This window comes from Haliotis cracherodii, unplaced genomic scaffold, assembly GCF_022045235.1.
Source record: "Haliotis cracherodii isolate W230 unplaced genomic scaffold, xgHalCrac1.p SCAF_3, whole genome shotgun sequence".
NCBI lineage: Eukaryota > Metazoa > Mollusca > Gastropoda > Lepetellida > Haliotidae > Haliotis > Haliotis cracherodii.
This window is the reverse complement of record NW_027266286.1, coordinates 39387310-39520491: the sequence shown is the minus strand read 5'-3', so window position 1 is coordinate 39520491 and position 133182 is coordinate 39387310. Positions and strand designations below refer to the sequence as shown.

Sequence of the window (133182 nt, the reverse complement as noted above, 5' to 3'; positions counted from 1 at the left end):
TATATGGATGCCGCTTTCTAAACAAATCCCACAAAGCTTTAATTCTTTTTGTTTGTATATTCCAAGGTTATCTAAAAATGGTACTGTTTTCCACTCTCAAAATACCGTTCTGCGAACCCGTACAAGCTGGGCTGAGTTCATGAATCCTGCGTCCAGGTACAGGAATATAGAAAAAACCCTGGGATTTGCGTATGTTTCCTGATATGCACTAGCTTTGGTGGTTTATTTCACATGAAGCTGCATCATCGAATCAATATCATCGTATATTGCCGTATGCACACGCATCATTGTCATGAATGCTATGACTGGATTTGCAGACATATCCAAGCATGAATACAAAACATGATACTCCAGTAAATACTTGATCAAAGAGTATTTCTAATGTATTTTTAAAAATTGTAATATGTGCTAAAATTTCCGACTTCTTTCTAAGTTATAGACTTTTCTTAAGGTGAGGAAAAATTTGTAAGTTTGTAATTTTTCAAATGTTTTTATGCCGTGGAAAGTAATTTTTCATTCCGGATATCAAGTGTATCTATTTAGATAGTTTCTATATGTTATAAAAACAAGATGATCATAGATGTTTCAACGATGTGAAATATTGGGTTCACGTTACTTATGAGCCGCCATGTAGCTGGAATATTGCTGTGGCGGCGTTGAACAACAAACAAACAAACAAACAAACACGTCCAAGGGCCCAACTGTGAAAAGCGAATTTGGCTCGTACAAGGAACAAGGCGCATCTTCCTTTTAAGACTTATTTCTGCGACATGCTATTTCAAATCCCCAAACTAATCCCTAGCCATAATAGTATTCGTATTTATTAAAAGAATAAACATGGAATAGAGAATTTTAAAAAAAAGCTCCTACCAGGTGAAATCTATCATACGTGGGAAGCTTTTATCAAATAAAATATATATTATCACTAACTGCTCAGTTTCATTCCTGTAATATTGTTAACGTTCAAGTAAGTGTACATGTTCTTAGTGTGTGTGTGACATGGATATATATATAGACGAATCAAATGTACTATGATGAAGGTCCAGTTTTACCACATCAGCAAGTGTGAATCAGATCCGAACACAAATGTTCAGTCATGTATCATGCGTTATACATCTGGTTTGACGAAACTCATTATTACAAATGCATGAAGATGAGACAGCATATATATACTCACACGCAAAAGAAACGCAAGTGGTTTTAAGCAAATAGGTAACAAACACGGAACCATAAATTGATACGAGTTTTAGCATGTAGTGAAGCCTGATGGTGTTATCAATATTTTTGGTTGCATTTTGGAAGCCCCGAGTAAAAACGCAACATAAAAAACGAATCGCCAAAAACGCACCATTTCAATGAATATGTTGGTATCATGCACCCTTTTCTTGCGAAATCGAAAATGCACGATCTGTCACGAACTGTAGTGGGTATAAAACTGTGGCCGATTCTTGGACCTACCACTCCTTGGTCAACAATGCCACGCCTAACTCAAATTCAGAGAAACCAGGCTATCGGACGTTTAGAAGCTGGAGAGTCTGTCCAAGATGTTGCCCGTCATTTCAACGTTAACATAACCACAATTTACCGTCTCCTGCATCGATACAATGCTACACAGACCACAGATGACCTTCGTCGGAGCGGTCGTACTAGGGTCACCACATCTCGACAAGATCGGCAGATTACCCGTGAACACCAGCGACATCCGCTCCTAACTGCAAGTGAAAGTGCTCGACAGACCATAGGAACACATAATCGACACATTAGCCGGGACACTGTGATCCGACGTCTCCGTTCCAACAACCTCAGATGTCGCCGACCAGCACGTCGTCCTGTTCTCAAACCACGGCATCGACAAGCACAACTTCAGTGGGCACAGGGTCATCGCATTTGGCGTCATCGTGAGTGGAGGCGTGTCATCTTCTCTGATAAAAGTCGCTTTTGTGTCTCCAATGCAGATGGAAGAGTCTGAATTTGGCGGCGTCGAGGTGATCGTTTCGCTTTCAGAAACGTTGTGGAAAGGGATCCAGGGGGTGGACCTTGCGTCATGAAATGGGCAGGGATTGGACTTAATGCGAGACTTGGACCCATGTGCTTTGTGAATGTTGGTCAAGGTCGGGGACACAGCGTCACTGCTCAGCGGTATATCGACCAAGTGATCAGACCCCACGTTGTTCCATTTTTTTAACAACATCAACAACACATTTCCAGCAGGACAACGCTCGTCCCCGTGTTGCCAGAGCTACCATGGCCTTTCTGCAACAACACAACATCCGTGTTCTACCGTGGTACAGCCCTCAGCCCTGAGCTGAACCCGATCGAACACTTGTGGGATGAGGTTCAAAGGCATCTGCACAATGTGCGCCCAGTCCCTACAACTGCTGATGAACTACGCACAGCTGCTCTGGATGTGTGCAGGAGGATCCCTACGGCCTTCACAAATCGTCTGATCCACTCTATGTACAGGAGATGTGTGGCAGTGATCAATGCTAATGGTGGTATTGACTGACATTTTGGGTATTGACCCGAAACTGTGTAAGCCCTTAACATTTGAAAAAACCCAATTATGTCATCTGCCTTTTAATCCATTAAACTGTCTTCAGTCAATTTTTTGTCAATCTTGCCCTATTAGTATTTCTTGTCTTTTCTGTTGAAAATAAATAACATGTATACTGCATACTCGACTTGCGTTTCTTTTGCGTGTGAGTATATATCATAAATAGTTGTGGAGCACAAAACAATGAAGAATAACCTCAATTTTCTCAGAGCCATGGGCAGCAATGTGGCTTCAATAAGGATAAGTTAATATACTTCCAGTTATAGGAGTCAGTCTACATGAAAACAACATACTTACGCTCAAGTTCTATTGCACCCATTCACGAATTAACTAGTACACACGCTACATATATAACCTCATAAAAAGAGTGTGTGTTTTTTCAATATAAAAACAAGCATGATAAAACATATGTTGGTTCAGTTCGAAGAAAATTGTGGAATGTACTACAGAGACGGGATGTCTCTTCCAAAATGACCAAAGTATCCAGACTATTTATTCTAATGTCCGCTCATGTGTAAAATACAATAATCTTTATTCCGATTTGTTTGAATGTAGCATCGGTGTTCACCAAGGTTGTGTACTCATCCCCTACTTATTTTCGATGTTTATTAATGAGTTGGCACAGGAAATGGAAGCATCCTGTGGTTACGGTATCTAGTTGCATCCAGACATAATACATTTGTTCCTTTTCACTGATGATGTTATTTTTTTTCTGACACGGTTGCTGGATTACAGGGACAAATTGGGTCCCTAGAACAATATCGCTACAACTATCAACTACCTATTAACTTGAATAACACAACAGTTGTAGCTTTTAAAAAGGGGATATCCTGGCAAGAAGTGGAAAATGGAATTATCAAGGGAAGCTATTGGAATTAGTTGCATGTTGCAAATGCTTGGGAGTTACTCTTAGTAAAATTTTGTCTTGGGTTTCAGATGTAGAAAATGCTGGTACTTGAGGTCACCATATAAATTAAGCTCATCCCATATGACCTTTCTTTAAGATATACCTACTCCAAATTATGCTGTCCAAGGCTAATGTTGTCGCTCGCCCCTTTACATATTAGCAGCTACACGTGTAATTATATACTGGGTTAAGGTATTAGCAATGCCAGACACCAGATACCTTAGAAAATGATACTATATGACGGGAACCTCAAAATATTACACTAAAAGAATCGCAAAGAAGACTGGCATTCCTCATTGTCAAACAATTCTAAAACACAAATATGTTACCCCTTTTAAACCTTTTCTCAACGTTCAATTATGTTTGAAAGAAATTACCACTGCAAAATTTAGACTAGCTTCCTCCCAGTTGTGTGTGTGTGTGTGTGTGTGTGTGTGTGTGTGTGTGTTTGTGTGTGTGTGTGTGTGTGTGTGTGTGTGTGTGTGTGTGTGTGTGTGTGTGTGTGTGTGTGTGTGTGTGTGTGTGTGTGTGTGTGTGTGTGTGTGTGTGTGTGTGTGTGTGTGTGTGTGTGGAGTGTGCTATTGTATCTGACTCTCGGTCAGTGTGTCTGTATGGAGTGTGCTACTGTATCTGACTCTCCGTCAGTGTGTCTGTGCTGTGTGCTACTGTATCTGACCCTCCGTCAGTGTGTCTGTATGGAGTGTGCTACTGTATCTGACTCTCCGTCAGCGTGTCTGTGATGTGTGCTACTGTATCTGACTCTCCGTCAGTGTGTCTGTGATGTGTGCTACTGTATCTGACTCTCCGTCAGTGTGTCTGTATGGAGTGTGCTACTGTATCTGACTCTCCGTCAGTGTGTCTGTATGGAGTGTGCTACTGTATCTGACTCTCCGTCAGCGTGTCTGTGATGTGTGCTACTGTATCTGACTCTCCGTCAGTGTGTCTGTATGGAGTGTGCTACTGTATCTGACTCTCCGTCAGTGTGTCTGTATGGAGTGTGCTACTGTATCTGACTCTCTGTCAGTGTGTCTGTATGGAGTGTGCTACTGTATCTGACTCTCCGTCAGTGTGTCTGTGATGTGTGCTACTGTATCTGACTCTCCGTCAGTGTGTCTGTGATGTGTGCTACTGTATCTGACTCTCTGTCAGTGTGTCTGTATGGAGTGTGCTACTGTATCTGACTCTCCGTCAGTGTGTCTGTATGGAGTGTGCTATTGTATCTGCCTCTCCGTCAGTGTGTCTGTATGGAGTGTGCTACTGTATCTGACTCTCCGTCAGTGTGTCTGTATGGAGTGTGCTACTGTATCTGACTCTCTGTCAGTGTGTCTGTATGGAGTGTGCCACTGTATCTGACTCTCCGTCAGTGTGTCTGTATGGAGTGTGCTACTGTATCTGACTCTCCGTCAGTGTGTCTGTATGGAGTGTGCTACTGTGTGTGTGTGTGTGTGTGTGTGTGTGTGTGTGTGTGTGTGTGTGTGTGTGTGTGTGTGTGTGTGTGTGGAGTGTGCTATTGTATCTGCCTCTCCGTCAGTGTGTCTGTATGGAGTGTGCCACTGTATCTGACTCTCCGTCAGTGTGTCTGTATGGAGTGTGCTACTCTGTGTGTGTGTGCTACTCTGTGTGTGTGTGTGTGTGTGTGTGTGTGTGTGTGTGTGTGTGTGTGTGTGTGTGTGTGGAGTGTGCTATTGTATCTGACTCTCCGTCAGTGTGTCTGTATGGAGTGTGCTATTGTATCTGCCTCTCCGTCAGTGTGTCTGTATGGAGTGTGCTACTGTATCTGACTCTCCGTCAGTGTGTCTGTATGGAGTGTGCTACTGTATCTGACTCTCCGTCAGTGTGTCTGTGCTGTGTGCTACTGTATCTGACTCTCCGTCAGTGTGTCTGTATGGAGTGTGCTACTGTATCTGACTCTCCGTCAGTGTGTGTGTGTGTGTGTGTGTGTGTGTGTGTTGTGTGTGTGTGTGTGTGACTGTATCTGACTCTCCGTCAGTGTGTCTGTATGGAGTGTGCTACTGTATCTGACTCTCCGTCAGTGTGTGTGTGTGTGTGTGTGTGTGTGTGTGTGTGTGGAGTGTGCTATTGTATCTGACTCTCCGTCAGTGTGTGTATGGAGTGTGCTACTGTATCTGACTCTCCGTCAGCGTGTCTGTGATGTGTGCTACTGTATCTGACTCTCCGTCAGTGTGTGTGTGGAGTTTGCTACTGTATCTGACACTCCGTCAGTGTGTGTGTGTGTGTGTGTGTGTGTGTGTGTGTGTGTGTGTGTGTGTGTGTGTGTGTGTGTGTGTGTGTGTGTGTGTGTGTGTGTGGAGTGTGCTAATGTATCTGACTCTCCGTCAGTGTGTTTATGGAGTGTGCTACTGTATCTGACTCTCCGTCAGTGTGTTTATGGAGTGTGCTACTGTATCTGACTCTCCGTCAGTGTGTCTGTGATGTGTGCTACTGTATCTGACTCTCCGTCAGTGTGTCTGTATGGAGTGTGCCACTGTATCTGACTCTCCGTCAGTGTGTCTGTATGGAGTGTGCTACTGTATCTGACTCTCTGTCAGTGTGTCTGTATGGAGTGTGCTACTGTATCTGACTCTCCGTCAGTGTGTGTGTGTGTGTGTGGAGTGTGCTGCTGTATCTAACTCTCCGTCAGTGTGTGTGTGTGTGTGTGTGTGTGTGTGGAGTGTGCTACTGTATCTGACTCTCCGTCAGTGTGTCTGTATCGAGTGTGCTACTGTATCTGACTCTCCGTCAGTGTGTCTGTATGGAGTGTGCCACTGTATCTGACTCTCCGTCAGTGTGTCTGTATGGAGTGTGCTACTGTATCTGACTCTCCGTCAGTGTGTCTGTATCTGACTCTGTACCTGGACCTTTGAATTAACCACTACCACTACCACTACCACTACCACTACCACTACTAGTAACTGTTGTTACGCACGGAGATTGAGGGATAGAATTTGCTCCAAGAGGCCAGAAAATTAAGGTTAGAGAATATCTATTATTAAGGGTTGATTGATCAGTTCTGAGTTATGTGCAGAATGTTCTTCAGAGCTGCTACGACGTCATCGTTCGAGTCAAAACGGGGTCCAGCTAAAGATTTCTTAATGTTTGGGAACAGATGGAAGTCTGGCGGAGTCAGATCTGAAGGATGAGGTGGTGATGAAGGAGTTCAAAGCGACACTCGTCAATGACTGATTTGCACACTGGCGGCGTATCGTCTTAATGGAAGAGCACAGTGTTTCCTATGTCTCTTAGTCTTAATTTCATACCATTATTGCCTCAAAAGTGCATCATAATATGTTGCGTGTGTTATCTGCCTCGGCATCCCTAAACCGGAGGCTATAACCTTTCCAGATGATAATGCTTTCACTGTTTTGATTGTTGCTTGGACTCTGTCTGGAAGTGTCGAACCCGGGTTTCATCCATAGTCACATCGTCTCCGGGTCATGTCTGGTGTTGCTGACGTCATATTCCTTCCAGGACAGGTTCGTCTTCAAGACTCCCCCTGACACACTTAAATCTTGCCGCCCACCTCATTACATTTATACTCGTGAAGATCCGGGTTAGAATAGATCGCAGAACCCATGTTTGCAGTAAAAACAAATTTTCCAAAGGTCACAGACCCAGCATATTTTACTGACTTGTCGAAGGTGAACAATTTGTTCAGTTGACTCAAGTATTTGTGGATAAACCTCTATGTCCACAACAAACTTCACTACGCATTACGCAATATGAGGCTCAGACCTTATCAATCCACCCTCGTAGGTTATCTGCGTAGTCAATTCATCACAAGTACAAAGAAACTTAATTTATGACCAGCATTAGACACGTATTGAATTTGAAAATATGAATAAAAGCAGTTTGTTCAAATCCAGTGTACTCTTATGTAGATGAAACGTTATTAAAATCTGTTACAAATGTACTTGCTGAACAGGCTGAATCTGACATGAAAATCATACTCAACTCAAAAATCTTTAGTATGTAGATACACTCAGGGACAGATGGTTTTTCTTTGCAGTAATTTTGTTCCGCAATCGGAAGATTTTGCCGAAGTTTTGCATGCGGTGTGCGGTGAATCAAATATCGTCGATATTCTGCTTTCCGGTCACGACTGGAAGTTCTGCGTGCGATGAATCAACTATTGTAGATATTCTCCTTCCCGACCCCGACTTAAATCAAATTAAACTAGAGACGTCCTTGAGTATGCATAACATAACATAACATAATATAACATAACATAAACACCATTTCAGTGAGTCGTTTACATTTCGATTGCAACGATCCGATTAAACCTTTGGGTAGAAGAAATAGATCGTCTGCTTGTTTATAGTGCATATGTGTGGCATCAGAGTCTCGTGATTAGCAACTAAATACTGTACAACCGACATCGTGTTACAACGAGAGTATGGTCACTGATATTGATGACCGAATCGAAACAAGCCACATGAAGAAAATAAAATCTACAATTCGACAATTTCGGTGGCGGAAGTGTCATGGTGTGGGGGGCCATATCCTACACCACTAGATCTGACTTGGCTGTGGTTGGGGGACATTTGACAGCAAATCCCTACATGAATCAGATCATTGACCGCCAGAGGGAGCTGTTTCAACAGGACAAAGCTCCACCGCATACAGCTCGTGTCAGGGTAGACTACCCTCATAATGCCAACATCAGCGTTTTGCCCTGACCGTCGATATCTCCAGATCTGAACCCAATCAAACACCTCGGGGATGAACTCGATCGACGTGTACGTCAACGTCAGAAAACGCCGCAGACAACCCCACAACTGCGTTACAAGCAGAATGGCACAGGACAGAATTTGTACACTTATCCAGTCAGTGCCGAGGAGATGCAAAGCCGTGATTGCTGCCCGGGGCGGTCACACGAGATACAGAGATACCTTGTGGCCTTAAGTGACATGCAATGAACAGTTTTCAATGCCTTTGTACAACGACGACATGTGACTATCGAGCTCCAACATTTCATATTTGTATCTATGATATTAAAATAGATATATCGACCTTATTAGGTACACATTTTTTTACGAAAAATCTACCTGTGCGTTTCTTTTTTCAAGAGTGTATACTGATGTATGAGAACCCAGTACCTCATACATGTTATGGTGGACAATTAAAACATTTGCAGAAAATGGTTGAGCTATGATACATTGAATATTGAGACGTTGTCTTATGGAAATGGGGATGGTGTCCTCTAATTCTTGAGTGGTTATTCTGTTTTCTCTTTGAAACATTGACCAATCAATGAATAATTTAGGTGCACTACTATTCGATGGTCCTTTGATAAGCCAGTAGGATGGACATAGAGATAATGAGATGATGGGGACCAGCTGGCACAGGAGCATGTAGATAGTTCCAGCACTACGTAGGTATGACAGGACGTCCTTTTGTATCATTTGTACAACATGACGAGGAACAATATTAAGCAAACAAATATTATCATGGGTATATTTTCAAAAAAAACGTTGTGGCAATGGTTAAAAGTGGGGACTAGGATACTGATTCTGAAACGATAGGATGTCTGATTGGACGGGTGCTGCTTGAGTTACTAAGTACAAGGCAGCAGTTGGAGTACGCACTTTACAAAACATGTATAGCATAGCAGTTACTGAAAGGCAGACAAGGTTAATGATACAAAAGCAATAAAGAAAACACTGTCAAATTTGGAGGAATTGACCATCCATTCCGTAAGGGTTTAAAGCACAGTTGTTGCCATTTCTTACACTATTAGCAATACATAATATTATGTTATATTATTTAGTGTTGCATCTAAGTGTGCTGACAGTTTGAGTACTCAATGGGGAGAGGCATGGTATGTGTATTATGCAAAAAGGACAGACTTTTATGATTCTTTGACCCGTAGGACATGTTAAGGATAGAAGTTGTAAGTGATAAACGATAGCCACAGGAATTATCTCTGTCAAGTTTTGGTGTTAGAACTTTGGGAATAACACGAACGTTACAGGCTTACTTAATTTTGTCGATTTGATTATTGAAAAAAGCTGCTTTACATGAGTGTGAAGCGTGGGTGTGAAGGAGCAGTGACACACATGAGAACCATACCATGTAGTGTTGTTCAACTGTTTGCTGAGCGTAACACAATAGTGTTTGTCTACGGATATAGCAACGTAAGATGTTGCACATATAAGGAGTGACAAGAAGAGGTGAAAGTTTGCCTTTCACTAAATCCTGTACACCTAGCTTTAACTGCCCAAGCTTATGTTCATGTGAAGCTAGTTCTATTTGGTGAGTTGAGACGTAGGATGGTGATATAGCAGTTTCTTGAAACTTGATGTAGCCAGTCGAGGAGACTTCATGATTCATTTGTATACCCTGAAGGGCATTGTGAAACAATGATCCTCTGTACATATATATATTTCAGGAGCACTGTATAAAAGTCTTGGCTATCCTTGCACTGGTTTTGAACAGTCGAGTATTTGAACGTCATCATATGTAGTTGTACCAAACAGTCAAACTGTTTACCAATGGTAGGATGGGCCCGTGAGCTTCGTTGGTCACTTGGCAGTTAAGATATAGGAAGCATGATGTTCACCTGAGTTGCGATGAACAAAGATGCACTTCAGGTCTTGATTGCGTTGACGTTGACTAGATTGGAAGTTGTATTATTTCTGTGACAGCCTTTGATATTTGGAATATTGACTGGAAATGGAATATCGACTTCATATATGTGAAGCTACTATTCATGACCAAATTGTACTTGACCAGCTGGCACTATTATTAATGCGCTGGATGATTCCATTAGCACCAGTTGATAAGCCAAGGAAGACATGTCCAAATAGATGCTACCAAGTAGAGATGACAATCCTGGAGACAGATAAATGTGGATTAGATGGTAATAAGTGTAGGTTGTGAAGATGTGACGTCTCATACAACCATCCAGCACCAGTACATTGTTACAATGTTGCTTGAGGCTTACTCGCATCATGTTCCATGGAAACGATAAAGAAGAGAAACCCAAGAAATATGTGCAAAGAATAAAATAGATGTAAAGGATACGAGCATTAGAATTTGAAAGACTTTATTTGGCAATTTGGCTTGATCTCGTTTGGGCTAGTTGAATATTTCCGATTTCTTCTGGCACCAGTGGAAGTTAAGTTTATGTGGACCTCTTTGAGGTACTCATCGGGGATGTTTTCCCCTGGTTCCCAGGATGCAGGGTAACCTATCCACTTCACAAGGTATACCTTTTTTGCTCTGTAGAATTTCATCTTCAGGATTTTTTCTACATGATACAGAATATCTGGTTGTGCTGTCAAGTAGATCAGTTTGATCTTGAGGATCAATTGGTTGCCGAGTATCCTGGTGATCACTGGATGATGGGACTGATCTGTTTAGACTTGAACATCCGTTTTGTTGGTGAGACATGGTGAGAGGTCTTTGGGTGAATGGCTTCAGGCGGTTGGCGTGGACATGGGATTTGTACTTTGGGCAATCATATCAGACTCCTTAGGGCTCCATATCGTGTGAAGACTTCATTGAAGAGAAGATGGGCAACTTTAGTGGCTTCTTGACTCTTCATGTCCACCTAGAGAATGAGTCGATTGTTAACAATATCTGCTTGTTTCCTTTTGCAGACTTTGGGAGGGGCCCAAGAATGTCTACATGAAGCCTGGCGAATGTGTCTTCCATAGGCATGGGAGCCATTGGTGCTCGAGATGGATGAGTTGGTCGCTTAGTCTTCATATGTCTGGATGTATTTGTCGATATCTTGATGCATACCTGGCCAGGAGAACTTTTGAAGTAGCCCATTACTGAGAGCATCCATCTTTCCGAGGCAAGCGTGTCTAATAGCCTATATTAAAGCCTAGTGTCTACCCTTGCCACATTTCTTGGCTCCAGACACGGGCGCCACTTAGCGCAGATCACGAGTTGCGCCCCTTGTAGTGAAAATGTAATATCCAATCAGATCACTGTTCTTACATCGCTTCACAAAGATGGCGACTACCATAGGCGACGACCTAGCTAATCAGGAAACAAAAACATTCGCGATTTCATCCCTGACACAAAAACATAGGCAATCATTGGGGTGATTAAAAGATTAAAAAAAAAGAAATATTCGTGTCAACAAAGACAGGCAGCGGTAAATCCCTTTCATGCGAAGGTGTACCAGTTGTGGATGTTGATTTTGTGAAGCGTTCTTTGATTGGACTATCAATATGTGCAATAGACCAATCATATTTAGCAGAGGAAAATGGGCTTGGTGTGGCAAGGGTGGAAACAAGACTTTGATAAAACACTCTTGCCTCGGGAAGATGGATAGCATCGAGTCCCAGATGGCATCCACCTACTGTGGAGTAATGGTAGGAAATGGAGAGGTTTTGCTTATCAGCCTTTTGATCAGCGATCTGTGGTTAGGTGTGGATCCCATATGTGTCATTTGGAAGAAATGATAAAGAGTACCATCAAGAATAACATACTACTACAAAAGTAAATATAGCTTGAATGTCTGGACACTGCCTTTGTTTGTCTTTCACTTGTATGTCATCCTCAGTTTCTGAAATTGCAACAACTGGCTTTTTCTGTACCTAGGTGAAGGTGACAGAGAGGTGTTCAGGGGTGTGCTGTGGCTGAAGGAAGCAGTGTGCTGATTCAGGACTAACTGTTGTAGCAACTGTAGAGTTATCAGCAGGCATCTCCACAAAATCTATGACTTGCTGGGTCTGGCAATAATGTCTCCGAGAGAGAGCATCTGCATTTTCATTTTTCTTACCAGCTTGATGTCCAATGATGAAATCATATTCTTTGAGTTGGAGAGTCCATCTGGAGACTCTACAAAATCTGCATTTGCTGGGCTTCAACGTAAAACCTGCTTCTCACAATTAACTGAAGACGCAAATCAGGTGAACTAAATGTTTTGCTGTGCACTACCATCCACATACACATATTTCCAGTTCATTTCACGTAGTGATTTAGAAATAGTGGCTGGAAATGCCATTGGGGTGTTTTTGAAAACCAAAGGGTTGGTGATTCCACTCAAAACACGCCCTCCTGACAGATGAAGGCAGATTTATGTTTGATTTTAGCACTTAATTGATTTTGCTAAATGCCACTAGCGCAATCAAGAACTGAAAAGAACTATGCATCAACTTCCTGCAGTCTATGGCGAAGTGGTAACTTCCATTTTTCTTGCGGAGCATGACAATGGGAGATCTCCATTCAGATTCACGCCGAGACCCGGGTTCGATTCCCGACATGGGTACAATGTGTGAAGCCCATTTCTGGTGTCCCCGGCCGTGATATTGCTGGAATATTGCTCACTCATTTCCCCATGATACTGCACTGTAGTGCATACAATGTATTTAACATACAACATACAAACAGTTACCAGGATTAAGACTTTATTGACAGATCTTAATATTTGCATCTTGAATAACAAAATAGCTTATGAGAAAACTCCAAAACAATCATTTAAAAAATACCACTAATGTGTATCAATAATAACAGTGTATATATATAAGGCACAGATTGTCAGGTAATTGATTGAACTTAAGATTTTCAGTATTTAGTCCCTCAATCACACAAGTTTGGAGGCACTTGAAAGAAACATGGCTTCACTTGTTAACACCATGACATGGGACCCTTTGAGTGGAAGCACTTAAGAGACATGGCACTATATTCTTACAAAGCAATGTGGAGTGACATCTGGTAAGTATGATGAGACTAAAGTACTGAATATGATTGCACGATCACTTAATGCTGAGATTAACATCTATCAAATAGAGTATTATAATATCACATTATTGCTTTGTGCACCACAACAACTGCATTTGTCTGGCACTAAAACCATGCTCTCACTATCAGGCCTGCCCCATAGCTTTTTTGCTCATCTGTAATGAAAACAGAAATGGGTCGGGCCTTAATAGCAAGTAAGACAGGATAACACCATGGCAACACATTTGTCCCCTTCACTACACAGTGCCATGTCATACTGGATTAATGGATTACTGGATCAAATAGGAACTGTCAGTTCACAAGGGCACCTCAAGTGAACATGAACATAGCTGGGAAGCATGTTCACTATCTAATGGAGGGAAGCATGTCCATCTGATGTGTAGCTTCACCTACAGATGGAAGCATGTCCACAATCTGATGTGTAGCTCCACCTACAGATGGAAGCATGTCCACAATCTGATGTGTAGCTCCACCTACAGAGAGTAGCATTTCCACCATCTGATGGAGGAAAGCATGTCCACCACCTGGTGGAGAGAAGCATGTCCACCATCTGATGGAGGAAAGCATGTCCACCACCTGGTGGAGAGAAGCATGTCCACCATCTGATGGAGGGAAGCATGTCCACCACCTGGTGGAGAGAAGCATGTCCACCATCTGATGGAGGGAAGCATGTCCACCATCTGATTGAGAGAAGCATGTCCACCATCTGATGGAGAGAAGCATGTCCACAATCTGATGTGTAGCTCCACCTACAGAGAGTAGCATTTCCACCATCTGATGGAGGAAAGCATGTCCACCATCTGATTGAGAGAAGCATGTCCACCATCTGATGGAGAGAAGCATTTCCACCATCTGATGGAGGAAAGCATGTCCACCACCTGGTGGAGAGAAGCATGTCCACCATTTGATGGAGGGAAGCATGTCCACCATCTGATGGAGAGAAGCATGTGCACCATCTGATGGAGACAAGCATGTCCACCATCTGATGGAGAGAAGCATGTCCACAATCTGATGTGTAGCTCCACCTACAGAGAGTAGCATTTCCACCATCTGATGGAGGAAAGCATGTCCACCATCTGATGGAGGGAAGCATGTCCACCATCTGATTGAGAGAAGCATGTCCACCATCTGATTGAGAGAAGCATGTCCACTATCTGATTGAGAGAAGCATGTCCACCATCTGATGGAGGGAAGCATGTCCACCATCTGATTGAGAGAAGCATGTCCACCATCTGATGGAGGGAAGCATGTCCACCACCTGGTGGAGAGAAGCATGTCCACCATCTGATGGAGGGAAGCATTTCCACCATCTGATGGGGGAAGCATGTCCACCATCTGATGGAGGGGAGCATGTCCACCACCTGGTGGAGAGAAGCATGTCCACCACCTGGTGGAGAGAAGCATGTCCACCATCTGATGGGGGGAAGCATGTCCACCATCTGATGGGGGGAAGCATGTCCACCATCTGATGGAGGGGAGCATGTCCACCACCTGGTGGAGAGAAGCATGTCCACCACCTGGCGGAGAGAAGCATGTCCACCATCTGATGTGTAGCTCCACCTACAGAGAGAAGCATGTCCACCATCTGATGGAGGGGAGCTATCCACCATCTGATGATGAGAAGCATGTCCATCATCTGATGGAGAGAAGCATGTCCACCATCTGATGGAGGGGAGCATGTCCACCATCTGATTGAGAAGCATGTCCACAATCTGATGTGTAGCTCCACCTACAGAGAGTAGCATTTCCACCATATGATGGAGAGAAGCATGTCCACAATCTGATGGAGAGAAGCATGTCCACCATCTGATGGAGAGAAGCATTTCCACCATCTGATGGAGGGGAGCATGTCCACCATCTGATTGAGAGAAGCATGTCCACAATCTGATGTGTAGCTCCACCTACAGAGAGTAGCATTTCCACCATCTGATGGAGGAAAGCATGTCCACCACCTGGTGGAGAGAAGCATGTCCACCATCTGATGGAGGGAAGCATGTCCACCATCTGATGGAGGGAAGCATGTCCACAATCTGATGGAGGGAAGCATGTCCACCATCTGATGGAGAGAAGCATGTCCACCATCTGATGGAGGGAAGCATGTCCACCATCTGATGGAGGGAAGCATGTCCACCATCTGATGGAGGGAAGCATGTCCACCATCTGATGGAGAGAAGCATGTCCACCATCTGATGGAGGGAAGCATGTCCACCATCTGATTGAGAGAAGCATGTCCACCATCTGACGTGTAGCTTCATGTAAAGAGGAAGTATGTCCTGCATCAAAATGTACTGTTTCATTAAAAAAATGGTTTACTGATGTTTTTTAGCCTTCTGTTGAATCTGCATGAACATCAGCTAGTATGCAGAATATTTGACAAGTGACAAGTCAGGGAGTTGTCATAACTTGCAGGTCACAAGGTCACTACTTTTTCACTTCATTTCAAGAGGTATTGTTTCCTGCACTATACTTTCTGTCTATATTAGAGATATGTAGAGGCCCTTAGTGTCCATCTTCTAAACATTGTGTTTGTACAACTATCAGCAATATATCATTTCTTAGTTAATCCAGATGTAAGAGATCTGAATAATAGCTGTAATACATCCTTTTGATACAATATATCAATTTGCATGCATAGCAAACACATATTTGGGTATCATAAGGAGCCTCCATTCCAAGCATTGTACACATCATCAACAAACCTACATGTGACAATTAGCATTATATTGGACTGCGTAACTCCAAAACCACATTGGAGTGTTGTTATATCTTGAAAACATATAACTTGTATGTATTACTGGAAACATTAGGGACATCCACGTAAGATACAGACCCTGTAACACACTACTGCTGATCATCTGTGCATTGTGAATGTCAACATGTCAACCAGATCCTGCTACAGGAGCCAGATGTAAGTGAGAAGATGTAACTTTCTTTGTGAGTTAAATATTCACATATCTTGTTGACCTGGTATATGGTTTCCCAGTTTGCCAAGTCTCTGATCCAACCTCAATCTCATTAAAATCAGATCTAAGTTCTCGTTGCCGCTAAATAAAGATCTGAGGCCATCCCATTACAGGTCACGTCAGAACAACCTTTCGCGAACTTTGACTAACCACTGAAATGACTAACAAGAAGACGACATCAGCCAGTTAGAAAGCAGCTTTCTCGAGCTTTACGGCACTCATTTCAACCTGGTGACTTCCATTTAAGCTACTTCCCACGTACTATACCATGCCTCTTCTGTTCAAAGTTTTATCCCATTGAAGCGAGAGATAGACGATTAATTTGACAGAATCAGTTGTACAGACCGTAACTGTCATTTCGGAATATCCTGTGTTAACGTTTTAGAGGTTGCATGATTAGAAAACGTATTCCGACTGTCATTTTCATGATCAGGTTAGGGACGCTTTGGTTGGTCAGATAAAAGGTTGTTCTGACGTGACCCGTAATGGGTTGTCCTCAGATTTTTGTTTAGCGATAGCGAGAACTAAAATCTGATTTTAATGAGATTGATCCAACCTTTTCTGACACCTTATAAACAACAAAACCTACAGCTGTAGATGTTTCCTGTGTTTCATTAATAAAATCATTGAAACAGAAATTTCATATCAATTACTTCTGTTACACCCAAGCAAAATCAAACATGAGCAAACACCATCCCCAACAAAGTTCACACTGTACGTGTAAATGGTAAGCAATATATGAAGTTGTAAGATTCCAACACTACACCCCCAAACATGCATGAGCGATCACAGCAGTGACAGTAGCTGCACCCAAGTAACCCTGTCCCAACACCCGCCTCCAGCACAGCACAACATAGCAGCATCACATCTACACTAGATAAATACTAGTATCTGTTTCACCACGCAAACACTGAACCCATTTTCCCCAGTCAGTCCAAGTATCCAGTTGTCCATATTGTGACATGGCTCTATGTAAACACAGTCCTGTCAAGTGTCAGTTTCAGGTTTCACATCATCAATGCAAGTTGTTGCATGGCACTGTCAGATAGCTGACTATCAACACATTCATCCCATTATATTACATCAGCAGCATAATGTTACAATTATTCTTGTGCACCTGTGTTTGAGGGGGCATCTTTAAAACTGACAAATACATACAGCACTTGTAAAAATATCCACAAACATTTGAAAGTGTAGATAAATATTTCTTTATCAAAACATGCCAATTCAAATAGGTCATACAAAAAATACTACTGGAACTCTGACCTGGCAAATTTATGGCAGCAGTGTTAGGTATGCACTAGTTAGCACATACCTAACACATCTCTTAATGTTCTACAGGCAACCTCCACTGTAATGCCAGTACTGCTGGTCAGATATAGCCACTTGGAGAATCTTCTCTCCATGGTACAAGCCCTTCAGAAGTTAGAACAAAATGGATGTTGTAGCAAAGCTCCACTGGGATGCCATCACCTGTGCAACACATATCCTAAACCCAGGACTTACACTCATCAGGAACACAGAGTCACACAGATCTGACTTGAATAAGCACACACACGTCTACAAAGTCAGATTAAACTGACTTCATCAAGAACACACATCTACAGTCCGACTGATCTGACTTCAGCCATAACACACATGTCTACAGAGTCAGATTGATCCAATCTCATTTCAATCAGGAATTGGTCAGATGACAGGTCCTACTGACGTGACCTGTAATGGGAAGTCTTCAGATCTTTATTTAGCAGTAGCAAGAACTAAGATCTGATTTTAAAGAGAGTGGGATTGATCTGACTTTATCAAGAACACACTTGCCTACAGGGTCAGACTGATCTGACTTTATCAAGAACACACTTGTCTACAGGGTCAGACTGATCTGACTTTATCAGGAACGTACATATGATGATTGAGTCAGATTGATCTGACATGCAATACTCGGAGGTTGGCCCTCTCTTAGCTGCCGGAAGAACTTGGGGCTCCACTGTGTCTAGAGTTTGTCTAGAAAGTGAAAGTCTTCTGCTGTTTCCCATCACCTGCATAGAAGTGTTGTTTCAGGTTAATATGTCATCATTCCATGTGAATGTGTTCGTTGAGAGCAGTGTTTGGTGGACATATCATTCCATGTGAATGTGTTCGTTGAGAGCAGTGTTTGGTGGACATATCATTCCATGTGAATGTGTTCGTTGAGAGCAGTGTTTGGTGGACACATCTTATGTGAATGTGAATGTGAATTTGTTCGTTGAGAGCAGTGTTTGGTGGACATATCATTCCATGTGAATGTGTTCGTTGAGTGCTGTGTTTAGTTGACACATCCTATATGAATGTGAATGTGAATCTGTTTGTTGAGTGCTGTGTTTGGTGGACATATCATTCCATGTGAATGTGTTTGTTGAGTGCTGTGTTTAGTGGACAAATCATCCCATGTGAATGTGTTCGTTGAGTGCTGTGTTTAGTGGACATATCATCCCATATGAATGTGAATGTGTTCGGTGAGTGCTGTGTTTAGTGGACACATCATTCCATGTGAATGTGAATGTGTTTGTTCAGTGCTGTGTTTAGTGGACACATCATTCCATATGAATGTGAATGTGTTCGGTGAGTGCTGTGATTAGTGGACATATCATTCCATATGAATGTGAATGTGTTTGTTCAGTGCTGTGTTTAGTGGACACATCATTCCATGTGAATGTGTTGTTGAGTGCTGTGCATAGAGGACACATCATTCCATGTGAATGTGTTTGTTCAGTGCTGTGTTTAGTGGACATATCATTCCATATGAATGTGAATGTGTTCGGTGAGTGCTGTGTTTAGTGGACATATAATCCCATGTGAATGTGTTGTTGAGTGCTGTGCATAGTGGACACATCATTCCATGTGAATGTGAATGTGAATGTGTTTGTTCAGTGCTGTGTTTAGTGGACATATCATCCCATATGAATGTGAATGTGTTTGGTGAGTGCTGTGTTTAGTGGACATATAATCACATGTGAATGTGTTGTTGAGTGCTGTGCATAGTGGACACATCATTCCATGTGAATATGAATGTGTTTGGTGAGTGCTGTGTTTAGTGGACATATCATTCCATGTGAATGTGTTCGGTGAGTGCTGTGCATAGTGGACACATCATTCCATGTGAATATGAATGTGTTTGGTGAGTGCTGTGTTTAGTGGACATATCATTCCATGTGAATGTGTTGTTGAGTGCTGTGCATAGTGGACACATCATTCCATGTGAATATGAATGTGTTTGGTGAGTGCTGTGTTTAGTGAACATATCATCCCATATGAATGTGAATGTGTTTGTTCAGTGCTGTGTTTAGTGGACACATCATTCCATGTGAATGTGTTTGTTCAGTGCTGTGTTTAGTGGACATATCATTCCATATGAATGTGAATGTGTTTGGTGAGTGCTGTGTTTAGTGGACACATCATTCCATGTGAATGTGAATTTGTTGTTGAGTGCTGTGCATAGTTGACACATCATTCCATGTGAATGTGAATGTGTTTGTTCAGTGCTGTGTTTAGTGGACATATCATTCCATGTGAATGTGAATGTGTTTGTTCAGTGCTGTGTTTAGTGGACATATCATCCCATGTGAATGTGTTGTTGAGTGCTGTGTTTAGTGGACACATCATTCCATGTGAATGTGAATGTGCACAATTCCTGCTCTATTCAAAACTGGCTGTGCAATGGTTACAAAAAGACATTTTCAATGGTGGCATATTTAACTTTTGAAAAGTTTTCAATAGATTGACAATGTGCCACTACATAAGCTCACTTTAAGCTGAAACTAGTCACAATTATACAGTAAACCACTTAGCATGGCAAGACTTACCATCAGGTTTCCAGTTTGAATTGAAGTGTTTCTGCAGAGTCTGCCAACACTGATAATACTTCGGGTCCACTTTGTTCTTGTTTCCCCATTCTGTCACAGCCATACTGTATGATGACTCAAACATGAACGCCTGCAATATTACACAGAATGGAAATCATTACAACTAGACCAACTTAGTTCCTGAATCTATCCAAACAAAATATTGAAAAACAAACAAAACGTCTCAGAAGTAATTTTCAACTTTATATAAAGATTTCCCCTAAACCACTTAGGGTTATCATATTTGGTTGAAATTTTACACGTGTAATGATACATGTATCTATGGGTTATGTCTGAATTTGCAGCACCGAACTATTAATCTTACCACTTTTACAGGTGTTATGATCGAGTAGGGCGTGACAATGGAGCCAGTAGAATACTGAGCAGTGATTAGGTTTTTATATTTGAAAGGTCGCACACCAAAAGAAACTTTCGATGAAATGAAAGCAACTTATGGGGAAGATGCCCCATCATATGACGTTGTTAAACACTAGCATCACCAGTTCAAGTGTGGTCGGACATCTGTGGAAACAGCTGCCATTCCTGTCAACCCCATTCAGCCATTGATGAGGACACTATCCATCAAGTGGAGACCGCCATTTTGGCAGACCGACGCATAACTGTTCGCCAGTTAGCACAAGATGTCAAGATCAGTGTAGGGTCTGTGGAAAAAATCATCCATGACAATTTGAACATGCATAAGGTGTCTGCACGATGGATTCCCAGGTTGCTCACACCTTTCCAAATGCAGGAATGAGGCAATTGCTCAAAGGATCTTTTGGACATGTGCCCAAAAAAACAGGTAAACTTTTTTGACAGACTTATCACACAGGATGAAACATGGGTCCATCACTATGATCCTGAGACTAAAGTTCAGTCGATGCAATGGAAGCATGTGGAGTCACCACCCCCAAAGAAGGCACGTGTCCAACTCTCTGCAGGCAAGGTCATGCTCACTGTGTTTTCGGACCAGCACGGAGTAGTGATGATGGATTTCTTGGCAAAGGGTACCACAATTACAGGAGCTTATTATGCTTCACTGCTGCGGAAATTGCGGGATGCTATCAAGCTTAAGAGGCGTGGCATGCTGACCAAGGGTGTCCGTCTCCTGCAAGACAATGCTCCAGTACACAACTCTCATCAAGTGCGCTCATGTGGCTATGAAATCCTTCTACATCCTCCTTACTGTCCTGACCTTGCACCATCCGACTTCCACCTCTTTCCAACCATGAAGTCATTTTTGAAAGGAAAACGTTTCACAGATGATGAAACACTGATTTCTCAAGTCAAGTCCTGGTTTGAGATGCAAAATGAGGGCTTTTACAAGCGAGGTCTCCATAGTTGCATAAAACGATGGGAGAAGTGTTAAACTCTTGGTGGTTCCTAAGTGGAGAAAGACTAATACCTATACCAAGTTTCATTCCACTAGGTCCATCAGAAGTGGGTCAGGGGAAATCTTTAATGAACACCCCTCGTACTTGCAGAAAAAAGTAACTGTGCTTCATTTATAGTTCAATAATAAAAAAATTATTCTGAAATCAAATAATGCATCTTTCAATACATATTCATGAAAATGTCTCCTTGACATGCATGTTCATGAACAAATTTTATGTCTGCGTATTTGTCATTCCTAACAACGGGCTGCCGACACTCGTGATGTTGCTAATGAATAATTTGCATACTCGTATATGCAAGGGGTCGGCGTATGGTTCTCAGCAGGAAGTGACAACTTGGAGACGATGGCTTGCGGTATATACAAATTTACTTTATACAGGTAGATATATACATAGAAAAGACTATATATATATATATATCTGTCTCTGTTTCTCTGTTTCTCTCTCTCTCTCTCTCTCTCTCTCTCTCTCTCTCTGTGTTCATTCAAACAATGGTTGTTGTAAATCAGTTGCTATGACATCCATATGCAGACGTTATCTACAGCAGGACAACACTCATACCTTGCAAAGGGCCAGTCATCCACACATGATGTCACGTCAACAAAAAAACATATTCAGTTGATGCTTCCACGGTATTGATACCAAACTGCCACATTAACAACTGATGATTTCTGGGTTGAAGCCAGACTGGTAGAATGACACAACAACTACACCCTCCATACACAACCACAACCTCCATACAGGAAGCAACTGGGAGAATGACACAACCACAATATCCATACAGGAAGCTACTGGGAGAATGACACAACCACAATATCCATACAGGAAGCTACTGGGAGAATGACACAACCACAATATCCATACAGGAAGCTACTGGGAGAATGACACAACCACAATATCCATACAGGAAGCTACTGGGAGAATGACACAACCACAATATCCATACAGGAAGCTACTGGGAGAATGACACAACCACAATATCCATACAGGAAGCAACTGGGAGAATGACATAACCACAATATCCATACAGGAAGCTACTGGGAGAATGACACAACCACAATATCCATACAGGAAGCTACTGGGAGAATGACACAACCACAACCTACATACAGGAAGCTACTGGGAGAATGACACAACCACAATATCCATACAGGAAGCTACTGGGAGAATGACACAACCACAATATCCATACAGGAAGCTACTGGGAGAATGACACAACCACAACCTCCATACAGGAAGCTACTGGGAGAATGACACAACCACAATATCCATACAGGAAGTTACTGGTAGGACGACACAAAAGCCATAACCTCAGGACAAGTGGTTCATTCTAGAAATAGAGCCTGATCTAAGGTGTTCACTTCCTACTGATCACAGACAAATTGTCACACTTTCTCCTTTCTTCACACTCTCCTTAATAAGTTTGCACACATGTTGCAGAGTTACCATTGTCCCAGTGGCTATTTTCTCAGGTTTGAGTTCAGCATTGGAGGCCTTTTCAAAGCACTCAGCATCAGGTCCGTGTGGCGTCATCAGGCTGTGCAGACTGGCTCCCCCGGGGCGGAACCCCTCCTCCTGAAACAATGACAAGAGTCATCAGCAGATGACAGATCCCCCAGCCCCTACAAATTAGAAAGAACAAATCATCTGACTGTCCAACTTAATGAGATAATTCCTATCTAATAAAACAATACCATGGAATTGGGATTCAGAACTTTGTATTTCTATGACAGGTACACACCACTATGAACAGTGTCAAAATCAAACTTGTTGCCATGGCACCAGTTCACCAGCACTCATTCCTATATCCCCTTTCCACTTCGTTGAGGGGATAAAAATCGCCAAATAGCAATAGGCACCAGTTGACAACCTGGTCTTTGTATGTGCACAGCTTCAAGAAAGACTACCAATCAGTTTAAGAGATATGGTCCGATCAAACACAAGTGAGTGAGTGAGTTCCAGCAATATCATGGTGGGGGATATCAGAAATGGGCTTCACACATTGTACCCATATCGGGAATCGAAACCGGGTCTTCGGTGTGACAAGCGAACGCTTTAACCACTAGGCTACCTGACCGCCCCCGATCAAACACAACTATGAAACTATGAACAGAGTCAAAGTAAAACTTGTTGCCATGGAAATAGAAAATATATAAACTAAAAACACCCCTAAGTGTCAAATGGCACCATTTGACAACCTTGACTTTGCATGTGCAAAGTGTTATGAAAGAATATTTATTAGTCTTAGAAATATGGTCCGGACAAACACACCACTATGAACATAGTCAAAAGTCAAACTTGTCGCCATGGAAACAGGAAACACTGTTAAAATTCCTAAATAGTAAAAGGCACGACTTCAGCCCTTGTACAAAGTTTGGATGAAAAAGGTTGAATAGTTTTTTAGTTCTGCTCCGGAAACAACACCTACCTCTGTTTCAGCTGAGTCCAACTTGTTTCCAGGGAAACATCAAATTTTGAAAAATACCTAAATAGCACTAGGCACCACTTCAGCCCTTGTTTAATACATGTACCCGGTTTGGCTGAATTTTTTTTCACAGTTTTCAAGTTGTGCCTACCCCCCACTACCCCTACTGTCATTTTGTTTCCATGGAAATTGAGAAAAATGAAAATGCCAAAAATCTGTAAATAGCAAAAGGCACCACTTCAGGACCTGTTTGACGGTTTTCAAGATACGCTATGGAAATGAAATGATTACGGATGGACAGACAGACAGATTAGAAAAGTATATTTATATCATGATCTTAGAATCTAATTTCAATTGAAATATGTAAACTGAATATTCAAATCCAATGATAACATACCTTAGCTTCATATGCACCATATATAAGACCCATGAACTCACTCATACAGTTTCCTGCAACAAACAACAGAACTTCAGAATTAGGATTGCAGACATCAAATCAATAAAATCCACAGGGAAACCAGTTCTGAAGGTGTAGTAGTAGGACTGTCTGATGGTGTGCTGTAGTAGTAGGACTGTCTGATGGTGTGCTGTAGCAGTAGGACTGTCTGAAGGTGTGCTGTAGTAGTAGGACTGTCTGAAGGTGTACTGCAGTAGTAGGACTGTCTGAAGGTGTGCTGTAGCAGTAGGACTGTCGGAAGGTGTACTGTAGTAGTAGGACTGTCTGAAGGTGTGCTGTAGCAGTAGGACTGCCTGATGGTGTGCTGTAGTAGTAGGACTGTCTGAAGGTGTGCTGTAGTAGTAGGACTGTCGGAAGGTGTACTGTAGTAGTAGGACTGTCTGACAGTGTGCTGTAGTAGTAGGACTGTCTGAAGGTGTGCTGTAGCAGTAGGACTGTCTGAAGGTGTACTGTAGCAGTAGGACTGTCTGATGGTCTTCTGTAGCAGTAGGACTGTCTGATGGTGTACTGTAGCAGTAGGACTGTCTGAAGGTGTGCTGTAGCAGTAGGACTGTCTGAAGGTGTGCTGTAGCAGTAGGACTGTCTGAAGGTGTGCTGTAGCAGTAGGACTGTCTGATGGTGTACTGTAGTAGTAGGACTGTCTGAAGGTGTGCTGTAGTAGTAGGACTGTCTGAAGGTGTGCTGTAGCAGTAGGACTGTCTGAAGGTGTGCTGTAGCAGTAGGACTGTCTGAAGGTGTGCTGTAGCAGTAGGACTGTCTGAAGGTGTGCTGTAGCAGTAGGACTGTCTGAAGGTGTGCTGTAGTAGTAGGACTGTCTGATGGTGTGCTGTAGCAGTAGGACTGTCTGAAGGTGTGCTGTAGTAGCAGGACTGTCTGAAGGTGTGCTGTAGCAGTAGGACTGTCTGATGGTGTACTGTAGTAGTAGGACTGTCTGATGGTGTGCTGTAGTAGTAGGACTGTCTGAAGGTGTGCTGTAGTAGTAGGACTGTCTGAAGGTGTGCTGTAGCAGTAGGACTGTCGGAAGGTGTACTGTAGTAGTAGGACTGTCGGAAGGTGTACTGTAGTAGTAGGACTGTCTGAAGGTGTGCTGTAGTAGTAAGACTGTCTGATGGTGTGCTGTAGTAGTAGGACTGTCTGAAGGTGTGCTGTAGTAGTAGGACTGCCTGACAGTGTGATGTAGTAGTAGGGAGGTCTGAAGGTGTATCAATGTGATAGTAGGGAGGTCTGAAGGTGTACTCACTGTGGTAGTAGGGAGGTCTGAAGGTGTACTCACTGTGGTAGTAGGGAGGTCTGAAGGTGTATCACTGGGGTTGTAGGGAAGTCTGAAGGTTTACTCACTGTGATAGTAGGGAGGTCTGAAGGTGTACTCACTGTGATAGTAGGAATGTCTGAAGGTTTACTCATTGTGATAGTAGGGAGGTCTGAAGGTGTACTCACTGTGATAGTAGGAAGGTCTGAAGGTTTACTCATTGTGATAGTAGGGAGGTCTGAAGGTGTACTCACTGTGATAGTAGGAATGTCTGAAGGTTTACTCATTGTGATAGTAGGGAGGTCTGAAGGTTTACTCACTGTGATAGTAGGGAGGTCTGAAGGTTTACTCACTGTGGTAGTAGGGAGGTCTGAAGGTGTATCACTGTGATAGTAGGAATGTCTGAAGGTTTACTCATTGTGATAGTAGGGAGGTCTGAAGGTTTACTCATTGTGATAGTAGGGAGGTCTGAAGGTGTATCACTGTGATAGTAGGGAGGTATGAAGGTGTACTCACTGTGATAGTAGGGAGGTCTGAAGGTTTACTCACTGTGATAGTAGGAATGTCTGAAGGTTTACTCATTGTGATAGTAGGGAGGTCTGAAGGTGTACTCACTGTGATAGTAGGAATGTCTGAAGGTTTACTCATTGTGATAGTAGGGAGGTCTGAAGGTGAACTCACTGTGATAGTAGGGAGGTCTGAAGGTGTATCACTGTGATAGTAGGGAGATCTGAAGGTGTATCACTGTGATAGTAGGGAGGTCTGAAGGTTTACTCACTGTAGTAGTAGGGAGGTCTGAAGGTGTACTCACTGTGATGGTAGGGAGGTCTGAAGGTGTATCACTGTGGTAGTAGGGAGGTCTGAAGGTGTATCACTGTGATAGTAGGGAGGTCTGAAGGTGAACTCACTGTGATAGTAGGAAGGTCTGAAGGTTTACTCACTGTGATAGAAGAGAGGTCTGAAGGTGTACTCGCTGTGATAGTAGGAAAGTCTGAAGGTTTACTCACTGTGATAGTAGGGAGATCTGAAGGTGTACTCACTGTGATAGTAGGGAGGTCTGAAGGTTTACTCATTGTGATAGTAGGGAGGTCTGAAGGTGTACTTGCTGTGATAGTAGGAAAGTCTGAAGGTTTACTCACTGTGATAGTAGGGAGGTCTGAAGGTGTACTCACTGTGATAGTAGGGAGATCTGAAGGTGTACTCACTGTGATAGTAGGGAGGTCTGAAGGTTTACTCATTGTGATAGTAGGGAGGTCTGAAGGTTTACTCACTGTGATAGTAGGGAGGTCTGAAGGTTTACTCATTGTGATAGTAGGGAGGTCTGAAGGTTTACTCATTGTGATAGTAGGGAGGTCTGAAGGTGTATCACTGTGATAGTAGGGAGGTCTGAAGGTTTACTCACTGTGATAGTAGGGAGGTCTGAAGGTTTACTCATTGTGATAGTAGGGAGATCTGAAGGTGTACTCACTGTGATAGTAGGGAGGTCTGAAGGTTTACTCATTGTGATAGTAGGGAGGTCTGAAGGTTTACTCATTGTGATAGTAGGGAGGTCTGAAGGTGTATCACTGTGATAGTAGGGAGGTCTGAAGGTTTACTCACTGTGATAGTAGGGAGGTCTGAAGGTGTATCACTGTGATAGTAGGGAGGTCCGAAGGTGTACTCACTGTGATAGTAGGAATGTCTGAAGGTTTACTCATTGTGATAGTAGGGAGGTCTGAAGGTGTATCACTGTGATAGTAGGGAGGTCTGAAGGTTTACTCACTGTGATAGTAGGGAGGTCTGAAGGTGTACTCACTGTGATAGTAGGGAGGTCTGAAGGTGTACTCACTGTGATAGTAGGGAGATCTGAAGTTGTACTCACTGTGATAGTAGGGAGGTCTGAAGGTGTGCTCCTGTACTGACCAGCGTGGAGGGAAGATGACAAAGTCGGCTACGGCAGTACCAGGTTTCAGGGAGGGGCACGTCAGCACCGTGAAGATGGAGGGATCCTACAGTCAGATACACAAGGAACACTCACTGTCGTACATTGTCAGCAGTGATTGTTATCCATAACAGACTTGTCTGGTGTCAGAATAGAATGCACACAGGGTAATAGGACAATTCATGAAGGACGCAATTTCAGTAATGAGTTCCCAACAGGAATACTTACAGCATGATCATAAGCAACCGCATTGATGACCATAAACTTTGACAGGTCGTATTTGTAGGGAGCATAGTTTCCATGCCATGCTACAACATCAAACGGTGAATGTTTCTGGAAAATAGACAGACAATTTATCAAAACCAATAATACCAGAAATACTTTAGGATTTGTATTAAACTGAAACTATGTGTTTAACAATTATCAATTCAATTTCTTTATTCAACGTACTGAGGAGGCCACAGGCTTATAGTACAATCATGATTACAGGAGCAATTGGTACAATCATATAATTTCCAAACTTGATTTTCTTTGTATAAAAGCATGATATATTTACATAGAAAGATTTCTTATGGTTTCAATGTTGCTCGTGGTCAGTAATAGTTTAAACTTAAATGTACAATGGTTTATATGAAAATATTTTGGTAAATATACTTCTCTTAGTTCATCATAATGCGGACATACTAGTAAAAAGTGATCTTGCAAGTGCTACCCTAAATTTTCTAAGACTAACACTGAAAAGGTATTGCTCTGCAATGATATATGACTTGAAACTGCTATATAACAGGGACTTTGGTGAACGCGTTAGAGTTGCATTCCATGACTGAAAATATAAATCTTTTAATCTTTGTGTTATAGCATTTATGAACAACTTCGGATAAGCAATATGTTCTAATTTAAAAATGTAACCAAAACCACAATTATTCAGCAGGTTCCTTAAGTCGGTTAACCAATTTGTTTTGCCATTGCTATCATACAAACACATCATATTGTAACATTTCTTAGAGAATCTTGATGAGGGCATATTAAGTAGTCTTATCCAATATTTTATTATTTTCAGACGTGCTTCTATACACAAAGGGACTTGTCCACATTCACCTAAAACCATCACGTTTGGGGTATTCATTTTAACTCCTAAATATTTCTTACAAGCATATAAATGAACTTTTTCCAGAGCATCTATTTGTGTAAATCCCCAAATTTCATGCCTTGTTTACAGCCCCAACATTTTTTAAACTACTGAACATGCCCAACAATATTTTCCTTCCCTGTACAGCAGCATTATTTCCATGTGTATTCCATGCCAACGTATTGGAAAAATACACACCTAAATATTTATAACCCTTAACTACTTCTAAACACTAACCTTTAAATAACCACTTTCAAACCTTGATAATTTGCCACCTTTTTTGAAAACAACGATTTTTGTCTTATTTGTATTAATTTTCAAATTAAACTTATCACAATTAACTTCTAATTCTGCTATTTGTTTCTGCAATCCTTTCACCATACTAGAAAACATGATAATGTCATCAGCAAATAACAGAAGGAAAAGCTTGACAATGTCTGGATGAAGTTGTATACCATCTGTACAGTTCTGATGAACAGCTGTAGCTAGTTCATTAATAAAGATGACAAACAAAAAAGGGCTAAGTATACATCCCTGGCGTACACCAATGCTGCAGTCAAAAGCGGTGGACATTACACCGTTATTTCTTACACATGCTTTTACATTTTTATATATGCTACATAATAGTTTTACCATTTTACTGCTAAGGCCAGGCTTGGAAAATAACATCCATAATTTACTTCTATCCACAGAATCAAAAGCTTAAGAGAAATCAACAAATAAAACGTAAAATTTACCACCTTTGCTTGATATATAGCGCTGAATGAGACTATACAAAATAAAAATATTGTCCGTGGTTGAGTATCCTTCCCTAAATCCTGCTTTTATCTGTAGTGTTGGACCAAAAAACAAGTCTTTTATTGATGATATACAAGAAAACTTTACTAAATATACTAAGAAGTGTAATACCTCGATAATTGTCAGTCATATTTGGGTCATCATTCTTGAATAGGGGTATGATAATACCAACATCCCAACATTTAGGAAAGTAAGATTTTTCAAGCATTAAATTAAACATTACCAGTAGGTATGGCATAAAAAAATCTTCAGCGTGTTTGAAAAACTCCGTGATAAGGTTATCTATTCCTGCAGATTTATTATTTTTAAGATGCCGAATGCTTTCTCTTATCTCAACTTCTGAAATTGGTGAATCTAAGATATCCCTTGTAATATCATTCTCAACCGTATTTTCCAAAACTGACTCGAAATAATTATGAATTATAATTACAATTATAAACTAAGGCTGATCTCTATATAAAATGAATACACAACTGCTGAGACTGATCTAAATTGATAATGATTACACGACAACTAAGACTGATCTAAATTGATAATGATTACACGACTGCCAAGACTGATCTAAATTGATAATGATTACACGACTACTAAGACTGATCTAAATTGATAATGATTACACAACTACTAAGACTGATCTAAATTGATCATGATTACACGACTGCCAAGACTGATCTAAATTAATAATGATTACACGACTACTAAGACTGATCTAAATGGATAATGATTACACGACTACTAAGACTGATCTAAATTGATAATGATTACACGACTACTAAGACTGATCTAAATTGGTAATGATTACACGACAACTAAGACTGATCTAAATTGATAAAGATTACACGACTACTAAGACTGATCTAAATTGATAATGATTACACAACTACTAAGACTGATCTAAATGGATAATGATTACACGACTGCCAAGACTGATCTAAATTGATAATGATTACACGACTACTAAGACTGATCTAAATTGATAATGACTACACGACTACTAAAACTGATCTAAATTGATAATGATTACACGACTACTAAGACTGATCTAAATTGATAATGATTACATGACTACTAAGACTGATCTAAATTGATAATGACTACACGACTACTAAAACTGATCTAAATTGATAATGATTACACGACTACTAAGACTGATCTAAATTGATAATGATTACACGACTACTTAAACTGATCTAAATTGATAATGATTACATGACTACAAAGACTGATCTAAATTGATCATGATTACACGACTACTTAAACTGATCTAAATTGATAATGATTACACGACTACTAAGACTGATCTAAATTGATAATGATTACACGAATACTAAGACTGATCTAAATTGATAATGACTACATGACTACTAAAACTGATCTAAATTGATAATGATTACACGACTACAAAGACTGATCTAAATTGCTTATGACTACACGACAACTTAAACTGATCTAAATTGATAATGATTACAAGACTACTAAGACTGATCTAAATTGATAATGATTACACGACTACTAAGACTGATCTAAATTGATAATGACTACATGACTACTAAAACTGATCTAAATTGATAATGATTACACGACTACAAAGACTGATCTAAATTGCTTATGACTACACGACTACTAAGACTGATCTAAATTGATAATGATTACACAACTACTAAGACTGATCAAAATTGATAATGATTACACAACTGCCAAGACTGATCTAAATTGATAATGATTACACGACTACTAAGACTGATCTGAATTCATATTATATACACGACTACTAAGACTGATCTGAATTCATATTATATACACGACTACTAAGACTGATCTGAATTCATATTATATACACGACTACTAAGACTGATCTGAATTCATATTATATACACGACTACTATGTCAGACTGATGATGAAAACACATATAACCACTACGTCATATTTACAACAAATATCTGTCAATCTCACATAAAAACCTATAATTTATGAAAATTTCAATCTCATTAAAATCAGATCTTAGTCCTCTCTACTACCAAATAAAGATCTGAGGACATCCCATTACGGGTCACGTCAGATGGACCTTTCATCTAATCAATCAGACTTACCAGACTAGGAAAGTGAGTTGGAATGTGTTTTGTAATCATGCCACCTGGTAAAGGTTCACACAAGGTAATTCAAACGCCAGTTTACAGGTTGTACAACTGATTCTGTCAATTTCATTCCAGAATGCTCTTTTGTTCAGTTTTCAAATTTGGAAATTGGTTATTCCAAGCATAGTCAGGAATGGAAGTCGCCAGTATAGCTTAAAGAAGCTGCTTTCTGATCGTCTAATTTCAACTTCTTGTTGGGAAGTTCATTGGTCAGTCGAAGTTCCCTAAAGGTTGTGAGTGGTCTTCCCAAATCAGCCTTGCTGCCTGGTATAGGCACCCGATCCTCCTTGACAACTGAACAATTTAATCATATTCTCCACAAAATCGAGTCGACTCCTTGTCACATTGTTGTCAACCCTCAGGTCTTCAAAACATTTGACTATAGTATTCTGCTTTTCAAGGAATACACCATCACTGAACTTAGCTTTTTCTGCTGCGTGGAAGCACCAAAGAAAGATAAACTTGAGCAGTGAAGAAATGCTCATGTAGTTAAACTCTAAACACAATTAACTCACCTCACTACTGATAACCTGACTTCACATACTGCAATTCTCATACTGAAGTCTCTAGGAACAGTTGTATGTGTGGCCCTCACCTGCTTAGCAGAGAAGATGTGTCCATGGTACTTGCTGACCACTGTGAACCCCTCCACGTCCCGGTCCTCGTACCAGGCCACAGGGGTCAGGAAGTCACGGGGGTTGGCCAGTCCATTAGCTCCTACACAAAGTAAGTATGGTAGTTGGTCAGCCCACAGAGGTGGACAGAGGGGATTCATCACCTAGGTTGGTCAGCCCGCAGTGGTGGACAGAGGGGATTCATCACCTGGGTTGGTCAGCCCACAGTGGTCGACACAGGGGATTCATCACCTGGGTTGGTCAGCCCACAGAGGTGGACAGAGGGGATTCATCACCTGGGTTGGTCAGCCCACAGTTGTGGACAGAGGGGATTCATCACCTGGGTTGGTCAGCCCACAGAGGTCGACACAGGGGATTCATCACCTGGGTTGGTCAGCCCACAGAGGTGGACAGAGGGGATTCATCACCTGGGTTGGTCAGCCCACAGAGGTGGACAGAGGGGATTCATCACCTGGGTTGGTCAGCCCACAGTTGTGGACAGAGGGGATTCATCACCTGGGTTGGTCAGCCCACAGAGGTCGACACAGGGGATTCATCACCTGGGTTGGTCAGCCCACAGAGGTGGACAGAGGGGATTCATCACCTGGGTTGGTCAGCCCACGGTGGTGACACAGGGGATTCATCATCTCGGTTGGTCAGCCCACGGTGGTGACACAGGGGATTCATCACCTGGGATGGTCAGCCCACAGAGGTGGACAGAGGGGATTCATCACCTGGGATGGTCAGCCCACAGAGGTGGACAGAGGGGATTCATCACCTTACTATTTTGACAATCTAGGCAGGGCCAAATGTTGAGCAAAATCAGTTCTATCATATTCACATATACAAATATAGGTATGGTTTTGAAGTTGCTAGAACTCAATGTCCATCAGAAGACAGCTATGTCCTGTTCATTTCATCACCACCCCTGTCAATGAAAATACTCTTATAACAACCTTTAGTATGTTCAGTACCCAGAAATTGGGCTATCAACTCACCAATCGGTCCTAAGTTTGGCAGCACAAAGTGGTCATCGAACACCTCCAACATGTAGCCTCGTGTGTCTCCTGTCACGGCCACGTTGAATCGAATACCTCGCTGTGGGCAAGAGAAAGAGGAAAGGACAGTAAGTAAGTTCAATAAGAAGAAAGTGCCATAAAGTACTCATGTGCAAACACTAATCATGCCAACTTGCTCTTCCATGCATTGCACAAAACATGTCAAGTAGAGGTCCAAAACAGAAGTTTCAAAACAGCTATTTCCAGTCAACATTACTAGTCAATACAAGGCCAGGCCATTGGGTGGATCATCATATCACATATGCAGCTTCATAGGCCTTGCAGATATTCAGATAAGATCTCACTAGAGTTAAGGGATAATGCATCTTCAAAGATCATTTATTTAACTCAAATAACAAATAGTTCAAACAGGATAGATACATACATATATTTTGTTTGTTTGTTTTTTGTTTAATGTCGCATTCAGTAATATTCCAGCTATATGACGGTGGTCTGTAAATAATCGAGTCTGGATGAGACAATCCAGTGACTGACATCATGAGCATCGATTCATGCAATTGGGATTCGATGACATGCATCAACCAAGTCAGCGAGCCTGACCATCCATCTCCCGTTAGTAACCTCTTACGATAAGCATGGGTTGCTGCAGAGCTATTCCAACCTGAATCTTCACAGGTAGCATACATATATACATATATATATATATATATATACCTGTGTTGGCCACACTACATACAACATTTCACACAGATACTTTCACAAACCACAATGAAATGGCCCAATAGGATTTACAATAAATGTGTCTGACCTGAATCACACAGATTTCATTGGGATCGACCTTCATACGTCCAAACTCTGTTGTTATGAACAAACCACCCTGTTGAGGAACTGAAAAATAGGAGTCACTAAATTTGTCAGTGGAACTGCATTCTTTAAATTATAACATATGAAGAAATATATAATCATGTCTTCATTGTTCAAATGAGTGTTTTACGACGCTTTTAGCAATATTCAAGCAATATCACGGCGGGGGACACCAGAAATGGGCTTCACACATTGTACCCATGTCAGGAATGGAACCCCGGTCTTCGGCATAACTAGCGAACGCTATAACCACTTGGCTACCCGACCGCCCCCTTCATATTTCGATTACAGTGTAGATACATACACTGGAATCCAGACTTGGGCTAATCTGTATACCTGTCACAACAGATCAAATTTACCGTACATAATTTACCATATTCAAGTCTCAGACAGGTCATTTAACCGTGTTAAAGTCTTGCATACAGGTCACAGACAGTCCACACACAGTTCACACAGGCGTCACACACAGGTCACTTACGGTTCACACACTGATCACACAGGGTTCACACAGATCACACATGGTTCACAAAGACATCACACACTGTTTACACAGATCACACACAGGTCACACATGGTTCACACAGGTCACACGGTTCACGCAGGTCACACATGGTTTACACAGATGTCACACACAGGTCACACAGTTCCCACAGGTCACACGCAGTTTACACAGACATCACACACTGGTCACACACTTTACACAGATGTCACACACAGGTCACACGGTTCCCACAGGTCACACACAGATTACACAGACATCACACACAGTTAACACAGATGTCAAACACAGGTCACACGGTTCCCACAGGTCACACACGGTTTACACAGACATCATACAGGTCACTCACGGTTTACACAGACATCACACACAGGTCACACGGTTCCCACAGGTCACACAGTTCCCACAGGTCACACACGGTTTACACAGACATCACAAACAGGTCACAGTTTACACAGATGTCACACACAGGTCACACGGTTCACACAGGCCACACACAGTTTACACAGACAACACACACAGGTCACACAGTTTCCACAGACATCACACATATGTCACACAGTTCCCACACTGTTTACACAGACATCACACACAGGTCACACAGTTTACACAGATGTCACATATAGGTCACACGGTTCCCACAGGTCACACATGGTTTACACAGACATCACACACAGGTCACACAGTTTACACAGATGTCACACACGGGTGAAACGGTTCCCACAGGTCACACACGGTTTACACAGACATCACACACAGGTCACTCACGGTTTACACAGACATCACACACAGGTCACACACGGTTTACACAGACATCACACACAGGTCACACAAGGTTTACACAGACATCACACATAGGTCACACACGGTTTACACAGACATCACACACAGGTCACACACAGTTTATACGGACATCACACACAGGTCACATGGTTCCTACAGGTCACACACGGTTTACACAGACATCACACACAGGTCACACACAGTTTACACAGACATCACATACAGGTCACACACAGTTTACACAGACATCACATACAGGTCACAGACAGTTTATACGGACATCACACACAGGTCACATGGTTCCTACTGGTCACACACAGTTTACACAGACATCACACACAGGTCACACACAGTTTACACAGACATCACATACAGGTCACACAGTTAACACAGATGTCACACACAGGTCACACAGTTCCCACATGGTTTACATAGACATCACACACAGGTCACACAATTTACACAGATGTCACACACAGGTCACAAGGTTCCCACACGTCACACATGGTTTACACAGACATCACACACAGGTCACAGTTTACACAGATGTCACACATGGTTCATAGATGCCACACATGGTTCACAGACATTACACACAGGTCACACAACATTCACACCTTTCACACACAGGTCACAGGGTCACAAACACTTTACAAACAGGCCTCACAAAACATGTTTAAACATGGGTCATACACTTTACCAAAAACTTACTGACAGATGCAATTTCATTACAATCAGATATTTTACTCTGATACACAGGTCTCACACAGTTAACACAGACATCACACATAGGCCACACATGGCTCACACAGATGTCACTCACAGGTCAGACGCGGTTTCACACACAGGTCTCACATGGTAAACACAGACATCACACATGGTTCAAACAGACACCACACACAGGTCACACACGGTTCACACAGATGTCACAGGTCAGACGCGGTTTCACACACAGGTCTCACATGGTAAACACAGACATCACACATGGTTCAAACAGACACCACACACAGGTCACACACGGTTCACACAGATGTCACAGGTCAGACGCGGTTTCACACACAGGTCTCACCTGGTAAACACAGACATCACACATGGTTCAAACAGACACCACACACAGGTCACACACGGTTCACACAGATGTCACAGGTCAGACGCGGTTTCACACACAGGTCTCACATGGTAAACACAGACATCACACATGGTTCAAACAGACACCACACACAGGTCACACACGGTTCACACAGATGTCACTCACAGGTCAGACGCGGTTTCACACACAGGTCTCACATGGTAAACACAGACATCACACATGGTTCAAACAGACACCACACACAGGTCACACACGGTTCACACAGATGTCACAGGTCAGACGCGGTTTCACACACAGGTCTCACCTGGTAAACACAGACATCACACATGGTTCAAACAGACACCACACACAGGTCACACACTGCTCACACAGATGTCACAGGTCAGACGCGGTTTCACACACAGGTCTCACCTGGTAAACACAGACATCACACTTGGTTCAAACAGACACCACACACAGGTCACACATGGTTCACACAGATGTCACAGGTCAGACGTGGTTTCACACACAGGTCTCACATGGTAAACACAGACATCACACATGGTTCAAACAGACACCACACACAGGTCACACACGGTTCACACAGATGTCACAGGTCAGACGCGGTTTCACACACAGGTCTCACATGGTAAACACAGACACCACACACAGGTCACACATGGTTCAAACAGACACCACACACAGGTCACACATGGTTCACACAGATGTCACTCACAGGTCAGACGCGGTTTCACACACAGGTCTCACATGGTAAACACAGACATCACACTTGGTTCAAACAGACACCACACACAGGTCACACATGGTTCACACAGATGTCACAGGTCAGACGTGGTTTCACACACAGGTCTCACATGGTAAACACAGACACCACACACAGGTCACGCAAGGTTCACACAGATGTCACGGGTCAGACGCGGTTTCACACACAGATGTCACATGGTTCATACAGACGTCACACACAGGTCACACAGACACCACATACAGGTCAGGGTGAACACAGATGTCACACAGACGTCATACAAAGGCCACACAGACATCACACACAGGTCACAGTTCACACACAGGTCACACAGATGTCACATACAGGTCACAGATGGTTCACTAAGAGGTAACACGTGTCACAGATGGTTCACAAAGCAGTCACACAGCTCACACAGACATCCCACACAGGTCACACGACTCACACACGGTTCACAAAGAGGTCACACAGGTCACAGATGGTTCATAAAGGGGTCACACAGCTCACACAGACATCCCACACAGGTCACAAGATTCACACATAGATCACACATGGTTCACAAACAGGCCTCACACAGTTCAAACATGGGTTATGCACTTTACCCAAAAATTACTGACAGATGCAATCAGATATTTTACTCTGATACACTACGTCTGTGTGAAGTTCTGAGGACACCACAAAAGATCAAATTTAACAAGAGATAATAGAATTGTTATTCCTACCTATGAGAAAATCTCCGTCTGAAGAGTAGAAACACCTGGAAAAAATAATATTAACTAAGTATGCCAGCCATGAAGACAGATGCAGCCTTGAAAGATGTGGGGGTGAAACAATTACCTAGAGAGAGAGAATATGTAATGGTTTGACCTTCTGTACAACAGCGTCAAGTACAGAGTAAAACAAAGGCATACCAGAGTGATCACAGGATGACAAATACCCTCTGCACCAAAATTCGAAAGAGCAAACTATCTGGTTGTTACATGAGAGTATTCCTAGCTATTCTATCTGTCCGTATCCAACAGTAGTTACAGAGCTGTCAAAACAATACCATGTAATTGGGTTCCGGAATATCGGTTATTTATATATCCGGTCCTTTTTAGCAAAGGTATGAGTAAGTGGATATCACACAAGTGGTACATGGCTTATGCTGCAATCTGTTGCATTACAAACCGTAGTTATTAATAGTAACTGAAGCTTAATTTCCACATTAAACTTATGAAGTCTTATATATTGCAGCTTAATAGACATATAGATGGGTATGTTTAAGATAAACAAGTAGCTTGTGTTACTTTGGTTACCGTCACTGGTGAATAGCTATCCAGGCAACCTTGTGTTTTGACCAGAGTCAAAGACAAACATGATGCCATGGAAATAAAAAAAATAAGATCTAAAATCCCTTAATAGCAAAAGGCACCATTTGACAATCTGATCTTTGTGAGACAGACAGATTGACGGAAAGACGTCCCGCACTGGTCCCTAACAGCATTGCACTGTTTTGATGATGGGTGATGATCATAATGAAAATATAGGCAGTCAGAGTATGTACTTATCCTGACACAACAGTATGCAATATTACTTCTTTCTTCGATTATATAACAGTGTTGTAAAAGCAATCATCACCGGATCCCCCCCCACTGACCCCCTCGCTCCCAGCATGCTCCTGTACTAATCATCACTTTTCCCACGATCGCCCGTAAACAGGTTACAAGTGGGTCCAAGTTGAGGGCATGAACAGGCAGGCAGTCATGACCTGTTGTGTCAGAATAAGTATATAGATAAGGGGAATACTCTGAAAATTTAGTTCTTTATTCGTAATATTTGACCTTTATTGCATACTTCTGTACTTTTTTTCAACTTTGTATTTTTTTACCAAATGGCCGCCAATACCCTTGTCCAAAAGGATCTGAATGATGTCCTGTAATGGCTCCAAGTGTGTTCCAAGAACCCGAGGACGAGGGCTGATTATGACCCCTTGTTGACCTGGCCTCAGATGACAAAGAAAATGCGGCGTGTGACACAAGTTTAGGGTAAGGTTGAGCATGACGGAGGTGTTTAGCCTCAGGTTGATATGGCGTCCACCTGATGTACTGGATACCCGGGCGGGGAATACTCATCTGTAGTGCCTGAACAGTGGCTTCGTCCTGAGCAGTGGAGAGATTTCCTCCTGAAACCTCCTGAACCCTGTTATTGAAGAGCTTCTCTGATGACCAGGGTTGACGTTATAAGAGACAGCACCAACCAACCTCCTCAATAGGCCAGGCAATACATAAGAAGTCTCTAAGAGATGAATGATTTCATCCAGAGATGAGAGCAATTCTGGACAAGGATAGTAATAAGCGACAGTGGTAGGAGGGACAAACGAATGTCAGAAGCAACAATTATATAAGGGATCAATCATCTACCATGAGACGCGAGGATGTGGAATGACTCAAAGTTTTAGCAACGTCAGCATCAAGCGGAGATGCCAAAGTTGGAAATGAAATCCCATGCAATTTTAAGCAGGACAATGTAATGGCAGGTTTGGGAAGCAAACCCTTGAGGGCTACCTTATCCAAAGCCTGCGTCAACAGCGCATGAATACCGTCGACTAAATGATGAACAGGGACCGTGTAAGATGGTGTAGTATTCATGGGATCAAAGGAGCATTTTGCAGAAGGCAGTGGGATGGGTTTCTCTAGTTTAAGGACATCCATGATCCACAGGTTCTGATCCTTTGAGGTGTAGATTGGCTGCTCTTCAGCCTTAGAGGTAGCAACACAAGGCACCGAAAAACAAGAGGAGGCCCCTGGTGAAGAACGCACACGCTTGGAAGCCCTGTCCAGAGACGACGAACAGGATCTGGAACGCCAAGGAGGGGGCCCAAAGCACAAGCAACCCGAGACGCCTGATCAGGAGTGACAGGTGACGACTGAAGTGGGAGGGTACCCTGTGGAGATGAGAATGGTAGTACCGAACTGCCGTCCATGTCAATATAAGCATCCCGAGGGGTGATCTGCAATGGCTGCACCTGAGAGGATATGGGAATAGGCCGCGCCTGATGAAGCAAGGACGGCACCTCAGGAGGCAATGGTGGCGTAGGAGCTTGTGCTTGCTGTGGGTAAAACGGGGTAGGCCAGGTGGAGGGCATCTGGAAATGGCTGTGAATAAGCAGGGTGTCAACGCACTTTAGAAAATGTCCAAGGTCGTCGTCAACCCCGACATCATCTCCAAAATAATAATATTATCAATAAAATCTCAGAATCTACAAAAGAAAAAGAGAATATAATATGGACAAGATCATGAACATTAAACATAATGCAGCAGTGCGCGTTAAAACTAGGGAGGTAGCAAAAAAAAAACATGATAATGGAAACCAACAGGAGCTTTCATGTGCCGAGACTTATGATAACAATGGCGGGGAAAGAAACGTGTGAGTAAGGTAAGAAGCCGTTATTTGATATATTTATTGATAAGGAATGGCTAGGGACCTGTAGATAAATGTACATAGGGAGATATTCAATTCAAACTGAAATGACAAACAAATCCAATCATAAATGTATAGTGGGGAGCAAAACACGTCCATTCACTACGGGCGATGAAGGAAGAAGTGATGAGGAGTACAGGAGGATGCTGGGAGCGAGGTGGTCTGAGGGTGTGTTCTGGTGAGGATTGTTTTTACAATGTTTTACACAGTTACGATAGAAGCAAGAAGGAATATTGCATACTGTTGTGGAGGGATAAGTTAAAAAATATGCAAAATATTGCCTTTCAGATTATTTTAAGTTTTTGTCAGTTTATATAACAATGATAGTGTACAAACCTTACTGCATACAAAACAAGGTAAAGTAATGCAAGAAAAAGGTACATCTTAACAGTACAATAGTTTTCTACTCACATAAGTTTATGTCATTCGCAGTGATTCTTCGAGTGACATCAGTCAGTGAAACAAGGCTACTGTTGAGAGGTGGGGGCCTGATGCTCCATACAAGTACATGCTTATTTATCATGGGAAGATTACACAGCAATTAGCCAGCAACAGTAATGCTATAGGTAGGATGTATATACAGCGATGCACAGGATCTCGTCTACTCTTTAAGAACTGGTGGCACGTAATGAGAGTCAGCCCTTACTTGTCTCCCATGGACGTGTTGCAGACGTAGATGTAGATGGCCACTCCACTGCGGCACTTGGGATCCCCGGCACCACACACTGTGGACAACCCCTACACCAACAGCAAACAACAGCATCACTAAATACAGCATCACCAACAACCAAATCACTAAATACAGCATCACCAACAACAGCATCACTAAATACAGCATCACCAACAACAGCATCACCAACAACAGCATCACTAAATACAGCATCACCAACAACAGCATCACTAAATACAGCATCACCAACAACAGCATCACCAACAACAGCATCACTAAATACAGCATCACCAACAACAGCATCACTAAATACAGCATCACCAACAACAGCATCACTAAATACAGCATCACCAACAACAACATCACTAAATACAGCATCACCAACAACAGCATCACTAAATACAGCATCACCAACAACAGCATCACTAAATACAGCATCACCAACAACAGCATCACTAAATACAGCATCACCAACAACAGCATCACTAAATACAGCATCACCAACAACAGCATCACTAAATACAGCATCACCAACAACAGCATCACTAAATACAGCATCACCAACAACAGCATCACTAAATACAGCATTACCAACAACAGCATCACCAACAACAGCATCACTAAATACAGCATTACCAACAACAGCATCACTAAATATTTGTTATTTGTTTTGCTTTATATGGACACGGAATAATGTATCTCTACATATAATGAACCATAATATTTCAGCAATCTTGGTATATTTGTTTCTAACTGAAGAAAACTTTAAGGTTCATGTTTCTTACTTTGGGAAATAAAAAACAAGTCTTAGCCGAGAAATGCCTTTGGCAAGACAAATACTGATCAAGTAAGACTGGGTAGATATTTTTTACATTAACAGACACTTGTGATGAATCCTCCATGAATCCAATGATAACATGGAAATAAACATGATTCTTTTACATTTCAACTTCATTCAGCAACTAACTGTAGTCTCAAGATGTCTTGTCATGCTCAAACAGTTCAAACAGTGAAAATCCTTCACACAAAATGTCAGCTTTTTAGGCCCTGACTTTCAGTAGAAAGTTTGATGCAAACTGAAATCTTCTTTTTGTGTCAAAATATTTTTTAAAAAGTTCAATATACTGGGTCCAGGGGTTCTCCACTTTGTAAGTATTGTGCATCATCATCATCCTCTTACCATGGTCTTCAAGAAAACCAATTCTAATTTTCAATCTCCCAAAATAGGAATGGACAAGACATTTTCTGACATGCAACTAAACAAGCAGACACTTTATGTCCCATGGTTTTGCAGGAGAAAAGGTTAGAGTAAAGACTGTACTTTCTTGAATTTTTTAACACTAACTTTGTTGAAGCTGGAGACACAGAGCATGATATGGGAACATGATCTTGATACATGTACTTACAAAATTTGGAAGTCAGAGCTAAAGCACAGCTGGACAGAAGCCGACAAATAACAGAAGAATATGAATGCCATAAGCTTGCTTTGATGATGAAGCTGAAAAACATCAATTACAATAATTGTGAAAATTACCTGCACAAAGTCCATTTTTTCTTGGGGGATGTCAAAAGGATGCCATCGTAACTGAAATATAATGTTGTCAATCAATGATCTGCTTTATCTCAGGCAGAGACAAACAGACAGACAGACAGACAGACAGACAGACACACTGCTGTTGCTCACTAAGACTGAGATGTGTTTATGACCTACAATATATCACAGTAAGTGTCCCACTGACCTGGTTTGGGTTTGGTTCAACATTGTCCCAGTCGTGTGTCAAATTGCCTCGTTCTGTTTTCGAAAAGGGTTCATGCAACGCTGATGGTCGAATGCGATACAGCCAACTGGAACAAAATCCTGCATTCATTTAGGATACATGCTGGTATGATTTGTATTGTACTGCACACCTGTTAGTGGGGTAATTCTGATGGAGTTGATGACATCATATTGACCAACTAAGTGTCACAGTTCACTTGAAAGTTGTTTGTCAGGCATATTCTACTGTCAGAAATCTCCATTTCAGCAGGATCTTCAAAAGTACATACCGTAACTTATACTACGAGTGAGTGAGTGAGTGAGTGAGTGAGTGAGGTTTAATGCTGCTTATAGCAATATTACAGCGGGGGACACCAGAAATGGGCTTCACACAATGTACCCATGTCTAGAATCGAACCCGGGTCTTGGGCATGATGAGTGAACGCTTTAACCACTAGGCTACCTGACCGCCCCTAATGTTCCAATGGCCATGATGGCTTCACAAACTTTGTAATCAAGGGAGTGGACAGTCTGGTGGACAGCATTACCTGCGTTGGTTTCCCTCCCTGGGTGCAGTGAAGGCTGTTCCAGACAACTGCTCAGCATACAGGCCGTAGGCGCATTTCTGAGGGTTATTCTGTGACACAAGAGTTGTTTACTTTGTACAGAGTATTACATGTATCAAAGGAGAGGTGATTCAACTTCAGTAAATGATTCAGTACATTTAGTAGAAATGTTTGGCCATCTTCAATACTTGAATCCTGTTTGATATGACATTCATGTTTTTCATGAAACCATTGCTGAGAGTATCCATGCAAAGTTATGCTTCCATTAGCCTAGTGCTTTCAGAGGAGATTTAGAAAATGTCATGCAACTATTATTTGATAACAGTAGGGCTGGGATGGGTTACTTGCAATTGGGTACTCGGGTTGGGTGGGTATTGAGTAGGACCTGGGTACCCACAGGACTACCCAGACCCGTGGTTAGACACATGATATATTGTTTCATGACAAAAATTCACTGTAACTACATGGGTATACAACAACTTTAAGTCTCTAATGTTCGCTTTTCTTCATGACTATGAACACATTCCTTCTGACCTACATATGTTTGAACAAAGATAAAACTTCAGTCAACTTCAGTGTATGCATGATCACATCGTTTTATACGTGTATCTGAATACAATTTGGCAGGGCTACTGTCAAACTATTCCCAATCGGACATTTTGTACCTATCTCTTTACATCAACATCGGGTACACGGGTAGGGTCGTGTAACAGGGGTGTGGGTACCCGGGTAGAAAATTTGGACTCGTCCCAGCTCTAGACAACAGACAACAAAAACGACAATCAAATAACCAAATATTTCAGAACTGTTATAATTTTGAAAAGTTCATGATATTATTTGGTTTTAGATGAGTAACATGTAGCTTGGACGTGTACACTGTATTTTAAACAGCAGCTTTGATCGTTCATCTACAGTTGTAAGATAATGCAGTATCATTACTGAGTTCATTAATTCATTAATTATCTATGTCATCTTGTTGTTCCATGTAACAGAACAGTTGATGTGTACTGGTTGTACAACTCACTTCCCAAGCAGGTACTGACCACACTGACTGTACCTAGCGACCACAACGTGACACCACTCAACATGCCCACGACACACACAGACAGGTAAGTCACCACAGGTCAAAGGTTGCATATATGCCTTCATGTAATCACTTAATTTATAGAATGTGGGTGGATTTGTCAAAAATACATGCTGTGTAATCATTGAGTGGAAAAAGGTCATCATTTAACATGTTTGACACAGTGGGTTCTATGTATTGCTACTACCTCATTCTGATAGGTCAGATTGTCAACTGGTACCTTGTTACAGCGGGTTCCAGTGTACTACAGTGTACTACAGTGTACTACAGTGTACTACAGGCAGGACACAGTAACACAGAGGGCTCTCTGCCAGTGTGTTGGTAGTGGCCACGCTGTATAGTTACCTCCAGGAATGGCTGGCTATCAGCCTACACTGGTGTGTCCTGCCCAGCATCCATTGTTGATAGGCAAATGTCATGGAGCTAGGATCCTGCTGACAGGTATGAAAAACATGCAGTGTGCTGCTTGCATATCACAGTATCATGTTCCCTAAACCTTGTCATTTCTATCATAAATATCTGTGTCACACTTAACGCACCAGGGATTCTGTTGTCAGGGATTTCAAAAATTGTTTATGCATTATATATAAGATAGCTATGCCATAAATCGCAAAGAACAATGAAGAGCGAAGTGTGCTTTATTTCACGATAAAACATTGTTCTATCATGACGTAATTTCTGGAAATTCAAATATGCATGCAAAACTTGATGACGTCATGTATTGTACAACGCTATTTTTTAGAACATAGTGTGTATTGAGATGTTCTCCACTGATGTTACGGGGGAACTCAGATAAACACAGTGGCTGAACGCATTCCAAAGTGGGAGAGACATGACTATTGATACTAGCAGAAAAGGGAAAAGGTACAGATAATCAATGTGAGGATTGTGAGAATATGTGGGAAAATACCAAACTTAACCCACCTGTTCATTAAATAGACTTGTCCGACATTCAGATTCTAGTCAGGGAGTCATCATTATTGAAATTAAGGTAACTATATCTAAAGCTTGTACATTTCATCAACATCCTTACAGCGGCTGTACATAATGTTCATATCTCATATAAGAAATCAACGACTTGTGGTCATTGTTTATCGTACAAAAAAACACAGCACCCCTCATGGTTGGTTACATCCCATTAGTAAGACATCCCATTAGTGAGACACCCACTGTAAGACAGTGGAGTAGGTGGGATTAATTACACAAACACAGCCAGTCTACCCACTTAACAATGGTCACAGCCCATGATTACCGGTAGTTGATAAATTAATAAGAGTAGGCCAGTAATTCTGTTTGAATATTCTCAGGAAATAAATGAGTTAGGAGCTAGTAGGAGCTTACTAAAAAAGTTGAGATGCATGTTTTGTTAAAACTTACTTATTACACATATAACCACTACTGAACCAACCATTCGCATCAAACAAATGCTAAAACAGTCTGGAGCAAAATACATGCAATCAGGGGTAAGCGGAAACCCACAAAAATTCCCAAGTTAGCCAACGCCCATACAGTCAAAGAAAAGGCCAACATTCTAGCTGAGCACTTCTCATCTGTCAGCAGCAACACAAATTGCAGCGAAGAATTCAAACAGGAAAAAATGCTTATGCCTAAGATCTCAAAACGGACGCAAAGCAAGCATCTGGTATACAATATACCATTTATGGTGACAGAGTTTGATGATGCGATACAACATAGAAAAGGCACAGCACCTGGTCTTGACACAACCAGCTACGAGATATTGAAAAACCTACCTGATCAAAACAAAGGCTTACTCACTGAGTTGTATAACACGATATGGTCCAAAGGAGAAGTCCCAAAAGCATGGAAACATGCTGCGGTTATCCCACTGCTAAAGCAAGGGAAAGAAGAAGCCCTACCAAACTCCTATCGACCGATCTCACTCACCTCAAACATGTGCAAAGCCATGGAAGCCATGGTTACAAAAAGGCTCATGCATCATCTTGAAACTGGCAATCACATAAAACCTGACCAAAGTGGCTTCAGGAAGGGACACTCGTGTCTAGGTTATATTCTAAGACTGGAAAATGAAATAAAAAAAGCCCAATTAAACAGACAATACCTAGCCGCAGTATTTCTGGACTTCAGCAAAGCCTTCGATATGGTATGGCATGACGGACTCCTCTCAAAACTATCACAAAATGGAGTTGAAGGGAACATGGCAAACTTCATAGACAGCTTCCTGCAAGACAGGTCGCTATCAGTTAAAATAGGGAACAATCGATCGGATCCTATGGCACTGGACAATGGCACGCCACAAGGCAGCATCATAAGCCCAACCCTGTTTAATATCATGATCAATGATCTTTTTGACCATGTCAACTCTCCTACCCAAACTTCTAAGTTCGCTGATGACAGAGCAATATGGGTAAAGCACAGAGATATCTCACAAATCAGAAAAAAACTCCAGTCAGCCCTGGACGGAGTAGATGAATGGTGCAATAAATGGGGATTCACCCTTTCAAGTGAAAAAACGGTTGGAGGTCTATTCAAACGCCGGGGGAAAGATGCTATGATACCCCGTGTCTCCATAAAAGGCAAACCTATCAAATTCGAAAAATCTGCAATATTTCTTGGAGTTATCCTTGATCAACACCTCACTTGGCGCAAGCATATAGAATATGTGGAAAACAGATGTCAAAAAGACCTGAACGTATTACGGGCAATTTCAGGCACATCTTGGGGCACATCGAGGGACACTCAGCTGGACCTCTACAAAGCTCTTATCAGATCAAAAATTGACTATGGTTGTGAGGCTTTTCACTCAGCATCAAATACTGTCTTGAGGCGCCTAGACAGAATACAATACAAAGCCCTAATGCTGGCCACAGGCGCAGCGACAGGCACCTCACTAGAAGCACTACAAGTAGAAACGGGAGAACTCCCATTGAAACTAAGAAGAGAGCAGGCAATATTATCGTTCTGGGGACAAACATTAAACCCTTTGGTTAAAAAGATATGGCAAGACAAAAACGCTCGAGATGAAGCCCTAGCTCGAAAAAATCCCTCACTAAAGCCATCTGGGATATTAGTGCGTGAACTCATTCGAAGTCACAATTGCGATGACATTCAGCCTCCAGAAAGTCACTACAAAGGGTTACACCCTCCCTGGACTTTACAAACTCCCAAAGTTGACACTGCTTTAACATCAGAAGTCACTAAAAGAGAAAACCCAACCCTACTACGATCAGTAGCTATCAAACTAATTCAAACTACCTGGGACAGCTGGGCCCATATATACACTGATGGATCCAAGAATCCTATCAACAACAGTGCTGGTTACGGAATCCATATCCACAGCTCCAAACCCCAAGCACATTCAGTTCGCTTGCCTGATGGTCAGTCAGTATTCACGGCTGAATTGGAGGCAATTCATCATGCACTCAAACTCATACCGGAACTCCCGGAAGCAAAGGCAGTCGTCCTATCAGACTCGCTAAGTGCACTTCAGGCCATCAGTGGGAGAAACTCAAACTCCAGGCAAAACACAGTCAACAATATTCTATACGAATATACAAAACTATCGGACCAAGGGCAACAGGTGGAGCTGTGTTGGATCCCCTCTCACATAGATATTCATGGAAATGAAAAAGCAGACTCACTGGCGAAGCTAGCTCTAGACAAAGCGGATATAGAGCCTGTTCCCTTTAGTAAACTAGAGATAAAAAGCAAAATCAAAGCCTCCATAGCAAAAAGATGGCAAGCCCAATGGGACGCAAGTAAGATCGGCAGATGGCTATACAAAATTCAACCCAAGGTCCAACAAAAGCCAAACTCATACTCAAATGAAAGGAAAATTGAAACTGCTATCTCACGCCTCAGACTTGGTCACAAAAAGCACTATGACAAGGTTTGTTCATCTTGCAATCAGGCTGAAACCATTGACCACCTGTTACTAGAATGTCAAGACCATGCCCTAGCCCGGGCTAGGTTAAAACAAGAATTGCAGTTAGATCCGCTATCTGTCATAGATCTCCTAAAGCCAAGAGATGCAAGAGCGAAGGCCAAACTAACTCTATTTCTGAGAGATGGACAGCTGCTCGAACGTATATAAACAGAGCAGCCAAGGATAAAAATGAAATCATATCAATTTAAGAAAAAAGAAATCATATCAATGCAAAAACAGAAATTATGTGAACACCGAACTCACAATAGATATGTGAACCCTTCTCACACACAGGAGTCCCAAAGAGGGACAGGTCAGCCGAAATTGCCTAGGCAGAAGGCGACCTCTTAAACACCTAATGCAACAACAACAACATTCGCATCAGTCGGAAAGCGCACGTTAAATCTCCAAAGTAAGTAAGTACCATTCAACCCAGAGACATTCCAGGTGGACTTTGAAGTTGCTGCCATTAGAGCCCTCTGGACAGAGTTTCAAGGTTCAGACATCAAGGGGTGTTTCTTCCACTTTACCCAGGCGATTTGGCAGAAAACACAGGAGCATATTATCTATGCAGTGTTTTATTGTACAATAAACAACTCCTAATCCTCGTTTATTTATAAAATATATTGGTGTTTTTCAACAGGGATGGAAATGCATTTCAAGCTCAGACAGGGCACTCAAAATGATTTTCACATGTGTCCTTTGAAAATAAAGTGTGCTAACAAGAATACTTTGGATAAAAAACAAATGAGGTTATGTGCATAACAGTGATATTAACACATCACCTTCAGCAAAACATTAAATCCCTCTAAGTCACACACAAGTTTAGATTCATAGTTTTGGAGTTGTGAAATTTCTGTCTTTTCAACATACATAAATCACTGTCATGAACAGTTGCCAATTTGGAACCACTAGGCCCCTCAATATCAACATTGTCTCCAATATATTGATTGGCAAAGAAATTCCCTTTGTTAGGTAATGGAGCAAAACAAGGTACAATAGTTATAGAAATACCACTGTTTACTCTGTTTACTGTTTACTATGCACGAAAGCCTACAATATTTTCCCTATTTGGTCTTTTTCATATAAATCATAAACAATGTTGCCATAGGGTATAATTTAATTTAAAAACTTTGCTTTAAAGTGTTGTGCCATTATGATTCTGACCATATCTTTGTCAACTCAATACAATGAATTTCAAACCTGAATCAGAATTATTAGAAATGTCTGATGGCTGTCTATAAAGACATAAAATAAGGAAATGTTACAGTTTCTTTGGACTCTATGCCAGTCAAAGATTACACACCAGATCCTTGTAAAATAAACTAGACTTGGTAGGTATCTCTGTCCCAGTGACTTGATGGTGTATCAAAGCATGTCAGGTACTGGGTCTGGGGCCAATGTGCAATGAAAGAATATTCTATAACTAGTTTTGATTAAGTTACTCTCTCGATGAAACTAATTTCGGAAGGGAAATGATGGAAATTATAATAAATGTCAAACTTACTTAGAAACTTGTTACTTGAAGTCAGATTACTATTTTGATGATATATTGTCATCAATTTTTGATATACTTGTCACATAATATTGCTCAATGCAGTAGTATGATGTCCGATGTTGTATCATTTAAACTGACCATCTCTGAGCATGTTGAGTGAGTGAATTAGTTTTAATGCTGCTGTGAACAGTATTCCAGTTATATCACTGCATGTTAGCTTACTGTGAAACCACTCTGGTCAAACCCACGAGCACAGGTATGGTGCAGACAAACCTATATTCTTAATTGGGTCGAAAAGGGACTCGAACCCAAAGGACATAACTCTGAACAGCCAATTTACGGGGCCTTAGACAACTTGTGGCTCTCATGAGCATGTAGAGCACTGCTAATATGCACATGTACAAATACTGTATATTACATTCAATCTTAAATTCAACAATGTCACGAAAGAGGAAACAGGAGAGTTAAATATATAAGGTTGGAATTTTGTTCTTTTTTTGGTTTACAGATGTTTTTGTGACAAATCCTAGTTGGTAGGTTGGAAAATGTTTTTAAATAAGTGGTGAATACATGGCATATATAAGTTTGCATTCGGCAGATATAAAAAACAGTTCTTTTCCAACTTTTCTGTATTTTAGGGTCCGTGGCATCCATAAGGCAATTTGTTTTTATAGTCCTGCCTAATAGTAACAGTGTTATTTGTGTGTGTATTCGTGTATTCGTGTCCAATACTATTACGGTACCTGTCCTTCAGGCAGCGCTCCAGGGCAACGGGGATCCTCTGTGGCAAACTCATTGCCAAACCCAGACACGTACTGAAAATAACAGAATATATTCAATTCTGACAAGAAATCTCCAAAGATAGCATCATCAAATCTTACGTGAACATAAGGCAACATATGGCTATGTGGTTCATCTGATCTCAGGAGAACACTTAAGTTACTGTGTCTGGAGCCAGATCCTATTTTGTGGACAGGTCTGTGAAGTAAGTTCTCAACATTCATTGTTAAAGTGGAGGTGGTTATGGGCGGCCATTCGGTCCAAAAATACAAAGTTGAAATAAAGGACAAAAGTATGCAGTAATAGTCAAATGTTACGAATAAAGTATTAAATGTTACTAATAAAGGTCAAAATACAAAACAAACAGACCCTGGTTAAAAAATACAAAGTTGAAATAAAGGTCAAATGTATGTTATGTAATCGCCAAATGTTACAAAAAGACGTCATATGCAAAGAAAGAACTGTGTGTAATAAAGAACATCAGTGTGCACGAAAGGACACTAAACTGCTGAAGGACGTTGACAATAAAGAATGCCAGATGGTGCTGCAATTTGTAAAACATTCCGGTTTTAATCGGCTTGTTTCCCTGTGTACCGGTATATAACTGCATGCATGCCGATGTGCACAAGTATTACGTCATTACAGCCGAGTTTTGTTTCAGACGCACATTTTCATAACATCTTAAAAGTAAACGGTGCGAAATTTGTTTTATTTAACAGCTTTTCAAAAACTGGGTGCGAACAAAATGCTGCCTAATATCTCGACAACAAAAAAATGTATCAAATGGATTTGTATATGCATTAGGAAATACAATCGTTAGGAAAAATAGCTTCCCATAAATGAAGAAAATCGATTTTTCTCTATGGCATCAGCGTTTGAATTCACACCTGATTTATTTCGCTAGACCATTGATATTTGTGACAAAGACAAGTCTTAAGTTGATGCTAAAATTAGGCGTAATTCAAGGATGTATGTATCACAGCTGTGTGTGAAATACATGTGATGTAATATCCCTCTCATAACTGGCATTCGCGAATTGAAATTTTATAAACACTATCCAATATGTTGGAAAGTTCGCTTCGGTGTTCGTGTTTGCTTATTTTCTTAAACATTTTAAATGATTCTAGGGTTATCGACGAAGTTTAGGATTATATTTATTGATTTAATAAACCACACATAAAAGTGATCACTAATGTGCTGTTTTTTGTTATTGAATTTTCCCAGTATATATCAGACATTTAGATTTAAAAACGTTCTCGAAATAACGCAGTGAATGGTAATTTAGTAACATATCATAAGTAGCATAATTTTCGGATGTAATTTTCAGGAATTTAACTTTCCCTTAAAAAGGCTGTGTGTGATATCAGAAAAATTAGAATTTCCCACGGAATTCAAATCTTTGAAGTCTATATTGTACAGTATTGTGTTTTCACACAACTTTCAAAGACACATTTTCTCCAACAGCCACATCAACACACTAGCATTTAAGTACAAAATTAAGTTGCAAGTTTGCTTTTTAATGGAAATCAAATAATTTCCCAAGAATTGGATAAGCCATGCATAACATGTATAGTATTTTTACGTCAGTGAGATCCACGTGACCATTTGATCTGACCATTAGCATATGCTAATTACAGTTCATTGAGTAACCAATCACATTTCGCCTAAGAGCCCTACCCCCAGTATATGTGAGCAGGAGCGCGGTGCATAATTTTGCACCGTTATCCTTCAGAACATAGAGAGTACAAACATTAAAACAATTCGCAGTAATATAACTGTTAATGCATGTTACTCAACTATAGATAATAGAAATAAGCGTAGAAGAATCTGTCATGTGCTTGATTTCTAATTCGATAACATGAGAGGTCAAGGTCAAAGCATGAACAGCTAATTTCACAGCCTATATATATTGGCATTTGCATTGGCATGCTTTCAACATCACAAGATAAAATCAAGTCTAAATGCTTAGATCAACATTAGAGCATGCATATTTCAAGCTGAACAGACATGTCAGAATCAGGAGACAAAATAAGAGCTGAAATACAATGTCACCAAACCTTTAACTCAGAGTCGGACGCCATTTTGCATCAGTGATGATGTCAGAAAAACACGAAGTCCTAATTTATCTTACGAAATATTGTAAAAATATTGATCAGTTATCTACGAATAATAGGCAAATTGATCTTAACATATTTGAAAATAATATTCTCATAAAGATATTTTGACATATCATGATGACCTCCACGCAAGGGGACGTTACTTGTAGTGCACGATTCTACAAAATAGCATTCTGTGAGAAGATTGAAAATATTTTATCTGGAAAATACAATTTATCCTGTCAGGGCGAGCTCAATATTTCTGAATACCATACAGGTGTCGTTGGTGTGATTTGCAATGACTGGATATACCTTCATTGACCCTGCCTTCGATTGTCTTAATTGTGATACATTCCAGAAGGTAAGTCCAAGTTTAGAAGATGTCAACTGTTTCCGGTGATAGATAATTCGGATGGATTCCTTCTGCAACCCCTAATAAATATGATATTGTTTTCATCATGTATATTGGCTGATTCATTATTTTGCATAACACTTTATTTGTAACGATCTACAAAATATTATGTCTTACAAGGCAGCTTAGTCAACATGTAGTTTATTTCACACCTGTTCTGCGAGACAATGTCAATATTTCTGTGCATGGACTGCTCTTAATTGTCATGGTTTTGTGACATGAGTGTTATTTGGCGTATACAAGGTTTCAGCTGCAATGGAGTTAAACATCAATTATAAAAGTGTGTTACATTTATGTGAAATAAACGTTATGAGAGATCAATGTTCCAAGATTGGTGTCCATTTTTTACGTTAGGCTCTATAGCTCTGCATGCCAATATTAGGGTCTGACTGAGCTTTGCCTGTATGTAACTATGGTAATGATAAACTGTTAGATTTGTATGTATAAATAATCAAATTGCAGACGGACAAACCTCTGAGCACTGGCATTTTTCACAAGACTATTTTCCATCATAATCAAACAGGATTTGATAAACTTTATTAATATTGTGGAGATTTCAATCAAATTATCTCTGTCCTATTGGCAGCAAGAACAAATAATATTTGTCAGTCTCTGTTCAAGTGCTATGTTTTGTGGGTATAGGTAAAGCTTTTATAATTTTACTATTGTTTCAAATGGCATATGATATCTACCTATAATTAAATTGTGCCTGTGTAATATCTGCATTATTATATGATTCAGCTCTTACTGCATTGACTGAATACATATCATTGGCATGATCACAAAACTCACTTCACTAGACTCGAGTGCAAAATAACAAAGTAAGGGCTAGGTCATGTTCATTAGGGCTATTAACATGATTTACAGATTAAATGTTTCTCACTAGCAATGCTAATAAACCATTCATGTAGACGTTAAGATACTGTAATGTTTATACTTGAATACTTTAAATATTTCAAATTTACAGAATTTAGTGCTCTTATCATGCAAACCTAGTCAGTTGTAATTGCACACAAGGCGATCAAATACCATATTCTAATGTATACTGAAATTAGCAAACTCTGTAAGGTTTTCCTACCTACATCACCTTAAGGACCTGTAGTATGGTAGATTCTCTCAAGTCTGTTGCAGTGACATTAACCGAATCTAGTATAGTTGCTGGTAAAGATACCAAATCACTTGCAAACAGGGGCCAACATGTTATGGAGCAAAATATCTTGAAAATAAGTCTGAAAATTATGTTTTATATTTCATATTCCCAGACAGAATAGAGAATATCACCTTTGACACCAGACTGTCGCATGATCGTGTCATGGTATTTTTATCCCCCGCCAGGAAGTGGAAGGGGGATATAGGAATGGGTGCTGTCCGCCCGTCACATTTCATTTCCGGAGCAGATCTTGTAAACCGTACCATATTTCTTCACCAAACTTGGCACATAGATAGGTCTAGTGGTGAACTGGTCTCTTTTGATAGTTGGGGATTTAAAAAAAATAAAAATTGTTTCTAGTTTCCATCATGTCCATGGCAACGACTTTGATTTAGACTGAAAATGGTGGTAGTCTTCGTTTCCGGAGCAGATCTTGAAAACCGTACAATATCTTTTCACCAAATTTGGCACATAGATAGGTCTAGTGATGAACTGATGTCTTTTGATAGTTTGTGATTTAAAAAAACAACTTTTTGGGAGTTTCCATGGCAACGACTTTGATTTAGACTGAAAATGGCGGTAGTCCTCGTTTCCGGAGTAGATCTTGAAAACCGTACCATATTTCTTCATCAAACTTGGCACATAATATCATCTCGCAGTATTGAATACAAAAAGGGCCAGTGAACATAGTTCACAGGAGCAAATGCATTGCACACAACCGGACATGTCATATTGGCGGGGGATATGAGTATTCCATGCTTCTTGTTTGTAGTTTCTAGGAACATGTAAGAAGTAGTTATGGATCATGTTAGTTTGTCTCATTTTGTGTTTCAGATAGGATGACGTAGTCGTATGACAATGAAGGTTGTGTGTGTCAGCAACGGCAATGGTGTCAGTGGGGAGGGCAGCTCCAAGCCTGACACAAAAACTCTCAGTGTCACAAATGCTGATTATATTCAAGCAAGGAAAATTGCACAGGCAGAAATTCAAAAAGCCTGCAACAGGTAATAACAAACACAACATAGTTAGAAAATATCTTTAATTAAACAATGTTTATGATTTATACCTAGCAAGGTTATATGCCATATAAATAAATTCTCATGTTTGGAATAACATTATGAAAGTTTTATTGTAAGTCTCATGTTTCAGTTACAATGCCAGTCTGGAGACTGTTCCATTCCAGAAACTGGACTTTGGGGAGACGGCAGTGCTGGACATCTTCTACAACGCTGATGTGGTGGTGGTGGACATGAGCATCCCCGTGCAGCAGGCACCTCTGTACTACCACATCGGCATCAGACAGAGCATGAGCATGAAGAACAACATTGCCATCTGTTTTGACACTGACCCCGAGCTCACTGTGTCACTTCGGGTCAGTCGATCAGAAATACAGCACAAATTGAGATACTCCCTTTACTTTAAAAGCAATGTAGTTGTTGCAGTGACATGAATATGTCTGTCTCATCAAAATAATTGGTATGTCAGAGCAGCAGCCTTCCGGTTGTCATGGTTATATATCTGATCAATGTTTGTAAAACACTGAGAAGACAATATGTTTACCCTCAACTGAACCGAACACAAGCCTGCCAGCTAAAACAATTCTGTCTCTTGCAATTGAGGGAGAGAGATCCTTAGATGTTGTCGCTCCCATGGCAGGTAGAGTTGTTTATTTGTATTTATTGCAAATTGCCCTATTCTTTATGCCCTGCCATTGAATGTATTTGAAATGGTGATTTTAAATGTTGGTTTCAACTGTAAGCATACTTTCACGGCGTTGGTCCCAGCCCCTGAGTGTACCTTGCTTGTGTTGTTGTTGCAGCTGTCGTGTGGGTCGGGGATCCTCTTCTTCCCCTACCAGGTGGACAGCTGCGGGGTCTGCTTCATCAGTGACGCCTCCCAGCCCCGCATCACTGGGGGCAGCTGTGTCCACCCTGATGTCCCCAGCCTTGGGCGTAGACTGAAGGCTGCCTTCAGTGACGTGGACCAGGACAACAAGTGAGGAAGTGTTCAACATATCGGCATAGATAGATTACAGCAGACATAGGAAAACACCTCATTACCATGTGGAGCAGAAGTCATAGACTGATTCTTCAGGAAATCATTCATCACTTCAAGAAGTTTGATTTTTTGTATATATTGTTTGTTATTGAAATACCATAATTAAGTGTTTGGAAACTATTGTACTGCGTAACATTCAGGACTAGTTGTTAATGTAAAATAAGTAGATTTGGGGAGAAAACAACTAGTGTGTCTAGAGTGACACAGACTAGTGGCAGTGGCTAACCCAGGCAACACCATTAACCTCTTCGAACTTTTAATAGACTGTTTATTGAAAAGTACTGTTACTAACTTACTTCATTGGTAGGGTCATCTTCATGAGGCAAAGGAGTTAACTGATGATAAAAGTCCAGTTTCCACCCTTGCCAAACTAGGCTAGAATTACGAGGCTCGATCATAGTGTCACCAGTGGCCATTCCAAGCTATCTTCCATGTCCCTTCTATGTTCCTCCTATTGACCAATCAGATTTCACTTTTCATATTAACTTGCATTTGTTTCAAGCAAAATGACTACGCCGGGTCAAGGCGATCTGATCGATAATCAAGATCTATATTGTAATGAAACCGGTCTTTCCACACGAAGTGCATCAAAGTACTTGAGCACCTTGATTAAAAACATGAAAAGATTTGGAAAATATCTGCCAATGCCAAGTTGACAGTACACATGTTTTGCAAATCCTGTAATGAAACGAAATCTGCAGTTTATGAACCGGATGTCGATGTCGTTACACGATTTTGATGCATAGACTCGTTAGTCCAGCCAAAATATAACTCAGTTAACTCCCTTGCCTCGGGAAGATGTGGTAGGTACAGAAAACATAAAGAAATCCTATGGTGTACTGATATGATGGACAGCTGAGTATGCCAGGAGGGTCCATCTTCATGCTACTTGTACATGACCTACTGGTATCATACTAAGTGGGACAGACACATGGACTTCCTGGTGTGATTGTTCTCATCTCTGTCCTGTACAAGGTCAGTGAATAGCTGCTTCTTTCATGTGGGACACCAAGTGCTCGTCGGGACAAACATCAGAATGCAAAGGGTTACTGAATATGATTGATACATCAACATTATTCCTTACTGTTCTCATTGCAGAGTACATGCTAAGGAGAGGTTTCTCAATGACCTCAGAAAGGCAAGAGCGAATTTCAAAGGAGAGGAGCTAGCAAAGGTATAGACTGAGGAAATAAATAAGAATTGTTATTATTTGATCACTTATTGGTTCTCTTGGTTTTAGTTTTGATAAACGGGTACATTTGATTAAAGGAAAGAAACTTTGAGCTGAGTTGTGCTGGTGTGTGTACTTAGTGCTGACCATTGTACTGTTGCAGGCTCTGACCGCCATGCGCCGGAGACTGGATGACCCACAGCTCATGTCAGTGGATGTTGTTCTCAACATGCTCATCTCCTACAGAGAGAAACAGGTATTGCCGGCTGCCTGTGATACTCCCAATACAACTAGTTAACAATGTAAATCACTAAGATAGTTTGTGCTAATAATACAGTTTATTGAAGTTTTTGTTATGTAATGAGCATTTCCCCAAACATTATTTCACAAGGTGCTGTAGAATTCTGTAGTGATGAATGACTCTTTGATTATTTGGTTTTAGGACTACCATGCAATGGTAGAACTGGTTGAGGATCTTGGTCGGATCCCAAGCACAAAGGTGGTCAACACCATTGCAATCAAAAACCTGTACGCCTTCGCACTGAACAGGTATGTATGAGAAACATACACCTTGAAGTCATCTTCCCATCATCTTTATGGTCTACTTACTATCCATTATCTTTTGCTTATAAAGAAAAGGAAAACTCAATTAACTTCTGTTTTTGACAAAACTGACAAATTCGGACACCCACTTGAACTGCCATGATCACACACATGAAATATAGCCTGAGACCCTGTAGCTGTTGTTATGTTGGCAGACGGAACAGAAATGGTGACCGAGACAAGGCGTTGGACGTAATGGAGAAGGTCAGTGAAAATACTGAAATCAAATATAAAATGTTATGTCTTTTCGAATAGCTCGTCAATAGTACAGAACTGTTGAATTCAACGAATTGTTGAAACTATTGACGATGCGGATGAAAGTATTGACGAGCATTCCAGAAACTAATGAAGCGTAATTTAGGTTTCATGATGGTTATAACACATACAGGATTTGAGCACAGAGTGATAATGACGGTTATAACACATACAGGATTTGAGCACAGAGTGATAATGATGGTTATAACACATACAGGATTTGAGCACAGAGTGATAATGATGGTTATAACACATACAGGATTTGAGCATAGAGGGATAATGATGGTTATAACACATACAGGATTTGAGCACAGAGTGATAATGATGGTTATAACACATACAGAATTTGAGCATAGAGTGATAATGATGCTTATAGCACGTACAGGATTGGAGAACAGAGGGATAATGATGCTTATAGCACGTACAGGATTGGAGAACAGAGGGATAATGATGCTTATAGCACGTACAGGATTAGAGAACAGAGGGATAATGATGCTTATAGGGCGTACAGGATTGGAGAACAGAGGGATAATGATGCTTATAGCATGTACAGGATTGGAGAACAGAGGGATAATGATGCTTATAGCATGTACAGGATTGGAGAACAGAGGGATAATGATGCTTATAGCGTGTACAGGATTGGAGAACAGAGGGATAATGATGCTTATAGCATGTACAGGATTGGAGAACAGAGGGATAATGATGCTTATAGCGTGTACAGGATTGGAGAACAGGGATAATGATGCTTATAGCATGTACAGGATTGGAGAACAGAGGGATAATGATGCTTATAGCACATACAGGATTGGAGAACAGAGGGATAATGATGCTTATAGCATGTACAGGATTGGAGAACAGAGGGATAATGATGCTTATAGCATGTACAGGATTGGAGAACAGAGGGATAATGATGCTTATAGCATGTACAGGATTGGAGAACAGAGGGATAATGATGCTTATAGCACGTACAGGATTGGAGAACAGAGGGATAATGATGCTTATAGCATGTACAGGATTGGAGAACAGAGGGATAATGATGCTTATAGCATGTACAGAATTGGAGAACAGAGGGATGATGCTTATAGCACGTACAAGATTGGAGAACAGAGGGATAATGATGCTTATAGCACGTACAGGATTGGAGAACAGAGGGATAATGATGCTTATAGCACGTACAGGATTGGAGAACAGAGGGATAATGATGCTTATAGCATGTACAGGATCGGAGCATAGAGTGATAAGTAAAGAATAAAACCGGAAGACCAAACCTCGTGCATAACTATTGACGTGCCTTAGGAGTTTATTCTACTTAAACCTAAATTGTCGCGGCTTTAGTTTCATTGGAATGCTACATCCCCTCAAAAACTATTATGCGTTCAAATAATATATACACCTCAACTAAAAACAAACTCAGAATACTTTTTATAGCTTTTGTAAGTTTGAATCCCGTAGTATCACACAGATAGGTAACCGAGAACAGTTGAACGTCATTAGTTGTGCGCGTGCAGTTCACTCGAACACACCAGAATCATGCGAAACCGGTTTCAGTTCCTTATCATTAGTTGTGCGCGTGCAGTTCACTCGAACACACCAGAATCATGCGAAACCGGTTTCAGTTGCATGTCATTAGTTGTGCACGTGCATTTCACTCGAACACACCAGAATCATGTAAAACCGGTAACAGTTGTATGTCATTAGTTGTACGCGTGCATTTCATTCGACATAACCAAATGGCTTGTCAATCGGATTCAGACAGCGAGTTATTTTTTACCCAGAGTAAGTTTTCGCAAAACTTTGATACACAAGATATAAACAGTGACTTTGAGAATTTATTAAACAACTCTCCCGTTGTATGATGATGATAGCAATGTTGGTACAAGTAAATCTATGACCAAATTGCCTAATCGTCCTGATGACGAACTGAAGCTTTTTCTTACCCTGGTCGGTGAAACATCCACCGGCAATTTCCACATAGAACTCGGCACTTCATCTGATGATGAAATTATTCCGTGCAGTCAAGGATTTAATACTTTGGAGATTGCATGACAAAAAGCTGGAACTCCCCCTGCACCCCACCTTAAGTCCGGTATCGCGCCGTTTCGGTAGGCCACTCTCTTCACTTGAATTGCAGGATTTGGAAAGATCTGCTGAAAGAAAAAATACTTTTAAAAAATGTGACTGGGCCCTTCGGTTACTGTCTACTTGGTACAAAGCAAGAAAATGGAATGGACAAGAAGTAGACAAGTATCTTTTACAAGCGTCTGACGGTGAGTTAAAACAAAAGTTTATCGTCTTCATAACGGAGGTAAAGAATTGAAAGGTGAAGACTACCATGGCAATACCCTCCATGAGATTTTAATGTCACTGCAATATCATTTGAGAGAAAATGGCAGAGAAATGAACTTATTGGCGGATTTTGAATACAGTGGTCTCCAAAGAATGTTGGAGGCCAAAATGAAGAAACTGGCAGCACGAGGAATTGGAATAGTTAAGCGGAAAGCTGACATCATTAGCTGTGAACAGGAAGATATCCTGTGGGAGAAGGGAATCCTCGGAGATGATACCCCCCAGAAATTACTGGACATGCTGCTTTATCTGAATGGCATTTCCTTCTGTTTGAGGGGAGTTGAAGAACACCATTCGCTTAAACTTTCAAATTTCTCATTTATGGAGAAAAATGGTATTATGCACCTGAAATACTGTGAAGGAATAACGAAGACAAACTGCGGCGGGTTAAAATACAAAGCTCTTGACAGAAAGACTACAGTGGTGGGCCCAAATGCTGAGAAGAAGGAACGCTGTCTTGTCCGGTTACACCAAAAGTACTTGTCACTAAGGTAAGCAAATGATACTAGTAATAAGAAGAAATATTACAGCTGGGTAGTCACAGTATCTTGTGCAAATATACCGTACGTGACTATAACATTTTTATAGTGCTACATAAATCCATAATAATGATAATAATGATAATAATAAAGATAATAGAATATCATCACATTTTGAAATACTGTGATTGTGATTATGAACTTGAAATCTTTCACTTACACACCGCCTCTAGGGTACCCAAAAGTCGATGTGTGGTTCTGCACCGTTCCTATTGGAAGACAAACCCTAGGTGATCTTTCTATCTCTGTCTATATATACTTGACAAACAAATTTAGAGATCACTCTAATTTTCAAAATTGAAGTAAATGATCCATATTATGATAACAAAGTAATGAACTTTAAGGTGAGTCGGCAACACCCAAGAAATCAGTTGATAAGGACCCGCCTCAGTCAACTTCTGTTTTCGACAAGACATGTGACCGTTCACCTGCTGATGATACTACCCACACGACTGATCTTCGTCAATCGGTGGAAGCAAAGCGTCACTCAGCCTCCCCAGTTACGACTGGATTGGGTGGTGACGAGGACCATGAGGGGACTACGGTCCCCAGTCGGTCTGTATCTCGTTCGACCAACGACGATAGGGACATCGTGCGGGACGACAGTGAACACAGAAGTCGTTCCCGTTCAAGTCAGGACGACAGGTCGAGTGCCTCGTCGAAAGACAGTAAACGACACAAGGGCGTTCATCGCCTTCGTGGTCGTTGGGAGTACGATTCGGACGATAACTACGATGGGGATCGTAGTACTTCTACAGTTAGAGATTGTAGCCCTCGTCCCCACGAGGACGTGCAACATTGTCGCAGGGAGTTTCTGGTAGTTCAGTGTTGTAGTGAAGATAATGACGCCCTCGTCTCACTTTCATATCGACCCAGATTTGAATCCAAGAAGGATTCGACTGCGTCGGGGGTCCATGGACCGTCAACCAGTACACCAGCTCCTTCATCTACGCCTCCACAATCGACGTCGACGATGGATTGTGACGACAGCCCTCCTAGGCCGCCCAAAGACATTGAGTTGTTTGCTTGGCTATCTAACTTTCTGCCTGTGTTATCACAAGACGATGACATACCGATGTGTGCAGGCTTTAAGGTCGGAGATACACCGCAGTCTCTTCATTCTCTTTCAGATTAAATCCTCCTTGGGGGACTTATTGCATTTTCCTTGCTCAAGAAAATCTACATGACATAGTTGTAACCATTTTCCTTAATATAAAATGTTACCACACAAAAAACTTCGTTTTTGTATGATATACGACCACCCTTACGGGGCCTCACTCTCCACGGCACGTCACGCCAGGGGAAGCAACTATCACCCAAATCACTTTCCTTATGTCATCCGACTAAGACAGACGTGCCTGTTTTTTCAAGACAAAGTACAAGAATATCGTCCGTAACAAGAACCATGGCTGACCAAACTATGTATGGTACATTTCTTTCATGCAAAGGCGTAATGCCTCGCATTGTAAAGTTATAGAGTTGTAATAATACGACACATATACGTGCCTTTGAATTCAAATGGCCGTAATGGCGTCCATGTTGTAGTGCCACGTATGCTACATGTAACACCAAGACCATTAAAAACGGCTTGGGTTTTTTGTTATATCATACGGCTTTGGTCTACAATTTTTTCCTTTACATAAACCCAAGGTGGTGTGTTAATTATAATTAAACTACACTTACCTTTTTTACGGTTTTTTTACACCTTCGCGCGTAACACGCCCACTTTGGTGTTATATTTATACCCTGCCTTTCGACGGTGGTGCCTCACGATAAGGTTGGTTCCATTTATTGAACTCTTGTTTATTCATTGAAATAATCAAAATATGATGTATTTATTTACGCTTGTTGCTGACGGATGCCACTTCCTAGATTATCTTTAGGAGTCTATCTTGATGCAATAAGTGCCCCAAGGAGGATTTAATCTGAAAGAGAATTTTACAAACCTGTAGAGGTTATGAATTCTCTGATGAAATCCTCCCCACATTCCGTCAGCATTAGACATATGGAAAGTGATTTGTGTGAGAGTTGCTCCCCCTGGCGTGACGCGCTGTGTAGAGTGAGGCCCCGTAAGGGTGGTCATATATTATACAAAAACAAAGTGGAAAATGGTTACAACTATGTCATGTAGATTTTCTTAAGCAAGGAAGATGCAATAAGGAGGATTTCAGGACCGGAGATTCAGGTTCTACACCCTCGTCGACGACTTGTACATGGGCGTATGCGCCCGTCACATCCCGGGGGCCAAGAATGTGATAGCCGACGCCCTGTCAAGACCATCGAGGCCATCTCTCACGGAGTGGATGATCCATCCAACAGTCTTTCACCTGCTGACATATCGACTCTGGTTGCCCCAAGTAGATCACTTTGCAACCCGGTACAACAACCGCCTCCCTCGATTCGTGTCACCGGTTCCAGACCCACGGGAACCGCCAACGGTGCTATTACCATCGATACTGGAGAAAGTTCGTCAAACGGCCAACCTACGTCTTCTTTTGGTTGCGCCTTACTGGCCGGCCAGAACGTGGTTCCTGGAACTTCTTCAGATCATCGGTCATCCAACGTTCCCGTTGCCATATGGAGACGACCTCCATCATCCTCACACTGACAACTTGCATCTGGGGATCTTGGTCTCAGATGGGATTTTTTAGTGAAAAATCAACTTCCTGGGCAAGATTCGAGAATGTTCCACATTCCTTCCTTGTCTGCCATTATGGGCCCTTATGATCACACTGATCTCACCCTGTGCCCAGTTCGTGCGCTTCGTATTTACCTGCAGCGATCTGAACAGTGACGACAACATTTTAGACGGCTGTTCATACCGCTCTCAACCAATGCAAAGAAAGAGATTACACGTAATACTCTCTCCTTTTGGTTGAGAGTGGTAATTCTCAGAGCTCACGAGGCGCAAGGACTTGCACCTCCCACCTTCTCTCATCCGCACGAAGTTCGAGCCATAGCTTCAACATTAGCACTCCACAGTAATTGTTCGCTGCAAGCTATTATGGAGGGCTGCTTTTGGAGATGTTTTACTCCAGTGTTTGCTTTGCAATATCTCAACAGAAGATGTTGAAGGACTCAAACAGTTTGGTCCACATGTGGTGGCACAACAGATCTCTCAGAAAAGACAGTGAATTTGTGCTTTATTCTTTTTGCTCGACACTTCGTGCCATATAACATGTTACAATAAAAGCTGTTGGTGAATGTATGCATTCTTATGGTTTTTTGTTGCGTGCAGTACTTTGGCTTTTTTATTATGGTTATTCGGTGTATGCATCGTCTTCCCATACTTTATAGTACTGCTCGTATTTTTGAGTTACCTTGTATACTGCTATGTAACTAAATTATGCGCCGACCACACTTCAATCGCAGTTCAACTGACGTGTGCAGTTGTCCTGTCGCATCGATAATTAGTTGCGTGTCGAAGAGCATTAACCATGCTGTTTTTAGTTACCTTGACTACGGCGAGTTGTTCTGTAACTAAATTTTACGCCAACCACACTTCGATCGCAATTCAACTGACGTGTGCAGTTGTCCTGTCGCATCGATAGTTACTTGTGGGTCGAAGAGCATTAACCATGCTGTTTTAGTTACCTGGTATACTGCGAGTTGCTCTGTAACTAAACTATACGTCGACCACACTTCGATCGCTGTTCAACTGACGCGTGCAGTTGTCCTGTTGCATCGTTAATTAGTTGTGTGTCGAAGAGCATTAACCATGCTGTTTTAGTTACCTGGTATACTGCGAGTTGCTCTGTAACTAAACTATACGTCGACCACACTTCGATCGCGGTTCAACTGACGCGTGCAGTTGTCCTGTTGCATCGTTAATTAGTTGTGTGTCGAAGAGCATTAACCATGCTGTGCATTCGTGATAAACAACTGCAATGTCCGTGCATCTGGTCGAATGTTCTATTGTCACTACAGGGGTGAGGAACTTGGTACATTCGACGTGAAAGAGGTCACTTCCTGATTACTTTCCTGACCCTCCTTTCAGTGTTCCGTAGAATTCAACTGATTTGGACGACTGAAAACAGACTAAAACATGGGTTTTTCAGATTAAAACACCAATGCCCCCCTCCTCTACTGCTGGAACACCAATGCCCCCCTCCTCTACTGCTGGAACACCAATGCCCCCCTCCTCTACTGCTGGAACACCAATGCCCCCCTCCTCTACTGCTGGAACACCAATGCCCCCCTCCTCGGTATCATCCACAGGTGGTCTGACTGTTTTCTGCCTGCTGGAAATTTGTCTTGAGCGTACGGATCCAAACAGACATTTAAAATGTAACCCTAGATAAATAAAGTTTGCCCAAGTGAGAAAAAAACAAAACAACAAAATGCACACTCCCGACTTTGTTATGTCTTTTCAAATAGCTCGTCAATAGTACAGAACTATTGAAGAGCTATTGAAACCAGTGACGAATTGTTGAAACTATTGATGATGCGGATGAAAGTATTGACGAGCATTCGAGAAACTAATGAAACGTAATTTAGGTTTAATGATGGTTATAGCATGTACAGGTTTTGAACATAGAGTGATAATGATGGTTATAACATGTACAGGATTTGAACATAGAGTGATAATGATGGTTATAACATGTACAGGTTTTGAGCATAGAGTGATAATGATGGTTATAACATGTACAGGATTTCAACATAGAGTGATAATGATGGTTATAACATGTACAGGTTTGGAGCATAGAGTGATAATGATGGTTATAACATGTACAGGATTTGTGCACAGATTAAATCTATTTCTGGTTAAATTGTGGAATACTGTTGTATTACTCACTTCAGTGTTTGAAAGGGTGTTTTGTATTGGTGATGTATAGTGATCATTGTTACACAGCTAATGAATATTCAAAACTTACACCAAATGATTATATTATGATCAATCAATAGGTAATTAGAACTATGCGTCATATCAAAGTTATTGTAAAGATAATGGCAGATCATTTCCTCATACAAATTTCAATGATTGATGTCACCAAAATATGATTATGGTACAATGATATGTTGAGTTGTGTGACATTTTGATGACAAGATGAGGCTGTTTGTGTGTGTGCCATCTTGCTACTTCTGTTTGTTGTCTGCAGGCCATGGCTGAGTCTGAGAACCAGGTGCCTGACATGATTTGTTTGTGTGGCCGCATCTACAAGGACAAGTTCATAGAATCGGACTATTCCGACCTGTCTGCTCTCGCACATGCCGTTGAGTGGTAGGTTTCTAGTCAGTTCATTGAACTTCCTCAACACTAAATCCTTGGCTAGTTCTGATTCATAAATACTATAAACACTAAAAAATAACATAAAGCAAAAGTAGATATATGGAGAGCATGCTATGTTAAGTGGCTACAGTATTGAGAGGTGTGTTGTGCAGGTATCGCAAGGGCTTCGAGGTGCAGCCTAATGAATATGCTGGCATCAACCTTGCCACTCTCCTTGTCATCTCAGGCAATGACTTCGCTTCCTGTCAGGAATTACAGAGAATCGGTGAGCTATAGTTTTGTTGTTTCTATGGAAAGATGAGGGTTACATTGACCTGTGGTAGAGGTAGAAATCTGTTAAAATGGCTTGTTTGACAATGCAAAACTTTCTTCTTCAAACAGATATGTTCTGCATAAAATTGTGGATTGCTCAAAATAACCTAGGACTTTTCTACACTACTTCAGATAATAAATTGGAATTAAGCTAAGTTACACAATTTACATGATTTGGGGATTGATGTCAACATCTGTAAAAGTATTAAATGTTGTAAAGTGGATAGTTTGGCAACTAAGATTGGATCTATGGTTACTCTCATATACGGATGTGTCTGTTTGTCCTCTTTACCTCACAAAGATGTCTGTTTATGTTGGCAGGTATTATTTTAAACAACCTGATTGGCAAGAAGGGAAGTCTGCAGTCCCTAACAGACTACTGGGATGTGGCAACCTTCTTTGAGATCAGCGTATTAGCTGAGGATTATGGGAAGGCAGTGCAGGCTGCAGAGTGCATGTTCCGACTGGAACCCCCTGACTGGTAGGACAATGGTTGCATGTACAACACCCATCAGCACATGGCTGCAGTTTACATACATGTGTATGCATGTGTGATTTGAGTTTGGGAAAAATATAAGTCAGAGGGTGCTAGGTCAGGAGAGTAAGAGGTATATAGGGGAAATAACTCAAGCCACAATCTATAACTGACACTTTTGATGTGTGCACAGGCACTTTGTCCTGAAGAGAGCTTTCCTCGACGTGTTTCCTTGATAGCTTCTCTCAACTGACATAGTTTTGTGGCACAGTATTGCCCATTGATAGTAAAACCTTGTTGCTGATAGTTGATCATGATTATCTCCTAACTGTCCCAGAAAACAGTGACTTTACCCACTGTCACCACCCACTTGTACTTCTCTGGAGCGCTTGAGGCCAAATGTTTCCACTGTTTGACTTTAAATCGAAGTGAGGTCTCATCCTGGGGTATAATGCACAACAAACATTCTTGGTACTATAATGTCTGTGATATGATGAATTGTTGTATGTCAATCAGCCATAACTATGCAATGAACAGCCTCCACTCGGGTTTCAGACATGACATCTTTTGGACAACCAGGGCTAGGGTCATCTTCTGTGCTACTTATGCCTCAGTTAATTCAGCAGCACAATTCCTTACAGTTTAATATGAAGGGCAGTCATCCCCAAGCATGCTTCTCATAGCTTTGTGTATTCTATACCTCTACAATAGTAATATATAGTCCTTGTGCTCATTCTCTCCTGCATTGGTCCACCTCTCAGTATAACATTCTTTACTAAACAGCCCCCTGGAACTGAACATCACCTGGTTGTATATTCAACCATTTAAATTGTCTGCAAAAGCAGTCACTTAAGATAGTTGTAAGCATTCACAAAAACATGCCAGATATGCTTTGTAACTCTCTTATGGCACAGGGGTGGTTAAGCATATGCGTTCCTACATGGACACAATGTTTACTGATGTTCCCTGAATGCAAGACCGCCAAATGTTATTGAAACATCAATTTCTAGTTCTTCACATTACACGTTGTTGCAGTATAGGGTAGGGTAGGGTAGGGTGTGTTATAAGCGGTATAAAACCTACCAGGGGACACATAAAACCCAATGTACTCCTCATGATCCTGTTACAACAAATTTATTTTCCTGACATGTTTTGATTTGACATTGTAAAAGAATTCAAACAACTTCAAAATTGATAGAAAACATTTGCTTGATTGAGTGGAGGTTCACTTGTGATATGACATGTGACTTTCATTGACTCGGAAAAAGCAAGCGACTTGGAAGCAGGGTATAAGGGATTTATTCTGCCTCTCAGAAATCCAAATGCAGCCTGTCTAGCTTGTGGTGGGGTATAAGGGATTTATTCACCTGCTGAGAAATGTATTTCCCTCCAAGACAGTATAGATAGTTTTAATTCTTTTATAATGGCTGGTTGTAATACTAACTGAAATTTGAGAGAAAGCAGCTGTTCGAGCTGAACTTTTGTGTCAAATGACTTTCATTGACTCATAAACAATGTGCAGCTTTCTACTTGTAGCAGGGTGGAAAAAATATATTGTACGGCCCAGAAATGTATTAGTCATCCAAAACTGGCTCCCACAGGAGATATTTTTGGGTGAGATCAAGTGATATTTACATTGTAGATATGCTGCAATGAAATTGCATCACAATGCTTTAAAGACCATTGTGACGTCATTGGTTACCATGACATCACAATCAAATACCATCACTAATGGCTCTGCTACTGAAGCTGTTAGCAGTACGTACTGCTTATTACTGTCTACAAAATGAAAAAGTTGGAAGATTGATGTTGGTGTCTTTTGATATCAAATATATCACCACCAGTGTAGATATATTTGATATCAAAAGGCACTTGGGTGAGATTCTCCATTTCCCTCCCAGGCGGATACGTACTATTTTATCAGATCACTTTTGGACGATGAAGGGAATACTGATGAGTAACACAGGAGCATTCTGGGAGCAAGGTGGTAAAAGGGTGTGTCCAAGTGAATTTTCTACATTGTTCTACACTGTTTTACGATTGAAGCAAGAAGGAATATAGCATGGTATAAACTTATGTCTATCTTGCCAGGTATCTAAAGTCCACAGTTGGGAATATCGCATTGATCAGTCGCTTCAGAAGGACAGAGAAAGAAGGTGGCAGTGAGGACGAGAAGCAGGTACACTACTTCCTACACATAACTTCCCCCAGTACCACCTGTATACTGATGCAGGTACACTACTTCCTAGATATAACTTCCCCCAGTACCACCTGTATACTGATGCAAGTACACTACTTCCTACACATAACTTCCCCCAGTACCACCTGTATACTGATGCAGGTACACTACTTCCTAGATATAACTTCCCCCAGTACCACCTGTATACTGATGCAAGTACACTACTTCCTACACATAACTTCCCCCAGTACCACCTGTATACTGATGCAGGTACACTACTTCCTACACATAACTTCCCCTAATACCACCTGTATACTGATGCAAGTACACTACTTCCTAGACATAACTTCCCCCAGTACCACCTGTATACTGATGCAGGTACACTACTTCCTAGATATAACTTCCCCTAATACCACCTGTATACTGATGCAGGTACACTACTTCCTAGATATAACTTCCCCCAGTACCACCTGTATACTGATGCAAGTACACTACTTCCTACACATAACTTCCCCCAGTACCACCTGTATACTGATGCAGGTACACTACTTCCTACACATAACTTCCCCTAATACCACCTGTATACTGATGCAAGTACACTACTTCCTAGACATAACTTCCCCCAGTACCACCTGTATACTGATGCAGGTACACTACTTCCTAGATATAACTTTCCCTAATACCACCTGTATACTGATGCAGGTACACTACTTCCTAGACATAACTTCCCCTAATACCACCTGTATACTATACTGTATGATCTTCTTCAGAAATTTATTTTCTGGATGGACTTTTTCGTGGAGGCAACAACAACAAAGGAAAATCTGACCGGTTCCAGATATCCTGTAAGTTGATCATAAATTAAAAGAATATTTGATTTTTAAAAAAGTTAATGTCTGTGTCACTGAGGGAGGAGGGCACATGTACAGTATGTCTGTGTTGCTGTTAAGGCCTTAAGTGAAGTGTAGGAGGTGCCATGTTGGGTGCGTGTAATTAGCTTGAGAGCCTGATATTGTATTGAGTCAAGTTTTTTAGATAGAGAGTTGTTTAGGGTGTTGTATATGGCGCAGCCATAGTCTAGTTTTGATCATCGAAAATAAGTCCTAAGAATTTGGTTTGTTTTTGAAATTTGATTGTTTGGTTGTTGAGCTGGAAGATTGGGGAGGCGGGTTTCATGTTTTTATGTTTGAATACTATTCCTGTTGTTTTTTCTGAGTTAAGGGAGAAGCCCCATTTGTCAGCCCATTGTTGTATTTTATTAAGAGATTTTTGGAGTAAATTTTGGGCCATTTTAATGCATTTAGTGCGGATCCAGAGGGCTCCATCATCCGCGAATTTTGATGTGTTTACTTTAGGGGATAGGCACTCGAAAAGATCGTTTATATTCCATGCAATTGTGGACAAGTTAACATAGGAGAAACATCTAGGCCCCTCAAAACCCGGATAAAAGAACATCAAAGGTCAGTCTCCAAAGATGAGTCTAAATCAGCTCTATCAGACCACATCCGTGACAACCCAAGCCACAGCATTCAGTGGGAGAGAGTCACAACCCTCGCCACCAACCTCAAAGATTTCAAGATCAGGAAACTACAAGAAGCCATCAATAGCAAAAGATTCCTGTCGTCAATCAACCGTGACTAAGGCTATTACATACCCCCAGCGTACCATCAACTCATCAAAGACCCCAATCACCCATAATCATCCCGTTGTTTATGTCACTGACTTCACCGATGATTGTCATCACTACCCTTGTGGGTACATAATAGGCTTCTCTACTCCAGTATAACAATATCTACTCTACTGTATAAACATTGCCTCCTACTTTTATATATACTTGCCGACCACACTCTGTACATCACTTGCTTGATAACGGTGTTAGAACCTACACTGAAACGTCGCTCTTAATTGTAATAAAGAAGTTGTTCATCCATAAAATCTTATCCTCACTTGAGCAGAAGTGTATCCTCCTCCTCTGATTCTATGTCTTCCCTGTACTGCAATGCTTTCCCTCCAAAACTGTCATCTTGTGCAGGCTTGGGATAACGAGACCTGTATGGAGCAGTTTGTTGGGTGGATGGGGTTTCACGTGTATCATTCCCCTGGGCCGAGTTAATTACGATTGGTTGAGGGGCCATAGATTTAGTTTGGCTTGTCCCCCTCTGTTCCCTATGCCCAGGTATTAGAGCTTGTCTCTGGTGGACATTCCCCTCAGCACCTTGGAGGACTCGAGGGTCAATCTTCTCAGTATTGGGCTTTGTCCTAGAACTCCGCCTTAATACTTCCATGCCATGTACCTCAGAATGAGGGTTAGGCATGGGTGTCTTGTTAAGATGGCCGGATCCAGGATCCTTAGGGCTACTGGCTTCCATGTTGGCAAGAGCCTCAGAAAAGACCTCCATCTCCCTACTGAAGTCGATCGTGAGAGGCCACCAGTCCTAGAGAGCTCTATGACTTGGTGGAGTAAGTCCTCTACGCCTGGCCTGCAAGTTGGTCCCCGCTTGTTCCAGATGTTTTAGGTTAGCGTTGATAGCATCCACATCAGGGCTAGGAACTGCTTGATGGAACATTTTAGCTTGTGACAACCTACTCGAGGTACTTTCCGTAGCTGGAGTAAATTGTCCAAAGGTGGATTTAGGTGATTTATTTTTGGATAGTGGAGCTTGACCAGAAGCAGGTTGCCCCACCATGCTGGGAGACCAAGAGCCTGCAGTTGGAATACCAATGGCGAGGGAGATGGTGCTTAGAGCCTTTTCAGGGTTTCTGATAGAGGGGAGATTACGAAACTCCTCAGAGCACAGATTAATATAAACTGGCGGAATGATTGGATTATTTCAGATAAAACCCGACTAAATAATTAATTAAAAAGTACAAGTTATGAAAAAAACATGTTTGGAAGGAATACAATTGGGAAAGGAACAAAAGTGTCTGAGCCTTCCCTAAAGTATTCTTGCTCTTATACTACAACCTAAGGTAAGACAAAGCTGACCTGTCAGTACCTATATGGCAGCTGTATAACATTAAACTAACCTAAGTAAAGAGATGCCAATATTGTGGATATGACAAATCAGGTACATGTCAAAGGATAGATGCATGGAAGCTGCAACCTGCATGGCGGATTACACCTGGGCTAGAGAGACCATGGCGGCAGAGAAAACCCAAAATATACAGTCAACTATACCCCCACCAGTAGAGAATCGATACCAACCCAAACAACATCGTGCTACATGTTGCTAAAAGGGTGAGGCAGTGGCAGCCGACTGCAAAGCCCATCGTCTGAAGAAGGATAGAGCGCAAGTTGATCTCTCCACGTTGCCGTATATACTGACTGCGGACCAGTTGAATGATACTGTTCATATGAAGGACAGAGCATAAAAGTGGACGCATATTGTCAGCAACCGGACTTACAGGCTTCACAAGCCAAATCCAAGTGAACGATATCGTCCCCCAGAGGACCGACTATCAGCTGCTAAGCATTAGCCATCCTTACCTAACACTACCAGACTTACAGATAAGCACACAACACTGCAGGCAAGATAACATTTAACAGAACTGGACCAACAGTGAACAAAGCAGATGGCATACCCCAAACTAATCTGTACGGTCTGCGGGTGTCTCAAACTGAAATAAAACCTGGCCATACTAGGGTGAAATACTTGCACCATCTAACGTTTGACCTATGCTAATACAACACAATCAAATTTCATGAATGACATAACCAGACCATAAAAATGACTGAGGTTTAAAACTAGCCAATCAAGAGGGCACCTGGGCTTACACTCTGATTGACCAGCAAGGATTACTTGTCTACCCTACAATGCAGTTGACAGAGCCAATAAGTGAAACCTAACAAAAGAGTAGATCTTTAATAATGACTCTTAACTTACAACTACTTGAATATCGTATGCAGCCTGAAATGAGAAATACAACAAATAATTGTTAGTTACTGCAGTATCTGAAATATACAAAATAACATTATTGACAATGTATTAAAGTTTAACAGATAATTAATAAAACATGATCAATATATACAGAACGACTCTCTACTACAACAGTTAGAGGTACTTTCACTTATAGTGGCATCAGGCTCATATGGTTGTAGCACAGTATTCCTGTACTGTATGCATGTGTTGCAGGTTCTCATCCTGGAGCCGAACAAGGAGCTCATCCCAAGCTACATCCAGGTAGACTCGGAGGCTGACGACAAGGTACCAGTGTTTGCATTGGGAGGAGAATATTACATATTGTTTTATTCTCTTTACAAGCTACATTTGAAGAATTGTTGTCTTGGAGGCAATTCACTTCATTTTGTTTCCAAACAAGAAAGTTTCACAAAATCATTATTTTTTAATAGTTTTAATTCTTAAGCTTTATGAAGTTTTGTTTCTGACATGTGCAGCTGTATTTTCAGCGTGTGTTGTTGTGGTTTGTCACCCCCAATAAGCGGGACCAACGCCTGAGTGAGTGGTCTTTCCCCCTGGAGACCATTAAAAGAGTCAGGTAGGATATAAGTTATTCACCTGGCTGCCCTTATTAATTTGATTGTGGTATTACCAATGGCATGCACACAATGAGGGGTTTAAGACATGCCTAGCTTCATGAAAAAAGTATATTGCTTACTAAGGTTGTGTGCAACTGACCCATGAAGATCCGGGGTATAATAGGTATACAGCATCCCTTGCTTGCTGTAAAAGGCGACTAACGGTGATCGGATGGTCAGGCCCTAACGGTGATCGGATGCTCAGGCCCTAACGGGATCGGATGCTGACTTGGTTGATGCGTGTCATCGTATCCCAATTGCATTGATCAATGCTCACGATGCAATAACTGGATTATCTGGTTCAGACTCAGTTATTTGCAGATCGCTATCATATAGTTGGAATATTACTGAGTGTGGTGTTAAACAAAAAACATACAAACAAATTGTGTGCAACTAATGAGCTTTTTATGATGACATGAAGGGATAGCTGAAAAGTTCTAAGCACAGGCTGTATAGTACACCCTTAACAGTTTGCATATATAGGCTGTATAGTACACCCTTAACAGTTTGCACACACAGGCTGTATAGTACACCCTTAACAGTTTGCACACACAGGCTGTATAGTACACCCTTAACAGTTTGCATATATAGGCTGTATAGTACACCCTTAACAGTTTGCACACACAGGCTGTATAGTACACCCTTAACAGTTTGCATATATAGGCTGTATAGTACACCCTTAACAGTTTGCACACACAGGCTGTATAGTACACCCTTAACAGTTTGCACACACAGGCTGTATAGTACATCCATAATAGTTTGCACACACAGGCTGTATAGTACACCCTTAACAGTTTGCACACACAGGCTGTATAGTACACCCTTAACAGTTTGCACACACAGGCTGTATAGTACACCCTCAACAGTTTGCACACACAGGCTGTATAGTACACCCTTAACAGTTTGCATATATAGGCTGTATAGTACACCCTTAACAGTTTGCATATATAGGCTGTATAGTACACCCTTAACAGTTTGCACACACAGGCTGTATAGTACATCCATAACAGTTTGCACACACAGGCTGTATAGTACACCCTTAACAGTTTGCACACACAGGCTGTATAGTACACCCTTAACAGTTTGCATATATAGGCTGTATAGTACACCCTTAACAGTTTGCACACACAGGCTGTATAGTACACCCTTAACAGTTTGCATATATAGGCTGTATAGTACACCCTTAACAGTTTGCACACACAGGCTGTATAGTACACCCTTAACAGTTTGCACACACAGGCTGTATAGTACATCCATAATAGTTTGCACACACAGGCTGTATAGTACACCCTTAACAGTTTGCACACACAGGCTGTATAGTACACCCTTAACAGTTTGCATATATAGGCTGTATAGTACACCCTTAACAGTTTGCACACACAGGCTGTATAGTACACCCTTAACAGTTTGCACACACAGGCTGTATAGTACACCCTTAACAGTTTGCATATATAGGCTGTATAGTACACCCTTAACAGTTTGCACACACAGGCTGTATAGTACACCCTTAACAGTTTGCATATATAGGCTGTATAGTACACCCTTAACAGTTTGCACACACAGGCTGTATAGTACACCCTTAACAGTTTGCACACACAGGCTGTATAGTACATCCATAATAGTTTGCACACACAGGCTGTATAGTACACCCTTAACAGTTTGCACACACAGGCTGTATAGTACACCCTTAACAGTTTGCACACACAGGCTGTATAGTACACCCTCAACAGTTTGCACACACAGGCTGTATAGTACACCCTTAGCAGTTTGCATATATAGGCTGTATAGTACACCCTTAACAGTTTGCATATATAGGCTGTATAGTACACCCTTAACAGTTTGCACACACAGGCTGTATAGTACATCCATAACAGTTTGCACACACAGGCTGTATAGTACACCCTTAACAGTTTGCACACACAGGCTGTATAGTACACCCTTAACAGTTTGCATATATAGGCTGTATAGTACACCCTTAACAGTTTGCACACACAGGCTGTATAGTACACCCTTAACAGTTTGCATATATAGGCTGTATAGTACACCCTTAACAGTTTGCACACACAGGCTGTATAGTACACCCTTAACAGTTTGCACACACAGGCTGTATAGTACATCCATAATAGTTTGCACACACAGGCTGTATAGTACACCCTTAACAGTTTGCACACACAGGCTGTATAGTACACCCTTAACAGTTTGCATATATAGGCTGTATAGTACACCCTTAACAGTTTGCACACACAGGCTGTATAGTACACCCTTAACAGTTTGCACACACAGGCTGTATAGTACACCCTTAACAGTTTGCATATATAGGCTGTATAGTACACCCTTAACAGTTTGCACACACAGGCTGTATAGTACACCCTTAACAGTTTGCACACACAGGCTGTATAGTACAGCTATAGTTCTGCTGTGGATGACTTTTTAGATCACCAGGAGGAAGCCTTCTACACCAGTTGGATCCAGGCACTCCAGCATCATTGGAAGAAGAGAGTGGACCTTGTCTGGGATTATGTTGAAAACTAATTAGCAATCATCTCCATCAACACAGTCCATCATAGTTATGCTCAGAACTTTTCAGCCACCCCTCTCCACATACTCATATTTACATGTTTCTTTAGGAAGTCCAAGTAAACTATGAAATGCCACTCTATGTGGCAGATGGAGCAATCGTGTAGGTCTTTGTTGTTTTATAGACTCATCAACAAATATGAAAAAGCGACCTTGAATCAGTGCTAAATGGGGCATGGTCATGACACATACTACTTTGTAGTAGCTATCTCGTTCGCTGAACACGTACGTGACAAGGACTGTGACGGCTTATATCTTTCAGAAGAGTATGTGGTGTCAGAGAAAGTTTTCAAAAACAAAAATGACATCATCGGTCACATTTGCCTGAAGAACCCTCTTTTCTGTTGGCATTATATCAGTGTTCTTTTGAGAATTTCAATTCAGGTACATAGTGGTAGATGCTGGTAATTGCAGGTAGTCTGTATTTTAGTCAGGTACTGAGAAGAAACTACTTTTACAATGACCCATTTAGTGAACTGATGGTTTTGTTTGGTTGCAACCTTGCAATAAGAGACCTGTGTTTCAGTCTGTACAAGCGAGACAGTCGGGCTTTGTTTCTCTATGTGCAAGAAAATGCTGATGACGACTTCCACATCTATTTCTCATCAGAAGTACAGAAAACCAGGTCAGTTATCTCAATACAGTGTCCGGGTGGCCTACAATGGAAATGTTTGCTGATATAGCTTTAGCAGACTGAAAGGATAACCTAAAGGCACACAAAAAATATGTGTACCCATTTTGAGAATGTAAGATTGTGTAGAAAACAACCTTATTTTTGGAAACACTCGTTTTTCTGCTTTCATCAGAGGATGTCAAACATATTTCGACCAATATTCTCCAATAAAACTGTCAAATAACGGACAAGCCATATTGCCATGTTTGCTTGAAGTAAAAGCTGTTCAATCAGCTGTGTAAATTGACATAGAAAACAGTGTGAAGAAAGTACCAATTTTATTTGTGCATCAGACAGTGTTTTTAGAAACACATGTTTTCTTTGATATGCTGATTTACAAAACTGTGTAATGTATGTAAATGTCTAAATAAACATAAATGAATATACCAAATAACAATGAGCTGCCCCAGTCATGTTCAGATTTCAATGCATTACTATGGGCGGCCATTTGTTGAAAAAATACAAAGTTGAAAGAAAGGACAAAAGTATGCAGTAATAGTCAAATGTTACGAATAAAGTATTAAATGTTACTATTAAAGGTCAAAATATAAAACAAACTGACTGGTTTAAAAAATATGAAGTTGAAATAAAGATCAAAAGTATGCAATATAATAGTCAAATGTTACGAAAAGACGTCATATGAAAAAAAAGCCCAATGTGTACTAAAGAATGTAAGCGCGCATGAAAGGACACTAAACTGCTAAAGGATGTTGGCAAGATGGCGCTGCAATTTGGAAAACATTACAAGCTTAATCGGCTTGTTCCTCTGTGTATATAACTGCATGCCGAGGTGCACAATATATTGCGTCATTCCTCGTGCTCGTGCACTCACCGTCTGACGTCACATGGATTAATGTACAGATTGTATATATACATGTTGCGTTTATACATCGTGACCGAGAAAGGGACTTTTTGCTTGGTGCAACAAGAGGGTGTTGTGATGCCAAGTTATGTTTCAGAAGCACAGTTAAATTACGTCTGAAAAGTGAACGTTGTGTGAGAATTGGTTCACTGTCAACCTCATTTACATATAGCGAACAAAAAGCTTCCTGATATCTGAACGACAAAAATATTTATCAAATGGATTTGTATGCTTATGAATAAGGTTATACATTCGATACAGTGAGGAATTCTTGCACAACAATTTTACATTATATATATTGCATTGTTTGGAGAAGGAGGTATTTAACAGTAATATTGTAATGTTTTGAACATGTGAGGTGAAGAGATGTACTTATATGGATACAATATTGTCACAATGTGTATGGTTTGACTTCAGGTTCTATGATGTGATGTGTAATTTGGCAGTCAACCCAGAATGCTGCACGAGAGATGCAGATGAGTTTGAGGAAGTTGTTGATGTAAGTATTAGTCAGTGATCAATAGGTAACAGTGTGATGCTGTGTGTCTTGTTTCTCCAGTATGACAAGGATGAGAAGGGTAACAGTGTGATGCTGTGTGTCTGGTTTCTCCAGTATGACAAGGTTGAGAAGGTGACAGTGTGATGCTGTGTGTCTGGTTTCTCCAGTATGACAAGGATGAGAAGGGTAACAGTGTGATGCTGTGTGTCTGGTTTCTCCAGTATGACAAGGATGAGAAGGGTAACAGTGTGATGCTGTGTGTCTGGTTTCTCCAGTATGACAAGGTTGAGAAGGGTAACAGTGTGATGCCGTGTGTCTGGTTTCTCCAGTATGACAAGGATGAGAAGGTAACAGTGTGATGCTGTGTGTCTTCTTTCTCTAGTATGAGAAGGGTAACAGTGTGATGCCGTGTGTCTGGTTTCTCCAGTATGACAAGGATGAGAAGGTAACAGTGTGATGCTGTGTGTCTGGTTTCTCCAGTATGACAAGGTTGAGAAGGTAACAGTGTGATGCTGTGTGTCTGGTTTCTCCAGTATGACAAGGTTGAGAAGGTAACAGTGTGATGCTGTGTGTCTGGTTTCTCCAGTATGACAAGGTTGAGAAGGGAACTGTGTGATGCTGTGTGTCTGGTTTCTCCAGTATGACAAGGATGAGAAGGTAACAGTGTGATGTTGTGTCTTCTTTCTCTAGTATGAGAAGGGTAACAGTGTGATGCTGTGTGTCTGGTTTCTCTAGTATGACAAGGATGAGAAGGTAACAGTGTGATGCTGTGTGTCTGGTTTCTCCAGTATGAGAAGGTTGAGAAGGTAACAGTGTGATGCTGTGTGTCTGGTTTCTCCAGTATGACAAGGATGAAAAGGTAACAGTGTGATGCTGTGTGTCTGGTTTCTCCAGTATGACAAGGATGAGAAGGGTAACAGTGTGATGCTGTGTGTCTTCTTTCTCCAGTATGAGAAGGGTAACAGTGTGATGCTGTGTGTCTGGTTTCTCCAGTATGACAAGGTTGAGAAGGTGACAGTGTGATGCTGTGTGTCTGGTTTCTCCAGTTTGACAAGGATGAAAAGGTAACAGTGTGATGCTGTGTGTCTGGTTTCTCCAGTATGACAAGGTTGAGAAGGTAACAGTGTGATGCTGTGTGTCTGGTTTCTCCAGTATGAGAAGGTTGAGAAGGTAACAGTGTGATGCTGTGTGTCTGGTTTCTCCAGTATGACAAGGTTGAGAAGGTAACTGTGTGATGCTGTGTGTCTGGTTTCTCCAGTTTGACAAGGACGAGAAGGGTAACAGTGTGATGCTGTGTGTCTGGTTTCTCCAGTTTGACAAGGTTGAGAAGGTAACAGTGTGATGCTGTGTGTCTGGTTTCTCCAGTATGAGAAGGTTGAGAAGGTAACAGTGTGATGCTGTGTGTCTGGTTTCTCCAGTATGACAAGGTTGAGAAGGTAACAGTGTGATGCTGTGTGTCTGGTTTCTCCAGTATGACAAGGTTGAGAAGGTAACTGTGATGCTGTGTGCCTGGTTTCTCCAGTATGACAAGGATGAGAAAGTAACAGTGTGATGTTGTGTCTTCTTTCTCTAGTATGAGTATGACAAGGATGAGAAGGATAACCGTGTGATGCTTGGTCGTGGGACATATGGATCTGTGTATGCAGCCCGTGACAAGAAGACACAGATCAAGATAGCTATTAAGGAAGTGCCTGAGAAATACAAACAGTGAGTACTACGGCCACTTGAAAGCTGTTTGAGAAAGTATAATTCTGAGCATTGAGCCAACTTTTATCCTTGTGACATTGTTCATGTGGTTAAATAGGAACTAGACTTCCCATTGGATATGTAGGTGAGGACCTGCTTACCCTTTTTATGAACATCTGGTGTCGTCAGTGGTCCAGTCATATAATTTTCATCACTATTTTGCCTTATGTCCTGTGGAATCTGTTTCGGTTGGTGATCGAGGCTGGTCTCTCTCTGGCATTGACATTTTATATTAACTCACCTGACTGACAGTCACTGTGAAACAATTTGCTCAGTGGACTGAAGTTTTTTTCATGTGTAGTTTCTTCTATGTGAGTATTTGCTATGACTCTTTCCCAGAGAAGTGCAGCCTCTTCATGAAGAGATCCGACTGCACAGTCGACTGAGTCACAAGAACATCGTCAAGTATCTGGGCTCTGTCAGTGAAGATGGCTTCTTCAAGATCTTCATGGAGCAGGTTCCAGGAGGTTGGTAGTTCTTCCTCCTCCCTCCATCCTCCACCCTCCATACTGTTACTGTCATTGCCAGGAGGTTGGTAGTCCTTCCTCCTCCCTCCACCCTCCACCCTCCATACTGTTACTGTCATTGCCAGGAGGTTGGTAGTTCTTCCTCCACCCTCCACCCTCCACCCTCAATACTGTCTGTCATTGCAAGGAGGTTGGTAGTTCTTCCTCCTCCCTCCACCCTCCACCCTCAATACTGTTACTGTCATTGCCAGGAGGTTGGTAGTTCTTCCTCCACCCTCCACCCTCCACCCTCAATACTGTTACTGTCATTGCCAGGAGGTTGGTAGTCCTTCCTCCCCCCTCCACCCTCCACCCTCCATACTGTTACTGTCATTGCCAGGAGGTTGGTAGTTCTTCCTCCCCCCTCCACCCTCCACCCTCCATACTGTTACTGTCATTGCCAGGAGGTTGGTAGTTCTTCCTCCTCCCTCCACCCTCCACCCTCCATACTGTTACTGTCATTGCCAGGAGGTTGGTAGTTCTTCCTCCTCCCTCCACCCTCCACCCTCCATACTGTTACTGTCATTGCCAGGAGGTTGGTAGTTCTTCCTCCACCCTCCATACTGTTACTGTCATTGCCAGGAGGTTGGTAGTTCTTCCTCCACCCTCCACCCTCCACCCTCAATACTGTTACTGTCATTGCCAGGAGGTTGGTAGTCCTTCCTCCCCCCTCCACCCTCCACCCTCCATACTGTTACTGTCATTGCCAGGAGGTTGGTAGTCCTTCCTCCCCCCTCCACCCTCCACCCTCCATACTGTTACTGTCATTGCCAGGAGGTTGGTAGTTCTTCCTCCTCCCTCCACCCTCCACCCTCCATACTGTTACTGTCATTGCCAGGAGGTTGGTAGTCCTTCCTCCCCCCTCCACCCTCCACCCTCCACCCTCCATACTGTTACTGTCATTGCCAGGAGGTTGGTAGTTCTTCCTCCTCCCTCCACCCTCCACCCTCCATACTGTTACTGTCATTGCCAGGAGGTTGGTAGTTCTTCCTCCCCCCTCCCCCCTCCACCCTCCACCCTCCATACTGTTACTGTCATTGCCAGGAGGTTGGTAGTTCTTCCTCCCCCCTCCACCCTCCACCCTCCATACTGTTACTGTCATTGCCAGGAGGTTGGTAGTCCTTCCTCCTCCCTCCACCCTCCACCCTCAATACTGTTACTGTCATTGCCAGGAGGTTGGTAGTTCTTCCTCCACCCTCCACCCTCCACCCTCAATACTGTTACTGTCATTGCCAGGAGGTTGGTAGTTCTTCCTCCTCCCTCCACCCTCCACCCTCCATACTGTTACTGTCATTGCCAGGAGGTTGGTAGTTCTTCCTCCCCCCTCCACCCTCCACCCTCCATACTGTTACTGTCATTGCCAGGAGGTTGGTAGTCCTTCCTCCTCCCTCCACCCTCCACCCTCCATACTGTTACTGTCATTGCCAGGAGGTTGGTAGTTCTTCCTCCCCCCTCCACCCTCCACCCTCCATACTGTTACTGTCATTGCCAGGAGGTTGGTAGTCCTTCCTCCTCCCTCCACCCTCCACCCTCCATACTGTTACTGTCATTGCCAGGAGGTTGGTAGTTCTTCCTCCTCCCTCCACCCTCCACCCTCCACCCTCCATACTGTTACTGTCATTGCCAGGAGGTTGGTAGTTCTTCCTCCCCCCTCCACCCTCCACCCTCCACCCTCCATACTGTTACTGTCATTGCCAGGAGGTTGGTAGTTCTTCCTCCTCCCTCCACCCTCCACCCTCCACCCTCCACCCTCCATACTGTTACTGTCATTGCCAGGAGGTTGGTAGTTCTTCCTCCTCCCTCCACCCTCCACCCTCCATACTGTTACTGTCATTGCCAGGAGGTTGGTAGTTCTTCCTCCACCCTCCACCCTCCACCCTCCATACTGTTACTGTCATTGCCAGGAGGTTGGTAGTCCTTCCTCCCCCCTCCCCCCTCCACCCTCAATACTGTTACTGTCATTGCCAGGAGGTTGGTAGTCCTTCCTCCCCCCTCCCCCCTCCACCCTCCACCCTCCATACTGTTATTGTCATTGCCAGGAGGTTGGTAGTTCTTCCTCCACCCTCCACCCTCCACCCTCCATACTGTTACTGTCATTGCCAGGAGGTTGGTAGTTCTTCCTCCTCCCTCCACCCTCCACCCTCCATACTGTTATTGTCATTGCCAGGAGGTTGGTAGTCCTTCCTCCCCCCTCCCCCCTCCACCCTCCACCCTCCATACTGTTATTGTCATTGCCAGGAGGTTGGTAGTTCTTCCTCCACCCTCCACCCTCCACCCTCAATACTGTTACTGTCATTGCCAGGAGGTTGGTAGTTCTTCCTCCTCCCTCCACCCTCCACCCTCCATACTGTTACTGTCATTGCCAGGAGGTTGGTAGTTCTTCCTCCCCCCTCCACCCTCCATCCTCCACCCTCCATACTGTTACTGTCATTGCCAGGAGGTTGGTAGTTCTTCCTCCACCCTCCACCCTCCACCCTCCATACTGTTACTGTCATTGCCAGGAGGTTGGTAGTCCTTCCTCCCCCCTCCACCCTCCACCCTCCATACTGTTACTGTCATTGCCAGGAGGTTGGTAGTTCTTCCTCCCCCCTCCATCCTCCACCCTCCATACTGTTACTGTCATTGCCAGGAGGTTGGTAGTCCTTCCTCCTCCCTCCACCCTCCACCCTCCATACTGTTACTGTCATTGCCAGGAGGTTGGTAGTTCTTCCTCCACCCTCCACCCTCCACCCTCAATACTGTCTGTCATTGCCAGGAGGTTGGTAGTCCTTCCTCCACCCTCCACCCTCCACCCTCAATACTGTTACTGTCATTGCCAGGAGGTTGGTAGTTCTTCCTCCTCCCTCCACCCTCCACCCTCCATACTGTTACTGTCATTGCCAGGAGGTTGGTAGTCCTTCCTCCTCCCTCCACCATCCACCCTCCACCCTCCACCCTCCATACTGTTACTGTCATTGCCAGGAGGTTGGTAGTTCTTCCTCCACCCTCCACCCTCCACCCTCAATACTGTTACTGTCATTGCCAGGAGGTTGGTAGTTCTTCCTCCTCCCTCCACCCTCCACCCTCCATACTGTTACTGTCATTGCCAGGAGGTTGGTAGTTCTTCCTCCTCCCTCCACCCTCCACCCTCCATACTGTTACTGTCATTGCCAGGAGGTTGGTAGTTCTTCCTCCACCCTCCACCCTCCACCCTCAATACTGTTACTGTCATTGCCAGGAGGTTGGTAGTCCTTCCTCCACCCTCCACCCTCCACCCTCAATACTGTCTGTCATTGCCAGGAGGTTGGTAGTTCTTCCTCCACCCTCCACCCTCCACCCTCCACCCTCCATACTGTTACTGTCATTGCCAGGAGGTTGGTAGTTCTTCCTCCACCCTCCATACTGTTACTGTCATTGCCAGGAGGTTGGTAGTTCTTCCTCCTCCCTCCACCCTCCACCCTCCATACTATTACTGTCATTGCCAGGAGGTTGGTAGTCCTTCCTCCTTCCTCCACCATCCACCCTCCAACCTCCACCCTCCATACTGTTACTGTCATTGCCAGGAGGTTGGTAGTCCTTCCTCCTCCCTGCACCCTCCACCCTCCATACTGTTACTGTCATTGCCAGGAGGTTGGTAGTCCTTCCTCCTCCCTCCACCCTCCACCCTCCATACTGTTACTGTCATTGCCAGGAGGTTGGTAGTTCTTCCTCCTCCCTCCACCCTCCACCCTCCATACTGTTACTGTCATTGCCAGGAGGTTGGTAGTTCTTCCTCCTCCCTCCACCCTCCACCCTCCACCCTCCATATTGTTACTGTCATTGCCAGGAGGTTGGTAGTTCTTCCTCCACCCTCCATACTGTTACTGTCATTGCCAGGAGGTTGGTAGTTCTTCCTCCACCCTCCATACTGTTACTGTCATTGCCAGGAGGTTGGTAGTTCTTCCTCCTCCCTCCACCCTCCACCCTCCATACTGTTACTGTCATTGCCAGGAGGTTGGTAGTTCTTCCTCCTTCCTCCACCATCCACCCTCAATACTGTTACTGTCATTGCCAGGAGGCTGGTAGTCCTTCCTCCTCCCTACACACTGTTACTGTCATTGCCAGGAGGCCTGGGTTTATGTGGCTTCTGAAAAAGGTTTGAAATCATTCAATGTACATGATAAAGTTAACAAATTCTTAGTGTCAGACTTGCCTTGTATCACAACACGGAGTTATAACTCAACCCAAATATGGATTAAGAGTAAGTTTTTAAGTTAAGAATTATACTGATAAATAACTTAACAGCTTATGTACTCACAGCCATTCAACTAACTTTAATTAACTATCACCCTTGACACACTTCACACTCACTTTGTCACTCTAACATACTCTTTCCAAATACTAAAGGCTACTCAACACTACTGACAAGTGCACTAATCATAAACTACTACTCCACCTCCTATATAACTACTAATACATCAATACATCATGGCATCAACTTCAGAGCACAACATCAATACCTGAATGCAACAATACATCATGGCATCAACTTCAGAGCACAACATCAATACCTTAATGCATCAATACATCATGGCATCAACTTCAGAGCACAACATCAATACCTTAATGCATCAATACATCATGGCATCAACTTCAGAGCACAACATCAATACCTTAATACATCATGGCATCAACTTCAGAGCACAACATCAATACCCTAATGCATCAATACATCATGGCATCAACTTCAGAGCACAACATCAATACCTTAATACATCATGGCATCAACTTCAGAGCACAACATCAATACCTGAATGCAACAATACATCATGGCATCAACTTCAGAGCACAACATCAATACCTTAATGCATCAATACATCATGGCATCAACTTCAGAGCACAACATCAATACCTTAATGCATCAATACATCATGGCATCAACTTCAGAGAACAACATCAATACCTTAATACATCATTGCGTCAACTTCAGAGCACAGCATCAATACCTTAATGCATCAATACACCATGGCGTCAACTTCAGAGCACAACATCAATACCTTAATACATCAATACATCATTGTGTCAACTTCAGAGCACAACATCAATACCTTAATGCATCAATACATCATGGCATCAACTTCAGAGCACAACATCAATACCTATATACATCAATACATCATGTCAACTTCAGAGCACAGCATCAATACCTTAATGCATCAATACACCATGGCGTCAACTTCAGAGCACAACATCAATACCTTAATGCATCAATACACCATGGCGTCAACTTCAGAGCACAACATCAATACCTTAATGCATCAATACATCATGGCATCAACTTCAGAGCACAACATCAATACCTTAATACATCATGGCATCAACTTCAGAGCACAACATCAATACCCTAATGCATCAATACATCATGGCATCAACTTCAGAGCACAACATCAATACCTTAATACATCATGGCATCAACTTCAGAGCACAACATCAATACCTGAATGCAACAATACATCATGGCATCAACTTCAGAGCACAACATCAATACCTTAATGCATCAATACATCATGGCATCAACTTCAGAGCACAACATCAATACCTTAATGCATCAATACATCATGGCATCAACTTCAGAGAACAACATCAATACCTTAATACATCATTGCGTCAACTTCAGAGCACAGCATCAATACCTTAATGCATCAATACACCATGGCGTCAACTTCAGAGCACAACATCAATACCTTAATACATCAATACATCATTGTGTCAACTTCAGAGCACAACATCAATACCTTAATGCATCAATACATCATGGCATCAACTTCAGAGCACAACATCAATACCTATATACATCAATACATCATGTCAACTTCAGAGCACAGCATCAATACCTTAATGCATCAATACACCATGGCGTCAACTTCAGAGCACAACATCAATACCTTAATGCATCAATACACCATGGCGTCAACTTCAGAGCACAACATCAATACCTTAATGCATCAATACATCATGGCGTTAACTTCAGAGCACAACATCAATACCTTAATGCATCAATACTGCAATACGTCAATACTTCAATACATTGGTACATTGACACGTCAAATGCATGGTATGATGCATGTCTACAATCTGTTGTGTCACATGTGTACTTTATTATGTACACACCATCGTGATATTGCTGGAATAGTGCTAAAAGCGGCGTAAAACCATACTCACTCACTCACTCACTTACTTATTATGTACACACAATATACAAAGTGACTTTCTCCATGTGTCCTTCCACCATCACTGCACTGTACACGGTACATCGATCATGGTCACATGCCTCACACAGGTCTTATCCAGTCCAGATGTAAACATCTTCATGTAAATGGCCATCTGTCCCCCTGGGATCAGGCTTCATAAAGTGAATGGCACTGCCTCATACGTCATACAGGTGCCCCTCTGGGTCCCCGGACACTGTATGACAAATGTATACACGTCAGTTTACATGCTCGTAACCATTCACCTTACATCGAGTATTATATACTCAGAATTGGACACTCGTAGTTATTCAACATACAGATGAGCATGGGAGCATGCTCAGAATAACTACACACGGTTGTTCAACAAGCATCAAGCATGTACTGTACACAGAATGACAAAAACAGCACACAGTTATTCAACATACATTGAGCAATTACTACTCAGAATAACCAATTTCAATTCCTGACTCAAGCAATCTTACACAACATCTTTAAAGCTCACTGTTTACATACAGTCCAACCACACTCTAATACATACAGTCAAACCAACTTAAGAGAAATAAAAAGAATGTGATCTTGACACCAAGTGCAAAGGCATTTGATTATATTTGTTTGTAAATATAACAGGGAGCCTGTCGCAGTTGCTTCGTTCCAAGTGGGGGCCCCTGAAAGACAACGAGACAACCATTGCCTTCTACACCAAGCAGATTCTGGAGGGACTGCGCTACCTGGTCTGTCCACCATCACCATTACTAGTATCATGTGAAACTCACACTGTTATTGAGTACATCAAACTCTTACCCTTTCTTTTCAGTATTATGATCAAATAAATAAAGTCATTATTGAAGTTACTTGTAGAATGTGATTTCGATTCCATTGAATGTGTTCTGGTTGTAATTGATCCATGTCCACCATCCTTGTTCCACATGTTAGCATGACAACAAGATTGTACACCGGGACATCAAGGGGGACAACGTGCTGGTCAACACATACAGTGGCGTATTGAAGATCTCCGACTTCGGCACATCCAAGCGACTGTCTGGAATTAACCCATGTGCTGATACCTTTGCTGGTTAGTCAGCTAACAATAGCTTTCACCAAGGAATCCATTCCAACTTGGCTTTATTGTTTCATTGGATCTAGAATTATGTTTTCCTAGTATTTGATTGTTTACTGATGAAGATGTCTATGTTGCTAGGAACTATCCAGTACATGGCTCCTGAAGTGATAGACAAGGGTTCCCGTGGCTACGGCCCTCCTGTAAGTACACCTACTTGACATGCTCAGCTCCACATGCTGACCGGAGATTGCAGGTTTTGGACATTGTGGATAACATGAATGATACATAAGGAAGAGAATGTATGGATGTCAACTTCTTTATTATGAGGAACCTGTTTCAGGCTTTCTCCTTCATCGGGTGAATTCACCTAATGGAGTAAGCATATACTCAGAAATGTTGTGTTCCTGATAATGAAGAAGTTGACATCCATAAATTTTCTTCCTTATGTGTATCACCTCCAAATGCTAAGGCTTGATAAATGATACTGTCTCCCAAACCATGGAAGATTACACTATCATACATATCTACCAATGTAAGGGACAATGAAATAGAAGTTATGATCAGTCTTCAAGAGAAATTAAAGATCAGGTTTGAGAAATGACTGCCAGAGATAGAAGGGTTTCGGAATCAAAACACTATGCCACAACACACCCAAAACACTGCAATTCCCCCGTTCACATGGGTCTGGGAGGTAATTCTTGATTTTGACACTTCAGCGAAATTTTGTCAAATTAGCTATTCATATTATTGGTTTTTATTATCCACAATAACATGTAAGACTTCAACTTGATTCAGACCCTTCCACGGCTTTTAAGGAATGTTGGACCAATAGTGGGCTGATGATCCATATTATTTTACTACACACCTCTGTCCTCTTTATTGGTTGTTTGCACCCTTACAATGCAACGTGTTCTGTTGATTGTCATGTTACACCTTGTCCTTCCTTTTTCTTATCCATCCATTACCATCACTCCATATGTCTTTGCATTTCTGTAATCATCTGTTATGTTTTAATACCCCCTAATATTTTCTGGGAGAGTATATGTGAATATTACCAAGATGTTCATGGCAAGTATATGATTGATGTGCTTCATTATTATCCCCCGCCACGAAGTGGAAGGGGGATATAGGAATAGCTGCCGTCCGTCCGTCACACTTCGTTTCTGGAGCAGATCTTGAAAACCGTACCATATTTCTTCACCAAACTTGGCAAATAGATAGATCTAGTGGTGAACTGGTGCGTTTTGATAGTTTGGGATTTTTAAAAAAGTTATATTTTAGTTTCCATGGCAACGACTTTAATTTAGACTGAAAATGGCAGTAGTCCTGGTTTCCGGAGCAGATCTTGAAAAACGTACCATATTTCTTCACCAAACTTGGCACATAGATAGATCTAGTGGTGAACTGGTGCCTTTTGATAGTTTGGGATTTAAAAAAAAGTCATTTCTCGAGTTTCCATGGCAACAACTTTGATTTAGACTGAAAATGGCAGTAGTCCTCGTTTCCAGAGCAGATCTTGAAAACCGTACCATATTTCTTCACCATACTTGGCACATAGATAGATCTAGTGGTGAACTGGTGCCTTTTGATAGTTTGGGATTTAAAAAAAAAATATTTCTCGAGTTTCCATGGCAACAACTTTGATTTAGACTGAAAATGGCCGTAGTCCTCGTTTCCAGAGCAGATCTTGAAAACCGTACCATATTTCTTCACCAAACTTGGCAAATAGATAGATCTAGTGGTGAACTGGTGCCTTTTGATAGTGTGGGATTTTAAAAAAAATTATTTTTCGAGTTTCCATGGCAACAACTTTGATTTAGACTGAAAATGGCGGTAGTCATTGTTTCCGGAGCAGATCTTGAAAACTGTACCATATTTGTTCACCATACTTGGCACATAGATAGGTCTAGTGGTGAACTAGTGCCTTTATATAGTTTGGGATTTTTAAAAAAGTTATTTCTCGAGTTTCCATGGCAACAACTTTGATTTAGACTGAAAATGGCTGTTGTCCTCGTTTCCGGAGTAGATCTTGAAAACCGTACCATTTTTCTTCACCATATTTTGCACATTGATTGGTCTAGTGGTGAACTGGTGCCTTTGGATAGTTTTGGATTTTTTTTAAGAGTTATTTTTTGAGTTTCCATGGCAACGACTTTGATTTAGACTGAAAATGGAGGTAGTCCTCGTTTCCAGAGCAGATCTTGAAAAACGTAGTATATTTCTTTACAAAACGGGCCCAGTGAACATAGTTCACAGGAGCTAATGCATTGCACACACCCGACATTTCATATTGGCGGGGGATGTGAGTATTTCATGCTTGTTTTATTTAGTGTTTCTGTATGTTTATTTATCTAATTGCAGGCTGATATTTGGTCCCTGGGATGCACAGTCATAGAGATGGCCACAGGGAAACCTCCATTTGTTGAGGTAAGACCTTCATGTGTTTGCGATTTATGTGTTTGAGTTCCATGTGTCTGAGTTCCATGTGTCTGAGCTCCATGTATCTGAGATTCATGTGCCTGAGATCCATGTGTCTGAAATTCATGTGCCTGAGATCCATGTGTCTGGGCTCCATGTGTCTGAGATTCATGTGCCTGGGTTCCATGTGTCTGAGCTCCCTGTGTCTGAGCTCCCTGTGTCTGAGATCCATGTGTCTGAGGTTCATGTGTCTGAGATCCATGTGTCTGAGCTCCATGTGTCTGAGATCCATGTGTCTGAGCTCCATGTGCCTGAGATCCATGTGTCTAAGATCCATGTGTCTGAGCTCCCTGTGCCTGAGATCCATGTGTCTGAGCTCCATGTGTCTGAGATCCATGTGTCTGAGATCCACGTGTCTGAGATCCATGTGTCTGAGCTCCATGTGTCTGAGCTCCATGTGTCTGAGCTCCATGTGCCTGAGATCCATGTGTCTGAGATCCATGTGTCTGAGATCCATTTGTCTGAGATCCATGTGCCTGAGCTCCATGTGTCTGAGATCCATGTGTCTGAGATCCATGTGTCTGAGATCCATGTGTCTGAGATCCGTGTGTCTGAGATCCATGTGCCTGAGATCCATGTGCCTGAGATCCATGTGTCTGAGCTCCATGTGTCTAAGCTCCCTGTGTCTGAGCTCCATGTGTCTGAGCTCCATGTGTCTGAGCTCCCTGTGTCTGAGCTCCCTGTGCCTGAGATCCATGTGTCTGAGATCCATGTGCCTGAGATCCATGTGCCTGAGATCCATGTGTCTGAGATCCATGTGTCTGAGCTCCCTGTGCCTGAGCTCCATGTGTCTGAGCTCCCTGTGTCTGAGCTCCATGTGCCTGAGATCCATGTGCCTGAGATCCATTTGTCTGAGATCCATGTGTACATATGTCTATGTTCTGTTTCAGCTGGGTTCCCCAGAGGCTGCTATGTTTAAAGTGGGCTTCTACAAGATGCATCCTGACATCCCAGAGTCTATGTCCAACAAGGCAAAAGAATTTCTTCTCAGGTGATACATCACTTCACTTCAGATTGTAAGGACTAATGCACTGACTAAATTACATAATAAACAATGTGTCTCATCTTGTGGCATACAAAGTTGACATTTTCACTGATGTCTGCACCATTCATGAAATTTCACTTAATGAGATAAACATGTTATTTGACAAGAAAAGACAAATATCCTGTACGTAATATGACCTGTACAGAAGCTGTATTCAGTGATTTCTGTCTTTGCCAGGTGTTTTGAGCCAATGTCAGATGACCGAGCAACCGGGCTGTCTCTGCTGGAACACCCCTTCATCCTGGAGTAAGTTACACAACATTCATAACGCTATTGACTAAATTCCTTCACTCCTTCCATATATGTTTTCAGATTGAGGGGGGCATTCACATGGGGAAATATACAAATTGCTTATGTTTCGAAATCAACATCTTGTATATATGTGAGAAACTGTTTTTTCATTAAATGTTCCTCTCGATATTAATATTACTTCTATGCCATATTTCTTTTCCACACAAACACACTACATCTATGACATACTGCATCCCAAACAACACACTACATCAATGACATACATCATCCCACACAACACACTACATCAGTGACATACAGCATCCCACACAACACACTACATGAGTGACATACTGCATCCCACACAACACACTACATCTATGACATACTGCATCCCACACAACACACTACATCAATGACATACTGCATCCCACACAACACACTACATCTATGACATACTGCATCCCACACAACACACTACATCAATGACATACTGCATCCCACACAACACACTACATCAATGTCATACAGCATCCCACACAACACACTACATCAATGACATACTGCATCCCACATAACACACTACATCAATGTCATACTGCATCCCACACAACACACTACATCTATGCCATACTGCATCCCACACAACACACTACATCAATGACATACAGCATCCCACACAACACACTACATCTATGACATACTGCATCCCACACAACACACTACATCAATGACATACTGCATCCAACACAACACACTACGTCTATGACATACTGCATCCCACACAACACACTACATCAATGACATACATCATCCCACACAACACACTACATCAATAACATACTGCATCCCACACAACACACTACATCAATGTCATACAGCATCCCACACAACACACTACATCAATGACATACTGCATCCCACACAACACACTACATCAATGTCATACAGCATCCCACACAACACACTACATCAATGACATACTGCATCCCACATAACACACTACATCAATGTCATACTGCATCCCACACAACACACTACATCTATGCCATACTGCATCCCACACAACACACATCAATGACATACAGCATCCCACACAACACACTACATCTATGACATACTGCATCCCACACAACACACTACATCAATGACATACTGCATCCAACACAACACACTACGTCTATGACATACTGCATCCCACACAACACACTACATCAATGACATACATCATCCCACACAACACACTACATCAATAACATACTGCATCCCACACAACACACTACATCAATGTCATACAGCATCCCACACAACACACTACATCAATGACATACTGCATCCCACACAACACACTACATCAATGACATACTGCATCCCACATAACACACTACATCAATGTCATACTGCATCCCACACAACACACTACATCTATGACATACTGCATCCCACACAACACACTACATCTATGACATACAGCATCCCACAAAACACACTACATCTATGACATACTGCATCCCACACAACACACTACATCTATGACATACTGCATCCCACACAACACACTACATCAATGACATACAGCATCCCACACAACACACTACATCAATAACATACTGCATCCCACACAACACACTACATCAATGACATACTGCATCCCACACAACACACTACATCAATGACATACTGCATCCCACACAACACACTACATCAATGACATACTGCATCCCACACAACACACTACATCAATGACATACTGAATCCCACACAACACACTACATCAATGACATACTGCATCCCACACAACACACTACATCAATGACATACAGCATCCCACACAACACACTACATCAATGACATACTGCATCCCACACAACACACTACATCAATGACATACTGCATCCCACACAACACACTACATCAATGACATACTGCATCCCACACAACACACTACATCAATGACATACTGCATCCCACACAACACACTACATCAATGACATACAGCATCCCACACAACACACTACATCTATGACATACTGCATCCCACACAACACACTACATCAATGACATACAGCATCCCACACAACACACTACATCAATGACATACTGCATCCTACACAACACACTACATCAATGACATACTGCATCCCACACAACACACTACATCAATGACATACTGCGTCCCACACAACACACTACATCTATGACATACTGCATCCCAAACAACACACTACATCAATGACATACTGCATCCCACACAACACACTACATCTATGACATACTGCATCCCAAACAACACACTACATCAATGACATACAGCATCCCACATAACACACTACATCAATGTCATACTGCATCCCACACAACACACTACATCAATGACATACTGCATCCCACACAACACACTACATCAATGACATACAGCATCCCACACAACACACTACATCAATGACATACTGCATCCCACACAACACACTACATCAATGACATACTGCATCCCACACAACACACTACATCAATGACATACTGCATCCCACACAACACACTACATCAATGACATACTGCATCCCACACAACACACTACATCAATGACATACAGCATCCCACACAACACACTACATCTGTGACATACTGCATCCCACACAACACACTACATCAATGACATACAGCATCCCACACAACACACTACATCAATGACATACTGCATCCTACACAACACACTACATCAATGACATACTGCATCCCACACAACACACTACATCAATGACATACTGCGTCCCACACAACACACTACATCTATGACATACTGCATCCCAAACAACACACTACATCAATGACATACTGCATCCCACACAACACACTACATCTATGACATACTGCATCCCAAACAACACACTACATCAATGGCATACAGCATCCCACATAACACACTACATCAATGTCATACTGCATCCCACACAACACACTACATCAATGACATACTACACAGGTGTTCACAAACAATGGAACAACATGGATTTCTCTTGATGTTGGTGACAGTGTTTTCCTGAGTTAAAGTATTATGGATCTGTGTTGACAAATGGATATTGAGGTAGATCGACAGTATCAAACTTGAGGTCAAAGATCAATAACATGCTTGTGACCTGTTTCTCTACTAATAATGAAGACCTAGTTTTACATTGTCAGCACTATTGGTATGTCCATATGTTGCAACCAATGGTTTATCGGTAATCATATTTAGAAAATGAATCAGTTTCCCTTCTGATGAAATATGTGTAAATCCTCCGTATTCCAAACATGAAAACCACTCTCTCAGTTCGCTCCACAGCTTTACACACAACCAAAAAAACAAATAACTGGTTACATGAAAGACAATTCTGTGAGTATTAGTCCAATAAGTTCTGGTCAGCACAAACAAATATCCAAAATAGTTTCAGGAAACATTCCATCTGACACAGCTTGATTCCCTATTGAGGTCTTGAGGTATAGTGGTCCAAGGTGTTGGTCCAAATCACAAGTGGACAATAATCTTAAATTATCCATGTTTCTGGTAGCATCCTCCCTATGTTTGCAGGTAATATGACTGGCAAAATATATTTATTCCCCGCCACAAAGTTTTAGTGTATTTGTTTCTAAAAGAGAGAAACTATAAGGTGGAAATGATAAATAGGAATTAACACTTGTGTTTTTTTTTAGTATGGGAAATTTTAACCTCGTCTATTTCAGTATAATCAGTATTTTCTGATTGACTGACACTTGTTTGATATTCCCAATATGCAAAAAAGACATTATGTTCAGTCGGACCCAGTAATCTCGAATACATTGATAACTCGAGCCTATTCTCTGGACCGACTGCCTCACTATATCAATACATATTGATTTGCCTCATATCTGGAATTCGAGATGTAAATACATAGAGGTTATCATGCGAGTGTGTTTGGGGAATGGTAAATATCCTGCATTAGGAATAAACATTGTATTTAGCGAGCCTTGGCGAGTTTTCCTGGAATGCGCGCATTAATATTTATTATGTCACAGGGTTAGTGATGTGTCAGTCGGATAGTGACAGTAGCCAATATAGTTCCAACTGAAATCTGTTTCTTCTACAGTGGCGAAGCAACATATACACAAAACAACAATTGTTTTTAATTGCCTTTCGCGGCAATCCATCGCTCTGTCCACTAGAGTAACTGTCCTTTGTCAAAGGGAAGCTACTCTAAACCTAGTCTACGAGACGTCACGGCCACAGTCAGACGTTGTTGACAGTCGGTCTGTCCTGTCATAACGTTAAGCAGTGTAGTCAGATGTACACACAGCGACAAAACGAAACAAGGTAACAATTCAAACATATTTAGGCCAAATCCAACTATTTTAATTTGTGGAGAAGTTTTCAAGCCGCAGAGGTCTACTAGCACAGATATGGCTACTGATCTCGCTTGGCTAGGCCTCGTGCCCTCGCAAAATTGTTTCTCCAAAGTTGCCAAAACTTATAAAATGCCTTATCTACGTAACAATTAGACACTGATTTTCAGTATATTAGACTGTGCTTTTGATAATGATAGCAATTATCCCTGTAGTTTATCCAGATTCCCGATGGTTAATTCTGACTCAATTGCCGAATGACGAGGGCGACGCCATGATCGTTTATGAACAGTGAAAGTAGTCCCTACTTGACCTTTGATATTTGCATCTCTATCCGCATATGACCCCAACGGATATCGTTTTTATCCGTTGGCTTTATCCTGCCGAGAAACCTACCCATTATATGATAAATAGTGCTATCTGGACCCTTTGGCTCAGGCCCAGCTTTGACTTTAGTACAGTAGAGTTTTGTACTTTTATCTCGAAGATGATATGTGCCACTTAAACAGTTTTGAGAGGCGCAAATTTGTATTGCACATAGTGGTGAATGATTCTCCTACATATTTCTAGTACCCGTCCGCACACCATCATCTGACATCGCTGTAAGGGTGCTGATCAAAGTTGGAGTGAAGGAATCCAATCTGTGTGAGCTTCTCACCATGTAGGAATGGGGAATTAACAAGATTGGGATGAGAGTCACACTTGGTTTTTTTATCAAGTGGACAGTAGAAAGGAACTTCAATTTGTCATTGCAAACACATGTTGTGTTCTTAACTTCCTGGGTGTGCAATCATATTGCTGTGGATCTATGATACTGTTACTTGATGTGTCTTGCTGTCTATGCCTCACAATCTCTGAAGTCCGAATATCTCTAAGTTATGGTCAACATGGTCCCGCTAGGTTCGAGATACCGGGGTCTGACTATATATAACTGTCAGCTGACCTGTTATATACCTGATGAGCAATAGAACATAAGAGTTTTTTTCATGATGTTCATCTTTAATTCTCAGCAATCTGGGCTCAAAGAGAAAGAAAAGGAAGAAACAGCCATTATCTCCTGAGCACAATGTTGTCCGCAGCACCTCTGGTAAGTTTTCAGGGTAAGAACAGGTCCCCAGTTCCCCTTGCAGGTATCTCCCTGGGGTTTTCAGGGGATGAACATGTCTCCAGTACCCCTTGCAGGTATCTCCCTGGGGTTTTCAGGGGAAGAACATGTCTCCAGTACCCCTTGCAGGTATCTCCCTGGGGTTTTCAGGGTGAAGAACAAGTCCCCAGTACCCCTTGCAGGTATCTCCCTGGGGTTTTCAGGGGAAGAACAGGTCCCCAGTACCCCATGCAGGTATCTCCCTTGGGTTTTCAGGGGAAGAACATGTCTCCAGTACCCCTTGCAGGTATCTCCCTGGGGTTTTCAGGGGAAGAACATGTCCCCAGTACCCCTTGCAGGTATCTCCCTGGGGTTATCAGGGGAAGAACATGTCCCCAGTACCCCTTGCAGGTATCTCCCTGGGTTTTTCAGGGGAAGAAAAGGTCCCCAGTACCCCATGCAGGTATCTCCCTGGGGTTTTCAGGGGAAGAACATGTCCCCAGTACCCCTTGCAGGTATCTCTCTGGGGTTTTCAGGGGAAGAACAGGTCCCCAGTTCCCCTTGCAGGTATCTCCCTGGGGTTTTCAGGGGAAGAACATGTCCCCAGTACCACTTGCAGGTATCTCTCTGGGGTTTTCAGGGGAAGAACATGTCTCCAGTACCCCTTGCAGGTATCTCCCTGGGGTTTTCAGGGGAAGAACATGTCCCCAGTACCCCTTGCAGGTATCTCCCTTGGGTTTTCAGGGGAAGAACATGTCTCCAGTACCCCTTGCAGGTATCTCCCTGGGGTTTTCAGGGGGAAGAACAAGTCCCCAGTACCCCTTGCAGGTATCTCTCTGGGGTTTTCAGGGTAAGAACATGTCCCCAGTACCCCTTGCAGGTATCTCTCTGGGGTTTTCAGGGGGAAGAACATGTCCCCAGTACCCCTTGCAGGTATCTCTCTGGGGTTTTCAGGGTAAGAACATGTCCCCAGTACCCCTTGCAGGTATCTCCCTTGGGTTTTCAGGGGGAAGAACAAGTCCCCAGTACCCCTTGCAGGTATCTCCCTTGGGTTTTCAGGGGAAGAACATGTCTCCAGTACCCCTTGCAGGTATCTCCCTTGGGTTTTCAGGGTAAGAACAAGTCCCCAGTACCCCTTGCAGGTATCTCCCTGGGGTTTTCAGGGGAAGAACATGTCTCCAGTACCCCTTGCAGGTATCTCCCTTGGGTTTTCAGGGTAAGAACAAGTCCCCAGTACCCCTTGCAGGTATCTCCCTGGGGTTTTCAGGGGAAGAACATGTACCCAGTACCCCTTGCAGGTATCTCCCTGGGGTTTTCAGGGGTAAGAACAGGTCCCCAGTACCCCTTGCAGGTATCTCCCTGGGGTTTTCAGGGGAAGAACATGTCCCCAGTACCCCTTGCAGGTATCTCCCTGGGGTTTTCAGGGTAAGAACAGGTCTCCAGTACCCCTTGCAGGTATCTCTCTGGGGTTTTCAGGGGAAGAACATGTCTCCAGTACCCCTTGCAGGTATCTCCCTGGGGTTTTCAGGGGAAGAACATGTCCCCAGTACCCCTTGCAGGTATCTCTCTGGGGTTTTCAGGGGGAAGAACAAGTCCCCAGTACCCCTTGCAGGTATCTCTCTGGGGTTTTCAGGGGAAGAACATGTCCCCAGTACCCCTTGCAGGTATCTCCCTTGGGTTTTCAGGGGGAAGAACAAGTCCCCAGTACCCCTTGCAGGTATCTCCCTTGGGTTTTCAGGGTAAGAACAAGTCCCCAGTACCCCTTGCAGGTATCTCCCTGGGGTTTTCAGGGGGAAGAACAAGTCCCCAGTACCCCATGCAGGTATCTCCCTGGGGTTTTCAGGGGAAGAACATGTCTCCAGTACCCCTTGCAGGTATCTCCCTGGGGTTTTCAGGGGGAAGAACAAGTCCCCAGTACCCCTTGCAGGTATCTCCCTGGGGTTTTCAGGGGTAAGAACAGGTCCCCAGTACCCCTTGCAGGTATCTCCCTGGGGTTTTCAGGGGAAGAACATGTCCCCAGTACCCCTTGCAGGTATCTCCCTGGGGTTTTCAGGGTAAGAACATGTCTCCAGTACCCCTTGCAGGTATCTCCCGGGGGTTTTCAGGGTAAGAACATGTCTCCAGTACCCCTTGCAGGTATCTCTCTGGGGTTTTCAGGGGTAAGAACAAGTCCCCAGTACCCCTTGCAGGTATCTCCCTGGGGTTTTCAGGGGAAGAACATGTCCCCAGTACCCCTTGCAGGTATCTCCCTGGGGTTTTCAGGGTAAGAACAGGTCCCCAGTACCCCTTGCAGGTATCTCCCTGGGGTTTTCAGGGGAAGAACATGTCCCCAGTACCCCTTGCAGGTATCTCCCTTGGGTTTTCAGGGTAAGAACATGTCTCCAGTACCCCTTGCAGGTATCTCCCGGGGGTTTTCAGGGTAAGAACATGTCTCCAGTACCCCTTGCAGGTATCTCTCTGGGGTTTTCAGGGGTAAGAACAGGTCCCCAGTACCCCTTGCAGGTATCTCTCTGGGGTTTTCAGGGGTAAGAACATGTCCCCAGTACCCCTTGCAGGTATCTCTCTGGGGTTTTCAGGGGAAGAACATGTCCCCAGTACCCCTTGCAGGTATCTCTCTGGGGTTTTCAGGGGTAGGAACAGGTCCCCAGTACCCCTTGCAGGTATCTCTCTGGGGTTTTCACGGTAAGAACATGTCCCCAGTACCCCTTGCAGGTATCTCCCTGGGGTTTTCAGGGGAAGAACAAGTCCCCAGTACCCCTTGCAGGTATCTCTCTGGGGTTTTCAGGGTAAGAACATGTCCCCAGTACCCCTTGCAGGTATCTCCCTGGGTTTTTCAGGGGAAGAACAGGTCCCCAGTACCCCTTGCAGGTATCTCCCTGGGGTTTTCAGGGGAAGAACATGTCCCCCATTGTTAATGTGTACTTAGAGTAGATCTCTATCTGTTTCTCTTGCCCTTTTGTTCACAGAGCCATGTGACAAGCAGGTAGAAGAAATTAAGGAACTCAAGCTACGGATTCCTCGGGTCTCCAAGTATGTATGTAAAACATATATGTGTATCTTGTGTACAGAAATGTAGTACACAGTCATACACAACTTCAGTCAAAAGATTCTGTGAACATGGTATGATACATATCCCCAAATGCCTATATTCTAAGCCTTGGCTACATCAAGATGGAATGTGAATATGAACAGAACCATTTAATTGTGGATTACTTTGGTTCAGAGAAGCTTTCACACTCTTTAGTAGTAGTGAACTAAATATTACCATTTCTTTCTCTTCGTTTTCATAGGTGAAGTAGCCTAGTGCTGTGTTGCCTTTATGCTGAAAACCTTGGTTTAATTCTACACATTGGTAAATTGTGTGAAGCCCACTGACACTTGCACCAGGGTATTACTGGAGCATTGCTTCCCATGACATTAAGCCATAACTCGCACAGCAGAACTCTGATTTGAACATTGTCTTTCCCTTTACAGCATATGTATATTGTCCAAAGCAGGTCAGTTCAGCACTTACATGTCAGCCAGGCTGGTAACATACTCGTACCATAAACTTTTTTTTAATTTGACAGATTACGTCGCGAGGGCTGTAGCAGCATGGAGAACCTGACTGAGCTGGAAACTGTGGAGGAAGAAGGGTAAGAGGGTGTGGCCATCGAGGGAGGGTCCAAATGGGGGGGGCATCTCTCTCACATTTCTAGATGTTTGGTATTCTCTTTTCCTCTATGTTTGTCATGCCATACTTTGTAAAGTTTAGTACGAGTACCTCCTAGTTTATTGCAGCTAGATACTTTAATATGATGGGTAAATGTCTCTTGTTACCATTTAGCAATGAGGAACTGAATAAATGGAAATTTCAAGCCTACATGCATCAGTATGAAAATGACATCCATGTTATATTCACTTATCATATCATGTGTGTTTTAGCATGAATGTAGTGCTTCTGAAGTATATCTGCTTGTTATGCCTACTGACCTATTGTTGATCTGTGTGATGAAGCCAGTAACACCAGTAGGCTCTGATAACTGGGTCACATACTAGTCAGCAATATGGCAATTAGCCAGGCTTGGGTGGCAGTTTAACTGTGCAAGCACATTCTTTTGTGAAACTGTTGTGAGCATTTCTCCCACCAGTCTCCTTGAAGGTGGATTTAACCTCCAAAATAATCAAAACACCATTCCACAAAGCGAGCACAGGACCACTACTGGGACAACTCCCGTTCTTGAATATAGGTGTATGATCATCTTGGCACCCGTTCAACTTTGTTGGACATGTAAATGTCACCACTTGAACAGAGGCGTTGGTGCTTGTATTCTATGAAAATGACTTCCCTGTGACATGGTTAGACAACAGCAGACATTTTGTTACCCAGGTAGTGTTTATTTCAGGCTCCACAGTACTGCCAGTTACTCAGATTTTCTTGACATTCAGTCATGCATGAGGTAGGTGGTCAGATGACCTTGGTGAAGGGCAGACAACTCTACTAACCCAACTTCTTCAGCATTAAGTCAAGCCATGCATTCTAATCTACCTTGCACATGTTGAGCATTCTGATCATCAGCACACAACCTCCTGAACTTGTTAAACTACAGCAAATGTTAAGGTACCATCGTGTCAGTCGTCTCTTGTCTTAGGCAAAACACATTTCAGTTGTGATGGGTACACTCGCCATTGTTAATGTCAGTTTCGTTACGACAAAATGTTGATGCATTGATGAATGCAGTCCTCTTTAGACATGAAATTGGTCATTTGTAGGTCTAGGGCTGTAAGAAAACAATGTCTGTATGAGGGGGTGCATTGCATTTGGGTAGGGCTAAACATATTCAAGTAATAGTTTCAGTATACCTGGTATGAAACATTTCAAGTTCCAGTAATTCAACATGTATGTGTGATTTGAACTGTTCCAAATGACATCTGTCCATCACGTGTGAACACTTGCAGATCCAATTTAGCTCCAAGAGCTGCCTCCATTTGCTAGCTTCCCTGTCAGAGTAGTCATGTCATAATTCCCTCCCTACCATCTTCCCGAGGCAAGGGAGTGAACTGACTATAAAAGTCCAGTTTCCACCCTTGCCAAACTAGGCTGGAACTATGGTGTTATATTTGGGCTGGACTAACGAGTCTATGCATAGTTCAATCAAAATTCAAAATCACCAACTGATTGCAGGATTTGCAGAGCATGTGTACCATCAACTGGCGAATGACATTTATTTTCCAAATCTTTTCATGTTTTTAATGAAGGAGTTCAAATGATTTAAGCTTATCACGAGGTAAGACCCATTTTATTATGATAAAGGTCTTGATTATTGATCAGATTGTCATGACTGGGTGATGCCATTTTGTTTGAAGTAAATGCAAGTGACATCAGAGGAGGAATCTGATTGGTCAATAGCAGGGACATAGTAGGGGAATATAACTTATTTTAGCCACTCTTGGTGTCACATTCGAGCCATTAAATACCAGCCTGGTTCGGCAAGGGTGGGAACTCGACTTTTACAGTCAGTTAGCTCCCTTGCCTCAAGAAGATGCTCCCTATGTGTCCCTAACTTGCCCAACAACTGCTTATGGCTTGTTGCACTTGACTTGTTTCTTGCTATCCACAAAGATGTGTATGGGACTTCCAACTTTCGTAGTGCTAAAATCATAGCTAAGTATAAGAGAAGGCCTATATTCTGTTTGTTTCAGTACCTGACATGTAATGTGTGGGGAGAGTGAGAGAACTAAAAGTGAGAGAGTGCAAGGGGTTTATATATGCTACTTTTGGACCTATCTAATCCCTACAACAGAATATGTGTGCATGCCTGCCTACCTGCGTGAGTGCATGTGTGCACATGTGTCTGTGCAGGCGTGTGCATATGTGCAGGACATGTTGTGAGAGAGGTTAACTCTACCATGGGTCTACATGTAGAGTCAGGTTCAAGCAGAACTAATGTTTTGCTTAAGATAAGGATATCTGCTGTTCTGTATTTAATACCAAACTTTGTGTGAGGTAAGTATTCCAAAGCTTCTTATTATTTTAACTGTTTCAATTGCCGTGCATTCTCTGGTGCTTGTCTGACCTACGTAGAAACCAGCAGAGTCCATACTTTACTCAAATCAGATGCCAGATAGAGAAGTCTCCCAGCGTTAATTTCATGTACAGTAAACTGTGTTGATAATGAACACGCTGTTGATGACGAACTGACGGACATGGCAAACATATTTTTTGGTCCTGGCCATTTGCTGTATATATGCAGTATATATATGCTTATAACGAACAACAGTTACATCAAACTAAAATCTGTGGTCCCTTTGAGTTGGTTATAACCGTGTATCAAGGTATTTGTGTTTTCACTGTGTTAATGTTCAGTCACATGGATGAAACCTCCATCTTAATGGAGACATCAGACATCTACAAGTCAGTTTGTGTGTATATTTAGGTATTACGTTCTATTCATACATTACTATGGAGCCATGCCGTCACATAGAGAGATTACAGTAAAGGAACGGTTGTGCACACCTCTTATTCAATTTTGCCTTCATTGAAGTAATAAGTGCCCTGTCATAAAATGGAAACTATTTTACTTTGTTGGATTTAAACTGCTGTAATGGGGCATCTAATAATGTCCTTAAGACAGCCACAAAGTATGCAAATCCTTCCTTATTTTTCTTTTATTCTTAATTTGATTGACTTTGTAACATACATTAGCTGGTTGAAATATAAATGGCAAGTGATGACAAGTACCCTGTCTCCTGGACACTTCAAGAAACTAGCACTGTTGCATTATGGAAGAAGACATTTTACAGTCACATTGCATTGTTTTTCCTCAAGTTAAAAAAGCCAGAAACACTGGTTGATGTTACTCTTAATCAACAAAGTCTCTTTAATCAAAGGATGACCCTGCCTGCTATCTTATATCATAAATAGAGATTATTATATGAGCATGTATGTCATACTGCGTTTACAAACTGAGTGTCAGAATTACCGTATTCCATAGCATGAGCAAGGGTAGTATATGAAATCTTCTGACACTATGACCTGTGGTTCCGAGACGGGTGACCTGTGTCCTGTGTTTCCAAGATTGATGACCTGGTACCGCCGTCTATAAGTCTTTGTGTTGTCTCTGTGAGTCAGTCTGTGTGGTCGTAGGTGTTCATTTTCTTCTTCAAATCTACCACACTTACAGGGGGGATGCTGGTCGTAAACGATGTTTCTCTGAGCGGCTGCGACGCTCCGCCAGGTATGTGTGGTCACATGGTCTGTCAGTCTGGGCATGTCCGCATGGATGTTCTCCTGCCTCCCTCTCCTACTCTCGCTTGATTCACAGTGTTACCACATTACCAAGACCTTAGGTGTTGATAGAAGTACACAATAATATAACTTTGCACCAGGGGACATTTGTTGTACATATAATTTTCTATGTATGCATTATGACAGCTTTGTATGTTGTATCTATAGTAGAGTAGAGAACCCTTCAGTTTGTGGGGACTATGCTTCTGTATGTATGTGTGGGCTCACATTATGTAGAATAGACTTGGTGAGTAAGATGGTATATTTTAAGTGTTGCAATGCTGAAGTTCTGTTTAAGTGTAGATAGAATGTGTCTCCTCGTCCTGTCAAGAAGTGATGGGTATATAACTGTAAGTCTGGTGGCTGTTGTGTGGTGGTTGTGTATAGTGCTTACAAAGTGCAGTGTACAACCCCTGTGTGATCACAGTATGGGATGATTAACCTGCAAAATTGGTGTGGTGGGTTGCACAAGCTCGGGAGCTTATATCTGCTGTAATTCATGCCAGTATTGCTTAGAATATTGATCTGAAACCATGTAGTAAGGGACTGATCATTTACTATAGAGGGACGGTTGTGGTGGGGTGGAGGTACGGGGTGTTCAGTGTGATTGGTCTCAGGACTGTATCATATTTTGCCGACCTCCACACACACCCCATTGTATGTAACATTTTCCCATGCCTCCACCCCCCACCCCACCCCCTTCAAATACATGTAACATTCCCCCCACCCCCTTCAAATACATGTAACATTCCCCCACCCCCTTATAATTTACCACTCCCTTAATATAAATCATGTTCAAATTTATAATTTTGTTATTTGAAAAAATAGAACTGTCATTTTTTCATGCCCTCTGCCCCTGATAAAGTTTGGCTACCTCCATCTTACGCTGACTTTTTATCATGATAATCCACCACCCCACCCAAACCCACCCCCCCACACACACACTCCCTTTAATAAATGACCATTCCCTAACACAGATATATTAAAGATACATTTACATATAAGGTTAATAGCTAGTTTGACAACTCCTTCAAGGGACTCGTTATGACCAAATATATAGACCGTTCAGGTGAGGTGAGTTGCTTGTGATATACTTCTGTTGACCTGTAGTTTTGTGGTTTAGACAAGCTAACCTGAACTTCCTATCAGTGGGAAATGTTCCTTGTTTGCATGTGTTTATTTGAGTTTCCTTGTTTTCTTCTTCCTAATTTGTAAAGACCAATGACTTGCTGGTTGCCCTCTCTCTTGCATCTTGCAGAGAGCAAGCTTCATGTGTTTGTAGAAGCAGTTGTGTAACATCTATAGCATGTTTTTGTTTACTTTTGTTGCAGGTCACTGTCCCCGTCCCCCACACGTAGCCGTTCTCCCAGGTATCTCTCCAAAGCGTCGTCATGTGCGATGCCCCCCTCCTCCTTCACTGGGCTCATGCTCAGCTTGCATGATGCTCCTCACAGATCAGTCCAGGAAAATCTCCAAACAATCAAACTTTATCAGTGAAAACACAAATAATAATTCTCTCTAATTGTTGTGTTGACATGCGTTGTCACTTGTTTGAGATAATATTTATGTTTTGGCCTCTCAGTGATCTGTGGGGCTAGTGATACCAGATGCCCCACCACCAAGCACCTAGCGTAGTTCTGTTTCAGTTTGGTGATGGCCATTTCATTTAGTGCCAAGATCCTCTCTCTCTGCCTTTCATCGGACTCTCTCTGGACTTCTCTCCATCACATTGCACAGTGGGGCTAACTCACAGAGATCTGATGCTCTGTGAAACATGCTGTAGTGTAAAGTACTCATTCATAGTTCATAAATGTGTGGGATTGGGATGTATACAATGGTTATAACATCATTGCAGAAATACTATTTTTATGAAGATTCAAGTTTTAACAAGAAACAGAACTTATTTATTCAGAATGAGTGATTTCTCAGTGTTTTAACAGTGGGGATCAGTGTAAAGACCTCTTTGTTGATGGGTTTCCTGCTTTACCACAGGGATGAACGTTACTTTCTGCGTCCATTTGCTAAAAAAACAATACATCATTTAAAATAAAGGTCAACAGTACACACTAATAGTCAAATGGTATGAATAAAGTATTAAATGTAACTAAAAAAGGTAAAAAAATACAAAACAAGTAGATGCCTTATGGAAGAAAGAACAATGTGTACTAAAAAATGTTGGTGCATACAAATGGACCATATGCTGAAGAATAACGTTGACAATAAAGACAGCCAGATTTGTACGATATTCTGAGTTTAATCAGATTGTTGTGCTGTGTATATAATAATATTGGCAATGAGCAACACGACACAGAGGTGCACAATGTATTACGTTATTCCTTGTGTACCCACTGAATAATGTCATATACATGTTACGATTATTTCCAACCTTTAGTCATTGTCACCAGAAAAGCAGGACTTTTTTAAACATATTTTACTTGTTTGTGTTGTGCTGGAAATCTGACAGATGTGGAAGCCTCATGCAGAACAAGCCAAATTAATTCTGAATGTTGTAAAAATTGCAGTCCAGTCTGGCGTTCCTTATTATCACCATTGTTCTTCAGCATTGGAGTACTTTTGTGTGCACCAACATTCTTTAGTACACATTGTTCTTTCTCTCATATAGCATCTCTTTGTGTTTTGTCATTTATAAGTACATTTTATACTTCATTTGTAACATTTGACTATTATTGCGCACTTCAGACCTTTATTTTAACTGATGTTATTTGCTCCTGAACCACTAGTTAAAAAACAACTTCACAAACAGGTATCATTTTTTGCACTTTAATTGTAGCTATTCCTTATTTCTTAAATGTTTTTTTGTTGTGAATCTTTGAGTCAGGCAGTATATAAAATGGATTTGTTTCATGACTTGTGTGCTAGCAGTTCTATGTGCTTTGTGCTTGTAGATTAGTGTCTGGGCTGCTCCTCTCATCTGCCTAATGTGTATCATGCTTAAATCTACATTGTCATAAATAATGTTCAACTTGTGGACTGAAAGTCAGTTTCTTTTGTTAATGTTTTTCTTGCTCAAAACATTGAACTTATATATTGCCATGTTGATTTTGACAGAGCAAATTGATTTGATTCCATTGCTGTGAATACCGGTACATGATATGTGTCACCTAGCCCAGGCTCCCAGGCTAGTATTGTGGTGATGTGGCCAGTGTGTATCTCCTGCCTAGGTTCCCAGGCTAGTATTGTGGTTCTGTGGCCAGTGTGTATCTCCTGCCTAGGTTCCCAGGCTAGTATTGTTGTGATGTGGCCAGTGTGTATCTCCTGCCCAAGCTCCCAGGCTAGTATTGTGGTTATGTGGCCAGTGTGTATCTCCTGCCCAAGCTCCCAGGCTAGTATTGTGGTTATGTGGCCAGTGTGTATCTCCTGCCTAGGTTCCCAGGCTAGTATTGTTGTGATGTGGCCAGTGTGTATCTCCTGCCTAGGTTCCCAGGCTAGTATTGTGGTTCTGTGGCCAGTGTGTATCTCCTGCCTAGGTTCCCAGGCTAGTATTGTTGTGATGTGGCCAGTGTGTATCTCCTGCCTAGGTTCCCAGGCTAGTATTGTGGTGATGTGGCCAGTGTGTATCTCCTGCCTAGGTTCCCAGGCTAGTATTGTCGTGATGTGGCCAGTGTGTATCTCCTGCCTAGGTTCCCAGGCTAGTATTGTTGTGATGTGGCCAGTGTGTATCTCCTGCCTAGGTTCCCAGGCTAGTATTGTTGTGATGTGGCCAGTGTGTATCTCCTGCCTAGGTTCCCAGGCTAGTATTGTCGTGATGTGGCCAGTGTGTATCTCCTGCCTAGGTTCCCAGGCTAGTATTGTCGTGATGTGGCCAGTGTGTATCTCCTGCCTAGGTTCCCAGGCTAGTATTGTTGTGATGTGGCCAGTGTGTATCTCCTGCCTAGGCTCCCAGGCTAGTATTGTGGTGATGTGGCCAGTGTGTATCTCCTGCCTAGGTTCCCAGGCTAGTATTGTCGTGATGTGGCCAGTGTGTATCTCCTGCCTAGGTTCCCAGGCTAGTATTGTTGTGATGTGGCCAGTGTGTATCTCCTGCCTAGGTTCCCAGGCTAGTATTGTTGTGATGTGGCCAGTGTGTATCTCCTGCCTAGGCTCCCAGGCTAGTATTGTGGTGATGTGGCCAGTGTGTATCTCCTGCCTAGGTTCCCAGGCTAGTATTGTGGTGATGTGGCCAGTGTGTATCTCCTGCCTAGGTTCCCAGGCTAGTATTGTCGTGATGTGGCCAGTGTGTATCTCCTGCCTAGGTTCCCAGGCTAGTATTGTTGTGATGTGGCCAGTGTGTATCTCCTGCCTAGGTTCCCAGGCTAGTATTGTTGTGATGTGGCCAGTGTGTATCTCCTGCCTAGGTTCCCAGGCTAGTATTGTTGTGATGTGGCCAGTGTGTATCTCCTGCCTAGGTTCCCAGGCTAGTATTGTGGTGATGTGGCCAGTGTGTATCTCCTGCCTAGGTTCCCAGGCTAGTATTGTCGTGATGTGGCCAGTGTGTATCTCCTGCCTAGGTTCCCAGGCTAGTATTGTGGTTATGTGGCTAGTGTGTATCTCCTGCCTAGGTTCCCAGGCTAGTATTGTGGTTATGTGGCTAGTGTGTATCTCCTGCCCAAGCTCCCAGGCTAGTATTGTTGTGATGTGGCCAGTGTGTATCTCCTGCCTAGGTTCTCAGGCTGGTATTGTGGTGATGTGGCCAGTGTGTATCTCCTGCCTAGGTTCCCAGGCTAGTATTGTGGTTATGTGGCCAGTGTGTATCTCCTGCCTAGGTTCCCAGGCTAGTATTGTTGTGATGTGGCCAGTGTGTATCTCCTGCCTAGGTTCTCAGGCTGGTATTGTTGTGATGTGGCCAGTGTGTATCTCCTGCCTAGGTTCCCAGGCTAGTATTGTGGTGATGTGGCCAGTGTGTATCTCCTGCCTAGGTTCCCAGGCTAGTATTGTGGTTATGTGGCTAGTGTGTATCTCCTGCCCAGGCTCCCAGGCTAGTATTGTGGTTATGTGGCCAGTGTGTATCTCCTGCCTAGGTTCTCAGGCTGGTATTGTGGTGATGTGGCCAGTGTGTATCTCCTGCCTAGGTTCCCAGGCTAGTATTGTGTTGTTGTTTCAGTACGGACTCCATCTTGTCCCCGACCAGCACAGTGATGCTATCACCGGACATCGACGTGGACCACAGCTCACATGACAGTTCAACCTCCAGAGAAGGGGGCTTCTTCTTGCTGAGGAAGGACTCGGAGAGGCGCTCCACACTTGTACAGATACTCATTCAAGACACCGAGGAGGTTATCATACAAAGCATACAAAGATTATTGTACAACCCAAAATTGGTTAATTGGTTTTTCCCCCTCTGTGAGATGATTGTACAGCCCATCACTGTAAGATGAACAACCCATCATCGGTTATTCCCCTTCGTCTGTTAGAGGGGTGGTCCGGTAGCCTATTGGTTAAAGCCTTCACTCGTCACGCCAAGGACCCGGGTTTGATTCCCGACATGGGTACAATGTGAGAAGACCATTTGTGGTGTTCCCTGCTGTGATATTGCTGGAATATTGGTAAAAGCTGCGAACACCTCCCTCACGCTTCTGTGACATAATTATACAGTCCATCACTGTAAGATGAAAAACCCAACATCGGTTATTCCCCTTCTGTGACATAATTATACAGTCCATCACTGTAAGATGAAGAACCCAACATCACTCTATGTGACCAATAACCCGTTCGTCTTATTCTGTTACAGATCTGTAACCAGTGGCTGTTGCTCCTTCACAGGGATGCCACCATGTCAAATCCGAAACTTGCCACTGTAAGTAGTTGATTGGCATCAAGTTTCAGATATTTTCCAAGGCTTCTAATCTGTAGATATGTACCTGCAGATCTGTACCAAGGACAAGGATTCAAGTCACAGGTATATACCAAGACTCAGTTACACAGGTATTTACCTAGACTCAGTCACACAGGTATATCCCAAGACTCAGTCACACAGGTATTTACCAAGACTCAGTCACACAGGTATATCCCAAGACTCAGTTACACAGGTATTTACCAAGACTCAGTCACACAGGTATATACCAAGACTCAGTCACACAGGTATTTACGAAGACTCAGTCACACAGGTATATCCCAAGACTCGGTCACAGAGGTATATCCCAAGACTCGGTCACACAGGTATATCCCAAGACTCTGTCACACAGGTATATCCCAAGACTCAGCCACACAGGTATATCCCAAGACTCAGTCACACAGGTATATCCCAAGACTCAGTCACTCAGGTATATCCCAAGACTCGGTCACACAGGTATATCCCAAGACTCAGTCACACAGGTATATCCCAAAACTCAGTCACACAGGTATATCCCAAGACTCAGTCACACAGGTATATCCCAAAACTCAGTCACACAGGTATATCCCAAGACTCAGTCACACAGGTATATCCCAAGACTCAGTCACACAGGTATAACCCAAGACTTAGTCACACAGGTATATCCCAAGACTCGGTCACACAGGTATATCCCAAGACTCTGTCACACAGGTATATCCCAAGACTCGGTCACACAGGTATAACCCAAGACTCAGTCACACAGGTATATCCCAACAAATGTCAAAGGTCTTACAGGTATATACCATTGCTCTGAGTATACAGGTATATTCCAAGCCTTTAAGTCGCAGGTATGTCCCAAGACTCCGAGTCACACAGGTATATACCATTGCTCTGACTGCACAGTTATGAAGTCTGACTCTGAGTCACATAGATTTATAACAAAGTTTCTGAGTCACACAGGGACATACCAAGGTTTCTAGGTATACAGATATATACCAAGACTTCTGATTCTACTGATATGTAAGCCACACCAGGAACCTGAAGACTTCTGGTTCTACTGATATGTAAGCCACACCAGGAACCTGAAGACTTCTGGTTCTACTGATATGTAAGCCACACCAGGAACCTGAAGACAACTGGTTCTACTGACATGTAAGCCACACCAGGAACCTGGGAACAACTGGTTCTACTGATATGTAAGCCACACCAGGAACCTGAAGACAACTGGTTCTACTGACATGTAAGCCACACCAGGAACCTGAAGACTTCTGGTTCTACTGATATGTAAGCCACACCAGGAACCTGAAGACTTCTGGTTCTACTGATATGTAAGCCACACCAGGAACCTGAAGACAACTGGTTCTACTGATATGTAAGCCACACCAGGAACCTGAAGACAACTGGTTCTACTGATATGTAAGCCACACCAGGAACCTGAAGACTTCTGGTTCTACTGATATGTAAGCCACACCAGGAACCTGAAGACAACTGGTTCTACTGATATGTAAGCCACACCAGGAACCTGAAGACTTCTGGTTCTACTGATATGTAAGCCACACCAGGAACCTGAAGACTTCTGGTTCTACTGATATGTAAGCCACACCAGGAACCTGAAGACAACTGGTTCTACTGATATGTAAGCCACACCAGGAACCTGAAGACTTCTGGTTCTACTGATATGTAAGCCACACCAGGAACCTGAAGACAACTAGTTCTACTGATATGTAAGCCACACCAGGAACCTGAAGACTTCTGGTTCTACTGATATGTAAGCCACACCAGGAACCTGAAGACAACTGGTGCAAGGACTGATTCAGACCTGTCAACCCTCCCGCATTGTGCAGGAGACTCCCGCAATTTAATGAAATCTCCCGCAAGATTGACTATTTCACCCGCAAAACAGAATTCTTCATTATTTAAAAAATTCGCCACCATTGTCCCGTGAGTAAAAACAATGAACGGGAAGATTGCGTCCCGATCTGTCCAGTAGGCTCCCGGATTAGCGACCCTTATCACAGCCACCCGCATGGGGACCCAGATTGGGCCTTTGTCCAGTAATCAACTGGTAATTAAATTCATATGGTTGAACAATTTAAACTGTTAAGAAAACTCGGATAGTCCTAACAGGTGCCTAAAGGGTTGAACTTGAAATGAAAAATCAGCCAAGTATTCATCACTTCATGAAATGAACTGTTGTCTTCATGTTCTTAGCGTGTTTATTGTACTCCGCCGCGCGAAACCCCGAAGCGGGGGATATAGTTTTTACGACCGTACGTCCGTCCGTACGTCCCACCTGTTTGTTGCCGCGATATCTCAAGAACTAAACTCTGGATTGTCTTCATATTTGGAACTATGGTGTATATACAGACTCCGCAGACACCAGTCGGTTTTGGTGACCTTGACCCCATTTTCAAGGTCACAGCAGGCAAATCTGCTTTTGGAGTTGGAAAACGGTGTTGCCGCGATATCTCAAGAACTGATCGCAGGATTGTCTTCATATTTGGAACTATGGTGTATATACAGACTCCGCAGACACCAGTCGGTTTTGGTGACCTTGACCCCATTTTCAAGGTCACAGCAGGCAAATCTACTTTTGGAGTTGGAAAACGGTGTTGCCGCGATATCTCAAGAACTAATCGCTGGATTGTCTTCATATTTGGAACTATGGTGTATATACAGACTCCGCAGACACCAGTCGGTTTTGGTTACCTTGACCTCATTTTCAAGGTCACAGCAGGCAAATCTGCTTTTGGAGTTGGAAAACGGTGTTGCCGCGATATCTCAAGAACTAATCGCTGGATTGTCTTCATATTTGGAACTATGGTGTATATACAGACACCGCAGACACCAGTTGGTTTTGGTGACCTTGACCCAATTTTCAAGGTCACAGCAGGCAAATCTGCTTTTGGAGTTGGAAAATGGTGTTGCCACGATATCTCAAGTACTAATCGCTGGATTGTCTTCATATTTGTTACTATGGTGTATATACAGACGGGGGACATTTCGTCACTTTGTGACAAATACTTGTTCTTCCATAATTTAAGAACGTAGATACATATGGCTGGTCCAGTTATACATGACTTTATTGGTTATCAGATTTGTCGGAAACTTTGTTGAAACATCAACATACCTCAAAGTTACGTCATTGAACTCTTGGAAATAAAAACAAAATATGTCCTGCAAGCGCCGTCTTCAGAAACAACTCTATGCGTGATTGGTTGATTCGGTAGTCAAAATAACAATGGATTACACGATCAGGCTTCCTCACAGCTAGAATTTCAAAGTCAAAGTTTAAAGTGAAACAACAGTACTAGTCAACCAATGAGATTAATACACGTCAAGGTCAGAAAGGTCAACAACGACAACGAGACTCATTTCATTCATAAATTGTAGTTAAACGTAATAGTACTTCCAAAAATGGCATACATTTCTTGGAATGGAATAACGTGAACATTTCTAGGAAATTTAAGAAGCGAAGTAATGGGACTGTCAACAGACTACCGCAGACAGAAAAAAAACCAGTATATCTTATTGAAATTAAGGGCGATGATGTTGCATCAGGATAAATGCATTTGATATTTCTTGGGCGAATTTTGTAACCAACATCGCGCCAAATACTCAGAAAACCTGCATCGTAACGAAGCATGACAACTGGTCGGATTGAACACGTCGTCAACTAGTCAAGCTACCGATTGTGAAATTTCAATATCTGTTTGCGTTTATCTGAAATGATCTTTGAACGAAAGTTATATGGGTAGATTGTGCTGGGTTTATTTTTGGAGGAGGAAAATGCAAACAGAAAATAAGCAAGCTGTACGTATAAGAAACTTATTGATTATTTATTGTTTCAAAATATTTGGTTTTCTTTGTAACATTATTAAAAATAAAAGTTGGAAATTATCTTATCTTCACTATCTTAAAAATCTCCCCCTTTGGAGGCAAATCTCCCCCACTTTGAAGTCAAATCTCCCACATTGTCATGATGAGGGGTTGACAGCTCTGCTGATTACATACATTAACATGATTCTGTTACAGGATCATCTCAAGTGCCTGTTGAATGGTATTCGAGGACATATATTGGACCCTAATGTGCGAGCTATCAATACAGCCCTAGGTAGGTGATTTGCTCTCTACCCAGGTTGCTCATTTCTTACTGTTTTACTGTGTAGTTTCACTTTTCTTATACTTGAAGTCAGGTGTGGTAATGATGTGACTGTGTACAGTGTTGGAGCATGTGATTTCTGTTACAGATGAGCTGAGAGATAGCCTGACATTTGACCAGACAGCGCTGATGGAAATCCAACTAGCTCTCTATGTCTTACATGAAGCAGTGAGTTTTAATCTGTCATACATGGCCAACAAGGCCTAGGCTCTATATGCTACTCTTGAATAGTATAAGTGTTTAATATCGGGTTGACAGTTTACATGGCCTCATATCTCAAAATAGTGTTGTCATTCATTACCAACATGGGAAGATAATGAATTGTGTTGATGCAGGTGAGCACATGTCTGAAGACGCACAAGATTCAGCCCCACTGGATGTTTGCCCTGGATGGCTTGGTACGAGGAGCTGTGCAGACCACCCTGGTTATACTGGCTCCAGGTAGGATATGCTGAACAATCTGTACTTGTCATGCTGGCTCCAGGTAGGATACACTGAACAATCTGTACTTGTCATGCTGGCTCCAGGTAGGATATACTGAACAATCTGTACTTGTCATGCTGGCTCCAGGTAGGATATACTGAACAATCTGTACTTGTCATGCTGGCTCCAGGTAGGATACACTGAACAATCTGTACTTGTCATGCTGGCTCCAGGTAGGATATGCTGAACAATCTGTACGTGTCATACTGGCTCCATGTAGGATATGCTGAACAATCTGTACTTGTCATACTGGCTCCAGGTAGGATATACTGAACAATCTGTACTTGTCATGCTGGCTCCAGGTAGGATATACTGAACAATCTGTACTTGTCATACTGGCTCCATGTAGGATATGCTGAACAATCTGTACTTGTCATACTGGCTCCATGTAGGATATACTGAACAATCTGTACTTGTCATGCTGGCTCCATGTAGGATATACTGAACAATCTGTACTTGTCATACTGGCTCCAGGTAGGATAAACTGAACAATCTGTACTTGTCATGCTGGCTCCAGGTAGGATATGCTGAACAATCTGTACGTGTCATACTGGCTCCATGTAGGATATGCTGAACAATCTGTACTTGTCATACTGGCTCCAGGTAGGATATGCTGAACAATCTGTACTTGTCATGCTGGCTCCAGGTAGGATATACTGAACAATCTGTACTTGTCATACTGGCTCCAGGTAGGATATACTGAACAATCTGTACTTGTCATGCTGGCTCAAGGTAGGATATGCTGAACAATCTGTTCTTGTCATACTGGCTCCAGGTAGGATATACTGAACAATCTGTACTTGTCATACTGGCTCCAGGTAGGATATGCTGAACAATCTGTACTTGTCATACTGGCTCCAGGTAGGATATGCTGAACAATCTGTACTTGTCATACTGGCTCCAGGTAGGATATACTGAACAATCTGTACTTGTCATACTGGCTCCAGGTAGGATATGCTGAACAATCTGTACTTGTCATACTGGCTCCAGGTAGGATATGCTGAACAATCTGTACTTGTCATACTGGCTCCAGGTAGGATATACTGAACAATCTGTACTTGTCATACTGGCTCCAGGTAGGATATGCTGAACAATCTGTACTTGTCATACTGGCTCCAGGTAGGATATACTGAACAATCTGTACTTGTCATACTGGCTCCAGATAGGATATGCTGAACAATCTGTACTTGTCATACTGGCTCCAGGTAGGATATACTGAACAATCTGTACTTGTCATACTGGCTCCAGGCAGGATATGCTGAACTATCTGTACTTGTCATACTGGCTCCAGGCAGGATATGCTGAACTATCTGTTGTTTTGGCAGAGTTTGATGGTCAAGTGTCAGGAGACCAGATGGAGGATGAGGTAGTCACCTCCGGGGTATCATCTGCCAACTCACTCAAACCGTTGTCGTTCAGGAAGGCAGCTGGTCGGGAACTGCAGTCTGAACTGGAGCATGTGGAGGAAGAGAACTTCAGGTAGGTCCAGGTGAACAGGAGTGTCATGTACTGCCATATGTTGGATACTTACTTAGTGATGGATACTGACTTTTGTCTTGTGTGTGCAGGCTGTTGAAGGAGCTCGTGGAGGTGCAGAGGTCCTACCAGAACCTGCTCCACAGATCAATAGAGGAGAAGAAGTTGCAAGTAGCACATCTCTCGTGAGTTCTAGCCCCCATTCTTGTAATTAAGACTATATCATCGGTGTGTGTTATCAGAGTGAGTTCTAGCCCCCATTCTTGTACATGAGACTATGTCATCGGTGTGTGTTATCAGAGTGAGTTCTAGCCCCCATTCTTGTACATGAGACTGTCATCGGTGTGTGTTATCAGAGTGAGTTCTAGCCCCCCTCTTGTAATTGAGACTATATCATCGGTGTGTGTTATGTGAGTGAGTTCTAATCCCTCTCTTGTAAATGAGACTATATCATTGGTATGTGTTTATTTGTTTAATAGGCAATAATTAGAAGTTGACGGATGGCAAAATAAGACAATTTATGGATAACAGCGTCTTTATTTAACGTTAAGGCAATGTTTTGGTAGAGATCCTTATATCGTTTTCAAGCAAGGCTAAATAATGAACATGGTACAGAATATATACTCAACAACAAAAGTTCCTATGACACCAATATTTTAGTGTATTTTTCAAACAAGTAAAGTTTGGTTTTCAATATTGTAGTACATGTATGGAATCAAGTCACAAAAACGCAACTGCTACAGAAAAGCATGCATTCCATGCAAAAGTTGACTTTATGCAAGCCCCATGCATATCACTACCCAAGAATGGGTATAAAAACATGTGCGTTAACGGGATTCCATGTGCTTTGTTTAGCATCGTACTGACAACCACTCAGAAAAACAACAAAATTACACAATTAGTGAACATTACGAAATGCCAAGCCTGTCCAAAAATGAGCGTCTGCAAGCCATTGGTATGCTTGAAGCAGGATCGAGGCAACGTGATGTTGCAAGACAATTTAACGTCCACAGTAACGCCATTTGGTGTTTATTGCAACGTTGGCAACAGACGAATGCAGTCAGAGACCATCCTCGGAAAGGCAGACCATGCGTAACCAATAATCGACAAGACAACTGGATTCGAACAACACACCTACGAAATCGATTCCAGCCAGCAACAGTGACTGCAAGCAGCATCCCTGGCCTTCGACAGATATCTTCACAAACCGTACGTCGTCGTCTCAGATGTGCAGGGATTGTCGCCAGAAGACCTGCCAGACATCCCATTTTGACAGGAGACCGCCGTCAAGCACGTCTACAGTGGTGCAGACAGCGTCTACGCTGGACGGCCATACAATGGGAACAAGTTCTGTTCACTGACAAGTCTTGTTTTCTCCTCAGCCACAGCAATGGACAGATTCCAGTGCACAGACGTTGGGGTGAACGTTACGTCAACCATTGTGTCATCGAAGAAGATCGGTTCCGGGGCGGCAGCGTTATGGTATGGGGTGGGATTACAGCAAGACAGAGGTCCCGTTTGATACATGTAGTGGTAGAGGGAAATCTCAATGGACAGCGCTACCGCGACGAGATCATCAGCCCTGTTGTTTTACCGTTTTTGTGTCGTCATGGCCCAGACATTACCTTTCAACATGACAATGCCCAGCCTCATATTGCTCGACTTGTTCAGGATTATCTTCAATAAAACAACGTGAATGTCATCCACTGGCCAGTTCTCTCCCCTGATCTCTCACCAATCGAGCACATGTGGGATAAGATGGATCGGCGCCTTTGACGTCAACCACGTGTTCCACAGACACTCCAGGAACTTCGAAACATGCTCCAGCAGGTATAGACAGATATCCCACAGGACTTTGTGTGACGCCTGGTCCATTCTATGAGACGAAGATGTGTTGCTTGCATCGCAACCAGAGGTGGACACACACACTATTGATTTGTAAATTGACATTTTGGCATGATCATGCTTTTTATGAAATCATGCATTTTCTGAAGTCAGTATGGCAAATTAATCCATTTGAACACTTACAGGAGTCTTTTATCTGCACCAAACAGAAATTGTTTCAGATTTGGTAAAAAACATAACTTTGCATTAAATCTTATTCATTGTCACAGGAACTTGTGTTGTTCAGTATATAAAGTAGGTGGAGGATTAACAGTAACAACAATTGCATGCAAGTGAGAGATTAAACAGGTTAAACAATGACAAGAGAAGGATAATACTGTAACAACATGATGGACAGAGAACATGATTGGGAAGCCAATGAGACAGGAAGCCAATTAAACTGGATAAGTTCACACAGGTGGGGTGATTATTTCTTAGTGAGTTCATAGTAGGCGGATGGGATCCAATAGCCTTGATCTCTGTTCATTGTTGGCTAGGGGTGACGAATGTAGACTGCTTCTGTTAGTTTTCATTTAGTGAAGTCATGGAGGTTGTTGGAGAGGTTTGGGACACTTTCCCAGTTGATGTTGTGGTTAGGGCAGTTGCTGATATGGTCAAAGATGGCTGATTTACTGTCTGATTTGATGGTTGAAGTTTTGTGCTCTTTGATTCTGGTATTAATTGTGTGTGTTTCTGCCATTGGCTCTTTGTAGGGTGTGTACTAACAGAGTGATTGCTAAAGAAGCTCATTATGAACAATGTAACTGAATTCTAGAGTGTTTCTCACCACGTCCAATTGTGGTCATATTATTTACACGAGTTAATCAAGCAGTATGATGGAGTCTTGTCAAATAATCTTATAATTAGAAGCAAAACACTGCTGACCCACGTATTGAAATTGTCTAGTACAGCAGTCTTGGTGAGTAGATAACACAGCCCATTGACGTTCAAAGGATTGAGCTAACACATGTTACAGAACCTGTACAGTCTTCTGTAACAAATGTCATATTTGGGAAAACATGTTCTTTGTAAGGTACAGATTCTAGTACTTTTGGGGTCCTGGATGGGACTCAACCCAAAAAGTACAAGAATCTGTATTTTACTGAGAAAGTGCTATCCCAAATATGACATTTTTTACATTTGACCACTTTCTAAGTGGCATTGTGTCTTCACACATGTACAGACTTCTGGGGCACAAAACCTCTCTCATTGGAATCTGTGTTATTTGAATTTCCTGATTTTAATTTCATGGTAGTAAGATCACATGTCAAGCAGTTAAACATGTGGTGATATTATTCCTATAATGACTATCACACCCTTCTATATCATGGAATACTTAATCTTCAGTCTTCGTGTTATCATTTACTTACTTTTTATAGTTCAAAGATAGGTACTCACATTAATTTCATAACACGTTTACATGCCAGGGGTCAACACTTGCATTAATTCTGTGATGCATTAATTTCATGCTTTACAGTATCTCATCGGTGCCTGTTATCAGAGTGAGACATACCGGTATATGGGTATGTTAGTATGTCTGTAGTCACAGCTGTAGCCTCTTGTGACTGGATCTCCAGTCTGCAGGCCACAGTGCCTGTATTACATCACACCTGTGAGACTACTTCATGAGCCAGGCAACATCGTGTTACAAAACATTCAGGTTGTCTGGCCTGTATTACATCACACCTGTGAGACTACTTCATGAGCCAGGCAACATCGTGTTACAAAACATTCAGGTTGTCTGGCCTGTATTACATCACACCTGTGAGACTACATCATGAGCCAGGCAACATCGTTTTACAAAAGATTCAGGTTGTCTGGCCTGTATTACATCACACCTGTGAGACTACTTCATGAGCCAGGCAACATCGTGTTACAAAACATTCAGGTGTCTGGCCTGTATTACATCACACCTGTGAGACTACTTCATGAGCCAGGCAACATCGTGTTACAAAACATTCAGGTTGTCTGGCCTGTATTACATCACACCTGTGAGACTACTTCATGAGCCAGGCAACATCGTGTTACAAAACATTCAGGTTGTCTGGCCTGTATTACATCACACCTGTGAGACTACATCATGAGCCAGGCAACATCGTGTTACAAAACATTCAGGTTGTCTGGCCTGTATTACATCACACCTGTGAGACTACTTCATGAGCCAGGCAACATCGTGTTACAAAACATTCAGGTTGTCTGGCCTGTATTACATCACACCTGTGAGACTACTTCATGAGCCAGGCAACATCGTGTTACAAAACATTCAGGTTGTCTGGCCTGTATTACATCACACCTGTGAGACTACTTCATGAGCCAGGCAACATCGTGTTACAAAACATTCAGGTTGTCTGGCCTGTATTACATCACACCTGTGAGACTACATCATGAGCCAGGCAACATCGTGTTACAGAACATTCAGGTTGTCTGGCCTGTATTACATCACACCTGTGAGACTACTTCATGAGCCAGGCAACATCGTGTTACAAAACATTCAGGTTGTCTGGCCTGTATTACATCACACCTGTGAGACTACTTCATGAGCCAGGCAACATCGTGTTACAAAACATTCAGGTTGTCTGGCCTGTATTACATCACACCTGTGAGACTACATCATGAGCCAGGCAACATCGTGAGCCAGGCAACATCGTGTTACAAAACATTCAGGTTGTCTGGCCTGTATTACATCACACCTGTGAGACTACTTCATGAGCCAGGCAACATCGTGTTACAAAACATTCAGGTTGTCTGGCCTGTATTACATCACACCTGTGAGACTACATCATGAGCCAGGCAACATCGTGTTACAAAACATTCAGGTTGTCTGGCCTGTATTACATCACACCTGTGAGACTACTTCATGAGCCAGGCAACATCGTGTTACAAAACATTCAGGTTGTCTGGCCTGTATTACATCACACCTGTGAGACTACTTCATGAGCCAGGCAACATCGTGTTACAAAACATTCAGGTTGTCTGGCCTGTATTACATCACACCTGTGAGACTACATCATGAGCCAGGCAACATCGTGTTACAAAACATTCAGGTTGTCTGGCCTGTATTACATCACACCTGTGAGACTACATCATGAGCCAGGCAACATCGTGTTACAAAACATTCAGGTTGTCTGGCCTGTATTACATCACACCTGTGAGACTACTTCATGAGCCAGGCAACATCGTGTTACAAAACATTCAGGTTGTCTGGCCTGTATTACATCACACCTGTGAGACTACTTCATGAGCCAGGCAACATCGTGTTACAAAACATTCAGGTTGTCTGGCCTGTATTACATCACACCTGTGAGACTACATCATGAGCCAGGCAACATCGTGAGCCAGGCAACATCGTGTTACAAAACATTCAGGTTGTCTGGCCTGTATTACATCACACCTGTGAGACTACTTCATGAGCCAGGCAACATCGTGTTACAAAACATTCAGGTTGTCTGGCCTGTATTACATCACACCTGTGAGACTACTTCATGAGCCAGGCAACATCGTGTTACAAAAGATTCAGGTTGTCTGGCCTGTATTACATCACACCTGTGAGACTACTTCATGAGCCAGGCAACATCGTGTTACAAAACATTCAGGTTGTCTGGCCTGTATTACATCACACCTGTGAGACTACTTCATGAGCCAGGCAACATCGTGTTACAAAACATTCAGGTTGTCTGGCCTGTATTACATCACACCTGTGAGACTACTTCATGAGCCAGGCAACATCGTGTTACAAAACATTCAGGTTGTCTGGCCTGTATTACATCACACCTGTGAGACTACATCATGAGCCAGGCAACATCGTGTTACAAAACATTCAGGTTGTCTGGCCTGTATGGACATGATGATGTCAGAATGAGTTGGATGTTAAGTCACATACTTGTTGCATCACAACTGACTGCTTGTGCATTGTTTGTTATTGTGAGAAACGCTCCACGCTGTCATTATGCCCAGTTAGGATTGAATTTGTATTTCATTGGTATCTTTCAGTTTACTGGTGTCCAATAAAGATCAAAATCTTGCTCTGAAGTCACAGACCTTGTCTGCAGGTATGTGTTTCCTCAGGCATATGTTGCTGGCTCTGTGGTGTTGCAATATCACAAAGGTGTAGTTGTTACTGTCGAGAAGTGTACATAGGTCATCCTCTGGGCTGCCATTCCTTCAAATAATACAAAGTTGAAATGAAGGACAAAAGTATGCAATTATAGTCAAATGTTTCGAAAAGACGTCATATGAAAAGAAAGAACAGTGTGTAATAAAGAACGTCAGTGTGCACGAAAGGTTACTAAACTGCTGAAGGACGTTGACAATAAAGAACAGCAGATCCCGCTACAATTTGTAAAACGTTTCAAGTTTCTTTATTGTTGACATTACTTAGCAGTTTAGTGTTTATTGTATTGCATGCTTGTAACCTTTATTTCGAATTTGTAATTAGTAACATTTAATCCTTTATTCGTAACGTTTGACAAATATTGCATACTTTTGTCCTTTATTTCAACTTTGTATTTTTTTACCAAATAGCTGCCCATAGCATCCCTCGGGTGTATTGTAACTATTAGTGCACAAACTGGATTGCACTCAGTACAAGGTTTGCAAATATCTTTCTCCCAGCAACCTCATTTCACCAACATCCAGCTCTTAATTTATCAAATGTTCAAACATAGTTCTGGTAATAATCAGTACAAAAAATGGCTACCTGCCTGTTATCCCATGGCCATGATTAGTGATGTCAAATCAAATTAGATCTTCAAGCTGATAGTGGTTCTAACAGGGCCTCATTACATTGTCCTCACCTCTATATGGAGATAATGCTTCTGACAGGACCACGTGATACAATGTGACATTGTCCTCACCTCTATATGGAGATAATGCTTCTGACAGGACCACGTGATACAATGTGACATTGTCCTCACCTCTATATGGAGATAATGCTTCTGACAGGACCACATGACATTGTCCTCAACACTATATGGAGATAATGCTTCTGACAGGACCACATTACATTGTCCTCACCTCTATATGGAGATAATGCTTCTGACAGGGCCACATTACATTGTCCTTAACACTATATGGAGATAATGCTTCTGACAGGGCCACATTACATTGTCCTTAACACTATATGGAGATAATGCTTCTGACAGGACCACATTACGTTGTCCTCACCTCTATATGGAGATAATGCTTCTGACAGGACCACATGACATTGTCCTCACCTCTATATGGAGATAATGCTTCTGACAGGACCACATTACATTGTCCTCACCTCTATATGGAGATAATGCTTCTGACAGGACCACATGACATTGTCCTCAACACTATATGGAGATAATGCTTCTGACAGGACCACATTACATTGTCCTCACCTCTATATGGAGATAATGCTTCTGACAGGACCATATGACATTGTCCTTAACACTATATGGAGATAATGCTTCTGACAGGACCACATGACATTGTCCTCACCTCTATATGGAGATAATGCTTCTGACAGGACCACATGACATTGTCCTCACCTCTATATGGAGATAATGCTTCTGACAGGACCACATTACATTGTCCTTAACACTATATGGAGATAATGCTTCTGACAGGACCACATGACATTGTCCTCACCTCTATATGGAGATAATGCTTCTGACAGGGCCACATGACATTGTCCTCACCTCTATATAGAGATAATGCTTCTGACAGGACCACATGACATTGTCCTCAACACTATATGGAGATAATGCTTCTGACAGGGCCACATTACATTGTCCTCACCTCTATATTGAGATAATGCTTCTGACAGGACCACGTGATACAATGTGACATTGTCCTCACCTCTATATTGAGATAATGCTTCTGACAGGACCACATGACATTGTCCTCAACACTATATGGAGATAATGCTTCTGACAGGGCCACATTACATTGTCCTTAACACTATATGGAGATAATGCTTCTGACAGGGCCACATTACATTGTCCTCACCTCTTTATGGAGATAATGCTTCTGACAGGGCCACATTACATTGTCCTCACCTCTATATGGAGATAATGCTTCTGACAGGACCACGTGACACAATGTGACATTGTCCTCACCTCTATATGGAGATCATGCTTCTGACAGGACCACGTGATACAATGTGACATTGTCCTCACCTCTATATGGAGATAATGCTTCTGACAGGACCACGTGACATTGTCCTCACCTCTATATGGAGATAATGCTTCTGACAGGACCATGTGACATTGTCCTCACCTCTATATGGAGATAATGCTTCTGACAGGAACACGTGATACAATGTGACATTGTCCTCACCTCTATATGGAGATCATGCTTCTGACAGGACCTCGTGACATTGTCCTCACCTCTATATGGAGATAATGCTTCTGACAGGACCACGTGACACAATGTGACATTGTCCTCACCTCTATATGGAGATAATGCTTCTGACAGGACCTCGTGACATTGTCCTCACCTCTATATGGAGATAATGCTTCTGACAGGACCACGTGATACAAAGTGACATTGTCCTCACCTCTATATGGAGATAATGCTTCTGACAGGACCACGTGATACAAAGTGACATTGTCCTCACCTCTATATGGAGATCATGCTTCTGACAGGACCACGTGACATTGTCCTTAACACTATATGGAGATAATGGAGTTAGAGGTAATGAAGTTTCACAACATATCCAAGTAGTAAGCTTGTTTTTTGTATGAAATTTGTGTTGAAGGTGTCCCGGAGATTCAGGTGATCCCTGACTCGGACCTAGTGTCCTGGCTGTCTGACCGGCACTTTGACCAAGACACCATACACAAGGTCTGTTCTTACATCGGACTGGTTTAGCATGTCCAGCCAGCAGTCTATGATCATTTAGTTTCTAAAGCTCCAACTCCAGGCAATCGTTCTGTGTGTAACATGGCACATTAATCAACCTGCTGGGACCTCTTGCTGTGAACAGCCTTTCTTTTGATTTTTTTTTTGGCATTTTCATGAAATCAGGTTTGGCAATATTTGCATAAATGAGAAAATATAATATATTTTTGGATGAAACTTTGTGCAAAATTCTACATATTGGCAAAGGTGTCCTGTTAGCAGATTTTCCTTTTTAACTTTTGTTATTTATATGGAAAAAAGAACTGTGTGAACCATTTGAAAGTTGAGTTAGAAAAAGTGACTATCCTTGTTTGTGCTTCAGGTGTGCCAGGAGGAGTACACTCTGCCAGACCTGCTGGAGCTTGCCACCAAAGAAGATCTCACCCGCCTTCAACTCAAGTAGGTTGCTGGTAGAACACACTTTCTACATTCTGTTTTCTTATTCTGAACACTCTGGCTCGCATTGTAACAAGAGTAATATTCAAAGGCTATGTACATTGAAGCTTACTGTATTTAAGTGGAAGAGAGGTCACCACCACATACCCCTTGGGTCTAAGCTAGGGGTCCCTGTGTGTGCAGAGTTGTAGGTTTATCAGGGCCACACCACATCTTGGTAGAGAACAAGGCATGGTATCCCTTGGGTCTAAGCTAAGGGTCCCTGTGTGTGCAGAGTTGTAGGTTTATCAGGGCCACACCACATCTTGGTAGAGAACAAGGCATGGTATACCTTGGGTCTAAGCTAGGGGTCCCTGTGTGTGCAGAATTGTAGGTTTATCAGGGCCACACCACATCTTGGTAGAGAACAAGGCATGGTATCCCTTGGGTCTAAGCTAGGGGTCCCTGTGTGTGCAGAATTGTAGGTTTATCAGGGCCACACCACATCTTGGTAGAGAACAAGGCATGGTATCCCTTGGGTCTAGGCTGGGGGTCCCTGTGTGTGCAGAGTTGTAGGTTTATCAGGGCCACTGTTTTTAGGGTGTGGTCTCACGGAGTCTCCAGATTCTCATGTATCTGAAAATAAATTGTTTTTAATCAGTATGTGCAATGGTTTTTGACAGAGGTGGTGTTTTGTGTCGACTATGGCGAGCTCTCCTGACCCACCGAGCCCAGCAACGTGCACCCAGGTGACAGTGACAGAGAGGTTGTGATCAGCTGTTCATACCGTCATCCCTGCACAGTTCATCACCTCTCTCCTACACTCCAGTTCTTCTACTTCATCCCTGCACCAGCCGTCAAGCTGGGATGGCATCATGGCGGACAACAATGTTCCACCTGTCATGTCCCCCAGGTGCCAGCCATCCTTGCACTACAGCTTCTTCCACAAGGCGGACATTCAGCCAGACTGGTCACACTCCACTACAATAAGTCCATAATAAAAGGAAGGTTCTCTGTGCTAACACTCTCGTGCAACCAAATGTAATAAGGGAGACTTGTGCTGCAAAACCTGCAGCAATCAATACCATATCGCAAAGAAGTATTTCTTTGGGCTTTTTGCAGCCATAAGAGCAGTTTTGTGTAACTGGTACTCTTAATTGTTTTCCTGTGAACTGATTTTATTTCTACACATTGTTGGCCAAATTGTTGCTGGTTGAAACAGCTGGATGGATATAACGGTTTCTCTGAGTACATCTGGCTAGAGAGGACAGCATTAACCTGACATGGACAACTTTGTTTCCTGGCTGGTTTTTCTGGGAGAATATTTGTGTACTTCCAACAATGATTACCACTGCCAGTGTGTTGTACATGTTGGAAATAGAAAAAGCAAACAGAAGTCATTTCCACAGTGCCCTGTCATAACATCCATCACATCACATAGAAGTCACCAGTATCCAACTGTCAGTGCGAACCAGCCACTACCTCTTTGTCAACTCACCGAAGGCAGCTGCCAACCCAGCTTCAGGGGACCTCTGTGACCGGACATTGGTGTGGGCAGTCAGTATACTACATCATTACACTGTCAGAACAGTCCCATGACTAACTAACCAGCCAGTTCAGGCTCAGTACTAAAGTGCTGTAATTGTAGTAAGGAACACATTTCACCATGCTGGATGTCCCATCAAAAGTCAGTTCTCCCTCGATGCCGTCAACTCACCTGATCCAGCTCCTGAAACAGACTTAAGGGCAGATAACTCAAAGGTTTATTTTGAAGTTTTGTTATGTTTGAGTCAGCATTATTAGCCCTGTGTTCAGTAGCATGTGGTGCTGGTGCTTTGCCTCATGATGTGTCTGATGCCAGTCTTTCAGTCAAAGATTAGCAGTTATGTTATTTATGAGTGTCTTACAAATCTCTAGGCCAATATTGCAGTACTTCAGCATGTTTGTGTGACTCTCGCTATCTTGTGCATATATCAGACAAAGCACCTTGAAAGATGACAGTTTATGACAAGCCCCATGTTTTTGACTACTGAGTGCAGGGCAGAGTTTGTTTTTGTTGATGGAAACCAGTTTGTGTCATCCATGTTACATTACTTAACATGTACATTTGTATTGTTTGCATTTCTGTGTATGCCAACATGTGACGCTGACACTTGCCATCATTAACAAACTGATCCTGCTTTGTGAAATGCAGCTGATACCTTTCATGGTAAATATATTGTAATCATTCTACACATTGCCACATGGAGGCCTATAAATAGCTCTGCTTATCCCTACAGATGCTACTCATGTCGATGAAGGCTCAGGTGTGTTTCAAGATTTCACTCGTAACTAGAAGAGGCCAGAGTGGGGACAGCATGACTTGGTACTTCAGTAATGTTTTCCCTCCAGATTTATGTTTTCCTGTACACATTGCTTTGTAATCGCTGCAGATTCTGCCTCATGTCACAATTGTTGACTTCAAACTTGCTACCATTTCAATAGGTCTCAGACAGCACCTTCAGATGGGACAAGGAATACTCACATTACTGGGTTAAGCAAACTAAGACTAGATATATGTTTGTATGAGACAGCTTTCACCCAGTGTTTTAAGCAAATATACTTCATGGAATGAAGTATTAACATAGTATTAAAGAGTTTCTCTGTCTCAAGAAGGCTTGTTGTATCCAAGTTGACCCCATCAACTCTATTTTCCCATAAATCTTCTGGCTGAGATGCCTTGTCAAGAAGACACGTGAGACATGGTGTGCCCAATTAGAAAGCCTTCCTGCTGTAAACTTACATCATCAAAGATGCCCCATCTGTACGCTCAGGTTTTGATCTTTCTCGGATGGAAAGGTGTATCATGTACACTGCTCCCTGTGATGAGTGGCAACTGTCTCAGATGCCCCCCATTCACCCCATCCCCACTTGCTAGGGGCACCATGTAATACATAGTTCATATATCAGCTCATTTCAGCCTTCTACATTTATGACCAGTGATTTGTTTAAAGAAAAGGGTAAGTGTAATATATGTTGAAGCTTACATGATTTATATGATCACCATGAAGTACAGGTTTCAATATTGCCATGAGGTGAGTATCATCAACAACATTGCTGGTACACTGTTTGCCAGGTTTCTCTAATATAGTTATTTCTGCGACTTTATACCTTATGTATGTCCTGTTTGTCCATCAGTTGTATATCCTGCCATTTCCTGACAGTATGAAAGGTTTATATGAATTCCCCTGGTACAAGTTTTATGAAGGGTAATCAGTTTAGTTTCAGCACAGAAATGTATTGGATGTATGTTGAGATACTGTAAGATAGGATATCACTGGCAGAATTGAGAACAGTTCTTGACCTGCTTGGTGTAAGGCTACTACTGGTGATGCTGCTTGATGCAGTGTGAGAATTTCAGTTGAAGATTGGCAACTCTCAGTAACCATGGTGACATGGATGCTTTGTGTAACACTTTTAATGGAAGTTGACTGTTGATGTTAGTCTTTTTCCTCCTTTTTTGACACCAAGTGACATTGTTGTTTGATTTGTATAAGGTAGAAAGCCAAGATAAACCCACCTCTGTGTTTGGACAGCTTCTCAAGGCAAGGGAGTTCACTGACTAGAAAACTCCAGTTTCCATCCTTGCCCAACTAAGCTGGAAATATAGAGTTATCTTTTGGCTGCAGTAACGTGTCAATGCATAGTCCAATCAAAATCGCGTAACAAAAGCAACATCCGGTTCATAAACTGCCTTGCAGATTTCGGTTGATTGCAGGATTTGCAAAGCATGTGCATTGTCAACTTTCCAAATTTTTTGTTGTTTTTAATCAAGGTGCTCACATGATTTGATGCACCTCACAAAGAAAGACACATTTTATAACAATGTAGATCTTGATTAAGGATCAGATCGTCTTCACTAGGTGCCGCCATTTTGTTTGAAGCAAATACATGTGACATAAGAGATGGAATCTGAATGGGCAGTATGCGGGACATAAAAGGGACATAGCTCGTAATAGCCACTGTTGGCGCTACAATCGAACTTAGAAATTCCAGCCTAGTTTGGCAATGGTGGAAACTGGACTTTTACAGTCAGTTATCTCCCTTCTTCGGGAAGATGATATTTGGATTATGAAGGAAGTGTTGGTTATACATCTAAAGTGCCTCTTGTCTCCTTTATGTTAAACCTATAGAGGAATAATATGTGTACATATGAACATCAATGCAATTTGTCTTTTCAGTTGTTTGAAAAAAAAAAATTGTGAAAACAAATTGTACCAGTATTCATTTTATGAGGTAGATACTATTTTGAAGAATGTTTCTTTGCTGAATGAAGTGAAGTTTTGGTGTTGCCTAACACTGACATCGGAGAGGCAGATATGCAAGTTATTGGTAGGGAGAAGATTGGTCTTCATCTTTGAAGTAAGATACCGTGTACTCAGTGTTAGTTCTCTCTTATGTTGTTGCTCTCTAAAACCTGCTTTAGATGTTGGTCCTGATAGGTTGAAGCACCCAGCAGCATCTGCCCAAACCAGTCATTCTTTACCCAATCCGTAGTGATGTCATAAATTATACACTGCACTGTGTGTAATAGGTCTGTTGTTGCTGGAGCATGGTTTTATACAAACCAGTCACAACCAGCCTCGGCTTCATGTGGCCCTGAAGTGTACAGATGTAGGCCAGTTTATTGGACATGCAGCTCCTTGGCACAATTTTGATGCCATTGTTAGACTATATGGAATGAACCATTTTTTAACATATGTGAAATGTTTTGTTTGATTGTCATTCTAGAAGTTGGTGAGTAAATAAGAAATCGTACAACTTTATGGATAACAACTTCTGGTTTATTGCATGTTTCACTTGGTTGTAGTCACTCCAGCTTGATAACGGTGTAAGAATCAACGTCATAACATCATTATATGCAATAAACCAGATGTTGTTATCCAAAAAGTTCTATGTTTTCTTATGTGAAATTTTGTGCCATTGTTTTAATTAAATCAATCAAGCTGGTTTGTTTTTAGGACTGGACTTTTATTGCTTTGTAATAGCTTTTCATAAAATGTATAGATGCTTGTGTGGTTTGCATTGCATTAGCAGTGTGGTAACAAGAGATTTGTATAGGAATGCCGTGCCATGTCTACATCATGCAGGGGGCATGGGTGGCAGTGTCGAGTTACCTCATTGGGGCATGCCAGAAACCTATGATTGTGGGTTCGAATCCTGGTTCACCTCGATTGCCATATGTTCCTAGGTGTGTCAGCACCATACCTGTGCTCGTGGGTTTCACCAAAGTGGTAAATGTCTAAGACCTGCATCACTTTGACCTGTCCTCCACCAATAAGCTGACACCTCGTGATATACCTGGAATACTGTTCAAAGGGGTGTTAAACCCAATTCACTCACTCACTCTGCTACATGCATGTAGAGCTGGCATAGATTATTTGATGTCACATAGTGAAAGTCAAATACATTGAGGAACCTGCAGTGTCGGCTGCCCTTGTACATACTGATTTGGTTTAGTTCAGGGGTGTCCACACCTGTGTGTCAGCTTTCAGGCAGTAAGCACTTGCTGAACAGATTTGTTACTATTTATCTTTGTTATGCGATTTACTTGATCAAAGCAAGATGAAAATATATTGTGATAATTTATTGTGAGTTGATTATTTTACTGGAGTATATTTTACTAATAAGCACTGACCTTATTTGTGCATTGTACAAGTAATGGTATTTTATTCACATCACTTTACCCAAACAGACATTATGCGACTTTTAGCCAGGCAGTATTTGTGCATATTTTATAAGACATCTTAAACTTGTTGCATAAGACATCTTAAACTTGTTGTTCACCTGACTGAAAGTCAAGTGAGCTTATGTAGTGGCCTGTGTGTCATAAACATCTTCCCATCAGAATCCACTGAACCGCTGAAGCTACATGTCCTATAGTACTTCCCACTGATGATCACACCCCCAATATAGCCATTACGTGTTGAAAAACATTATTGTTAAAATGTAATGTAATGAAAGTATATGTGTAGTTAGTACCATATGTGTTCATTTTTATCTAATATATCTATTTTGTTTAACCTTGATTAGACCTTTGCACAGTGATCATACTAAACACTAAACCTCTTACAGCCATCACACTTCCATTGTTGTTCCAAATGTAATACTATGTGGTGTATGTATCATTAGAAGGTGGGCTCAACACATATGCTCGGGTTTTTTGCCACACTTTGAACATGTTCTTAAATTCTCTCCAAATGTATTTCCTTCATTGTAAACCATTTTAATAAGGCTGTGATGGTGTTTATGTTTCTATGAAAATGCATTCATTTGCATTGTAAACATTATTTCCTCAGAACCACTGGACGAATGAAGGTGAAACTTCACATGCTTGTGTCCACCAATGAGAAATCATCAATCTGTTTAAGAGATTCAAATCTGATATTCAATAAGTGTCTATCTTTGACAATTTAAGCTGTTGACTACATATCCAGGTGAGCTACAGTGCCCTTTACACTAGCTTTCAAATTGTAAGAATTGGAACCAATCATGAAGTGTTAATTCAGACTCAATAAATGATTTTAGTGTGACCCTTCAATTATGTTGAATGACAATAGTCAAGCCTTTTACAGTAATGTGGGAGTAAATTTACTCTTTCAAACATGTGTTATGTTTGCCATCATTTGGCTAATGCATCACTGATGGTGACAATGATTCTTTGGCTACCGAAGGTTATGTCAAAGAAATGGTGAACTTCATAGAACTTCATCACTTGCTGAAATGGGGCCTATTTCAGTATGATTTGAATGCTTGCATTTTCCTCCTATTTACTGCAGAGGCTGCTTTGTTATGCAAAGAGGGAAGAATAATGTCACCTTTTTCCATATGAACCACAACTCACTAGAGGAAATATGCAGTGAGTTATATTTCTGGAAAACAATGAAATGTGAAGTAGCATTATTGCTGATTTTGCAAAGAGTCATGCACTCATCTCTCAGATGTAGGAAATGGACACAATGGCATAAAAAATATGTTCTGAAATTATTGAAAAATATAATTCATCAAAATCAAAGGTTGTTTATCTACAGTACAACAAACAACACCAATCAGATGAGAAAAGATTTTCCTTTTAGCCTTTTCTGTGTGTCACGATTTATGGACCATTTGACAGTTGATCAATTCAACAGATTTGTGTGTTGTGCGATCTATGTACATAGGTCCTGACATTTTGACACTTAACAAGTTAACACATATTTGTATGTGTTGCCATCGGATTGACTATGTCTGCTAAAGCCTCATTGTTTTGGTTGCCAACAAACTGACACTGACACTGACCCTGGCTCCCATCC

The 133182-nt window shown here is 42.1% G+C and overlaps 2 protein-coding genes and 1 pseudogene across 8 annotated transcripts; 1 reads left to right on the top strand and 2 right to left on the bottom strand.

Moving 5' to 3' along the window:
* Nucleotides 1-12818: 12818 nt before the first annotated feature.
* LOC139475420 (uncharacterized) lies at nucleotides 12819-15372 on the bottom strand (annotated as a pseudogene).
* Nucleotides 15373-17859: 2487 nt separating this feature from the next.
* On the bottom strand, nucleotides 17860-52920 carry LOC139473922 (homogentisate 1,2-dioxygenase-like). 2 transcript variants are annotated; one of them, XM_071256732.1, is made up of 16 exons: nucleotides 52897-52920; nucleotides 50803-50874; nucleotides 43556-43644; nucleotides 42991-43096; nucleotides 42786-42836; nucleotides 41228-41319; nucleotides 37841-37875; nucleotides 33949-34028; nucleotides 33120-33219; nucleotides 32103-32224; nucleotides 27673-27777; nucleotides 27385-27511; nucleotides 24215-24267; nucleotides 22839-22967; nucleotides 19960-20089; nucleotides 17860-18156 (listed from the first exon to the last, which is right to left on the bottom strand). In XM_071256732.1, exons 1-16 carry the CDS (start codon nucleotides 52918-52920, stop codon nucleotides 18122-18124), a joined length of 1350 nt encoding a protein of 449 aa, XP_071112833.1. In that variant the 3' UTR covers nucleotides 17860-18121. The 2 variants fall into 2 exon arrangements, with proteins under 2 accessions (XP_071112833.1, XP_071112834.1); XM_071256733.1 differs by lacking the exons at nucleotides 50803-50874; nucleotides 52897-52920 and adding an exon at nucleotides 48986-49024.
* A 192-nt stretch (nucleotides 52921-53112) lies between these two features.
* Nucleotides 53113-132423, top strand: LOC139474946 (mitogen-activated protein kinase kinase kinase 15-like). Of its 6 annotated transcripts, XR_011654004.1 has the most exons (42): nucleotides 53113-53296; nucleotides 55332-55501; nucleotides 55647-55869; nucleotides 56317-56492; nucleotides 57654-57729; nucleotides 57890-57982; nucleotides 58169-58275; nucleotides 58485-58533; nucleotides 66569-66690; nucleotides 66852-66964; nucleotides 67333-67492; nucleotides 69578-69665; nucleotides 70436-70510; nucleotides 73799-73870; nucleotides 74074-74162; nucleotides 77306-77404; nucleotides 78732-78813; nucleotides 80387-80520; nucleotides 80899-81026; nucleotides 87902-88005; nucleotides 88208-88346; nucleotides 88473-88534; nucleotides 90696-90761; nucleotides 91703-91803; nucleotides 92035-92103; nucleotides 97455-97531; nucleotides 100495-100558; nucleotides 101098-101163; nucleotides 101914-101967; nucleotides 106127-106165; nucleotides 109897-110068; nucleotides 110524-110589; nucleotides 114640-114718; nucleotides 114855-114934; nucleotides 115102-115207; nucleotides 116575-116728; nucleotides 116818-116910; nucleotides 122600-122658; nucleotides 125334-125419; nucleotides 125799-125875; nucleotides 126535-127612; nucleotides 128131-132423. XR_011654004.1 is itself a non-coding variant. In XM_071258139.1 (41 exons), exons 2-41 carry the CDS (start codon nucleotides 55350-55352, stop codon nucleotides 126602-126604), a joined length of 3921 nt encoding a protein of 1306 aa, XP_071114240.1. In that variant the 5' UTR covers nucleotides 53113-53296; nucleotides 55332-55349; the 3' UTR covers nucleotides 126605-132423. The 6 variants fall into 6 exon arrangements, 5 of the variants coding, with proteins under 5 accessions (XP_071114240.1, XP_071114239.1, XP_071114242.1 ...); XM_071258139.1 differs by lacking the exon at nucleotides 101914-101967 and adding an exon at nucleotides 104692-104745 and having other exon boundaries at nucleotides 126535-132423; XM_071258138.1 differs by having other exon boundaries at nucleotides 126535-132423.
* The last annotated feature ends 759 nt before the right edge of the window (nucleotides 132424-133182 follow it).

Bases quoted from the DNA above. Each gene is read 5' to 3' on its own strand.
- LOC139474946 (XM_071258139.1), top strand. From the start codon at position 55,350: ATGACAATGAAGGTTGTGTGTGTCAGCAACGGCAATGGTGTCAGTGGG. The intron at 66,691-66,851 runs GTAGGTTTCTAG...TGTGTTGTGCAG, and splicing joins CTCGCACATGCCGTTGAGTG to GTATCGCAAGGGCTTCGAGG. The intron at 92,104-97,454 runs GTAAGTTACACA...TTTAATTCTCAG, and splicing joins GAACACCCCTTCATCCTGGA to CAATCTGGGCTCAAAGAGAA.
- LOC139473922 (XM_071256732.1), bottom strand. From the start codon at position 52,920: ATGGCGTCCGACTCTGAGTTAAAG. The intron at 42,837-42,990 runs GTCAGTGGGACA...ATTATATTTCAG, and splicing joins TTGAACCAAACCCAAACCAG to TTACGATGGCATCCTTTTGA. The intron at 33,220-33,948 runs GTCAGACACATT...TCTTGCCCACAG, and splicing joins ATGAAATCTGTGTGATTCAG to CGAGGTATTCGATTCAACGT.